The sequence below is a fragment of the Osmia bicornis genome, chromosome 12 (genome assembly GCF_907164935.1).
Source record: "Osmia bicornis bicornis chromosome 12, iOsmBic2.1, whole genome shotgun sequence".
Taxonomy (NCBI): Eukaryota; Metazoa; Arthropoda; class Insecta; order Hymenoptera; family Megachilidae; genus Osmia; species Osmia bicornis.
This window is the reverse complement of record NC_060227.1, coordinates 9,072,230-9,216,408: the sequence shown is the minus strand read 5'-3', so window position 1 is coordinate 9,216,408 and position 144,179 is coordinate 9,072,230. Positions and strand designations below refer to the sequence as shown.

Below are 144,179 nucleotides of genomic sequence, written 5' to 3'. Positions count from 1 at the left end.
GCTGACACCCTGTTGGTGTCAGCACTGGTTCGGTCTCGCTTAGTGTTTTTGGCTGTTTTATGTTCCCCAGAGGGGCCCATAAAATCTACCTTCGAGGGGGGCCCCTCCCGGTGCCTCTCTCTCTCTTATCCTTTGTACCGGCCTTCAGGGAGTGGGGTAGGGTGCGTTGAACGCCCCTTTGCACTCCCGTCAGCCCTGTCCTTCTCGTGGCTTCTGCCAGGGTCGCACAGTGGTAAAAGATTCGATTCTAGGTGGACAAAATTATTGTGGAATAATTTATAAGTTCTCGAGGGTTAGTAATTACAATCTCATTGTTAAAATATATATTTCTGTTATATTGAAAGAATTGGAGGTGGAAATTATAATAAAAATATTTTTTTTTTTCTTAAATTGATATATTTATTACTTATAAAAAGTAATGAACGTAAAAATAATTAAATTACTTAAATATAATGTTAAACATACTATAATTTAATGTATACTATAATTAAGAATTTAACGGAATTATAAATTAATCGCTATCAGTTAGTGATTCATTATCACTAGAATCACTGTCCCCAATATCATGTTCACTACTGTTAAATCTGTCAGAATCAGTTAATAGCGAAAAGACTTCAGTTGATAGCTTCGAATTTGACTTAATTGTTTTTATTCTATGATTATTTACAAAAGGGTCAGAGGAAACCAATAGCATCTGAAATATATCTCTCATTGTGGACTCCCGTAAAAATTTTCTACTATTTCCTTCTCTATATTTTTTTATTTCTTTATACCTACACTCCTGTGCCTCCTCGGAGAGCTGACCAATTGGTAGCAAAGTATTTTTAATAACGTCAGAGCCATGCACAAGCAATTTATGGACGGTTGGTGGGAGGAGATACCAAGGATATAATTGTACAAATTTTTTTAATGTGTCTGTGGCATATTTTTCGAATTTATCTGCATTTACTTCATATCCACATGAAATAGCTTGTAACAATATACAAAAACGGGTTATTAAATTTTGATCTATGCCTGTTATGGCACTTGATTGCACTGGATTTTCAAAAAATCGACGAGCCGTATTCCCGTCATTTGAAGTACCATAACCAGGCTTCACAATATCAATTAGCAGACCCATTTCATTCCAAAATCTCTTCTGTATTTTGTCCTTTCGTTTTGCTACTTTTTCTTTGTTCTCTGATTTTATTGTTTTTTATTTGATTTCTAAACGATATGAAATTTTTAACAAGCACTCAAAGCATCGAATTCTCGTGTGCAGAGGGGATAGTCCGAACCTGTAAGTTGTTGGATCGATCACGACCGAGGATGTAGCTGAGTTAATCGATTTATTCATATCACGTGGTCCACATCCGCATATAAAACATTTTTGGGTAGACATATTCATCAAACTGTTACAAATTTTACCATCAACCATAGTAAAAACGTGAATTGGTTTTATTTCGATTGGTTTCGCTGCTATCATTAATTTTGTGGAAGTTAATGTTTTTATTGCATCTTCTATTTTTTTTGTTTCAGCTTTTATTAGTTCAGATTTTTCAGATTGTAATAGTAATTTTATTGGCCTGCAAAATCTAGTGCTCGATGGTGTCGTGTTTTGCCATAATATTAGTTTATTACCATCTTCTTTATAATACATTTGTAATGGTACCAATGAGACAACAAACATCGAGCTGTCTTCTTGTTTTTCATTGGATTCTTTGAACCGTTGTTTATACTTACTCATGCCAGAGGTACCATCACATCCCCATTTGAATATAATTTCAATATCACTCAGTTTGTCTTTGCGTGGTGTAATACTGGTTCTTGTACCTTACAAATTCGTTTAATGGTATGGTCAATGATAGATTGTAACGGTACCTCAGCAGAAATTTCCGTAACTTTAATTTCGTCCGGATAGCATTCCTTTTTTGCTTCGAGAACAAAAGGATACGAAGGAAACGCATTAAAACCATGCATTTTTAAACGTTGTTGTACCGCCTCATATGCCCGTTTCGTCATTTTCCCATCTAAAAATGCAGCTAGTGCTTCTTCCTTATTAAGTTTTTCTGGTTTAGCCTGTGAAGTTTGAAAATTCTTTTTCATTCGTGTGAGAACAGGCGTTTCCCCCCTTCGCCTTCTTCTCCCCACTTCTGTACCTGAAACTGCTTCTCTACGAACAAAGGAAGGGCCTTAGCTATTCGTTCCTAGAGCGTCCTAGAGAGAACCTCGTTGATTGACTTACTTTCACTTTACTTTTCCTTTTGTACTCGAGCTAACATTTCGATACAATATTATATAACTATAAGTGCATATCTGTTATTTATAAATATACTTTGGGAAAACAGAAGATAGAACAGTTTGTTTTCTTTCGCCGCCCGAAATATTAAAAGGGAAAAACACCTGTCCCATCAGGTTATGGGCCCAGGTTTCGGACGGTAGAAAAGCAGATCGAGAAAGTGTTGAGAAGAGTGAGATAAGTGAGACGAGAAAACAGAGAAGCGAACAATGGCCCAAAAGGCAGAAAAGTCCATGGAAAAAGGTAAGCACTGATTACAGTACAAACTAAGTAAAAGAGTGAGATGAGCTGTGTAGAGACGAGCATGAGAGTGAGATGTGAATGGAAAGTTTTTCTTTTGTGTGCGGTTCGATATCGTTGAATCCGCGACAAACTGCGACGAGAAAAAGAAAACCACGTGGTTGCTGGGGCAGAAAAATGGCCGCCCATGTTGTAAGTGCGAAGTTGAGATGCGTTGCGAATATGAGAGAGCGAGAAGACCAAAAGAAGCCTGAAACATCAAGATGGCGGCGCCGGGTGACGGCCGCGAGCACGCGGTCAACGGAGAAACAAAACAGACGCGAAACACTAAGATGGCGGCGCTGAGTGACGCCAGCGAGCACGTGGTAGGCGGGAAAGGAAGAAGTTGGAAAAACTGACATGGCGGCGCGGCTGCGCAGAAACACGCCAGCCCACGAAAATAGATGTGCGCGTGACGAGAAAGATAGAAAGAAACAGAGAGTTGGGAGGGAGAGAGAGGTCAGCACTTATGACATGCCCGGTCTACTGCAGAGGCCGGGAAATTATGAAAGAGACACGGGGACGCCTGTTGTCAGTCATAGGTTGTCGGTGCTTTCTGATCCGACACTCCCGATTCTATTGAGATGTGATTAATAGCAGAAATTCTATTTTAGACAAGTGTATAGGCGAGTAACATAACCTCGAAAATTGATTGCAGAGAGTTCGGTGCTCCTGCTGTTTCTGAAGACTCAGACAGCTGTGCATGCGTTGGATGAGAAACATAAAAATGAAAAGGTGGTGGTGAGACATGACGAGAAATATGTGTATTTTGTGTCGGAGTCAGGAGAAGTGTATAGAACAGGTATCTGTATAAAAAATTGTACAAGTGTGAGTGAGTGTAAGCTCTGAATGTTGAGATTTGTAAAGCTTTGAGATTAGATGTGTGAGAAAAGACTGTTGATGAGTTGATAGAGAAATAACAACGCTCCCATGTAACGTTACAAACTTTGTGAACCCTTGGAAGCTGCGACTGAGCCTGGTTTGTCAACCAGAAGATTCTAGTGAGGACCCCATGAGGCTTGTATGAAAGGGTCCAATAAACTAACCAGTCGCAGTATCCCAAAGTAGTCTGTAAATCAGTAGAATGACGAATGTGTGCTTCTGTCATCTGAAGTGGTGGATGCGAGGTTGGATGCGGTTTTGAAGATTCACTGCATCCAGCCTCTGGCCTGTCACTAGTCTGGCAATACTTGTAGTTCGGTATCGCAGATTGAAAACCGAAATGAAACTGAATCACTAATTATGATTATATTTCGCAGATAAGAGCACCCTAGAAACTAGAGAAGAGAAGATAGTTACTGAATCCATTGATAGAGTGGAGAAGTCAGGGGGCAGGCTCCTGCTTGACGGCCCCACGTACGATACAGACGGAGCAATGGCCGGAGAAGTGATAGATGAGCTGATAGAAGAGGAGATAAGTGAGACAGGAGAAGAGTTAGATGAGGATGAGTTACTAAACGAGCCGGTGATGAGAAAGAGAGACGAGTCGAAGGAAGAGTTAGATGAGATAAGACGAGAGGTGAGAGAGGTGTTGAAAGAGGTGAAGAAAGAGAGCGCGGAAATGAAGAAATCCGTGTCGGCGATCTGCGGTTCAATGGTAATCGCGGTGAGAAAGATGGCCGCGACCTTGGCGAAGGCCGAGGAGTCTAGGGCAGATCACCGCGCGACGGTGATGGAACGCCTCGAACGACTGGCGGAAAAGCAAGAGCAGTTTGTTGAAAGATATTCCTCAATTGTGAGGATATTCAACGGCAGACTGCTGGACCACCAGGACGCCTACCGAGAAGAGAGAGATGAGAGGACGAGGAAGGTCGAGGAGTCTTTAGAGAGAAGAGAAAGAGAATTGGAGAAGAGAGAGGAGGAGCTAAGAGAAGAGAAAAACCAATGGAGACGAGAAAAAGAGACGAGTGCGACAAGGAGACGAGAGGTATTTATGAACAAACATGTTGACTGTGTTGAACGATTATCTGCTGGATGTGAGATAGATGCGAATGTGATAAGCAATAACATAGAGTGTCTTAATAGATTTAACACAAATAGAAAAGACCGAGGAGAGTCGACTGAGCCTGAGGGTTTGACTGATCGAGATGAGATTGCGAGAGCGGTTGCTTCGGAATTCAGGAAGCTGGGGATAGAACAGATGCTAGAGAGACTCGAAAAGGGGAAAAATGAGAAGGCGAGAGAAACGATTAGGTTGGAAGTGACAAATAGAGACGCGGGTTCGAAGCGAGACTATAAACTGACTAATCAGATTAGACTAGAACATTTTATGGACTACTTCGCGTCGGAACTGAGATCGAATGACTTGCTATACGTGATAGACTCAAGTGTACAGCCGAGTTCGACGTACGATGACGAGACGAGAGAAAAACATAGGCATAGAGTCAGGGACATCTTAATAAATAGAATAGACGCGACGTATCATAGGAAAGTAGTGAACATTAAAGATCCTCTTGAGCTTTTGAATAAGATACGGGAATTGAAGCGAGGGGAAGTAAACTTGACCTCCGTTAGTTTGAGACAGCAGCTCTACGCCATTAAGTTCTTCCCTGGCAAAGAAAAAATAGCAGAGTTTCTGGATAGGTTCGACGAGATACTTAGAAACTATGAAAGTATTCCTAATGAGCAACCGATCTCGGAAGACGAGAAAAGAGATGCGTTCTATAATGCTGTGGTAACCAGCACCCCTCAGGTCCAGTCGGTGAACTTCATCTTTGGAACGCAACACGCCAGAAAGATGAACTACGATGAACTAAAAAATTATATGATTCAGTCGGAAGCAGAAAGAGCGCCCGCCGGACCGAGTCAACCGGTGGCCCTGGCGGTTGGGGAGTCAGGCAAGAAGCAAATAAGATGTTTTAATTGCGACGACAATGGCCACATCGGCAAGGACTGCCCCATCCCGCCGGGGGCCAGAAAATGTTATAAATGTGGACGGTTCGAAAATCACCTGGCAAAGGAATGTCCTTATCCGGACACGAGACGAGAGGGACGAGGAGGGACGAGAGCGATGAGGTATGTAGAACAATATGTCTCCAAAAACCCCGTTGTAAGAGTTTCCCGAGGTGGCCCGAAAATTCGAAGTGTTGAAAGGGGATATAAGAGAAAAATAAGAGATGTGAAAATAGATGAGAGTGCGAAAAGGTTCAAAAGAAATAACAACAGTGGGCAACTTAGTAATAGGAGAGAGAATGTTGGACGGCGAAAATTGCGAAATAAGAATGTCGGGAATAAAAACCTGACTGGTCGAAAACCTCAACACAGACAGGAAAATAGAGGACTGAATAAAGGTGAGATATCAACGTTCATGAGAGGAGAGGTGACTGTAGACGAGACTGCCCGTGACTGTGCAGAGAAATCACGAGACGATGACTGTGCCAGGGATTCGAGATCGATAGTCAGATTTCTTGTTGACTCGGGTGCGACCGAGCATTTGGCAAATTCGAAACTAATTTTCCGCGAGCTTGACGAAAGCGAACATAAGGTAGTTAGATGTGCGAATAGAGACTCCGTGGCGGATCTGAGAGCGAAAGGTGTAGGCGAAGTGACAGGGCTGACAAGTAATGATGAGAGACTAGTCTTAGATAATGTGATCTACGCGGATTCGTTGGTAGAAAACCTACTGTCGCTAAGAAAATTTGTAGAAAGAGGTCTGAATATATATTTGGATGACAAAATAATAGACATATATGATCCGATATCCAACGAGACGTTTGTATCGGGAATCTACGAAAAACCTTATTGGGTAATCGAATTGGAAACTGATGCGAAGAGTTGTGTGGTTGATGAGAATGAAAGAGAAAAGCAGAACAGGCTGATCGCCTGTCTGATGACTGAATGCACTGACGGAGAGCCTAGATATGTGACTAGAAGCGTGACGAGGAAAAATAATCTAGGACAGAATGGTGTGAATGAGATGAGACAGGATGAAAGAGAGATGAATGAAAGGGTTAGCGAAGGATGCGTAGAAAAAGAGATTGAGGAGGCAGGAACAAGCAATATTGACACTGAGAAGGAAATGGGTAAGGATGAGAAAATCTTGAGCGACGAGAAAACACAGGGTGAGAACAGAGACAACACAAGACAGGACAAGCTGGTATATCCTGGCTTTGACGGGTCCATATGGGACAGAAAACTGGAAAACCCTGAGGAAATGCCATGCACTGAGTTGATGGACAGCGAAGTACCCAGAGCCGTGAGTCAGAGAAGATTCACCAAGGACAACAGAGCGATGCTGTGGCACGTGAGAATGGGACATGCCTCGATCGCATATCTGAAGGCCCTGCAAAAACAGTTCCCTGAGAACGCGGAACTGAGCGATGCGAAGTTTGACGAGGAGATCCTGGACTGCGAAGTGTGCGCGATCTCAAAAAGTAGGAAATTACCTTTCAAATCGGTTAGACATAGGGCTGAAAGACAGTTGCAAATTGTGCACTCAGACGTCATGGGGCCTATTAGTCCGGTGACTTATCCGAAGGGATACAAGTACGTTGTCACGTTCATTGACGACTATTCCCGGCTGGCGATGGCCTTTCCGGTGAAAGCGAAGAGTGAGACGGGTTATTGTTTAGAGAAATTTGTTAGGATGAGTAGGAACCTATTGGGATGTGATGCGAAAGTGTGCTACCTGAGAACTGACCAAGGGACAGAGTATACAGGAGGGTATACTGTAGAAGTGTTGAACAAACTGGGTGCGGAACATCAGCTGTCTAGTCCAGATACGCCTGAACACAATGGTGTGGCAGAACGAATGAATCAGACAATACAGAGAAAGGTAAGAGCGTATATGTATGATTCAAAACTTCCAGGAAACATGTGGGACCTGGCCTTGGGTGCCGCGATCTACGCGTACAACAGGACGCCACATAAAGCGAACGAAATGACAATCCCACTTGAGAAATTTGCGCCTAAATTCGGATTTGACATGAACCAGATTAGGAGGTTCGGATGTCTGGCGTACATGAAAATCCAAAGGAATAAATACACCAAGTTTGGCTTCACAGGGAGACGAGTAGTATTGGTAGGTTATACGAAAACAGGCTATGTGCTGTTGAAACCGGAAGATGGAAAATTCTATGAAAGTCGAGATGTGAGATTCAACGAAAGACTGGTGTACGGAGATAAGTACAGCAGGGACAGCATTCGGAATTGGGAAAACATTTTTGGCGATATAGACGAGAATAATGAAACGATACAGTTTGAGGAACAAAATGAGCAGCAAATAGATGAGATATTAAAAACGGAGGGAGAGAAAAGGAGAAAGAGAGGACGTCCGAGGAAAACAGAGAAAACTGCTCAAGACCAGATCGCTACGATGTTAGAGCGAAGCAGCTCGAGCAGACCGATAAACGATACAAGTTTCTCTGATTTGCGAATCTCGACGGATCTGAAGGAGAGAACTGAAGCTAATAGTGAATCAGCACAGAGAGAACTGTGTCACGTTTTGATGTGCAAGATAAACTCAGATCCGGCTTCGTATCAGGAAGCGGTAAAGTCGAGTGATAGAGAAAATTGGAAAGAAGCGATCAGAAACGAACTGGAAGCCATGACTAAGAATGATGTCTGGAGATTGGTGGACAGACCGAGATGTGAAAAGATTGAGAGAAAACCCAATATTATAGATTCGAGATGGGTATTGAAAAGGAAAATAGATGAGAAGGGAAGTGTTAGATACAAAGCGAGACTAGTGGTGAGAGGCTGCAAAGACAAAAATGAATATGATCTGCTGGAGACGTATGCCCCGGTCTCGAGGCTGACGCTTGTAAGGTCGGTCCTGGCGATAGCAAATAAATACGACTTGGAAGTGTGTCAGCTGGACGTGAAGACGGCATTTTTGAATGGTACCATAGAAGATGAGATCTATATGGAAATACCCGAAGGAACGGAGTACAGTGAGAAACAGAGACGAGAAAAGGTGTGCAAACTGGACAAAGCCTTATATGGATTAAAAATCAGCCCGAAAAGATGGAATGAGAAATTCACGGAAGTCGCAGAAAAGGCAGGCTTGACGTCGAACGATATGGAACCTTGTCTATTCACCTGGCGAGGTGGAGAGAGGTTCTTGATCTTGCTCTTGTATGTGGACGACATGTTAATAGCGAGCAGTGATATGGAAAAATTAATAGAAGTGAAAGGAAAATTGATGAGTGAGTTTGAAATGACAGACCTGGGAGAACCAAACGAGTTTTTGGGTTTTAAAATTAGACGAGACAGAGAGAAGAGAATAATGGAAATAAATCAAAGCCAGTACATAGAAAGAATTTTGAAGAGATTCGGTTTCAGTGAAATGAAACCGCAGCGTACCCCTATGGTCACGAATCAAGTGGCTAACAGGAAAAGGAAAGAGCGAGAGGAGGATTGCGAGAACATAGAAATGGCTGAAACAGTGACGAGGTACAACGCACCTTACAGAGAGGCAGTAGGGAGTCTGCTGTATTTGGCGAATGCAACCAGACCAGACATCTCGTATGCGGTGAATGTGATGAGTAGACACCAGGTAAACCCGACTGAGAGTGACTGGAACATGGTTAAAAGGGTGTGTAGATACGTTAAAGGAACCTTAGACTACAGTCTGACGTTCAAGGGTGAGTGTGATGGTCTGGAAGGGTACTCGGATGCTAGCTTTGCAGATTGTAAAGGGTCACTGACCACGTCGGGATACGTAATTAGATTGTTTGGTGACTCGGTAGGATGGAAGACGCACAAGCAAACCTATGTAGCTCTCTCGACCTGTCAGGCCGAATATGTTGCGATGAGTGAGACGTGTCAAGAACTGGTGGCGGTGAGTGAATCGATGAGTAAGATACTGAATGTGTCATTTGCACCAATGAGATTGAGATGCGACAATAAATCAGCGGAGTCGAATGCAAAAACAAGGGGTGGTGGCAAACTGAGACACATGACAGATACAAAAGAACATTATGTGAGAGAGTGCGTTAAAAGAAAACTGGTGGAAATAACGTGGGTACCGTCCGGAGAACAGCTGGCGGACTTATTTACTAAACCTCTTACTTACAGACAACATCAAGTCTTGACCGACAGAATCATTAATAGAATGGAGAGTCAAATCTGATATCAGGTAACTGAGATTGGACTAATTGAATTTTCTTTTCTCTTTCAGACAGTGAAGTGTGAAACAAGGAGACGAGTAGATCAGAGGAGACGAGAAATGGAGAAGAGTGAGACGAGGGAGAGAGTGAAAAGACAGAAGAGATGAGTGGGAAGAGAGACCGAAGGAAGGCAAACGGGAGGGAGTGTGAGAATAGGCGTTCCCCTCCTTCGCCTTTACTCCCCACTTCTGTGGCCTGAAACTGCTTCTCTACGAACAAAGGAGGGCCTTAGCTATTCGTTCCTAGAGCGTCCTAGAGAGAACCTCGTTGATTGACTTACTTTCACTTTACTTTTCCTTTTGTACTCGAGCTAACATTTCGATACAATATTATATAACTATAAGTGCATATCTGTTATTTATAAATATACTTTGGGAAAACAGAAGATAGAACAGTTTGTTTTCTTTCGCCGCCCGAAATATTAAAAGGGAAAAACACCTGTCCCATCAATTCGTTTTACCCTTCGCCTTTCAGGAGATCTACATGCTGCTGTTTTCACTAGAAAAGCGGCATCACGCTTTCCTTCCGATGTTAAACTTACTTGTGCAGCATACACAATTTCGTCATTACTATATGTTTCTAATAATGATTGTATTCGGCGTTTTTTGGTTTTTTCACTTCCTTCATGAAATATTTTTCTAGGGCGACCAGGACCTTTAGATGTTGAAGGCTGCTGTTCTGTCTCACTTTTTTGTAATTCAGGAAAGTATGTGAAACCTTCCAACCACAACGAATTCTTTTTATAAATTTTTCTTTCACGCGGTGGCTCTCCGTCCATTTTTGGGACATAATATAAGCTAATTTTCTAATACGGTCCATTATAACGGTTTCCATATTCTCTCGAACATCATTAATATTAAAATAATTTAAAACATGATAAACAAGTTGTGAAATTTTCGCCTCTTTCTTCGATTCGTTCAGCCATACATCGAACAAGTGTTTCCGCGAAATTGCGTATGCACCTGAAATTGATAATTTCTCAGTAAGGTGCAGATTGTAGCAGCTGATTTTTCTTGGGCATTGTTAAGTAATTCATATAGAAACAATATAAAACAGTTTTACAGCTTGAGCATGCTTGAGTCGAGATATAACCTTATATTACTTTTTACTGAGTAAAAAAAAAAGGTTGCAATTGCGGTTCATTTAATTTACATCTTTCTATAAGTTTTAAGGTGAAAAAAGGAAATGTGCATTAATTTTACATTTACTTACCTTCCATTTTGCTACGTGTAATAAAAAAATTCACTTTATATAACTATTTCAATTAATAACACGTTTGTGTTGTTGCGTGTTTATTACCATGGAGAAATTTGCCTACAGCATACACTGCAGTTTCAGACATTTGGATGGTAATAATGGGTGAAACAAAGGAAAGACTGAGATATTATTATTGAAATTATTTATTTCAGTATATATGTTAATACATCATTTCATTCAAATCCATTTTGAATTAATTGAAAAATATCATTTTTGTCCACCTAGAATTAGAAATGTTACCACTGTGGTTCGGCCTTCCCCTCGATGGCCCGACTATGGGAATATATCTTCCCGGCGGGGCGGCTGTACCGGTTTCCCTGGGCCGTTGCGTGGGTCCAGCAACCTCAAATCTTTTCTCCACCTCTTGGGTGGGTCGGCGTCGGTATGGGTGGGGAGGGTCCCTGAAGATGTGTCGTATGACTCCTCCGGTTCCCCCTCCTCTCTGCCCATACCTCCCCCTTCTCCGCCCTCGGTGCTCGGGGCCGTTGCTACCGGTCCCGGTCCGGGGCCATCTCTGTGTAGCTTCGGGTCCTCCATGGGCCCGGCAGGTCCCTCTCTGAAGAGGGCCCTGCGCATTCCCACGTGGACCTCGAAGCCTTGCCTTACTATGAGGCTATATGAGGCAGGATCAATTCCCAGCACCAGAGTGACCGAATTCGGCCTCTCCCTCCTGCTCCAGACTCTCCAGAGTCCGGTGCGGAGACCTGGGTTTTGACCCCCGATCAGCCTCATGATAGTCTCCGTTTTTGTCGGAGGGCCGGGTATGACAGTCAGCATCCTCCTCAATTTGGGGAGCCGCTGGCTGTCGATGACCTGGAGGTTCGCTCCCTCCCAGGGCTTGATTGTGGCTGCGGTGGACTTCAGCCGTTTAATCGAGCCGGCATCCGCGCAGCTGACAAGCAGTATGCCTCCGCCGAACCGGCAATCGTCAAAACGCGGCATCGTGCCCCCCTTAGGGGTCCCATACAACGCCTCCACGATCGCCCGCTCGACACTGGAGCCCTGCTCTTCCGAGAGTGTCTACTCTGGATAGTTGGCCGGCGCTATGGCCAGCCTCCTCTCCGTCGTCAACGCCTCCTTGTAGCTTATTGGCGACGGGAACACCTTCTGTCGCCGTTTCGCGAGGGGTTGGGTATTCGGGGAAATGGACGGCCGGGACCTTTTCAGCCCCTTTCCGTCCACCCCCTTATGGCCTGCCTGCGACGTTCCCGCAATGGGTTGCCCGACAACCGGGCCTCCCTTCGCAGTCGCCGTCGCTGGGACCTTCCCAGCCTCACATTTGTTATCCGTAATGGCAGCCCCTCCAGAGTTCCCTTCGAGCGCTTGACGTGCCCTCCGGGCCCTCTTCTTGGCTGCCCCACCGCGTTCAATCTTCCTCCATGCTTCCGATTCCTGATTCGGGATTTCTCCCTGCACGGCCCCGGTTGCATTAGAGGAGAGCTCTTCATTGAGGGTGAGCGTGTCCAGGGCTGGCAAGGCTGTACCCTCACCTGCCGCAGACGCGCTCTCTCTTAAGTCGCTCGTCAGCGGCGCTTCGGGGGTGGTTCCCAAAATTGGGCCCCTTAACCCTTCCGTTGAACCGCTTCCGGGCGCGTTTTCGTTGGAATCTAACGTCTCCGTTCGTATGTTTAGGTTTTGTTTTTTCGTTTTCGTCCATGTAAATCCCACGAGTAGTCGGGAAATAAAGGTCCGCCCCTGCAGAGCCCGCTTACAGGGGTAAGGCTACATACAATGGGGGGGGGGCGCCTGGTACCCCAAGGGCATCGTTCAAGACACCATTACCCCGGTGCCATGCAGCTCTCGGCACGATAGCTTACACCTTAGCTTGGGGAGCTGGTCCGCGACGGGGCTTTAGTTCTCCGTCGAGGGTTTTTAGGCCCTCAGGGGTCCCTTATAGCACCCGCTGACCAGGGCACTCCATAGACGCTCCTTTCCCGTGTCCCGGTCACCTGAGGCGAGCCGTTCTGCGGTGCTCGAGGTCCACTTCACGCACCCGGTCGTCCTCCTATCCGCCACCCGGAGACGCGCTCGGTTGGGGCTCAGCCTGGATCGACCGGAGGTCGTCCTGGTTCCCCGCGCCCCTTTCGGGGGTTGAGGCACTCCGAGAATGTAAAAGATATTGAATGTAATTAAATAACAAAGGTTGTGCCCTGTTTCTGAAATACAAAAAGAAAATAATATATTAGTAAAGTACAGTGAGTACGCCCTGGATAAGAAAATACAAAGAAAATAAACTGATTAAATTGACAATCGCGTTTGTGCTAAAAATGAAATATAATGAAAAAAAATCAGATTATTAGTTACAAAGTAATTTGCCCTAAAATAAAATACAGAGAAAAATAAATTAATTAGTAAACACGGCTCTAGATACTATTATCAAAATTTAAATCTATAATTTGAATTTATAATATAATTTAAATAAAATGATCAATTGTCGGAAAATTGGCTAGGATCCGTTCTGACACTGTAGGAGCTAGCTCGTTCGGCTGCAGTACGATTTCTGGGCAACTTGGCCGTCACTGATAGGCCGCATCGAAGGAGCTTCTGCTTTCGCTCGCTCGTTAAGGGCACAGACTCCTTGTGCCATAACCTGTATGCGTGCACTTACACAATCAACGGAAAGCATGCACGTATACGCCATGTGTGAGAGAGACACTCGATTTCGTAGATTCCATTTTTCGTCTGGATAATTGCATAAATGAAATTTTCGCGGGTACACCACACACGGGTAGATTTCGCTACAAGTCGGTCAGGTCCGCTTTAACGCTAATAAACACCATACGTTGAGAAAAATGGAATTTTCGAAACTGTACGATTGAGACAGACGCTGTTGTAAGCAAGCAACATGGCTGCCGAATGCTGCGTTCGGCTAGATTTTACCGAATATTGGACGATTTAATCGTTTTTTCACTGATAACAGAGCAGACCAACTTTCCTTGAACTAGCACAATATCACTGAAATCCGATTTTTCACAATTTATCACTTCTGGAAGACGTAAAATGGAATCTACGATTTGCACGCATCAGACGTAAAATAGACATAAGAATAGTTCACTGATTCTCCGTCAGAGGCATTGATGGTATATTTGACCACGTTATCATCAGGGTCGATAAAAACACAAATCAGTCGATAAATGTAAATTCGATAAATCAGACAATAAATGTAAGGCATAATTGCCGCAACGTATGAAGACTTATGTCACACTGTTGCCACATCTGTTACAATTGTAACAGGCTCGAGCTGATTTTGATTCCTGCCAGACATAGAAAAGAATAGTGCGCTCGAGAGAAAGAGATCCGAGAGTGAAACAATACATATACTAATGTGTGCAACCATAAAATTTTTTTATTCATATTTATAATCATGTTTTTTTATCAATGAAATTGCAGATAGAATACTTGAAATGATATGCCAGAAAAATGAATTATAAAACTTGCACCATATACAGTGAAAACTTGATACAGTAAAACCTGGATAAATGCAACGAAAGAATGCTTGGATAAGTGCAACATCGCTATCCCCTCCACTTGGGGGGATCCCCCTAAGCCGAACCGAGCCGCTCGGCGAGGAAACCGTGTAATATGATCCGACCGTAATATCGATGTGACTAATACTAATTGAACGATAAAACTTTTTTATTTTTAACTTTTTCTTAATTAAACTTCTACTAACGCATTTGTGAGATTTTTCTGATTAAAATGACACCAAACACGATATAGTTTGAATTATATTTATAAACAATAGTAATCGAATAAACAACATAGAATTGACACCACGACTGAATATAAATGATGTTGGCTGAATACAAAAGATGTGTACGGACACAGAATCGGCATGTCGGCTGAATACAAAACATGTGTACGGACGCAGAATCGACACCTCGCTTGGATAAATGCAACATTAAATACCCAGAATCGACACCTCGCTTGGATAAATGCAACATTAAATGCCCAGAATCGACACCTTGCTTGGATAAATGCAACATTAAATGCCCAGAATCGCCACCGTGCTTGGATAAATGAAACCTTTGAAACCAGAGCCAACACCGCGACTGGTTTTGATGTCGATCTCTGTTGCTTTTTGCCAACCTTTAACATCAATTTTAGCAAGTAATTATAATTGAAACTATATCGTGTTTGGTACCATTGTAATCAGAAAAATTTCACCGATGCGTTAGTAAAAGTTTCAATAAAAAAAAGTCAAAAATAAAAAAGTTTTATAGTTGAATTAGTATTAGTCACACCGATACGTTTCGGCTCTTTCCTTTGATCATCGGACCTCTCTCTTTCCACCACTGTCTGTCCTTTTCTACGTTCACGCTTGGCTGCTCGTCGCGTGTAACCCGAGATTCGACACCTCGACTGGATATATGCAACGCCTGGGTCCCAATGTTTGTTGCATATATCCAAGTTTTACTGTACTCGTTTTGCTCTATCCGACCCAAAGAATGGCGCTCTGGTCTCTATTTGGACATTCGTTTCGCAAAAATGTTTATATTACAAATAAATTAATGTAGGTGAGTCCGATCCGCCATTTTCTTGACTGTGGACAGACACAAATTTCAATATTTTATAATTTTTTGACGAGTTGGGTAAAATAAGGACCAGAGTGCCATTCTGTAGGGCCTCCTGGACACGTCCCTCAAATTTTTTTGCATTCTGTTTGGAAATGGCGACGAAAACCGAAAACTCGCGTCTAGGGATTTTTCTAGGGACTGTCGGTAAAGTTTTCGACGCTCGCACCGCCTTAATTGTTTATCATATTTGATATCGGGATAATCGATGAGAACGGAATATTCCAGAAATTCTACGGCGTAGAAACACCGAAAGGCGAGATGGAATTAGACGGAGATGGAACACCGAAAGAGAGAGAGAATACGATCTAGAGGATTTCGTCTGGCACGCGCCCTTAACCAATAGCGACGCACGTGACGCTACCGTCACACGCTATGATTTGTTGAGATGTCCCCACGCAGGACATCGTCCTCGCGGCGGGCCCTTCCGGCCAGGATCGCGATCGATTTTGATCACTCTTCGTCGAATAATCGAGTAAGTCGTGACGGGAGCCCGTGCGTCTAGAGATAGAGTTGCCTATTTGTACTTCGTGTAATTTAGCTACGCGGCAAGTCCTACATATTAGGCAGAGTGTCACGAGGGTGAAATTCCGGATACGCGGCAAAGACTCAAAGACGCGCACGTTAAGCTTTCATACTATTAAACTTCTATCTTTTCTCTTTCTTTTAATCCGTTTGATCGCGTAATTATCGTATTAAATTCATTCGCGTTTAATTATTCTATTTTTGAAAATCGTAATCGTCTTGTGTATCGTCTTAGTTAATTTTATTTGCAATAAACGGCATACGGGTGCGCGACAAGTGCTAGTGCGACACGATCCTCTCAACTCTCTTGGTGTTCCAGATTCAACAGCGATCTTTCAACGAACCAATAGCGATTTCAAAACGATTTTATCGTATATCTTACACTACATTTTCACGGTAAGCCTGTCAATTACTAATTCGTCGAGCACGGCATTGTGATCATTTTCAACAAGGCAAAACGGGCGATCTACTAAGCCTACGGGTTGTGAGAGTCTTTCCATTTTAGATCGTCGCGGTTTTTACGTACAGGTACCGAATTATAAATTATACGTAATATCAATATTCCAAATTTTGATTCATCGCGATTTTGTGTGTGTGTGTGTGTGACGATTGCTTCGACTCCGATATTTTATCAGGAACGACCTGTAAAGCCCTTTCGGGGGTTGTGAGAGCCTCTCCATTCAGGTCGTTACCTCGCGGAAAGATACCGCCAACTTTTCCATTTTCCTATTATATTTGGTCGAGCCAGTCGTCTAACATTAAAATTTCAACAAAAATCCGTTTAAAATTATATTGGAAAGTCTCATTGTGAATCAAAGGAAAAATACCTTTTCTGATCAAATCACGTTTGTAAAATAGGTTAAGCATCTTTACCTCTGTTAACCAGTATTGTTCTAATTCATCTAAAAGAAATTATCAGTATTTAACAGAATTTATCAGTATTCATTCAATAGTCATTTTCAGTTCTGTATTAGCTTCAATAGTTTTGAATTATATTTATTTTCTTTGCACACTAACCAGTATTAACATTTCTTTTCGATTACCATTCCTATATCAATTTACATTTCAAAATCCAACGCACGCCAACACAACGTTTCAAGGAGGGACCCGTACGGGACCCAGAACACTGACGAACCCAACGGAAATAAATTCTATCTAAATTTCCGTCTTTTAATTGTTCCGACCGTAGAGGATGTTAACGCGTTATAAGCGGTCAGAACTGGTGGTAGCGATACCTTTCTCATCGTCCAGAAATAAGAATAATTCTAATTAAATTTTCTTAACAGCTATATATATATTTAATTAAATTTTCTTTTTACGTTGCGCGCTCGCCCCGCGCGCCTTGTTCTGCGCAACATGTTCTCTTAACTTCCGCCTTTTGGTCACTTCTGAACAATCCCCTAAACTTTTCATCGGTCTACCTATATTAGACGTGGATGGAACTTCATACATCGCTGTGGCACATGTTTCTTCAGTTTTTAAAATCATGCGGGTACTAAGCCACGACTGATTCCACACTTCGAATCTTGCTGCCGTCCTACGAACACCATTTCACCTTTCTTTGAAGACTCTGAAATAATGTCGGATCGGTGTCCTATCAACAATTTCCACATTATACGTCCTTGCAATATGCCATGACAAATCTTCATAACTGATGGGATAGGTGTTTTTCCTTTTATTATTTCGGACGGCAACGAAATGAAACTCTTCCTTTATATAGTTTTTATAGTTTAAAGTATATTTATGATTATAAGAAACGAGTACGAACAAATGAATATGTAAGAATATATATATATAAGTATTAAGGTACAATAGCAAAGAAATGGTAACAAGAATAAAAGAGGCTCTCTCTAGGAGGACGTTCTACGACTGTAAGGTCGAGGTCCTTTTGTTTTTCCAGCGACGCAGCACCCTGGGCCGCTTAAGTGGGGAGTAAAGGTGAAGGAGGGGAACGCCTATTCTCACAATAACTGTTGAAACTCTTTTCACGAATAATTTGGTATAGATCGCAGTATGAAATTTCCATGATGATGTTAAACTCACTGAACACTTTATCAATCTGTTTCTTTTTTGACTGCGTTTCAGTTTAAGTACCCTTCGCATACGGAAAATGACGGGGGTGAGACTTGAGGATTGGTTCGCGATGAATTTTTCAAAAGTCGCGGTCGGGTAAGAAGGCAGTCATTTTCGATAATTGAACAAAAGTACCTGGTGGAAATCAAGGTAAAGAACCTGCCCTATAGTCACTGGTCACCCTCAAGTACCGAGAGTACCCTCGAGTAACCTACTTGGGGAATTCCGCGTGCAGGTAAGAACTTTATGAACCCCTTTGATTTCAGTAAAAGATGGTAAACATATTGTTTCGTGAGTGAAAAGACATAATCCGAAAAAAGAGCAACGGTTTGAATCTACGAAAACGTTTATAGAAGGTAATTGATGGCCGATAGGTCCAAACAATCATTATTGCCGCGGGGCAATTTAGACTTCCTTAGAATACTGAAAGTTTGCTTACAACAATAAAAAAAGTGGATCGGTTTATGAAATGGTGATTGGCACAACTGGTACTTAATAAGATAGCTGGTAGATGCTTGAAGATTATCGCGATCGTTAAATTACAATCACTGTAGAAGGGATCGGCAAGTCAATATCGACATATTGACTATTTAACTGTGGGATTTAGATTTGACAATCTCTCACGGGATATGTAATTAAAATCAAGCAATGACGAATATACACGTCGAATGAAGTTAACTGGTTAATAATCGTATCTGGTACTGCTTTTCCATCATCGTGTGCAGTGGCCAAGATGGGTGTAATTTACTTCAATCACCATTTTCCTGAACGGGGGCAAGTAGGGGCAACCAATTTTTTCTGATTCTGATAAAGGAAGGTTCACTCTTTCCTGCAGTAATAATTAAACCTGTGGCAAGTAGCGGCATTTTTTTAAAATCAAACACAAAGTCAAGATTTTAGTTAAATGTAGGTACTTCGTTTTAATCAGATCCTATTATTTAAAAAGTTGTTAACATTTTAACTTATTTTATGCACTGAATAGAATCTATACTAATCTAGTAAACTTTGTAATTCATTTGAATTTTATCTTTCCGAGTAAAGTAAGTTAGGGGGTTATATCATCAGCGTTTCGTTCTGACAAATTTCTACTGACTTTAGCTCCTGACGAAGCTTCCTCGAAAACCTACGATGAACTGGTCCAGATAATGAAGCAGTACTAAAGCCCAGCCCCGTTGGAGATTGCAGAAAACTACATAGGCCAAGCAACGGGGCATTTATTATGCGCGTATATAGGGTGTTCCGTAACGTATTTTCACCCCCTGAGATGGTGGTAGGTGAGGTGATTCTGAACAACTTTTTCCTTTGCGAAAAAGTGGTTTGAAGCTTCCTTTTTGAATTATTAAGCAAAAACAGTGACCAATCCGAGCGCGTAAAGCGCGCGGGCTCAGGGACGGCAGCGTCGGCTACGAAAGCGGGGCTTGACGTAGGTCGCGAACGAACGGCTCGGCACCCCAGTGGCATAGCACAATAAAAAAATTGAAGTGGTTGAACATTTTTAGTTGTTGTTTATAATAAATACGGAATCTAATCTCTTGTTGCCTGTCATTATGTAAAAAAGGAAATTCTAAACATTCTAAACAACAAATAAAAATGTTTCAAATGAAATAATCAATAAAAATTTTAAAACAATTTCAATGAAACTTACCTATTCGTTCCTAAATTTACCTGCTATACTGAAAGCAGATAATTCTCACTGGGTCACTGTGTCGATCTTGAACATTCGAAGAGGGAACAAATTATGAAGAATAGCTGATCTCCAGACGAGATCATTGAAACCACTTAACCACATGGTCACTATCACCTTTCACAGAATTTTCTTTCAGGTAAATAAACATTTTTATTCACTGTCACGTTAGTATTGCACTGGACACAGATGAAAAACATGTAAAGCCGGGTATCCACCAGTATCAAACGCCCGTATCGTATCACCGTTCCGAACCCTTTTGAATAGGCAGATGTTGCCTCGTTGCATGCAACGGCATGCTGCGGCGCGGACAACATTTCTTCGTTTCTTGACATAAACGGTTAGGCAATAGGACTGGGCCACTACAGGCGAGGAGTTTCGTTTTGCTGCATGGCGTTCCAAAGGAACGGAGGCAACGGATCCAACCGAAAAATTTGTCGATTCTTTGCTGTTGCGTCGAAGGAAAGGTTCATGCGTTGGCACTTGACATAGCGTTTCGTGCCGTCACTTGGGTTTCAATTTATTTGAAATCTTGCGGTATGATTGGATTCATTTCAAAAGCGATGAAATTATTTATGAATTTAATCTAATTTAATTTAGACAAATTTTATCGTCTAAATATATTTAAACAGATCAATTATCTTCGGTGCTACGCTGTACATAAAAGAGCAATGTTAATAATCACCTGTGTGATTATTGAAAAAGGACAATGTTAATTTTCCAGAGATTTTTCCGTTGCCGAGTATCGAAAGTTCTATTGGTCTGTGGTACGGAGGCGAAGGAACGGGCCGATCCGAAAATTGTCGGTTTCTTGTCGTTCAAAGGATTGGTTCGGAAACCACTTGAAACGTAAAAACAACATACCCAGGCGAAGGCCCGAAATGCTATGTCAAGTGGAAACATGACACTTGAGGCTCGAGATAATATGATTTGGAATTGGATACATCAGTGAGATAATACTAATGCAACGACTGAACTTTGTTATTTTTCATTTTTTTCTTAAAAAACTGTTACCAAGATATTTGTGATGTTTTTCTGATTAAAATGATACCAAACACGATATGGTTTGGATAATTACACTAAAGAAACAGCATGCAGCAAATCGAAACTTCTCGCCTATAGGAGTTTATTTCAAGACACGAAGAACTATTGTCCGAGCCGTAGCACGCCGTGGCATGCAACGAGGCAACGTCTGCCTATTCAAAAGGGTTCGGAACGGTGATACGATACGGGCGTTTGATACTGGTGGATACCCGGCTTAATATTCCGCACTACTTCGTAACGTTTTCACGACGTTATTGGTCTTCCTTTCCAACTTCAAATGGGATTGCCAGCTTGAATGTTGTGAGGTCTGTTTCTCAGTAACCAAGAGTAACCGAGAGAGGCTCGTGTCGACCCTTTGAAGTCACCGAACATAGAAAAGGACAAAGAGCAAAACTGGGATAAGTTTCCGAATGGCCCCGTTAGAATTGAGACCTCGGGTTTGGCATATAACCTAAATTGACTACCAGAAACCAATTAAAATTGGTTTCAGAGCTGGATGTCTTACCGTTTTTGAAATATCGTAGTAAGAAGTTTTGTAAAATTCCGAGACTACGTATGCGCTATTCGATACTGACCATGCGCAATTCATTAGTGGGCATGTGCTATTCGATACTGCGCATACACGGAACCTAACCTAACCTCATTGTTTTGTGAGCCTCGTGGGGTTCATAATCCGCTCTACCGTTCCCAAGTTTACACTTACATATACCAGCGCAATTAAAGGGCGCATTGCGCTATTAAATCCACTCCCCAGCAGCCACCACCCTTCAAGTGCCACTGGAAATGGAAAAACTATCAACTCATGGATACCACTCATTGTATTCAGATACGGAAGATCCAACGGTATAAGTTCCGAAGCCGTACCCAGATTATAGTATAACGTTAACATGCCAACACGTCAATATTCCATCATATTGTTGAACAAATGGGCGGGGAGGGGCGGGGCCCATCCCCCTGCACCCCCACCCCATAAACAGTAGCATAACCTAACCTATTCACTATTCTTATAATGTAGGTACGGCTTCGGAACTTGTTCCGCTTTTTCAGACAAAACCGCTGAATTGGGAGAAGCCCCACACGTTGGCACCAATGTATCAATGTTTCTCGATCTGGAATTATCTCGCGAAAAATACGAGACATATTCCACTGACCATTCAATGGATTGTCGTTCATTTTGTAACCTATGTTAATAAATCTACAATCAATCTACAATCTATATAGATAAACCTGTATTCATTTTTAACCTACCTATATTAATAAACGTAAAAGCTATATTAATAAACCTACAATGGAGTTATAAAAAAAATTTAAGAAATTACGGAAAGATAATTGAAGCTTTGAAATTCACTTCAAAGTTTGAAGTGAAATGATCAGAAAATGCGCGAGAATCGTCTATATGGTTTTATTAGCCTCAATACGCATGCGCCTAACGTTCCCCAAATGCGCAGTAGTGAATCGCGCATGGTCAGTATCGAATAGCGCATACTTAGTCCCAGAATTTTACAAAACTTCTTACCACGATATCTCAAAAACGGTAAGACATCCAGCTCTGAAACCAATTTTGATCGGTTTCTGGTAGTCAATTTAGGTTATATGCCGAACCCGAGTTCTCAATTCTAACGGGGTCATTCGGAAACACACCCCAAAACTGACCTCACACATTCAAGCTGGCAGGCCCATTTGAAGTTAGAAAGGAAGACCAATAACGTCGTGAAAACGTTACGAATAGTGCGGAATATTACATGTTTTTCATTTGTATTCAGTGCAATAGTAACGTGACAGTGAATAAAAATATTTATTTACCTGTAACGACCCAGAGTGAGTACGTCACTGCACCGACCTGTAGGGAGAGCGGTTCCCTTAGAAGGCGACTCGTATTCTGTGTGTTAGGGATTATAGGTTCGTGTGGTTTGCGGTTAAGGAGTGAAATCCAAACACTAATGTGCTAGAAACTAATGGAAATTGTTTATTCAAAAATAAAAGGTAAGTGAATATTAAATTATAAAACAAAATCGCTAGTATCACAATAAATGCGGCTAGAAATAGGAATACAATAAGAAATTATAATTCGTTCGCCCTAGATTGGGAATACAATAAGAAATATGTAATTAGTAATTAATATATGTAAGTAGAAATTAATAATAAGTAATTAATTGTAATAATTAATTATAATCGATAGCGCTAAAGCGAATGTGGCTTAGTCTTCATGTACAGTCAATACTCTGTTTAATTTTCAATAATGACTATAGAAACTAAATTCCAGAGGTTTGTGCTAGACTATTAGAATCAAGTTAACCTTTCCTATGGGTCGCAATCGGTTTCTGGTTATACCAGAGCTGTGTTAATCGCAGGCCGTTCAAGGAGCTCCGCTCCTCGCTAGCTCTTTACACTTAAATGTTGGCTTAGCGTAACACCTGTATAACACGTTGCGTACCGTGGATAGGAGGTCCACTGATCTGTAGTACTGCACGCCACCAGTGGAAGAGTAGGAAATATCTGTAACTCGCGCTCTATCGCTGCCTAAACAGTTCAGCGCAAGCTTTTCTCTACTGTTCAGAGTATTGTCTGCTTCAGACCGAGGCCTGAGAAGATCTGCTTTGAAACTGTGCGGAACGCCTCTATTTATACTCAGATCTTGCTGAGTCGGCACTTTTTTTTTCCGCATAGAGTTCTTGGGGTAGCTGGGTTTTCCCCATCACGTAGTGGTCCAGCATCCCCGCTCTAGAATTCTACCCCACTATGTGTTCACTGGGGTTGCGCTGGCGCGTGCGCGGTCAGACGTCGATAATTTATCGGTAAACTGTTTTACCGTCTGACTTATCGACTAAACTTTTATCGATGAATTTAACAGACTCGGTTATCGACGAAAATGAAAATGTTTATTACAAAAATTTTATACATTAAATATTAACAATAAAAATCAAATAAAATACTCTGTATGAAATATAAAAATTAATTACAATAAAGAAAATAAAATGAAAAAGATATTGTTTTTGATTATCGGGTCGTTACATACCTGAAAGAAAATTCTGTGAAAGGTGATAGTGACCATGTGGTTGAGTGGGTTCAATGATCTCGTCTGGAGATCAGCTACTCTTCTTAATTTGTTCCCTCCTCGAATGTTCAACATCGACACAGTGACCCAGTGGGAATTATCTGTTTTCAGCATAGCAGGTTAATTTAGGAACGAATGGGTAAGTTTCATTTAAATTATTTTTGAATTTTTATTTGTTGTTTAGAATGTTTAGAATTTCCTTCTTTACATAATGACAGGCGACAAGAGATTAGATTCCATATTTATTTTAAACAACAACTAAAAATGTTCAACCACTTCAATTTTTTTATTGTGCTATGCCAATGGGGCGCCGAGCCGTTCGTTCGCGACCTACGTCAAGCCCCGCTTTCGTAGCCGACACTGCCGTCCCTGAGCCCGCACGCTATACGCACTCGGATTGGTCACTGTTTTTGCTTAATAATTTAAAAAGGAAGCTTCAAACCACTTTTTCGCAAAGGAAAAAGTTGTTCAGAATCACCCCACCATCTCAGAGGGTGAAAATACATTACGGAACACACTGTATAACATCACGCTGGCCGCTTGTATTACTATACAGGGTGTCCCAGAACTGGGGTAGGAGCCAAAGAGGAATGATTGCTGAGATCATTCTAAACAACTTTTTTCTTTGTCAAAATGTTATTTAAGGCTTCGTTTTCGAGTTATTAACGAAAAACACTGGCCAATCAGAGCGCGCCCTTAGCGCGGGCCGAACCACGAGAGTGTTGGGTATGCTCTGCGTTCAAACCGTGGTCGTGATCAAGTGCATCGGCACTACATCAGTGTAATAGGATTCGCTGTTCATGAGCAATCAATAATTCGATATTATTATTCCTTTCTTTTTTTAATTCATTATTCGATACAACTTTTGCCCAACGAATCCTATTATGTATATCGACGTAGTGCCGAAGCACTTGATCACGACCGCGCGGAGCATACCCAACACTCTCGTGATTCGGCCCGCACTAACGGCGCGCTCTGATTGGCCAGTGTTTTTCGTTAATAACTCGAAAACGAAGCCTTTACCAACATTTTGGTAAAGGAAAAGATTGTTCAGAATGACCTTACCAATCATCCCTCTTCGGCTCCTACCCCAGTTCTGGGACACCCTGTATATACGCTGCTCCTACCCTCCATCTCCTCCCACCACACTGCCAGTTTACGGCGCTCGGCCGATTGTAGCCATGTTTGGACCGTTTTTTAATGTATTTCAAAACATTTTAATGAAAAACCAAGATAGACCTTCTGTTGCCCTTTACTTGTAGTTTTTAAATCTGCTTTTAAAATTAAAATCGGATCATCGATATCGATAGCAGACATTATGCAATAAATCGCATGAAATTATTGAAATTGCGATAACGCAAAAACTAATTATCTCACGGCATCAATTTTTTTACAAACTCAAACAGCATAATTATTATTACTGTTACACCAGGCCCCAGCTCTTCAAATTGAAAATTAACGGAGATATTAATTTAATAAATAAACGTCGAATTTTCTGGTTTTTCCGAGTTTTCTCCGCCCGTAATTATCCGATCAGGTCAAACGATAGCTCATTTTCTTCGTAATTTAATTATCTACAACGTTTCTATTAATGGCATGAAGATTGCTCCATTACTTTTTATTTTATAACTAAATTAACTAAAAAAATACGATTTCTGGGTGTAAATCGTTAATAAAAAATTTACCAATGCCATTTGCCATTCGAAAATATGGCACAATTAAACTATTAAGTACCTTTCTTATGTTGGCGCTATCGGTGTATGGATAAAATGAAGTGCGAAAAATACATTGTTTTTTGCCCCGTTGCTTGGCCTAACAGGTTTCATCAACGGAAGCAACAGGAGGGAGAATCAGCCCAAGGGTTCCTAACTGCGCTTCAAAAACTTGCGATAAACTGCGATTTTGGTACGTACCTAAATACGGCCCTTCGTAATCAATTTACATTCGGCTTGCGTAGTGAACGAATTCAGAATCGTCTGTTAGAAATGAGAAATTTAACTTACCAAAATGTACTTGAAACTGCAATTGTGATGGAATTTTCCGCAAAAGACGCGGCTGAAATGTATTAGAAAAGTACAATAAATGCAGTAAATACTAAATTTAAAAAAAAATGCTTCAATATCTACAAATACCACAGACAATTACGTGAGAAGAAATTCTAACAGAAATTTAAAAATTTTCAAACAATAGTCCCAACGCAATTGCACGAAACACTGGGAAAAATTGTTGTTATAGGTGCGGTAATCCCAAACATTACGCGAACAAATGCAATAAAATAAATGCTATATGCAGCTTTTGTAATACGGAGGGTCACATACGAAAAATGTGTCTAAAAGCAAAATCAAGCGGCACAGCTAGTACGAACTATATAGATTTACACGATGAAAACATCCGGGACATTTTTAGCGATATTTATGCGATAGAAACCGAATACTCAGAGCATCGTAAAAAACTTTTCTGTACACTACACGTTGATAATGAACTAATCAAATTTGAAATCGATAGTGGCGCGGCCGTAACAATTATGTCCGAAAATAATTTTAGGGCCCAATTCAAAGACCGGTAATTAAATCACACAAAAAGATTACTTACATACAGCGAAGAAGAGTTACAAACACTCGGGTACGCGACGTGTAAGGTCGAGTATAACAATAAACAGTACGAACTAAACCTATATGTCATAAACGAAAATAGAAAGATACTTCTCAGTAGGGAATGGATTAGACAACTTCGCTTAGACTTGTGGAATGCCGATGTTTACAATATACAGACTATGAACACACGCAAAAAGGTAAACAAACTGCTTATGAAATACGGAAAACTTTTTGAGAAAAGTATAGGTAAAGTAAAAGGCATTCAAGTACGGCTACAATTGAAAGAGAATTCGTATTCTAAATACATGCGAGCTTGTACAGTACCGTTTTCGATGCAAGATAAAATAGAAAATGGATTGCAGAATTTAGAAAAGCAAGAGGTAATCACGAAAATTGATCATTTGGATTGGACAATACCAATTGTGCCCATAACGAAGGTAGATAATAGCGTTAGAATTTGCGGAAATTTTAAGATTACCGTGAGTCCCTGTTTAAAAGTTGACGAGTACCCCGTACCGTCAATAGAAGAATTATTTAAAGCAATGGCGGGGGGAAAAAAATTCAGTAAAATTGATATAAAAAAAGCTTTTTTAAATATTGAAGTTCATCCCGATGAAAGGCCCTTACGTACTTTAAATACTCATAAGGGTTTGTACATGAGTAACAGGCTAATGTTTGGCATAGTGTCCGTACTCGCGATTTGGCATCGCGAAATTGAGAAAATACTTGCAAGTATAGAGGGTGTCGCAGTATTCTATGATGACTGTTGGTATATGTATACATTTCTATTAATTTCTGTGTTCTATGGTTTTGTAACGGCTTCTACTGCGACAAGGTTCTTTTGTTTTATATACGGTATTGCTTGGCAAGATGGATGCCGAGGTGAAGAAGGGTTTCTATTCTGTTCCTTTTTATATATATTAACTTTCTTTAATATTAAGTAATATTTAACTATACCTACAATAAAATATATTCAAACATTTATATATCTAGTGTTATTTTAATATGGTAGCAGTCAGTGATTTAAAATATAATTAAAAAGTTGTGTTTAACTAACGTGTTCAACTACGTAGGAAAAGTAGACGTGTGAAACAATAGAACAAAAATGGCTAGAAACGAAATTACGATACCGGTGTTTGATGGAGAAAATTATCCAATGTGGAAGAAGAGAATTACTGTTTACTTAAAGTTTAAAAATTGCGAGGAGGTGATAACACGAGAAAAAATATTAAATGGTAAACCAGACTGGGACGAAAACAATTTGAGAGCTATTAACTACATATACAGCGCAATTTCAGATAAACAGTTAGAGTTCGTGTGTGAAGAAAATACGGCATATGGTATCATGAAAAAGTTTGATGAAATGTATTAAAGAGTCCACAGCTTTACAAATAATATACAGGAACAAATTAGAAAGAATAAAATTGAAAGACTATAGTGATTCAGCAGCCTTCTTTAGTGAATTTGAGAAGTCTGTGAATGAGTTAAAAGGAGCGGGAGCGAAAGTAAGTGAAAAGGAGAAATTAAATTATATGCTAAATACGCTACCTGAAAATTATAGTTATATCGGAGATTTAATCGACGCGATGAAAGAAGAAGATCAGACGGTGGAATATGTTAAGGATAAAATACAAATGTCAGAAATGAAAAGCAATAAAAAAGAAAATACAGTAAAGAAGTCTAATGTATTTGCCGCTGAATTCAAGAAGAAGAGACAGGATCAGGTGTGCTACAACTGTGGCAAAGCTGGGCATACGAAAAAGGAATGTTATCATGGCGGCCAAGCAGCACGTGGTCGACCAAACACGTGGTCGAGGAAATACCGGAAGAGGAAACTATGGAAGATGACGCAGTAATTTTCGCGGGAATCCAGGTGGATACCGAACGTATCAACAACATGATATAAATAAGCCAGGTCCGAGTGCGTGGATCACAATGGTCGAATGCAGTGTGGCAAGTAACAATAACAAAGAGAATAGGTTAGGTAAATACCAAATAAATTGGTTACTAGATAGTGGGTGTACGGACCACATAATAAACAATGAAGACTACTTTGATAAATGTGTTGAATTAAAAAAACCGGTGAATGTACACTTAGGTAATAAAAGTGTGGTGAAAGCTACGAAAGTCGGTACGGTTATAAATCACTTTGATGTATTTGGTGAGAAAATAGAGGTTAGGATAAATAATGTATATTCTGTAAAAGACATGCATTCAAATTTAATTAGTTATGGAAGAGTTACAGATACTCATACGATCTTTTCTAAAGGGAAGTTAACAAAAATATTTGATAATTATGATAATCTTAAAGCGTTGGCTTGGAAGGAAGGAAATTTACATAAAATGAAAAGTGAAATTAAACAGGTTGAACCTAAGGTAAATATTTCTAGTGTAACATCCAGCAGGAAGAGGAATAAATAAGAAGAAGTTTAACAATTAATATTTATTAAAATATTTATTCATTTTTCGTTTTTTTTTATAATTACAAACATGTAACAGTTCATTTTTATTTATTGTACTACATTGATTTAAATAATTATATTTGTATTTAATAACTAAACAGAATCTTATATTTATTAATATTTACGTTTGACAAAAATTTTATATACTTCAGAATTTACGTCGATAATTCTACCGCGTCGATAATCCTACCGCGTCGATAAAAGATCGACACAGCGCGCGAAATAAATAGAGAGAGATAGCAATAAAGAATAGAAAGAGATAGGAACAAGCGCAGAGTAGAAAGAGACGGCAATAGCGCGTAGACAGAGATAGCGATACGCACGGAGTCACGTACGCGCAGGTCAAAGTCCGAACACTTCCGGTATCGAAAACACAGGTAGAAAAAACTGCTACGTCAGCAGTTCTCCGGTATAAATACGAGCGTGCCGCGCAAAGAATTTCACTTCGATTCTGATCGTAGTCCGAGACGGGTCTATGATACGATTTATATAGAATTCAGTAATCTTAGACTCTTTTGTCGGCAAAGCGGCAAAGGTTCCGCGTCAGACCCGGGGCGCTCAACTATCGGTTCGCAGCGGTTCTCCTACGTGTCAGGTTCGCACCCAAGCTTAACGAGCGAGCGAAAGCAGAAGCTCCTTGGATGCGGCCTATCAGTACACTGGCTCTAGAGCAGGCATGGGCAACTAGTAGTAAATTGAGCCGGAGCGCTCTCCGGCGCTCCGGAGCTTGTCGGCGAGCTCAAAGCGGAGCGTGAACCGAGCCGAGCGGCGGAGAAATATCCCCACTCCGTAGTATCTTTAGGGTACGCAGTCGAAGCATGCATGTGTGACGTTCTCTGTCGAACGCCACACGTTCGTATCATCTCACCGCCGCAGCTCGATTTCTCCTACAATACTGCCCCACCACCTCGAAAGAGCGAATCAGTAGAGTAAGCGCGCTCCCAAAACAGTGTCGCTGTCAGACGCGCTCTTTGAGCCGGTTTCGTGCCCATGCCTGCTCTAGAGCGACGATACCGTTTTGCAGAATTCGCTACCAAGCTTAACGAGCGAGCGAAAGCAGAAGCTCCTTGGATGCGGCCTGTTCACTGACGGCTAAGTTGCCCAGAAACCGAACTGCGGCCGAACGAGCCAACTCCTACAGCGTCGGAACGGATCTTGGCCAATTTCCCGACAATTCTTTCGAATCATTTATATTATATTAAATTATATTAAATTATATTAAATTATAAATTCAAGTTTTATAATCGTATCTAGAACCGCATTTACTAATCAATTTATTTACTCTGTATTTTTTATTTTAGGTTGAATTATTTTTGTAATAATCTAATTTTCTTTTATTGTATTCCAATTTAGGCACAAACACGATTGTTAGTTTCTTTGTATTTTTCAATCCAGGGCGTACTCATTGTACATTACTAATACCATTATTTTCTTTTGTATTTCAAACACAGGGCGCAACATTTGTTAATTAACTACATTAATTCAATTCAATATTTAATTACTTCAATTCATTATTTAAATTCAATATTTAATCACATTATTTAATTACGTTCAATATTCTTTTATATTACTTACCTACTTTCTTTTTTTATTTTTATATTATACACAAGACACCACATTTAATTTCTTGAATAAACACTCACTTATTATCATTTTGAGAAAGGAATCTAGCGTTGGATTTTACTCCTTTACCGCGTGCCACCCGAACCTATAATCCCTTCCTATAATTAATACATAATATATATAAATACGAGTCGCCTTCTCATAGGGAACCGCTCTCCCTACGCGTCGGTGCAGTAGCGTGCTCGCGAATAATTCCGGGACGTTACACTAGCAATAACAAAATTATTAGTCAAAAAGAAAAGTGGCACAGAATTTTAGGGCATGTAAATTTTAACTATTTGAACACATTAAGTAAGAAACAGTTGTTAGACGGTATACCAGATAAGTTAGAAACAGAGTTGATGAAATGTAAAACATGTATAGAAAACAAGATGCATAATATGCCATTTGAGAATGATAGGAAAAGAGCAAGGGAAGTCTTAGAAATTGTTCATACGGATGTATGTGGAAATTTTCAAACGACAGGGTTTAACGGTGAAAGAGGCTTTGTATCATTTATTGTCGATTACAGTAAAATAGCCAAGGTTTATCCTATAAAGTCCAAAGCTGAAGTGTTTGACTGTCTTGTAGAATTTATAAATGAGAGTGAAAATTTAACTGGAAAACGAGTTAAGATATTGCGATGTGACAACGGTAGAGAATACTTAAATAATAGAATTGTAACGTCCCGGAATTATTCGCGAGCACGCTACTGCACCGACGCGTAGGGAGAGCGGTTCCCTAAGAGAAGGAGACTCGTATTCTTTATATATATTAATAGAGGAAGGGATTATAGGTTCGGGTGGCACGCGGTAAAGGAGTAAAATCCAACGTTAATTCCTTTCTCAAATAATAAGTGTGTTTATTCAAAGAAATGATGTGTCTGTCGTTTTGTGTTTGTTTATAATATAATAAAAAGGTAAGTAATATTAAAAAAATATTGAATGTAATTAAATAATGTAGTTAATTGATGTAATTAGATAATGAATTGAATTAATGTAATTAACAAATGTTGCGCCCTGTTTTTGAAATGCAAAAAGAAAATAATAGTATTAGTAAGGTACAATGAGTACGCCCTGGATTGAAAAATACAAAGAAAATAACAATCGTGTTTGTGCTGAAATTGAAATACAATAAAATAAAATAAAATTATTAGTTACAAAAATAATTCAACCTAAAATAAAAATACAGAGAAAAATAAGTTGATTAGTAAACGCGGTTCTAGATACGATTATAAAACTTTAAGTCTATAACTTAAATTTATAAATTAAAATAATTTAATATAATTTAATGAATGATTTGTCGGGAAATTGGCCAAGATCCGTTCTGACGCTGTAGGAGCTAGCTCGTTCGGCCGTAGTTCGGTTTCTGGGCAACTTAGCCGTCACTGAACAGGCCGCATCCAAGGAGCTTCTGCTTTCGCTCGCTCGTTAGGCTTGGTAGCGAACACTGCAAAACGGTATCGTCGCTCTAGAGCAGGCATGGGCAGCTAGTACTAAATGGAGCCGGAGCGCTCTCCGGCGCTCCGGAGCTTGTCGGCGTGCTCAAAGCGGAGCATGAACCGAACCGAGCGGCGGAGAAATATCACCACTCCGTAGTATCTCGAGGTTACGCAGTCGAAGCATGCATGTGTGACGTTCTCTGTCGAACGCCACACGTTCGTATCACCTCACCGCCACAGCTCGATTTCCCCTACAATGCTGCCCCACCACCTCGAAAGAGCGAATCAGTAGAGTGACGCGCGCTCCCAAACAGTGTCGCTGTCAGACGCGCTCTTTGAGCCGGTTTCGTGCCTATGCCTGCTCTAGAGCCAGTGTACTGATAGGCCGCACCCAAGGAGCTTCGGCTTTCGCTCGCTCGTTAAGGGGGTAGACACGGGTAATGCAGCGAGGTGACATTACCGGCAAAAATGGGCCTAAAAAGGGGTTTACGGGAATACACTTTTCGTCCTTATATGAGAAGATTTGGGGCTGGGTGAGGGCTCATTCGAAAGAGGAAGGTCCAATGCAGGGCGGTCTGGTCATGGTTCAACGAGATTGTGTCGATATTTAATAATATGAGTGTCCAAAGTAGAGGAAGAATCGACAAAATACATCCGCAGATTTCAAGTATTTTTTAGGTCACTAAAACAGTTCTGTGACTCAAACGGTGACCAGACCGCCCTGCATTGAACCTTCCTCTTTCGAATGAACCGTTATTTATATCAAAATCTTCTCATATAAGGACGAAAAGTGTATTCCCGTAAAAGCATTCCCAAAGACGAGTTCCGCCATTATCCGGATACTACAGAGCAAGTTACGTGACAAATTTAGTTCAGCTAGTAGTTATAAGGTGGCGTCTAAGTAGAAAGGCTGCCGATCTGGAATCGTAGCCAGAATCAAGCGTCAGCTTGATTACGTCACTCGAACTGTGCTGCGAAGGCAAGCGAAAAAGGCAACATCGCCCGAACGCTGAGTGAGACGCACTACAGTCATGCTGTCCTTCTCTCATTCTGCATGTTGAGATTGTCCCTTTTCTCTAATTGTAAGATTTGACTGCCGTCCGCCTGGATTTTTCACAGCGCCCCATAATAAACCTCGCCTCATTCAAACTATATCGTGTTTGGTATCATTTTAATCAGAAAAATTTCACCAATGCGCTAGTAAAAATTTCATTTAAAAAAAGTCAAAAATAAAAAAGTTTTATAATTGAATTAGTATTAGTCACACCGATATGTTTCGGCTCTTTCCTTTGATCATTGGACCTCTCGCTCTCTCCTCCACTGTCTGTCCCTTTCTACGTTCACGCTTGGCTGGCCATCGCATATAATCCCAGATTCGACACCTCGGCTGAATACATATATGAATTGTTGCACATATTCAACTTTTACTGTATAGACGCGAGGTCCCTCCATTTATTAGTTCTAATAGTACCATAGTACTTTTTTATGCAGAATATTTCAAGGAGTTGACACAAGTAAAAAAAAAATGCAATCCATTTAAATAAAAAGTGGATTTGCATTTTTTGAGTGCATCGTTGCATTCACGAAGAAAATGAAATCACAGAAAAATATACATTATCATACCATTACGTATCCTGTATACTTTTATTAATTAAAAAACATTTATTTAAAAAAGTTAATAACTTCTTCTAAAAATAATTCTCAGATTGCCCGTTCCTTCGGAGCAGGCATATATTTTTCAGCAGCGAGGAGTGCTACGGTGTGCTATGTAAAATCCACGCGTTTGGTCAGTCAGAATTTATCGGAGCGTGACAATTCTATCATTTGGGTTGAAAGAAAGATAGCATGATCACCGTACATCTCACTCTAAACGCGCGCCAATGTTTCGCTTTCGTTCTTCAGGCGTATCGTGGCGATGCCTCTGGCGAGATGAGCGTTTGAATGTGTTTGTAAAAATACTTGAGGCGCTGTTGCCTTCCTAGATCGTGTTGCGCGCACGCTAGCTGAGAATTAAACCTTTCAAGTTCGTAACAAAACACGCAAGTGGCTCCACCAGGCCCAACGAAAAAACTACTGTAATACCGACGTCCCGAATCGGTGACGTCACGTACTGTGTCTACCCCCTTAAAACTCTTCTTTTTTTGTTGGATTTTTACACTTGTTCTATGACACGTTCTTTTCAGCGTACTTCTTGGAGTGTTCTGTAGCGTTCTATATAGTAGCGTTCTTTTTGGAGTGCTTCCACTTGCTTCCAACGGTTTTTTGGTTTTTCGTTAATGCGCATGCGCGTGTTCGTGAACCTAGTGGATTTTTGCATCGATTTTCACGTTTGATCTATGATGTTGATTGGTAGATAGGCCCTCTTTAGCCTCTCTTTATGAACGATGCGCTTTTTATTGGGTCTTATTGCCAATTCTATGTTATTTGGTTCTATGTTTCGAAGTATAGTGTATGGTCCAGTGTATTCTTTTTCAAATTTGTTTCTTCTAGGCGGGTTTAATAGCATAACTTTTTCACCTGTTTCGTAGTTTATTGGTCGAATTTTTGTGTCGTAATAATGTTTTTGTCTGTGTTTTTCTTTTTCCAAATTTGATTTTGCTATTTCGCGTAAATTGTGCAGTGTTTGAATCAGTTTTTCGATATAGTCGGGATATGTTTTTAAACTATCAATCGGTTTGATACTTGATGGTTGTCGAGCTTTCTTTCCGAAAATTAATTCATGTGGTGTAAATTTCGTTCGTGGATGCTGGTGTTATAGGAGAACATTGCTTGTGGTAACCATTCATCCCAATGTTTTTCTTTTGAAATATAATGTTTTAAATATTCTATTAAAACATGATGGCTTCTTTCTAGTGACCCATTTGATTGTGGATGGAATGAAGATGTCCTGTATGTTTTGATTTGGAATGTTTTGGCTAATTTCTTCATTAATGAACCAGTAAAACATGTACCCTGGTCTGTAAGTATGGCTTTTGGACTACCAAATTTGCATATGAAGTGTTCTGTAAAAGCTTTTGCTACTTCTTCAGATGTGGTTGAAACTAAAGGTATTGTAGATGAGTATTTGGTCAGGTTATCCTGGATGGTAAGTATATAACTATTTCCTGTTGTAGTAATTGGTAGTGGTCCTAATATGTCTAAAGATACTTTGTCAAATGCATCAATAGGGGTGTCAGTGATGACCATAGGTTCCTTGTTTTTCATCCCTACTAATTTTACTTTTTGACAGCTAATACAGGTTCTAATGTAGTCAGTGATTTCTTTTTTCATGTTCTTCCAATAATAATTATTTCTGATTCTATGGTAAGTCTTTTTTATTCCTTTATGTCCTCCTACTGGGCTTTCATGGTTTTCTTTAATGATCTGTATTCTTTCTTCTTTAGGTGGTGTAATTATGGTTCCTTTGCATAGTGTGATGGAGATATTTGATTCTGTAAAAATTACTTGTAGGAGTTTATGTAATCCTCTTAATTCAGGTATAGAGCATTCTTGAATTTCTCTTTTATAGAATTCTTGATAAAGTATTTTCAGTGTTTTAGGTAGGACTTCTCTTGATTGTGTTACTAGGCCAAATATTTCTTTATTCTTCTTTTTTAAATGTATGATAATTTCTTCCTGATGAGGTATATGTATTTTTATTTTTTATTTTTGTAAAAATTCTCTTGATTGATTGTCTATTGGTTTTCCCTCTTCATTTAGGAATACAATTACAATCCCTTTCTTCATCCAGAGGTGATCACTTGTTTCTATTATCTTTGATGTGACTGGTAGGTTGCTGATCACTTTTGGTTGTGTTATTTTATGAGTGGTAAGTTGATCTTTCTTCTTTAATAATTTTAATGGGAGTTATCGGTGCTGTTGATGTACTTCCTGAATCATTTTTTCCTTCCTTTTTCAGCTCTGAAAATTCTTCTTTGGTTCCTAAAGATGCCTTTTTTGTTCCTGAAGATGCTTTTTTAATTTCTGAAGATGATTTTTTTGTTCCTGAAGATGTATCTATTTTGGGTGGTTCTCTATATATGTGTTTGGGTAGAGTTATTCCCTCTTCAAAGTCTTCAATTTCATCACCAATTATTATTGGTTCATGTCTCCTTGTAATTGGTTTAGGAGGTTCAGAAATGAGTTGTTTTTTAGGTGGTTGGTGAATTTCTACTGTGATTTTTTTCTCATTTGGTCTTCTCTTTTTAAATTGTTTGTTTGTTGAGCTTGATGTTTCCTTTTTCCTCTTCCTGTGTTGTTGGTCTTGAAATTCTGATTCACTGGAGGTAGTATTTTCTTTAAGACGTTCTTGATGTAATCTGCTGCTTGTTTCATGTGGTTTTTTGTAGTGATGTGTAATTTTTTCTTTTTTAATTTCTCTCTCAGAATCAGATGAAGTATCTCGTTGGCGTGTAGGGTACTGATGTGTGATTTTTCTTCTTACAATACTTTTTTCGGACTCAGAGGAGGTATCTCTTTGTCGTGCGGTGTAATGATGCGACTGTTTTTTCTTCTTTGTTTTTCTGTTTTGTTCTGAAGATGTGTCTCGGCGTCTTGTTGGATATTGATGGGTTTCTTTCTTCTTTTTGACTTCTCTTGAACTTGATGATGCTGTTGGTCTTGGTCTTGTAGGGTGTTGAGGAATTTCCTTTTTTTTCTTGTATTCCCTAGAATCGGATGTCGTCGATGGTCAAGGGCGTGTAGGGTATTGGTGCCATTCCTTTTTCTTTTTTATGACTTTTGATCCTGAAGTTGAGGTAGTACTTCTAGGACGAGTTGGATATTGATGCCATTGTTTTTTCTTCTTAATTTCTCTTGATTCGGTAGTTGAAGTAGTTGCTCTAGGTCTAGTAGCATACTAGTGCCATTGTTTCTTCTTTTTAACTTCTTTTGAATCCGTAGTAGAGTGTTTCCGTTTTGCTTGAATTGGTAGTGTTGCAATAGAATTTCGGGATAATGCATCGGCGTTTATATTTTGTTTTCCAGGTTTATATTTAATTTCGTAGTCGTATTCGCTTAGTTTTAGTTTCCATCGCATTAATCTTGATGCGGGATCTGTTAAATTATGCAGCCATGTTAATGGTTTGTGGTCTGTTATTAAATAAAATTTTCTTCCGTAAATATAGGGTCTAAAATAAGTTACGGCGTATACGACTGCTAGTAATTCTCTTTCTGTAGCAGAGTATTGGGTTTCTGCCTTGTTTAATACTCTTGAAGTATATGATACCGGTTGATCTTTCCCGATTTCGCCTTGGCTAAGTACTGCTCCAACGGCGATTCCAGATGCGTCCGTGGTGATGTTGAATGGTTTTGTGAAATCTGGATACTGAAGAATTGGTTCCTCGCATAATTTATCTCTGAGGATGATGAAGGCTTGTTGTTGCTGCTGTGTCCATTCGAATTTTTGTTCTTTTTTTGTTAAATCGGATAAAGGTTTAGCTATTTTTGAAAAGTTTTTTATGAATCTTCTGTAATATCCGCATAAACCAAGGAATTGCCTAATATTTTTAACTGTTTTTGGAACTGGAAACTCTTTGACCGCTTCTATTTTCTTTGGGTCAGGTTTCACTCCATCTTCTGTGATAATGTGTTCCAAATAGGCTACTTCCTTCTTCAGTAGCTCGCATTTTTCCGGCTGGAGATATAGATTTGCTTCTCTCAGTCTTGCCATGAGTCTAGTGAATTTTGTTTCGTGTTCTTCTATTGAACTAGCATATATTACTATATCGTCAACATACACGAATGCTTCGACCCCTTGTAGTCCATCCAGAACGTTGTTCATAAGCCTCTGGAATGAACCTGCAGCATTCTTTAAACCAAATGGCATTCTTTTGAATTGGAAGTGTCCAAATGGCGTTGAAAAAGCTGTTTTGTGCTTATCATCTGGATGCATGGGTATCTGGTGGAAGCTAGACTTTAAGTCGAATATTGAGAAGTATTTTGCGCTTCCCAATTGATCTAGAATATCGACTATATTTGGCAATGGATATGCGTCGCTAATGGTTTTTTCATTTAATTTTCTGAAGTCGATAACTAATCTCCATGATCTGTTTCCTTGTGTATTTTCTTTTTTTGGTACTATCCAAATTGGAGAATTGTAAGGTGATGATGAATGATCGATGATATCTTTTTCTAATAATTCATTTACTTGTCGATTTACTTCTTCCTTTAGTGCTTGCGGGTATCTATATTGCTTTATATTAACTGGAGCTTCGTCGGTTGTAATTATTCGATGCAAAATTTTGTTTGTTGCTCCAAGTTCATGTTCGTTTAAATAAAATCGATCAGCGTTGTTTGAAATTAAATTTTTTATACTTGATTTTTCTTCTTTATTTAGATGTTCCAGGCGAAGTGATGTAAATAGTGTAGTGATGCGCTTGGTAGAATCTGATGCTGTTTCTTCTTCTTCTTCTATTTTAATTTCTTCATATGGTTCTAATTGCACGGTAGGCATTTGAATTTTGATTTCTTCAGAAGAGACATTTGTTGCATGAAGGAAGGCTATGCCAGTTCTGTTTGTAACAATGGCGTTTCCCATGTACAACTGTGGATGTATCTCAATTTTTGGTATAAAGCCTGTTGTTTCTTCCGTATTTTCTACTTTGATAGGTATTGTTGTCCTAGTTCTTGATGGTATGGTGATTAAAGGTTCTTGGAATGGTATAATATAATTGTTGACTATGAGCATAGATTTGACATAGTCAATGATCGCTCCGCTGTTCTCGAAGAATTCCGTTCCTAGTATTCCATCGTGCGCTATTGGAAGATCCTCCACGACATGGAATATGGACTCTGTATCCAGCGCTTTTACTTCGATGTAGCCTAGGGTTGAAAGATAGCCTTCAGTTATTCCGTTTAGTTCGAAGATGATATTTGTATTAATTATCGCTTTATTTGATATAATATGTTTTTTAATTATGTTTATATCTGATCCAGTGTCGATCATTAGTGATGCTACTCCTTGATGAAAATTTTCACTTGTGAGTTTGATGCTCGGAGGCTTTTCCGCGTAATTCGCTTTTAGACACAGGTTCGTTTCTTTACGTACCTGTGGTTCTTGAGTTGTAGTTTGTTATTGTGGTTGGTTTTTACTCTTCTCTTGATATGCTTTTTTCCTACATTGTTCAATAGTATGGCCAATGTTTTGGCAATAAGCGCATATTGGAGGTTGTTGCCTTCTCCAGTTTGCGGTGCCTTGGTACCAGTTATTAGGAGGTTGATTCACCGGGGGTTGATAAGCCGGGTTTGCCGAAGGTTGATTTGCCGGATGTTGAAAAGCCGGTGATTGTCCCGTTCCTTGGCGTTGATATGAAGGATTCCGACCCATATTTTGAAGCTGGTTCACCGGGGTTTGGTTTTGTGGAACCCGGTTTGGTTGCATCCACTGATTCCTTTGTTGATTATAGTTGTTATAGTTGTTATAGTTGCTGTTGAAGTTATTGTTGTTGAAGTTGTTGAACCAGCAATTTTGAATCGTGTGTCCCGGACGCTGGCAATGCTGGCAATATTTTGGCTGCCACTGGATTGATGATACCTGCTGCCTTTGGAATGAACGGCTACTACAGGTGTTGGTGCTGTGGCCGTATCCAAAACAGTTGCTACATTGAACGGCCTGGGTATACCCCTCGGTTAGCTTCATTCTCATCATATTCTCTTTGTACTCCGCTTCGCCTTTGATAGCTGCGCTAATTGCTTCGTCTAAGGTGTCGAATTTGCAATTTCGCAATCGACTGAAGATTTCTGGTTTTATTCCAGTCAGAAATACTTTGACAGCATTGGCTTCCGCAGATACATTATATTGCTGCGTATGATCAGGAACTTCGTGTAACCGATCAATGTCCCACCGATCGGCACATAATGTAGGGGCCTAAGGCGCCGCCCTTCCACCGCTCCAAGATGCGAGAGCGCACGCGCCAGATCCCCTTCGCTGCCGTGAGCACCGAGCGAGGTGCCTGCCGATCCACGGAACGAGCACTTGTCGTCGAGACTCAAATGCGAATACACGCATCTTCAGCTCTTGCAAATCCACTCGAATCTCCGCACTCAAGGCAAGCTGATCAGCCGCTACGAAACATCGTGCGTTGGTCTTGCTTTCTAGATTGCTTCCGCGTCCATGAGCGACCGTCGTTAGTACCTCGTATCCACCGAACTCTTGGGAATTCGCGAGAGAAGAGAGACTAACCACGCGAGCCATGCGACGTGTGAGGGAGTCGGTGCCCGCGTTCAAATAAATCGTTTCAGGTAGAGTAAAGAACTCGACGGCAGGTTTTGCGTGATTGATAGCGTGCGTGTACGTGTGTGTGAGAAGAAAGTCGCGTTCTGATTATGTACGGGTCGCACGCTGGAATCAAAGGTCAACCGTGCCGTTAAGCATTTGCGTTATCTATTAGAGTAATGATTACAAACGAGGCAATCCGCGATCGTGTGTATCCGACCCACGTCGTATGAAGGAACGATAATAAACTTTGTGAATATTCCTCTCTGACAATCTGAGCGCGTCCTCTTTATTTCGTTCCCCTTCTTTCTCCCACGATAGCGTGCCCTTGGTAAAGAGCACGGTTACAATTGGCGCCCGAACAGGGGACTCGATAATTGGACGCTCAGATTGGAAGAGAGGCAAAGCACAAAAGAATGAGCAAGGGAACGCGAGCAAAAGCTAAGACCCAGGCGAGTGTAGGCCGCGGCGCGTCGACTGATCGGAACGAGCGAGCGGAGAAAATAGACGCGACGGGATTCTTCAATATTCCGCGAATTCCACGATCGCCGGTAACAAACCCCGCGAATCAGAGTCCAGCGAACCAGGGGGACGCGGGAGTGAGCGCTCCGAGCCTCGCGGATCAGGAGACCCAGGGCGCTATGACCCTGAACGAGGTCGCGAAACTAATCCGGGAGACACAAAATAAACAAAAGCAACGGATCGAACGGTTAGAAACAAGCGTCATGGCCAAGGTCGATACGTTCGTTAGCCGCGAATGCGAAGCGCTGTCCCAAACGGTTACGGTGTTTCACAAAGAGGTTCGTGAGGAGATTTTGAAATTCCGGGATTCGTTAGCAGACCTCGAGGGCGCGCTTGCAAACAGGCAAGAGCAGGCAGCAGATCCTACTCCGCTTTCTCAGACGAATACAGGCGCGGTGGGAAACCCGAACACGCGGGAAGACCCGAGCAACGTTGCAAACGGGGACGCACTAAATTACGCGAGGCCCCAGGGAAGGCTATTCACCGTGAAACCCCAGCTCCCAACCTTCGAAGGGAAATCCGGGGAACGCCCGCCAAAGTTTCTGCGCGAGTTGGAAAGATTCGTAAGGGTAGCAAAAATTCCGGATAGCGAGGTTCAGGTCATTATAGACCAGGCGCTGAAGGGTTTCGCGAGCGAATGGTGGGACTTAATCTCGCGAGAAGTACACACGTGGAATGACTTCCGGACGAGATTCCTGGCCCAATTCTGGGGTGCGGCATCTCAACGGAGCATTCGACGTGAACTCGAATCGGGGTCCTTCTGTGCAAGCCAGGGCATCACGCGAGTCCAATACGCGATGCGCCGGATAGGATACGCTAGGGATCTTACGCCAAAGAAGTCGGACGACGAAATAGTGCAGACGCTCGCGACGCACTTTAACCAGGCGATATACGACGCGGTTCTAATGCCAAATATGGAGTCGGTGGACGCGTTCCTCACACTACTAGAGAGGTGGGATAAAGGGGGCGTGCTCAATTCGACGTCGGCATTCAACCGCGAAAACCGCTACTCGCGACCCAGCGAAACAAGGCCGACCCAGCCGGCCAAGAACCCACCCCTATCGGACCGCAGGTCCGATCCAACGGCCAGAACCGTACAGGTGGGCCCGAGCGGGGTGGATCGTGTCAGGAACGAACCCCGACGCGACGGACCACCTGCGAGAATTCGAGTCGTGGACTTGGAGAACCGCGGGTCCGAGCAGGCGTCGGGAAACGAGCAGTAAGGGCCTCCAGCAAAGGGGTAAGCAAATCCCCGCGCAAACCCCGGAGGTCCCGAAGAAGGAGGAGGGGAAGTAATATAGTTTCGACCACGGTAAATGAAGAGGCGCACGCAGTGGAGGGATGTACGAGGCAACGTGAGGAGCAACGCAGCCGACCTACAGTCGAGGTGTCGCAGAGCAAGGTCGTGGAATTCCCGTCAAAGACGATGTTTCCCGATCTGAAAGAGGAGCTCTCGCGAACCAACCAGGAGGTGCGAGTCCCAGCCGCGATACGTCGCAGCCCCGAGGCCCGCGTACTGGTAAACGCCATTGCCGATGTCGAAGAGGAGACCGTGATGCCATCCAAGGCGCGGAGTAGCGTGGAACCGAGCGCTGAGAGCTCGATGAGCGCGCGAATCGCGGACACGTTGGCGTCCTGCGACGCCGCCACGGAACGGCACGAACAGCTGAGTAGCGTCACCCTCGAGGACCGGGTGAACGTCCCAATTCTCGCGAACCGCAGGGAATCGGCCGACGAACCCGAAGAAGAGGCTGTGATGCCATCCAATACAGGAAGTAGCGTGGAAACGAGCGTTGAGAGCTTGATGAGCACGCGAACCACGAACGCGCTGGCATCCTGCCACGCCACCGCGGAACAAGGCGAAAGGCTGAGGAGCGCCATCCTCGAGAACCGGGTGAACGTCCCAATCTCCCTGAACCAGAGGGAATTGGTCGACGAACCTGAAGGAGAGGCCGTGATGTTACCCGACCCTGGGGGGAGCGCGGAACCGACCGTCAGAAGGTCGACGAGCGCGCGAATCGCGGATGAGCTAGCGCCTCGCCACGCCACCTTAGGACAACCCATGACACACATCACCATGCCGGACGAAGGGATACCAGCACACGCCGGATGCCTGGCGCTGTCAGTCCCCACCCGAGAGGATTTCGAACTGTTCAAACCAATGAAGCCAATCCACGTGCCCGACGTAAGCTACGCACATCCGCACGTGGCCCGCGCCGGGTCACCTGTCCATGTCGGCAGGGGGATCCGAGCAACGGCTCGTTGGTGCAAGGAGCCTGTGCAGACCCCGGCCACTTCGGTTCGACGGAGAAGGCGAAGAAGGGGAAGGCCACCGGAAGAGATCAGCGGACACCCCCGCGGCTACGCCGCCACCGCACCCCCGAAGGTGAGCCAATCAGACAAACAGTGCAGCTATGCACTGCCGACACGGCCACCCTCACCACTTGGGAACCGAGAATCGGAACGACCGTGGTGGACGCCGCGGGGGATGCCGCATCGCAACCTCCGCGATTCCCTACGCCTCCCGAGGATGACGCTCGAAGAAGCCGAGGGAACCATTGAGTGAAGTGTTAGAACGGTGTAGATAAGTGACAGACTGCAAAACAGTGAAACTAGTGTAAGTGGGAAAAATCCACCGTTTGGTTTTCCGTTATTCGTAACCATAGATCGAACAATATATTTTTAGTTTCCCTTTTCTCCGTATAGAGCGAGATCGGTCTATCTTATGTTATTCGTTAAATTTCGGCGTCGCGCCGATCTTCTTTTCATTTTGAATTATGTTTTGTCCTCGTCTCGTATGTTAGACCAATGCGCAGAATTATCCCCTTTTCCTTTATTATCGTCGCGTTTTCCATCGTGGTCAACGCTCCTGCGTTAAGGGGAGGGGGATATATGTAACCGATCAATGTCCCACCGATCGGCACATAATGTAGGGGCCTAAGGCGCCGCCCTTCCACCGCTCCAAGATGCGAGAGCGCACGCGCCAGATCCCCTTCGCTGCCGTGAGCACCGAGCGAGGTGCCTGCCGATCCACGGAACGAGCACTTGTCGTCGAGACTCAAATGCGAATACACGCATCTTCAGCTCTTGCAAATCCACTCGAATCTCCGCACTCAAGGCAAGCTGATCAGCCGCTACGAAACATCGTGCGTTGGTCTTGCTTTCTAGATTGCTTCCGCGTCCATGAGCGACCGTCGTTAGTACCTCGTATCCACCGAACTCTTGGGAATTCGCGAGAGAAGAGAGACTAACCACGCGAGCCATGCGACGTGTGAGGGAGTCGGTGCCCGCGTTCAAATAAATCGTTTCAGGTAGAGTAAAGAACTCGACGGCAGGTTTTGCGTGATTGATAGCGTGCGTGTACGTGTGTGTGAGAAGAAAGTCGCGTTCTGATTATGTACGGGTCGCACGCTGGAATCAAAGGTCAACCGTGCCGTTAAGCATTTGCGTTATCTATTAGAGTAATAATTACAAACGAGGCAATCCGCGATCGTGTGTATCCGACCCACGTCGTATGAAGGAACGATAATAAACTTTGTGAATCTTCCTCTCTGACAATCTGAGCGCGTCCTCTTTATTTCGTTCCCCTTCTTTCTCCCACGATAGCGTGCCCTTGGTAAAGAGCACGGTTACATTCGATTTCATTACTGGAGACTGGTGAAAGAGGCTTTGTATCATTTATTGACGATTACAGTAAAATAGCCAAGGTTTATCCTATAAAGTCCAAAGCTGAAGTGTTTGACTGTCTTGTAGAATTTATAAATGAAAGTGAAAATTTAACTGGAAAACGAGTTAAGATATTGCGATGTGACAACGGTAGAGAATACTTAAATAATAGAATGTACAATTTTGCTAAAGAGAAAGGTATTATTATAAACACGTGTCCAACGTATGTACATGAATTAAATGGTACAGCCGAAAGGTTTAACAGAACTATTATGAACATATCTAGGTGCTTGTTAACTGAAGCAAATGTAGGCAAAAAGTACTGGCCAGAAATAGTTTGTGCAGCTACTTATTTAAAGAATAGAACTTTGGCAAATACCATCGAAATGAAAACACCCTATGAAATCTTCTTTGGAAGGAAACCAAAGGTAAATCACTTGCGCTTATACGGTAGTAAGGTTTTTGTAAGAATACCAGAAGAAAAGAGAGTATCAAAATGGGATAAGAAAGCGGATTTAGGAATTTTGCTAGGCTATAGTGATGTAGGATATAGGGTACTTGTTTGAGAATCCGCTCAGCCATGATGGCGCTCACGGTCGATCGATTTATCGATCGGGAGTCGACCATCTAGGTAACGCGTGAGCAGGGGTCTTCTCGCCGGCTCGCGCGCAACGACGCCATTATTGATCATCGATCACCACGGCTCAGTCAAGTGCTCAGCAGTTTTTGTTCACCCGATCAAAGTTCGAAAGTGCAAATCACCAACGTTCAGTTCACCAGTTCAACTACCGCTCTGAATCCTCAGCGATCGTGCAAGCTACAGGATTCCCAGGTAATGTTCATTTACAAGATAATTCATTGTACACGCGAGCCGCCAACCACGTGTCGATCACGCACACGATCACGGGCACCATCACAGCAGCGGGCTGAATTAATATAATTAACGGCGCTGAGAAGCTCGCTGTTTGCATTTTATAAACGCATTGCTCAGTTAAGAACGATCAAGGTGACAGATCAATTCTATATTTTGTATGTATCAAATTCACACCGACTCATTGTAATTGTAAAATCATATCAGACAGTTCATTTTCTTGTGTATCATAATTCAAGGCGGATCATTGTACGATCAAAATCATTGTCAAATCATCGTGTTCACCACAATTTTTATCATTGACTCAAATAAATCAATTTGTGAAACCGACCCAGCAAGTGTAAAATTCTTTCCCAGCGCAATCCATCCAGGATTTCCATCATTCCTGAACATTTGGTCCTTCGAGCCGGATTGCGCCCTTGCTGGACTCGGTTTTCACAAAATTGCTCATTGATCATTGTTCGTCTCAAGTCTTTGTCTCGTGTTCGTAACGGTTTTCGGTGGTCGGCCATTTTCTCTTCTCTTCTCCATTCAAATTCACTGACACTCTCGCCACTCACCAGGTGGCGACCAGAACACCGACCCGACGGTCGATAAAGAAGATCCGCTCACCAGTTCAACAAGACAGATCACGCTAATCAGCCATGGCTCACGCAGCCAAATCATCCGATAAATGGAGCGAGATGGACAGCTCAAAGGAGTCGCTGGAGGTGCCGGAAAAGAGCGCATCAGGCCGCTCATCGCCCGCTCTGGTTGCAACGGAACCAGCTCGCCGCACACCGTCGCCGCACTCACATGCAACGCGCTCAACGGCCACAGATCAATTGCCGATCGAGCTGCAGCTCAAAGTGCGGACTCAGAAGGGACGGCTCCGCAATGCTCACGACATCCTGACTTCCCTCAAGGAGGAAGCAGAGCGTCTCTCCAAGGAGGAGCTGGACGACGCCAAGGCTCAACTCGACGAGGCCATCAAGGTGTTCAACAAGGAACATGCACACTTTGAGGTGGTGTGGCCAAAGTCTCAGGCGGATCACCCGTACTTCACGGAGGACTGCCATTATCAAATGCAACAGATCGGCACTCAGGCAAAGAAGATCATTGCGAAGAGATCAGCGGAACTGCCAGCTCAACCGTCCGCTCAATCTGGAAAGGTGACGTATTCAAAGTCAAAGCTGCCCGACATCGCGTTGCCACGATTCACGGGCAACTATACGGAGTGGCCGTCCTTCCTAGAATTGTTCACTTCCGTCGTGTGCGGAAAACCTGAGCTCGATCAAGTAGAGAAATTCTACTACTTGAAGGGTTGCCTGCGAGGAGAACCGGCTCAAATTGTGGCCAGCCTACCGCTCATCGGCTCATCACTCTCGGCAGCTCTCGAAATGCTCAAGCAGCGCTATGAGAATAAGCGGCGTCTCGTCCAAGCTCACCTTGACCAATTGGTTTCATTGCCAATGGACCAAGATCACGCTAAGGCATTGAGTCAGCTCATGTCGACCGCCATGGAAACTCGGCACGCAGTGCAAAACCTGATCGAGCCAGGCAAGCTCGGCGACTGCCTGCTCGTCCATCAGGTGTGCCGGAAGATGGACCACGCCACAAAGGAGCGATGGGAGACCACCCTTGGGGTCACCACAGAGTATCCGTCTTTCCAGGAGGCCATGGAGTTCATCACCTCACGGATCAGAACGCTGGAGCAGTTGGCCGATGATAAGGCGAGAGCGTCGGCCAGCAAGACCGCTCAAAGTAAGCCCGCTCAAACGAAGGCTCAGCAGATCACCACAAGCAGGCCAGCTCACGCAGCAGTCGCAGCAAGGCCTGCAGCTCAAGCTCGCCCGTCAGCTCCTCGCACCACCGAAAGGCCCCACCTAGAACGGCCATCGCCCTTCGAGTGTTGCGACTGTTGCGGAGGGCAACATTACATCGTGGCATGCGCGCTCTTCAGGAGTATGACGCCGAAAGTGCGAGCTCAAACTATTGAGGACAAACGCCTGTGCTACAATTGCTTGGGCAGGCACAGCGTGCGAGCGTGCAAGTCAGCTCAAAAGTGTAAGCATTGCGGGGAGAAACACCACACCATGATACACGAAGGCGAGCCCAAACCGGCTCCAGTTCAAGCTGGCTCATCCAGATCAGCCTCCTCATCCGCTCAAACCACCGAGTAGGAACTCGGTGCAGCCGTCAAAGCATCAGATCACAAAACACTCCTTGCAACCGCTCAAGCTCTGCTCACCACCTCAACAACAGCTCACCAAATCCGCATCTTAATCGATCCAGGTTCCGAAATCTCGTTCATCTCCGAAGAACTCACCCGTCTGCTCAACCTTCGGAGACACAGATCATCCATCACAATCATTGGTGTTGGTGGAACAAAATCAACTGAAACAAAGGGTGTGGTCACTGTCATACTCCAATCGATGCATTCACAACAGACTGTCTGCATCCAGGCTCACGTGCTCACAGCCGTATCGACAATCCTGCCATCGTTTTCAATGAGAACTCCGGATTGGCCTCACATTAGAAAATTGAGGTTGGCGGACAATGATTTCTTGACACCACGACCAGTCGATTTAATCATTGGAGCGGATTTCTATGGAAGGATTATCAAGCCAAACATCATCAAGGGCTCACCAACAACACCAATTGCTCAACTTTCCATTTTTGGATGGCTCGTCATTGGCCCAGTCAACGAATCACATTCAAACACTCATTATTCACATTTTGCAGTTGCTCAAGACGACCAGAGCAATCTGCAAGAGCTGCTCACCAAATTCTGGGTTCAAGAGGAATCACCAATGGATATTCCAAGCACGCTCACTCCGGAGGAAGAAGAATGCGAATCACATTTCTGTGCGACTCACACTCGTGATCACACTGGAAGGTACATCGTTCGCATTCCACTCAAGGCACCAGCATCGCTCTTAGGCAATTCACACAAGATTGCTCAAAGATGTCTACAAAGCACTTTGCGACGACTCTCCAAGGATTCAACATACAACCAGCTCTACTTCAAGTTCATGAAAGAGTACGAAGAATTAGGACACATGGTAAAGGCTCAAAATCACCAAAGAATTTCATCAAGAGAGGCTGAGAACGTTGGGCCTGATGGGGAGATGACCTTGGCACATGATGCTTCGGCATCAGGAGGGTTGAGGGTCTCTTCTGACGGTTCAACACCTCAGACCTCTGCTCATCTTCAACCATATTATCTGCCTCACCATGGAGTTCTACGTCTCGACAGTTCAACAACGAAGCTCAGGGTTGTATTCAACGGATCAAAAGCTACGACATCAGGCAATCAGTCAACGATTTAATGCATACTGGTGCTAATTTGCTCTTGAATGTTACAGATGTTCTAATTTGGCTTCGCCATTATCACCACATTTTTGCCACAGACATCACAAAAATGTATCGCCAGGTAGCAGTTCACAAGGATGATTGGGATCTCCAGCGAATCCTTTGGATCGATGAAGACCGCAATGTCATCCCTTACCAGCTCACAACTGTCACGTACGGTACAAAGGCGGCTCCCTTCCTGGCGACACGAGCACTCATGCAACTTGTTCACGATGAGGGTCATCGATTCCCTCTGGCAACGCCTTCGCTCACACATGGCAGATATGTGGACGATATCTTTGGAGGAGCAGACTCAATCTCGGAACTTGTGGAGGTCGCTCAACAGCTGATTGCATTGTGCAACGCGGGCGGATTTCCACTCGCAAAATGGCATGCGACTCACCCAGATCTTCTACGGGCTGTTTCGTCATCCACACAATCGTCAGCTCCCATATCATTTGACGACTGCACTACCAAATTACTCGGAATTCAATGGATGCCTCAAACCGACAATTTTGGCTTTTCATCCACGATCACAGATCAACCAAGTAAGTGCTCAAAACGCCTCGTATTGTCCGAAGTGGCTCGGATATTTGATCCATTAGGTTTCGTCTCACCGGTAATAGTACGAGCAAAAATGCTATTACAAGAACTCTGGCTACACAAAATCAATTGGGACGATCCATTACCGTCTCAAATTGTATCACGATGGTTCATCATCAGAGAAGATCTCAACAGCTTGGCCAAGCTATCGATCCCAAGGTGGTTCAACACATGGAACAATTCAACTGTAGAAATTCATGGATTCTCTGATGCTTCTCAACTTGCCATGGCAGCAGTGATTTACATCACTGTCAGCTCTCCGTCCAACGACTCAATGACGTCACTTGTCTGCTCCAAGACAAAGGTTGCACCACTGAAGAGGCTCACAATACCAAGATTGGAGTTGTCTGCAGCACTTCTATTGGCAAAACTCACAAAATATGTTCAATCAACGCTCAAGGTGAAGATCCATGCAACGCACCTGTGGACGGACTCTCAAGTTTCGCTCATATGGATCAAATCGCAAGCATCACGTTGGAAGGATTATGTTCGGAACAGAGTCATTCAGATCCAAGCACTCACTCCAAATGCGCATTGGAGGCATGTTCCAGGTACTTCTAATCCAGCCGACTGTGCTTCCCGAGGCATTTCGACAGATCAACTTCAACGATTCGAGCTTTGGTGGAAAGGTCCTCCATGGATGGCTCGAAATCAAGATCATTGGCCAGAGCAAAAGGAATTCTCAACTTTAACCAGCGAGCTCGAAGTGAGACCCAATGTCTCACTCTTTGCTTCAGCTCAAAAGCTAAGTTATCATTGGGATCTCATTTACAAATATTCATCTCTTATTAAGCTGTATAGACTGACTGCACTTTGTTTCAGGTTTGCCTTACGGCTTAAGAGAAAGCTCGAAACTCCTCCTGTGATCATCATACCATCCTGCGACATGGAGAAGGCGCAGCTCTTCTGGACTCACGCGACTCAACACTTGTATTTCACCAGCGAAATCAAGACGCTCAACTCAGGCTCAACCCTGCCTGCAACTCACCCCTTCAGTCGCCTCACCGCCTTCATCGATTCGCAGGGAACAATACGAGTAGGAGGAAGACTCACAAATACAGCGCTCAGCAGGGATGAAAAACATCCAGCGATCCTCCCACGGGACACTCACCTGTCGAAGATCATCATTGAAGATGCTCACAAGCGAACATTTCACGGAGGAACGCAGCTCACGCTCGCATACATTCGACAACGGTACTGGATCATCGGTGGCAGAGCTCCTGTAAAATCTCACATTTTGAGATGTGTCGTGTGTGCTCGTCAGAGGGGGATTCGTGCTCGTCAGATGATGGGTCAACTACCTCTCTGTCGAGTCACACCATCACGACCATTCGCTCACACCGGTGTCGATTATGCAGGACCGATCACAATGAAAAATTCAAAGGGAAGAGGCTCGAAAACAATCAAAGGATGGATCTGCGTGTTCGTATGTTTCTCCTCATCAGCTGTTCACCTCGAGGTTGTCAGCGATTACTCAACCGAGGGATTTCTGGCAGCCTACAGAAGATTCTCATCACGAAGAGGGATCGCTCACAAGTTGTACTCTGACTGTGGTACAAATTTCATTGGAGCACAGGCAGAGCTCAAACGCCTGTTCACGTCAAGTTCACAGGAGCACCGACAGATCGCATCGATTCTGTCAGCTGACAGCACTCAATGGATGTTCAACCCACCAGCTGCTCCTCACATGGGAGGAAAATGGGAAGCTGTGGTGAAATCAATCAAGTACCATCTCAGGAGAACAATTGGTGAGCTCTTACTAACATTCGAAGAGTTTTCCACTCTCCTCACACAGATCGAAGCGGTGCTCAACTCAAGACCATTGGAGCCGCTCAGTGACGATCCCGACGACATCTCTGCGCTCACCCCAGGACACTTCCTCATCGGTTCAGCGCTCAACACGATACCAGAACCATCACTGCTCGACGTCTCACCAGGCAGATTGTCGAAATGGCAACTGATCCAGCAAAGGGTTCAACACTTCTGGTCTCAGTGGTCTCGACACTACCTGCAGAGACTGCAATCGATCTCAAAGTGGCATCATCCATCGAACGACATCAAGACAGGCTCGTTGGTGCTGCTCACGAACGAGCATCTTCCACCGAGCAAGTGGCCACTCGCAAGAGTGACCGAAGTTCACCCCGGCAAGGATGCCCTCACCAGGGTTGCAACCGTGAAGACTGCAACCACGACTCTCGTCAGACCGATCACCAAGCTTGTCATCCTGCCTGTTCACCATCAAGCTGAGCTCACCTCTGCAGAAACATCATCAACGAGTTGCTGATGGCGGGCGGAAATGTTTGAGAATCCGCTCAGCCATGATGGCGCTCACGGTCGATCGATTTATCGATCGGGAGTCGACCATCTAGGTAACGCGTGAGCAGGGGTCTTCTCGCCGGCTCGCGCGCAACGACGCCATTATTGATCATCGATCACCACGGCTCAGTCAAGTGCTCAGCAGTTTTTGTTCACCCGATCAAAGTTCGAAAGTGCAAATCACCAACGTTCAGTTCACCAGTTCAACTACCGCTCTGAATCCTCAGCGATCGTGCAAGCTACAGGATTCCCAGGTAATGTTCATTTACAAGATAATTCATTGTACACGCGAGCCGCCAACCACGTGTCGATCACGCACACGATCACGGGCACCATCACAGCAGCGGGCTGAATTAATATAATTAACGGCGCTGAGAAGCTCGCTGTTTGCATTTTATAAACGCATTGCTCAGTTAAGAACGATCAAGGTGACAGATCAATTCTATATTTTGTATGTATCAAATTCACACCGACTCATTGTAATTGTAAAATCATATCAGACAGTTCATTTTCTTGTGTATCATAATTCAAGGCGGATCATTGTACGATCAAAATCATTGTCAAATCATCGTGTTCACCACAATTTTTATCATTGACTCAAATAAATCAATTTGTGAAACCGACCCAGCAAGTGTAAAATTCTTTCCCAGCGCAATCCATCCAGGATTTCCACCATTCCTGAACAGTACTCTTAAATAATAGAATAGTTGTAGCGAGGCATGTAAATATAATTGAAGAAAATATGAAATGTATAGGCTTAGATGAAAATGAATATGATGAAGAAGATAAAGAAAGCAGTATTGAGAACACTGATGATGAATGGGCGGAAGCAAACGATAAAAGTGAATCCGATTCAAGCCTAGATAAAACAATAATTGAAATGAACGAAAATCAAGAAGATAAAGCAAAAGATGAACATGAAAATGACTTGAGAAGGTCAAAGCGAGACAGAAAGCAAACAAAAAAAATACGACGATTATTATGTGTATAACAGTTGCATCTATGTAAATTATTGTAGTGCGGATACACCAAGTACATATGAAGAAGCCATGGAAAGTAATGAGAGTAGAAATTGGATTCAAGCTATGGATAAAGAAATGAAATGTTTAAATATAAATAAGACTTGGAAGTTAGTAGAACATGTGAAAGGCAAAAGAGTTTTAGACGTTAAGTGGGTGTATACGAGAAAATCTGGTAATATCTACAAGGCTAGACTTGTTGTAAGAGGATATCAGCAAACAGAAATGGTGGATGATACATATTCACCTGTTGCAAGAATGCAAACATTAAAGGTTCTATTAGCATATTGCTGTCAAGAAGGTTTAATAATAGAACAATTAGATGTAGAAACGGCATTTTTGAATAGTGTAATAAGTTCTGAAGTATATGTAAATTAACCTAAAGGATACGAGGATGGTACAAATAAAGTATGTAGGTTGCAAAAGGCTTTATATGGACTAAAGGAGAGTCCTCGAGCTTGGTATAATTGTTTTGATAATTTTATAACAACACTGGGTTTTAAGAAAAGTAAGTTAGATTATTGTTTATATGTATATGTTGGTTGAAGAAAAAGATATTATATATGTAATTGTATTTGTGGATGACTTATTAATCTGCGGTAGAAGTAAGAAGAAAATTGAAAAGCTAAAGGGACAATTATCAAGTAGGTTTAAGATGAACATATTTAAGATAAGCATAGAATATAATTGCGATAAACATGAAATGAGACTAAGCCAAAGAAATTATATAGAATCACTATTCAGAAAATACAATTTACAAAACAGCAAACTCTATAACACACCTATGGAAGTAAATTTAAAGGTTGAAAAATCCGATACATGCGAAAAGAATATTTGGTATAGAAATTTAATTGGTGCGTTATTGTATATAAGTGCAGGGACTAGACCTGATATAAGCTATAGTGTAAATTATTTAAGCAGGTTCCAGAACTGTTATAATGAGACACATTACAAATACGGTTTGAGAATATTAAAATACTTATTTTACTAAAGATTTGCAACTGAATTATAAAAGAAATGAAAATTGTGAAATATTGGACTGTTATGTCGATGCGGACTGGGCAGGTGATTGTACGGATAGAAAGTCAACGTCAGGATATGTGATTAGATTGTTTGGAAATGTGGTATATTGGAAATCGCGAAAACAGAAATGCGTAACAAAAGCGTCAACATTTGCGGAATATGTAGCTTTATCGGAGGCTCTAAGTGAATTAAAGTTTATAATAGAATTAGTTAAGGCATTTAATGTGAATATAACGAAAGCGATAAAAGTATTCGAAGATAACTCAGGAGTCGTAAATATAGCTAAGTATGGGAACTTCACGAAGAACTCTAAACATATCGAAGTTCATTATCATTATATAAATGAACTAGTTAAAGAAGGTATTATTGATATAATTAAAATTAATTCAGATGATAATATTGCGGACATCCTCACTAAATCTTTAGGCAGGCAAAAACTTGAAAAGTTTAGATATTCAATGAATATAAACTAATAAGTACAATATAAATGTAAGGATGTGTGTTGGTATATGTATACATTTCTATTAATTTCTGTGTTCTATGGTTTTGTAACGGCTTCTACTGCGACAAGGTTCTTTTGTTTTAAAGGTTCGTTTGTTTGCCGAGGTGAAGAAGGGTTTCTATTCTGTTCCTTTTTATATATATTAACTTTCTTTAATATTAAGTAATATTTATCTATACCTACAATAAAATATATTCAAACATTCATATATCTAGTGTTATTTTAATAATGATATTAAAATTACAGGCGAGACACATGAAATACATCTAACTGGATTCGAACAGGTCTTTCAAAGATTCGCGCAACACAACTTACGTGTAAATAAAGAAAAGTCGGTAATTTTTGCTGATAGAATGGATTACTGCGGCTATACAATTGACGAAAACGGAATATACAAAATGCAAAAGTAAAATTGACGAAGTGGTAAATACAAGCCGGCCTACAAACAAAAGTCAATTACAATCTTTTATCGGGCTAATAAACTACTACGGGGATTTCTGCCAAATCTAAGCACTGTTTTACAACCGCTATATAGACTGCTATAAAAAAACGTTACATTTGATTGGAATGAAAAATGCGAAGAAGCTTTTACATCGACTAAAGAACTTATTTGTGCGCCTAGAGTACTAGCACGGGGTGGGCGCGGTTTTATCTCATGAGTATCCTGACGGATCAGAAAGGCCAATCAAATTCGCGTCTAAAACTCTGAGTAGCACGTAGAGGAAATACTCTCAAATAGTAGATAAAGAGGCGTACAGCATTATCTTCGGCATACAAAAATATTATCAATACTTATACGGCCGCAGATTCACGTTATTTACCGATCATAAACCACTGCTACAAATTGTCAACCCTAACAAAGCATTGCCGGCATTAACCACTACCGGTATGCAACACTATGCAATCTATTTGCAAGCCTTCGACTTTGACATAAAATACAAAAAAAGCAAATCGCGTGCAAATGCTAACGCTATGTCACGCTTACCGGGAAACTTAGAACAATTAAATAATGACAACAATACAGTAGATACCGCCGATATATTCGAGTTAAAACGATTAGAAGCGTTACAAATAAATATTTCTCGATTGGCCGCCGAAACAAAGAAAGACAAAAATCTAAATATCCTATTACAAGCATTGACTATCGGGAATACCTTAAACAAAAAGTTACGCTGGAACATACCTCAAGAAGAATTTTCCTTACAAAATGGATGCATAGTGCGTGGTTGGCGGGTAATCGTGCCTCAGACCATGCAACGCGAAATACTGACTGAATTGCACACCGGATATTTCGGTATTAAGCGAATGAAACAGCTGGCGCATAATTACTGTTGGTGGAATGGCATTGATACGGACATTACCACAATCTCTCAAAACTGTGTAAATTGTTTACAATTAAGCAAAAATCCACCAAAAGTAAATACGTGCAAATGGCCAAAGTCGAAGGCGCCATTCGAAAGAGTACATATCGATTATGCGGGTCCAATGAATAATAACCACTTTTTCATACTCATCGTCAGAGACTCATACACGAGATGGCCAGAAGTATACGCGACAAAAGATATGACGACAAAAACTACGATTAGAATATTGCGGGAAATATTTGCGAGATTCGGAATACCAAAAGTACTTGTAAGCGACAATGGTCGCCAATTCATTGCCCATGAATTCCAACAATTTTTGAAGAAAAGCTTAGCGAAAAGATACGTGCTGTTACGAGCCGGAGGGGGCGGCTGTGTAGCCGGAGCTTAATCTCGGTTATAGTATTTATTAATGGCTTAACCAGTGTTGTTATTAACACTGGGAGCCTAAGGAAGTAACCGTGGAGACGAACCTACGTATTGCTAACGAAGAGAGCTCCAGGAGGTTGGTTACAGTGGACGAACCTACGTATGGCTAACGTAGGGAGCCACAGGAAAGGTGAAGACGTGAGGACGAACCTACGTATGGCTAACGTAGGGAGCTTCAGGAGTGTGATATGCGGACGAACCTACGTATGGCTAACGTAGGGAGCCGCAGGAAATGTTAGTATTAGATCTCGTAACTTGATTAATGTACCTCGAGCGGTAAAGGTACACCTTAGTGGGTTTCTGGACTAGTCAATATAATTGGACAATAGTAGATATGTTAAAATAATATGAGTATATTCTCTATTCCGGGACCTCACAATTGTTGTGTGTAATTGTCGCGGTGTTCAATGAATTAAACTCTAAGTTACAAGTTTAAATGAGTTGAATAATAAAAAGTTTAGTTTCGATTCCGCGAAGCAAGAATCTAATCCTTCTCGGTTTTCACGAATGCGACCAAACGGGGACGGACTACAACGATCAGAATAATGCTTAACAGCAGACAACGTACTGTATAGTTACTGAGAACTTAAAAGGGACTTGAATACCCGATCTCGCAGAGTTTCCTTGTTGCAGAGATTATTCGTAAGAGAAACGTACTGACGTGTATCGAACTGATTCTAGACTTCAACTAGACCCGAGGTGCCTTTGCCGCCACCCTTTGTATACCCAAAAATTTGGAGTAAAAAGAGTGGTGGGGACGCACTTTACGTTACCCGTAGGACCGCGCCCTTGCTTTGCGTTGGTCTCGAATTTTCCAGAAAACGGTTAGTGCCGGGTGCGCACATCCGATTCCATATAAGGAAATTTTTGAGAAGGGTTTGTAGCACCATATAAGGAAATTTCCGAGAGGGATACGTAACAGTACAAACGCTAAAAAAATCCTTGCGCACGATGAACCCAAATAACGTAGAGGACATAAATACGGCCCTGCAAAGCTTACTCCTGCAGTATAGGACAACACCCCATAGCATCACGAATGAATCACCGGGTGACCTAATGTTCGGGAGAAAACTACGATCACGAATTGATTTTTTACTGCAAACTGATAACACGGATTGTAAGAAAGAATTGGATACTCACGAAACAAAATTTTCGAAAGGGGTCCGAGTCATGGTTCGCGAGTACGATGCTAATAATAAATGGAAATTTGGAAGGATTTACGAGGTTCTTTGCCCACTACATTATTTGGTTCAACTTGACGATGGTAGAATTCAGAAAAGGCACATCGATCAAATGCGGAAAATAAGTCAAGACGTACCGACAATCATACAGCAAGAATCAAAGCCGCGGTACACAGACGCGCCTGCGGGAAGCGATGACAGAACGAGTAGTTCAAGCGAGAACATCGGTTCACCGACTCCTAAGGAAAATGTAAACGTAAATGCGTCCAACACAAGTCCCATCTTGCGTAGGTCCACGAGAATGCGCTAAGTACCTGACCGTTTAATTTATACGTAACTCATATGTTCGCGAATTGCACCTGCGAATGTAAGATTAACGCCGACAATGCATCCTCGTTACACAGGGAGGAGTGTTAAGGCGCTAGAAATACACAATCGCGCACATGTACACACACATGAACACATACACTCTTGCTGACTCTGTACACTCGACGCGAACGAGTAGACCGCTACGAGTCCTCGGCAAAGTCGAACAATACATATATACAATTGTGCCTCGGTTAAAACCGAAAAAATAAACAATTTACAAGCAGTAAGTGACGAGAATCTCATCTTCACCAAAGTTGACAAATTCAAAATTACAAGATCCATTAGAGAAAATAGACCATTACCCATATATCTAGTACCGATAAGCCCTAATAGTAACCTAAATAATTTAAATAATATTAAACATGTCAACAGACATCTAATAAGATGGGAAAAACTAATAAAGAAAGGTGACACACAATGCAAAAGGTGTCAAAGATATGGCCATACAGCAAGCAATGGCCCTGGTGAATGTAAAATTAATCAGAACACGGAAGGACCTAACAAAAAGCTCTTCTGTGTCAACTGTAAATCAGAAGGGCATCCTGCTTCTTACAGGGGCAAATTTAAAGAGTACAAACTTAATATTAAAAACCAATATAGTAAAGTAAATAAAACTGTAGAAAAACTAATAGTTAACCCAGCATTCACCAAGTTATTTGGTTTCTCCAATGTGCACGCAACACATACACCATGGATCCAGGATCAGAAGCAAATAGTTATGTTAGAAGCAAGGACAACCAAAATAGAAAAATCAATAGAAAACATAGCAAGAACAATTGAAGCTACGAATACACAAATAAAACAGCTGGCAGACATGCTAAGAAACTATCAATACATTCAATAGCATATCTTCACAACCATGCAAACTAAAGCTGTTAACAGCAAATGTAAATTCAATAGTAAGTAATACAAAAAAAATTAGCCCTTACATTATTGTTAGACAAACATAAGCCAGACATAGCTCTTCTAAATGAAACACATTTAAAAGAAAGACATACTCTATATTTTAAATACTATAATGTTATCAGATGCGACAGACCAGGAGGTAAAGCAGGAGGAACAGCGATTCTAATAAAAAAGAACTTAAAATATGAAATAGTAGCTAACACTGCAGAAGCAGAATTAATAGAAACTACAGCAATAAGTCTCAATATAGCAAACAACAATAAGTTAATATTGGTAGCCGTCTATGCTAGGAAGGGGCCTACACAAAAATTCAGATCAGATCTTGACAAATTGTTCGACAAACTAAATTTGATATCACAGTCAAATTATTATATTGTTGCAGGAGACTTCAATGCAAAGCATATGAAGTGGGCAAACAGGATAAATGATGAGAGAGGTATAAACCTCCTGGATTGGTTAGAAAAAAACGATATCAAATACAGACTACAACTCCATCACTCAAGGACACCTTCATTCCCTAGAAACGCATCATACATCGACTTAGTTTTGTCAGACGCGAGGTTAGAAATTCTAAATGGCATCAACAATAAACTCCCCACGATATAGTTAGAAAGCGACCACACAGCAATCATAGCAGAAGTGAAAATACAAAGCCAGAATATATTAACAACAAACGATGCAGTAGGCACATACTGTTATCCCAAAGCAAAATGGGATAAATTCCAACAAATTCTGCAATCATGCGACCATAGAAAAAGACATGAACCTCTCAATAGCACAGACAGAAGAACAAATACTTAATATCCAACAAAAAATAACAGAAGCCATGGATCAGGCAATACCTAAAAACAAACCCCAAAATGCAACTGATAAGTACACACCAAGAAAATAAAACAGCTAATCCAGAACAAATTACAGCTCATCTCAGTAATCAGGAAACTCCATAGATCAAAGAATTGAAACATATTATATTTTTGTATACGACATATTAAAAAATATTTTACAACGATAGCTCGTTCGCGCTGGAGTTTTATACTAATTAGGTGGCAGATAACGCTTACAGATTTTTTGATGTGTTGAAGGACAACTTCTTCGTATTGTAGGCGGATATTCCTCCTCTCTTTGTCTCCGCCACGCCGTTGTCTCGGCTCGGCCACTTCTTTGTAGATTCGTCCAAAATGGTGGTACAATACTTTAAATTGTTACGGTTAGCAGGTGTAGGAATATGACGTCAGATCCAAGCGCCAGGTGGTATGGTTGTAAGGGGGCCCCGTCTAACAAAGGTGAATCGAGAATGTTCGAGAGTTGCGCAGGATAGACATGTGCGATGTTAAAGTTATATTTCTACTTATGTCATTTATTTCATATACCTTTCTAAAAATACAAATATATATCATTTAAGTCCTATAATGGTTCAATTGATAGCAGAGCGTGGTTTAGTGGTGGAAACGTGCAAGAAAACTTGAGGTTAGAAAAGGCACGTGGCGAGAATAGACAAAAATGGCTGAGTCAAGCTTTTACGGTAAAAGTATAGATTTATTAAACGAAAAGAATTACTATGTGTGAGCTCTAAAAGTACGCACGATACTTCCAGCAAAAAAGCTTTACCATGATGTAAAAGAAAATGGAGAGCCACCGGAATCGGAAAATTCTGAATCCGAAGAAGGAAAGGCGAGGCAAAAATGGGAAGCTAAAAATGATGAGGCGTTTGGATTAATTATTACCACACTGTCAGATGAACAAGCTGGACAATTTCTAAATGAAACGAAACCAAAGGTAATCTGGGAAAAGCTGAGAAAAATCCATGAAGTTAACGTAGAAGATAAGAAAATAGATATTGGATTAGAGTTGAAGAACATTAAGATGGATAGACACGATTCAGCCACAGAATATATAACGAGGGCAAGAAATATAGCCTCAAAAAGTGCAACAATAGGCTGTCCGATTAAACCCAGAGAAATAAGTTATCATGTGATCCGAGGTATACATCCCAAATTTGAGAAAATTGCAGCAGTGCTGAGGACTCAAAGAGATATCGACTTAGATGACATGATAAAATAATTTTTAACAACAAAAAAATCCGACTTCGAAATGCACTAAAAAGTGTAAAATAATTTCTATTTCATTTATACCAATATTCCATAACTATTAATAATATCTACTTAATCGTTAAATAGGATACCAAATACATTTCAAAGAACGAAACCTTTTCATCTCGTAGAGTATGTCTCCCGATTGGTCCCGTTAAAAAAACATTTTGAATTTTTTCTATTCGAACAATTTTTATTGCAAAAAACGTACTGTTTCATGTACGTTCAGTGTATGTCCACTGATTACTCCGAGATGGATGCACCAATCGAAACGAAACCTTTTGCATCTTGTAGAGTATTTCTCCCGATTGGTCCCGCAAAAAAATTTTTGTATTTTTTGTAATACTTCATTTATATCTTTCGGCGTTTACGCTGTAGGGAATGTGCCGATTGCGGTGCAACCTTTCACATTTAGTAGGATATACAGGATGTCACGCGACTACCTCGACAGCCGAAGAGGGTTGATTGCTAAGGTGATTCTAAACAACTTTTTCCTTTGCCAAAATGTTGGTTAAGGCTTGATTTTCGAATTATTAACAAAAAACACCGATCAATCCTAGTGTGTATAGCGCGCGGTCTCAGGGACTGTAGTGTCGGCTACGAAAACCGGGCCTGACGTAGGTCGCAAAAGAACGGCTTGATACCCCGTTGGCATAGCACAATAAAAAAACTGAACTGGTAGAACACTTTTAATCATTGTTTAAAATGAATACGGAAGCTAATCTCTTGTCGCCTGTCATAATGTAAAAAAGGAAATTTTAAGCATTCTAAACAACAAATAAAAATGTTTGAAATGGAATAATTAATAAACGTTTGAATTGGAGGCTACGTTCATAATGAAAAATTTGGAAACAATTTAAATGAAACTTACCCATTCGTTTCTAAATTAACCTGCTACCCTGAAAGCAGATAATTCCCTAATCGTATTTAATTAGTAAAAGGTGAGGCGTTCGTAGGTTATATTGAGAGTCGAAGTATTTTAGAAATTTAAAATTGAGATATGGAAGACCGTAATTTTGTTACGTCGCGAGCGAGATACGGCGCGCGACGTACAAAATTAAGAAAAATTGAAAATTAATTTATTCGGTTATTGATTCTATTAATTTTTGAATGGTTAATACGCGGTTGAGAAAGGTATTAACGCTGCCACCAGTCCTAATCATATTGGACGATGTTAGGTCAGTAACGATTAGAACAATTTAAAAAGAATCGATAAATTTAAAGTAAGATTCTGGATTTATTGAGTTCGTCAATGCTCTGGTCCCATACAGGCCCCTCGTGTGAATACGTGCAAGAAGGTAGGCGGCATGTTAGGAAACGAAATGAAAAGGGTGTTTGAACGTAAATTATTAGAAACTGAATATAGGTAACAAGTGTATAATTTCGAGAAAAATAATTACGATGAAAAATGGTTAGATAACAAAATGTCCGAGCTGTATGAAATACAAATAAAAGAGAAATTAAAGCGTGTATGTGTTAAACAGTAGAAAACGGATATCTTTTAAAGAGTAAATGCGATGAAATTTATAACTGGAAAAAGTGACAGAAAAGGCAGTAATATTATATGAAAATGATTCGAACTTCGGTGTAGTACTTTACAATAATTTGTAACGATCGAAGAAGAGACGGTCCCAGTTGGATACCTCCAAGACAAGCAGTCTCGTGGGCCGTCTTCGTTTCACGTATAGTTTGGAAATTTTTACGGTAATATTCTTACTTTTGATACCTCGAACTTTGCGTTGGAACGGAACGATCTAGTGGGATACTTCCACGACAAACAGTCTCGTAGATCACCGTTCTGCCTCACTCGACACCAGATTCGTTGTGTTAAAATAAATAGAATAAGCGATTCACCAATTTGATGTAAAATAATATATTTAAATATGATTATCTTTATGTAAATAGCTGTGGTGATGGTCTGGAAATCTGGAAAACCGAAAAAGGATGAGAACTTGTCGCACTCACTACGCGTTCGCGTTTGAGCCTTTATTACGGTGTTCGAAATTACAATACGATCTACGGAAACAACGCGACGCGAAGAAAGGAAATAATTAATTAACGGTCGATTTAAAAACGAAAGAAAATAATAGAATATTGAAAAGTATGAAGAAGATTTTACGTATTCGTATGAGTCTTTGACACGAAAACCGCGAATCGAAACACTCGACACTCTGCCTTGTCACACGAAGGAACTTTGCCGAGCAATCTAATTACACGATTTCGTAGACAACTATGTCTCTACGCGAACACGGGCTCCCCGTCACGTACCTTGCGATTTTTCGACGAAGAGTGATTTGCCTCAGTCAAGCGATCGTGTCTCAGGGTTCGACCCGCGATCGGTACCCCAAAATGGGGACATGATTTGGCAAATCAGGGTACGTATCGAAGGGGAAAGCCCGCACGCATTGCATTATCTAGGCGCGTTTCCCGAGTTCTCATCCCTCCTTGACCTTCCTTCCGACTTTGTCTAACGTCGACTATCTCTCTTTTACTCCTACAGCGCTACATGAATTTCGTGCGTCGCAATTTCTATACCTTCTAGAACATTCGAAATGGCTTCTATTTGATTCTATCCGTTTCTCAATAATCAATGAAGCCTTTATGACGATATTCTGGTGTCGATAAAACGTTTTATTTACGCTATTTATTTACTCTATTCGGCCATTAATTTATTCGACGCATTTCATATTCGAAGTTTGATTTACTACATGCATTTTTCAATTTTCGTGACGAGGGATGTGATGTTTTACTTTTAATAAATTATGGGAGCATTCCATTCGCTTTTTAACGAAGATTCGCGCATATTGAATATATATTAACATTCTAGGAATTTATTTCAGAATATTTCTTGTAAATGCTTGGCAGTTTTTATTGCCTATCCCGAACAATATGTGTTTATGATCCCCGTCGACCGTTGTCTCGAACGTTCTTGAACATTGGCCGACGTTTTCAAATTCCCAGTGGTTGTCACGCAAACCTCGCTTTCCATTCCCATTCAAATCGCTTCATATCATTCAGAACAAATCATTTTCATTCTTTATTGCACTCATTCTCCCGTGGAAGGACCGGCTGACGCATGCTCTACACTCTACAGGTATGAGAGGTATCTGCTTGTAAAGTAAAGCAAAAATCGCATTTTCTTTATTCTGCGCAGTTAAGCTGGGATACCTCCAAGTGCGTCGCACTGCTTAACCGCGCGGCGAAGGATGTTTATGATATCTTTCCTTAACCTTAACGGTTTCAAATTTCTATACATTTTCAATATGTAGTTCCAACGGCAATCGTCCCAAGGAAGATTAATTTGTATTATTTGAAAGAGCCAAATATAGCCTCCTTTGTGTTCCTCGCCTGGGATACTTCCAAGTGCGTCGCACCGACGAGGCACACAAATTAGGTACGCGTCCACTAAGTTGAGACTCCTAAGGATTGGTCGAAGCCAAATGGGCCAGGCTAAGACACCCACACTTATACAGTTGACCCACACGCATTCTCGCTATTCACTCTCTAGGTTACAGCTACTAGTAGAAACTACTACTACTACTACTACTAGACGAGGGTTCGAGGTGAGGAGTAGGAGAAGCGTTTCACACCTCGAGTCTCAACTTAGTAGACGCATACAATACATTAGCTGGTAAACTATTGAAAATAAAATAAAAGAAAAAGAAAAATAGATCTTAGCCACGGTCGGATTATTAAAAATAATCCGGACGTAACAATTTAATACTTAATTATCGGGGTCGAGCTTCCAAATTTAAGAAATAATAAATGTTGGCGAAATTCCCCAAGTCTACGCCGAACGGCGAAGTTGGCAACGAAAATACTTCGTTGGTGCGTCGTTACCGATAGCGGCAGCACCTCCCGGGCCCACTTTGTCCACGCGGTCCCCTCTCCACGCGGAACCGGCACGATCGACGCCATGATCGATTCTTCTTCTTCTTGTACGATCGCTCGACGCGCTACCACGTGCTACGCTGCTCACGCTTTTCGTACAAGCTACATAGTTTTCTGACCACGCGCAGCAGATGTTTTCTGCCTACGCTTTATTCTTTGCCTTCAGTCCACGCGTGTGTTTATTTGCGGTTAAGATTAGTTTAATTAGTTTAAGTGTAAATAGTTGTACAGTTTCAGACCACGCGTGATATTTTGTAAATACTGTTCTTTATTTTCTGTGTTAAATACATTATTATAAGTTTTCGTGATCGTTACGCAGGCGTGTTTTATTCAGTCCTTTCAGACCACGCAACTTTTCCCCGTTCTAGGTCGCTGAGTTTGTAGCTGAGGCCGCCATTTTGAACATAAGGAAGGCGTCCCTTTCGCTGCCGCGGAACCTACACCTGCCCGATTCACAAATCGCAAACCTATCTCTGCCCTGCTTGCGTCAAAAGGAAGTCAAATTAATCTGCTCTATTCCTTGGGCTTCCGGCACCGCCCATTATGTAATAATAAACTATCGGAAGCCGTAGATATGGACGCACAACACACAGAGGCACTGCACAACACGCCGATGGCTATCACCGATTAATTACGCGAAACAACCCGATGCCGGCACTTAATCTGTACACGTGACAGCTATTAACCGTGAAATCGCAACAATTCCGACAAAAAACGCATGCAAAACACGTAAAAAACGAATACATTTGCGGAGCGCACACGCAGCACGTCCGTTCACTTCGAAGGCCCGCTCCGCCCCCGAAGAAACCTAACTTAACCTAATAAATCTGAATAAGTCATTTTTTTTTTTCATTTTTTATTTCCTTATTTTTTTCATTTAAAAAATTTTTTTTGTTCTTAATGTACTCACTAACAAGTTAGTGAGTACAACTTGTTAGTAAAACAGTAAGCATTATAAATACGATAAGTAATACCATAAATGGAAACACAGAAATAATTAACAAAAATTTACAAAATCTTGCAAACACTCTTAGTAAACAAAGTACGCGACTTAACCTCTTCAAAGCCATTATTACCCTTATCACTCAAAAACAACATTTTCTAAATATACTTGAAAAAATTAAAAGATCGTTCGTTTTCTCAGGAGAAGTGTTTGACCTAGAAATACTAACTTATAAACAAGTGTATTTAGAAATATATAAAAGCGCATTTATTACAACTTTATTCTCGAAAAGAATTAATGCTACATTATCATAATTTATTGGATTTTCAGTTTATTCAAGGATCAATCGTAACCGCCCCTAACTCCATTATCTGTACACTTAAAATTCCGATCCTTAACCCTATCGAGTTCTCCCTATTTCAAAGACTTGCTACAATCAACCATAACAATCAAACAGAAATTATAACTACACCATGGAAATTACCAGGAACAACAATCAAATTATTTGCTCATAAATGTCAACTAATATACGATCATGATTATCTATATTACCGAATTGTCGCAGAAGAGATCAGACCAATCCACATCTCAACGAATGTACCTCTAGTATTGGCATATTCGCTATCTAACAACTCGACATTAATATCATGCAATTATCCGATAACTATTGAACACAACAAAAATAATTTTTAACAAAAAAAATCCGACTTCGAAATGCACTAAAAAGTGTAAAATAATTTCTATTTCATTTTTACCAGTATTCCAGCTTTTTACCAGTATTTTTACCAGCTGTTAATAAAATGTACTTAATCGTTAAATAGGATACTAAATACATTTCAACCTTTTCGGAGGCGGCGCAAAATTAAAAACTTTTCTTCTACTAGGAAGATCCTAGTTCAGGCGTCGGCAACCTGTGACAAATGACCCATTTGATAATTTCAAGTAAACCTAAGTCGACCTAAAAAAACAGCACGGGCTCCTGTCAATAGCCCACCAGCACCTGCAGTCTCTACGGAAGTTGGAAATAGATTCCTACTTCTAGGGGGAAATACGGAGAAGGACAATGTCACGCAGATGGAGGAAGACACCCCCAGTATCCCTGAAACCTCTGGAAAACCTGGTAAAGGACCTAAACCTCCACCTATATTCGTTACTGGCTCGTCTTTTAAAGCACTAATAGACTTGGCAAAAAGTATTTGCCCAAGTAAGACTGATTTTTTGATTAAGAAAATTGACAAGGCCAATCATTAAGGACAAACTTGCGGACTGCAAGATCAATTTTTACACTTTTACACCAAAAAGTACTAAACCTAAGTCTATTATCGTTAAGGGCAGTAGAGGTAATTTCTCCTGTGAGGAAATTAAACAGGAGATCAGTGATCACCAACTTTCAAACATTGATGTTATAAGTGTAACCAAATTTATATTTAACAAGAGATATTCTGAAAAATTTCACCACTTAGTGCAATTATCTGCCAACAGCCGGATTCCAGAGCTTTATAAAATAAAAACGTTAGCCTACCAAAAAATTAAATGGGAACAACTACGCAAACCTGCTATATATCAATGCAGGAAATGCCTGCGACTCGGTCATACTAGCAAGAATTGCAACCTGGCCTTCAGGTGTGTGAAATGTGCTCAGACACATGAACCGGGTGCATCTAAAATTACTCAATTGTTGGACAAAGCAGCTCTTAAGTGTGCCAACTGTGGTGAGAATGGGCATCCAGCCTCCTATAAGGGTTGGCCTTTAATTAAATTTGTACTACATCATAAGAAAGAGCAGAAGAGCTCTCTTAGACAGAAGCTAATACGCAATGTCAGGTCTATCTCAACCAGTTTCCGAGGTGGGATCAGATTTTCTGATGCAGTCAAGAGTATCGGTAAAGGAGACGTACCTGGATTGGCGGATTCATTCCGGCGACACCGAGAGCAATCTGGGGAACAACCACGGTTTAACGACAATGAAAGCAGCAGTCATCACACACCATGGAACCCAACAAACCAGGCAGCTTCTGAAGCACCGGCCTGGATTAACAACTTTAAGGCAGACATCGCCTCGTTGGTGTCTAGCCAATTTAGTACCTTAGCGATGCAAATTGCGGCTAACACAGAAAAAATTGAATTTATACTAAATTCCATGTTCGACACAGTGCAAAATGGCGGCCCACACTGAGTTACATTCTATTAATATTGCCGCCATTAACGTAAATTCGTTAGGTGCGCTCCACCGCAGATTGGAATTAATGGACTTCATCCATAAATATAAACATGGCATTTTGTTATTGTCCGAAACTAAGCTGAATTCTAAGCATAAACTCTCCTTCAGAGATCATTATTTAATAAGGAGGGATAGGCCAGGCCCTGGTGGCGGCGGGGATACGGCTATCCTAATTAGCAAAAATATTAGCTTCGAAACTGTTCACCTTCCGTGTGTCGACTCCTTTAAGATCATTGAGTGTACAATAATTAAGTTAACTACTAGTCTGCGGAAAACTCTATTTGTGATGAGCATCTATGCGACAAATGGCAACAGAAGCTTATTCATTGATGAGCTTAATACGCTTTTTCGAGATTTAGATTTAGATAGTATTAACACTTATTACATAATATCGGGAGATCTTAATACTAGATGTAAGCACTGGGGTGACAGAACCTATAATAGTCGGGGTCGTTTCTTTCGACAATGGGAAACATCGTATGAGCAATTATACAAACTCAGGGTTGTCCCTCCCCAATCACCAACCTATAAACCGGCCCAATCGCTTCTCGATGTCTTCCTTACAGACGCCCGCCTGGACACTGGTAGCGATAAGGCAATTACCTTACCCTATGATAGTGACCACCAGGCTATTTCTTTAAAGTTCAACTTTCTAAATGATGCGATGACTTCTTCGGCTGTTACAGTACAATCACAACGTAGAAATTTTAAAGCAACTGATTGGGATAAATTTACTCAAAAACTTGGTCTTAAATATTCAACATGTATCCCTAATGACTGTAATCTTTCCATTGACAAAATTGATCGGGAACTATAATCAATTACAAGTGTCATTAATGAGACTATAGCCGAATTAGTGCCGAAATTTCCTACATCCCGCATTAATAGCATCAAAAAATACCTTAATGGAAAAATACTCCGATTACAGAATAAAAGAAGACGTATTGTCAATATTCTGCATACGCGTATCGAATAATTCCGTCTGCACATTCCCCACTTATTAGGTTAGCTAAAGAAACACTCAAAAATATTTCTTACCGCTTACGTTGTGAATTCAGGCAATGTGCGGAAACCCACTGAAAAAAACTCCTCAGCGCCATTGACCACCGTAAGGCGGAATCCTTTTTTCCAAAAATAAATACTCTTTTACGCCCTAAGCAATCGTCATCTGTTGATGCTATCTGTATGGATATAAATGACACCTCCTTACTCACACGCAGTAACTGTAATCTCAGTAACACCCCAGTCGATAACAATAGATATAGATTCACTAATCCTATAGACAAACTAAATGTTATCGGAGCTCATTATGAGACAATCAACTCTCCTGCAAACTTAAACGCTGACTCTCCTTTCAAACATATAGTGGACGATTCGGCGCAGACCATAAAAATCCAAATTGGAAGACAAAAGACGTCCGGGGTCGACCATCACAACCTTTTCTAAAAGTAATACAGTAATGCTTCGAAATAAGCAAGTGGCTCGGGACCGAACAGTTGCTTATTTCGAAGCAGGTATGCTATTCGGCTTGACTTTGTTCTCGAAACGGGACGATAGAGAACGCGAGAAACGAGTGAGAGATCCGAGGTAGCGGCAAATCATAAAGTGATCGGCCGAGCAGCGATGTTATTTTTTGGACAAGGATAGAATATAGCATGCCCTCTCATTCTCGCACTATGCTTTATTTCGAAGCAAATATACCAGACTGAGAAAGCATTATATATATTCCATCCTTCTTCTACTAACCGATGTCACTGCTCAGTCGAGCGTGAAATTTATTACACTAAACATCGGCTTCGCGCTTTCATGGACCTCTCACTCATTTCTCGTACCTCTCACTTTGCGGGCGACTTGAAACAAAGAAGAGGGGATACGGAGTTGCTTATTTCGAAGCAGAGACCACTTGCTTATTTCGAAGCATTACTGTACCGCTTCTTTCCCCACATTGGATATGGAGTTACAGCCCTTTTGTAGTTCTTTCTCTATTTATTACATTTTAAAGAGACTTCCTAACCAGACCTTTTGTGGTCTTGACAATATCCCGCCCAAAGTTTTGAAGTTCCTGCCCGGAAAAATTATAGCTGCACTGGCGATATTATTCAATAATTGCATCAACCATTGCTACTTTCCAGCAGCTTTGAAATGCGCGAAAGTTTTACCGATTTTAAAAAAAGGTAAAGACCCGAATAATCCTGCCAGCTACAGGCCCATTAGTCTTACTCCATCCTTGAGCAAGGTGTTCGAGGCCCACATTAATAATATTATTTCTCTATTTTGCCGAACCCATAACATCATTTCTCATAACCAATTTGGCTTTAAACATCAACATTCAACTATTCATGCTATACATAAGCTTCTATCTGACGTAAACACCAAGGTTGGCAATAGTTTTTTTTGTTGGGGCGGCCTTTTTGGATCTTGAAAAGGCTTTTGACTCCGTATGGCTAAACGGCCTGCTCTATAAACTCCAGAAGAAGAAGTTTCCAGCCTGGCTAATCCATATGATCTGGAGTATGATCAGTGGTAAGACTTTTGTGACCTCGGATGGCACTAGCATGTCTTTAGAAATTTTTAACATTCTTGAAGGTCTCCAGCAGGGCACAGTTAATTCACCCGTATTATTTAATATTTACTCAAGTGATCCACTGAATCTTTTTGAATTGAACCAACCAGGACAGCCCTCAGTGATCGCTTTTGCTGACGAGTTTGTCGTCTACACAGCCAATACAAAGGTCGAGCAGGTTAGGGATGATTTAGTAGTCATCACAGATAAAATCAACAATTATTTCTTTAATTGGAGCCTTCGCCTCAATCCAGCTAAGTGTGAGACGATGTTATTCCGAAAGCCTCTTGAGCGCCTTTCGACTAAAAATCGTAAAGGCTATAAGGAATTTCACATCTTTACAGCCATCCCTGATTCAAATTCAAGGGCTGTAATTCCCCATAAAAAAATGGTGAAGTATTTAGGCTACCATCTTGATCACCTTCTAAGAGGAAATATTCACATTGAATCGCAAATAATTAAGGCTCGTGCGGCATTCCGTGCCAATCTCAACATTTTCCGTAACAGATATCTAACAACTAGAACAAAAATTATCTTATACCAGTTACTCGTTAGGCCTATTATTTCTTATGCTGCCCCAGAGTGGTGGAATACAAATCATACCATGATGGAGCGTCTACGTCGATTCGAAAGGCAGTGCCTTAGAACTTGTTCTAATTTATATCGTTCAGAGGCCACTGGGTACCTACATCGGATTAGCAATAAGGCGATTTACCAGAAGGCTGATATACCCAGAATCGACTCGTTTCTAATCAACCTCACTAGAAATTACTATAGCAAACTACCAGATAGCAGTAACCCTGTAATAAAAGCCCTCACGCAAACTTCTCCAGCCAGCTGCAGGCGACAACTCGATAATGGATACATTACACCCCAAACATTCACCTATTGTGACAATCTAGGACTTATATAAAATGCTGATAATATACCAATACTTTATCACTGGCGGAGGAATAAAGCAGGCAAACGGGTAGCGTTGACGTCAAATAATTATAATTATTCAAGAAATCTATTCCGTCACTCCACTTCTATACCCCGGGAAGATATTTTGGATTTCTCCAAACTAACATTTAAAAAATACTGATGGCTGAATGTGAATAGCTACCACATAAGAGAATTGCCAAACCAGAGTAGGGGTCAAAACAGACAGACCCCGCATAACTAGGTAATTAATGGGTACCGTCCTTGGACCCCCCTTCCATGTACATATATATTTCCTTAATTTTATGACCTTAGTATTTATTTAGTATCTAAGTTAGTATAAGTTAGTTAGTAAGTCACCAAAGAAAGTACTTAGGGGTTTTTAGTCGTTAGTAAATCTTATTGTATTTTTTCCCCTGATCTCACACATATTATTGCGCGCTGTGATATTGAAAGCTGATATTTAACAAACATTGTTAATCCTAGTTCGGCATAGGTGTAATTTGCGCGTTACGAATATACAGTCTGCGAGACCCCATATTCAGGGGCAGGTAGATTTTTGACTCGTGTATAGCGTTATTGGTTTTTTTTCCGAACTGTTTTTTTGTAACCATATATTCTATATTTGTACTATTGAAGCTAATAAACAGTTATTAAAAAAAAAAAAGGGATCGTCTGTTGTCAGCCCCACTGACAAGTCTGACAGACGTTCCTGAGACGAAACGCGCCTTTTTCTCTCCTACAAATTCAGAAGTGGGATAGGTCCCTGCGTGTTGACGTTCATTGTTGTTCTATGACATATTTGTGATTTGAGATTTAGATGAATTTGGTGACGAGTTCTTCCCCTTCTCGTGTGTTTATTTGTGTGCGTGACGGAGGACGGTCACAATTGTCAGGTATGGCCCGAGCTGTAGGCGTTTAGTGGAGGGGAGAGAGAGAGTTTCGTCTCCCCGGTCACCTTGAGTTCGGGTCAGGGAGCGCTAGATGACGGCGAGATTGAACGGAGCCTCTCGCAAGTGCTCGCCCGGCATTGCCGTTCGGATATTATATAAGTTCCGAATAGCGGTGCGACAGGTGTCTGGGGCAGGGATCGTCTGTTGTCAGCCCCACTGGACGAGTCTGACAGACGATCCCGAGACGAAACGCCTTTTTCTCTCCTACATTACCAAGTTTGCCATACCGCAATCAAATCGTTATTGGCAGGATCGTATATTCGGATATTTTTAATTTTGTGCCGCCTCCGAAAAGGTTGAAATGTATTTAGTATCCTATTTAACGATTAAGTAGATTTTATTAATAGCTGTGGAATACTGGTAAAAATGAAATAGAAATTATTTTACATTTTTTAGTGCATTTCGAAGTCGGATTTTTTTTGTGTTAAAAATTATTTTATTTCATACTTTTTAGCGGAACGAGTAGTATTTGTAGGATGCCGTAAGGTGGTTTACCGTTCTTATTGGATAATTACAACTGTTAAGTACACATGTTTTATAACTCGCGATAATTTAGATTTAGCAATACTACCCTCATTCGGAAAACCCCATAACCTTCATTAATAACCATAAAATCATAATTAACTTCGCGACCCTTTTCAATTGCATTGTCCACGTTCTGATCACTCCTGTCCCGTTATACTTTCGATCGCCGATCCCTTTTTTTATGACTTCCACGGTCAAAAATGCCTCAAGGGTGGAAAATTCCAAAGAACAACCATGAGTTGGAGACGACCACCGACACTTCCCTTTCCAAACAAATTCTACCCAATAGGAATAAGTTCGCAATTTGTCACCGCCCAAATCAGGGCTTAAGAAAACTACTTAAACCACGAGCTGTTAGAAATTAGATCAGAATTGAATCAGACATCAAATTGTAACTAACTTGAATAAATATATTTTAACGGAAGGAAGGCAAAGCAAGCAGTTGCTACATTATTTAAAGTTCAGTACAACAGTACCCACGAGCTTAACATTTTTTTTTTGGTCCTTCGAGCCGGATATTCCGGAACTGGTGAATTTTATAAGTACACAGTCCTTGTGTAAGCAAGTGAACCATATCAATTGTGAGTTCAACTTGGAAGCCGCCACCTCAATTGGTACAGCCGACTTCCATCCTACCAACACCGACCAGAGGAAGCTGACAAAGGGCAGGCTACATCTTCGTATCATCGAGAGGCCTGATCAACCCAGCATCCCAGGAGGAACGTCGTTGCCGAGCCAGGAAAGGGTGCAGCTACAACGCACAGGATCAAGCAGGAGAACGTTGGTTAACGCCTTCCTGTATATTTCCCGCTCTTCAATGGTAAGTTTTTTCATTCTCCGATTTGAGTCAACGTAATTACCAATCATGGAAACCACGCTAAAACAAGCTGTCTTAAACCGAGGTCAACTTAAGGCCTCATTAAATCGCTTTAAAAGTTATTTAGATACATTTGATCGCTCATCTTCCGTCACAGAACTTCAAAGACGATTAGAAAAAGTAACACCGTTATTTGAAAAATTCGACACAATACAGTGTCAAATCGAGTCATTAGTAGAGGAGACATTATCGGCTGAAGAACATGCACGGGAACGCGATTCCTTCGAAAGTTCTTATTTTCAATTAATAGCTACAGCTGATGATATATTTTCGCGATCTCAACCGCAACAAACTCAATCTATCCCGGGTACTACACCACGCATGCTTACACCTACATCATCGATATCTAATACAGAAAATCGTGTCAAATTACCGACCATAGACCTGCCCACATTTGACGGCTCATACAGCAATTGGGTAAAATTTAGAGACACATTTGAGTCACTTATACATAATAATACAACCCTCTCAAATATAGAGAAATTTCATTACTTAAATGCATCGGTAAAAGGTAGCGCAGCACGTACGATTCAAGCCTTAGGTATTTCCGAATTAAATTACACACTTGCCTGGACTAGAATAAAGGATCGCTATGAAGATTTGAAAACATTAAAATATCATCATATTCGATCTATGCATGGTATTCCATCTTGCACCAAGGAATCCTATCAGGATTAAGACATTTATTAGACAACACTAACAATAACCTTTTAGCACTAAAAGCACTTGGCGAACCAACAGATTCTTGGGACACACTCATAATATATCTTTTAACGTCGAAATTAGATAATAACACACAACGCGAATGGGAAAGAAAAATGAACAATATATCAAGGGGATGTAACTTTACGCGATATGATCAACTTTCTTGAAAATCATTGCAAGTATCTCGAAAGAACTACTTCAGATAAAATAATACCCAACAAGTTTGCAAATGAAATTAGGCCAAACAAATTCAAAGTCGTTACCACACACGTAGCCAACACGCACACCGTGTGTTCCCTCTGCAAGGGAGATCATCAATTATATAGTTGCTCCAGTTTTTTGAGATTAACTCCCATTGAACGACGAGCTAAAATTCAAGAATTACACGTATGCTTTAACTGTCTTACAGCAGGACATCAAAACATAGATTGCACACGAAGCATGTGCAGAAAATGTTCAAAAAAGCATAACACATTGTTACACATAGATTACATTGCAAATACATCACCTCAAACTCGATCAGTCCCTTCAACGTCAAAACAAAACATATCAAATGTAAACGCACACACTGCTACAGACATCCACGAATCACTCACAGCACAAACACTCTAGAGCAGAGCTCGGCAAGATTTGCACTTTTCAGCCGATTTTCAGCTGGCTCCGCCTACCGCTATTCCCCTTGCCGCGACGTTCGGCGCGCCGATCTTGCTGAGCTCTGCTCTAGAGAATAAAGTCACAATGTTAGCTACTGCCATAGTCCATGTCAAAGATCACCATGGAATAAAACAAGAATGTCGCGCTCTCTTAGACTCAGGGTCACAATCTCATTTCATATCAGAAAAACTAGCTAATGAACTGCAATTAAGTCGCGATAAAATAAATATTCGAGTCTCAGGAATTAACAAATTAGCAAGAAATATTGAATTTCAGGCACATACGCATGTAATATCTCGCTTCAACGGATTTACTAAATCAATTTCCTGTTTAATTCTACCAACAATTACCGAAAATATTCCAAATCGACCGGTTGATTCGTCGCTATTACAAATTCCATCTAATACATTCTTAGCTGATCCACATTTCAATGTACCCCGAGAAGTTGACATGATTATCGGTGGAGACTTATTCTGGGATTTGTTGTGTGTAGGACGTCATTCATTAGGACCGCGTCATCCATCATTACAAAAAACACAATTAGGTTGGATTATTGTAGGAAATCTAGCACTCTCCCCCTCACTAGCAGAAACACGCACCATTTGTCACTTAGTAACAAATGAAGATATTCATGATCAATTAACTAAGTTTTAGGAAATAGAACATGATATAGCTGAACACACGAAAACACCACACTACTGTGAGGAACATTTTAATTCCACAGTGACACAAGACACAGATGGGAGGTATGTTGTAGCAATTCCATTTAAGGAAAATTTAGAAGAGTTAGGTGATTCCAAGCATCACGCAGAAAAAAGATTAATTAGTTTAGAACGCAAATTAGACACGCAGCCTGAAATTAGAGAAGAATACACTAAATTGTTAGAAGAATACGAGTCATTAGGACATACGAGCGAAATCATAGTCAAGGAACAGTCACATACACAAGTAGGATATTATTTACCACATCATGCGGTTTTTAAGCTAAGTAGTACCACCACAAAGTTACGCGTAGTTTTTGATGGGTCTGCCAAGACATCATCTGGGCTCTCATTAAATGACGTTCAATGTCAATTCTATTACGATTTCGAAAACACCGATATGTTCTTTCGGCAGACATTGCAAAGATGTACCGACAAATTTGGGTACGAAAGGAAGATCGAAAATTTCAACGGATATTATGGCGTAAAAATAAAAACGAAACAATTAAAACTTACAATCTAAACACGGTCACTTACGGCGCAGCATCCGCACCGTTTCTTGCTACAAATGTTCTCCAACATATCGGACAAATACATCAAAGTAGTCATCCACTTGCCAGCTACACCATCTTACATGATTTTTATGTAGATGATTTATTAACAGGAACAGATTCCATTACCGAGATCATGCAATTGAAAACCGATCTAAATAACATTCTTCAGGATTTGAACTTCGTAAATGGGCTTCAAACGAAGCTAGCATACTCTCATCACAAGTAGACAACCAAAATCAATTACAAATAGTATCAGATAGCGGTTCAAAAACGCTAGGCTTATTTTGGAACTTTGAACAGGATGTATTGACATTCTCAGTAAAAGCTCCTATAAATTCACGTATCACAAAACGCACAATTCTCTCAGATATTTCACAAATTTTCGATCCGCTCGGTTTGATCGGTCGAGCTACCATTCAGGCAAAAATGATTCTATAAGAATTATGGCAACTTCGCGTCTCTTGGGATGAATCATTACCTCAGCATCTCCATTCCCGGTGGAGGGTTTTTCGCGAAGTTCTTGAACGTATAAACAATATTAAAATTCCAAGACGAGCTTTACCCGCGGAAAGTCAAAAAATTGAACTCCATGGCTTTACTGATGCCTCAGAAAAGGCTTATGGAGCATGCATATACTTACGTTCACTACACCATAATGGTAGATGGTCCAGTCATTTACTATGCGCTAAATCTAAAGTCGCCCCTTTGGAAGTAATTAGCTTGCCGCGATTAGAATTGTGCGGTGCCCAATTACTAGCCCAGCTTGCAAAGAAAGTACGAAATTCGATAGGCATAACATGTGACGAACACTATTGGTGTGATTCGACAATTGTTCTCGCGTGGATCAATTCTCCGTCAAAACAATGGAAAACATTTGTCGCGAATCGAACAGCAGAAATACAAAGATTATCGCATGAGAAATGGCTACATGTCGTGTCATCTGAAAATCCTGCAGATATCATTTCCCGGGGAATTAATCCATCTTTACTCCTTGACGAGAATCTTTGGTGGAACGGTCCATCCTGGTTACAGGATAAAATACCGGAACAAACGGTCAATAATTATGATCAACTCTCTACAGAGAGTGTGTCCAAAGAATCTAGGATTAGTTGCGCATTCACTTCCGTCATATGCACAGACATATTTAATAACTTTTCCTGTTACACGCGTTTGATACGAATAATTGCTCAGTGTCGACGATTTCTAAATAACTTGCGCAGCAAGGTTCATAATCGCAAAGGTTTATTAACTTCAAATAAAAAAGAGTCGAATCAATGGTTAACATCACAAGAGTTAATCGAATCAGAAATAATAATGCTTAAAATGATTCAATCCGAGCACTTTTCTGACGAAATTAAACGTTTGAAAGCAGGCCAGAATATAGCGAATTCTAGTTCATTAATTTCATTAAACCCTTTCTTGGACAAAGATGGACTACTCAGGGTAGGTGGTAGACTCGTAAATGCAAAAATTTCCTTCGATCATAAGTATCCTATCATTTTACCATCAAAACATCATATCACAAAATTAATCTTTATACGTGAACATTTACGCTTGCTACATGCAGGTTGTCATGCAATCCTTTATTCTCTTCGCAAGCGCTATTGGCCTTTGTCAGGAAAGAGATTATTAAAGACAGTAATAAAACAATGTATTCGGTGCTATAGAACCAAACCTGTCAGTCCGAACTACCTGATGGGCAACGTACCTGCTGCACGCGTCACCCCGACACGACCTTTCTATACATGCGGCATCGATTATGCAGGTCCCTTCCTCATTAAGGAAAAAACACGGTCAAAGGTCTCACTCAAGGCATACCTATGCCTATTTGTATGTTTCTCTGCAAAGACGGTACACTTGGAATTAGCAACAGACATGACTAGACATGGACAGACATGACCAGACATGGACAGACATAGCCATAGATATATAATGTAATATACTGAATCATTCCTGAATTGCTTGAAAAGATTCATTTCGCGTCGTGGTTTATGTCACACCATGTTCTCAGACAATGGTACAAACTTTATCGGGGCACGCAATGATCTCTTAGACCTTAGCAAATTATTAAGCGATAAGAAGTTTCATGAACGCGTGGAAAAATTTCTAAGTGACAATAAAATTCAATAGCATTTAATTCCTCCTCGGGCTCCACATTTCGGAGGATTGTGGGAGGGAGCGAACAAATCCACAAAATATCATTTAAAAAGAATCATCGGCGAAACCAGATTAATCTATGAAGAAATGTACACAATATTGACTCAAATCGAAGCATGTTTAAATTCACGTCCTCTGTGCCCGCTCTCCGATGATCCAACAGACCTGCTACCGCTTACTCCTGGACATTTCCTAATAGGCGATTCACTAACCGTGTTCCCAGAACCTGACCTGCGTCATATAAAGGAAAATCGACTCAGTCGTTATCAGCACCAACAAGGCATGTTCCAACACTTCTGGAAACGGTGGCAAGCAGAATATCTACACCAGCCACAACAACGTAATAAATGGCGAATAACCTCCCACATCAACTTCGGACTAGGAACAATGGTCCTGATCAAGGACGAAAACATTCCACCACTCAGATGGAGAATGGGAAGAATTGTCGAACTTCATCCCGGAGCAGACAACATCACACGGGCGGTGTCACTCAAAACCGCAGAAGGCATAATTAAACGGGCACTCACTAAGATATGCATCCTACCACTCGATCAAGAAACATCTGCTCCACCCGCAGAACAATAGAAGAAATTATAACATTTAATCTAGCGAGTAGTCATTTTAATTAAGTTTTTTTTTATATTTACTTTATAACTCACTGTATAGTATATTTATTGAATGCCAGTCGTTCAAGCCGGGCGGAATGTTAAGTACACATGTTTTATAACTCGCGATAATTTAGATTTAGCAATACTACCCTCATTCGGAAAACCCCGTAACCTTCATTACTAACCATAAAATCATAATTAACCCCGCGACCCTTTTCAATTGCATTGTCCACGTTCTGACCACTCCTGTCCCGTTATACTTTTGATCACCGATCCCTATTTTTATGACTTCCACGGTCTAAAATGCCTCAAGGGTGAAAAATTCCAAAGAGCAACCATGAGTTGGAGACGACCACCGACACTTCCCTTTCCAAACAAATTCTACCCAATAGGAATAAGTTCGCAATTTGTCACCGCCCAAATCAGGGCTTAAGAAAGCTACTTAAACCACGAGCTGTTAGAAATTAGATCAGAATTGAATCAGACATCAAATTGTAACTAACTTAAATAAATATATTTTAACGGAAGAAAGGCAAAGCAAGCAGTTGCTACATTATTTAAAGTTCAGTACAGCAGTACCCACGAGCTTAACAAGAACAACAACAGTTATTAACTGATAAGGTTATGGGGAGATGAGAAATAAATGGTATTTGTTTTATGACAAAAGTAATCTTTAATGATAATATATTGGCTTTACCGAAAATTGTTTCTTGCTAGCTCAGCGACTCTATCGAAACTGAAACGACCGGTGTCGCTCTAGACCGGTTCGAGTACGCGCACGCGCGTAATCATACTAGCAAGGATGGAAACATAATACTCAACATTAACAATAACGAATTCCATAAATGTTCGCAAGTGGGATCATCGTAGAAATATCTCCTATTAGATGTGAAAGGTTTCATCCCAATCGGTACATTTCCTGCAGCATAAACGCCGAAAGATATAAATGAAGTATCACGTTTTTTGCGATAAAAGTCGTTTGGAATGAAAAAATATAAAATGTTCTTTTAACGGGACCAATCGGGAGATATACTTTAGAAGATGCAAAAGGTTTCGTTCCGATTGGTCCATCCATCTCGAAGTAATCGGCGAACAAAACCAGAAAAAATATATATATACAGGGTGGCCCACATAACTCTTAACAGCTCAATATCTCGAAAACTATGACATCGATTTTAAAGTTCTTGGTCTCAAATTGCATGGATCTGAAGGGCCTTTCTAACTACATAACCATGAAGTGGCCCACCCTTTTTCTTTAATGGGGGGCGGGGGTACCTTTATAATTTTAAATGGAACCCCCTATAAAACGTTACATATTTAGATTCTACAGGAAAAAACAAGTATATTTTGTCTGAAACATTTTTTGGTCAGATATTTCCATGATGAGATTATAACAGTTTAAAGTTTCGACTTGTAGGTACATACTTGAAGCGCTCGGAAATACCATTATTGAATTGCGTCTGTGAAATTAGCACCTAATTTTCAAAAAACAAAACTTTGTAACGGGGCGGTCTGGTCGGTGCGCACGGCGTTGCGCACCGCGGTCGGATTCCCCGTGCCAGGGTTCGCTGGGAACAGGTTCGGGTAAATGACGAGTCGGTGTTAGTAGAAAAATAGAAATATTTATTCAAAAAAAACAAAAGAAATAATGAATGAAACGATTATAAGGTGTCAGGTGGGCCGCCGGCCGCGGCCCCGGGTGTTGCCGTCGGTGGTGTTGGCGGTATCTCCTGCCGTTCTCGCTACAACAGAAAATAATCTAACCGTGAGCTGGCGATGGAGCTGTGTCGCACTTAACCTAGGTGTACAAGGTCTTACGAACTACGCTCGGGACCCGGCCCGTCACATGAGTAACGCGGTGTTACTAACTAACGCCGGTCGTAGCCGTCGCTACGCGGTCTTAACCTAACGCGGGTCGTAGCTGTCGCTACGCGGTCTTACTTGCTACGGCGCGGAGTGAGAGCGCGGCGCGGAGCGCGAACGCGAACGAGAGAGAGAGACGCGGTGTTCGGTGTCCGCGGGAAACGCGGAGTCGCTGGAGGCTAGGAGCGGGGATGGCCCGTTCGGGCCGCCGGTCTTTATTTGAAATTCGCGCTGCGGTGGAGTTGCTGCCCGCTTGCCTGGTGCGGCTGTCTTCTCGTACACCGTGGTCAAGCCTAGCAGTGAACGAGGCGACGACCAATCCTGGCTCGCCCTGGGTCAAGCCTCGGGACGGGACGGAATCGGTTGCCATAGGCCGGATGCGGTGCCGTGTAAGCTAGCGCCTGGAACCCCGCGGACAAACCGGCGGATGTTACGGGCGCGCACTAGTTTGGTCATCCTGGGTCAAACCTCGGGACTGACGAAGCTAGGCGCCTACGGCTGCTGGACCGATTGGGAGCTGCCAGCTCGCGACGTACGTCACGAGCCGACTGCCGGTGAACTCGTCGTCGGGACAACCCGCAACGCCGAGTCTGCCGGTGCTCCGGTCCGACCTCCTGGGAGGTCTGCTCGGGGCCGAGGCCCCGAGGCAACTCATCGATCCACGCGTCGATCGATCATACTTATAGCCTCGCTCGCGGGAGTGGGGAGGCCGCCGCGGTGGGGGTCCGCGATGCGCGACGCCGATCCGCGGCTGTCGTCGCAACTTTTAGCAACAGTTCTATTTGCACCCGCAATAGTTCTATAGTTCCTGATAGGATTCAGAAATAGTTCCGGCGAAATACCTGAAAAAATAGCATTTTGAAAATATGAGGTGCCAACTTCGCGTGGCACCGCATCATGCGAAAAATGTTATTTAAATCATCGTATTGACGATGAGAACGTTTTCATGGATAACTGAGTCAAATTCAAGAATTGTACCTACAAGGAAGTACCTACAAGTCGAAACTTCAAACTGTTATAATCTCATCATGGAAATAACTGACCAAAAAATGTTTCAGACAAAATATACTTGTTTTTTCCTGTAGAACTTAAATATGTAACGTTTTATAGGGGGTTCCATTTAAAATTATAAAGGTACCCCCGCCTCCATTAAAGAAAAAGGGTGGGCCACTTCATGGTTATGTAGTTAGAATGGCCCTTCAGATCCATGCAATTTGAGACCAAGAACTTTTAAATCGATGTCATAGTTTTCGAGATATTGCGCTGTTAAGAGTTATGTGGGCCACCCTGTATATATATATATATATATATATATATACTGATAGAATTGAGTATCCTCCTCCTTTTTCGAAGTCAGATAAAAGCACAATATAACTTACATAATGGTATGAAAGTTTCGGTAGGGTGAGTTTTCGTCTTAGGACGAAGGTAATCCTTATGAATCCTGTGCAATCATTCCGAGCTAAATTCATTCGAGCAACATTTATAAAATAATTTAACAACCCTCGAACAAATGGTCACGAAACTGTAGCTAACGATCGGCCAGCATTCTCCCTTCGTTTCCTCTCGAGATAAGAAGACGCTACTACTAGAAGGTGGCTAGGTGTCAGGTTGAACGAAGAAGGGTATAGGCATAGCGAGGTGCACGCTGGGTGACGTTGGGTGACGGTTTCGAGTGGCGGCCAGGCGGGAGGGTTACAAAGGGGGGTTGTTCCTCGCTGGTGGGCAGTAATGGCGGCTGGTAGGGCGGGAGGTGAAGGTAGGGGGGTCGCGTTTGTCGGTGTGAGATCCTAGTTGGATGCCGAATCCACGGTGGAAACTTCAGTACGCGATCAACCACCGACGCATGTTTAAGGTGGGTGCTCCAGCGGAAGCTACGAGGCTTGGCTGCTGCGGGGATGAGATTCTTTTTATCAACAGTTTTATTTGAAATTGTTCGTTGTCATCACGATGGTTCGTCACCACCACGATGGACGTTCCTGGTGAATTCTCCTTTGGATATGATCGAAAATCGAAGGAGGTTTGACTCATCTTTAAATAGTTCGACAAAACCACCACCATCGTTTTTCGTGAATTTTCGTTTGGATTTCATGGACAATTGTCGGAGGATTGTATGAGTGTATGGTGAAGGGGAAAGAAAGGGGATTGCTGGTGGAACGCGGAGGATCGCCACGTGTTCAGCAGACCGGCTCGCGTAGCACAAGTATCTGAGTTTCATGTTATAATTTGAAAATTATTTTGATAAGATGTAGATATGGTATCATGGGTTAGGTTTGTGAACTGAATGCATGGTTAGCTAGATTTTGTTGAGATTCAGTGAATTATTCAACCCTTAACTGGTGAGGTGGGGTCTGACATACTACCTCGATTATTTTACTTATCCAATTAATTATTGTATATAGATTTTATAAGTTAAAAATGTTCTTTAAAAAAAAATTAAACAGACATTTGATTGTCATTTTTCTTTAAAGTTTCGTTGCTCCTCAAACCTGTTACGGGTTAATTGATGAGGAATTAAGAGAGTTTAATAAACCAAATAGTGATTCTTACCGCGTGATGTTTCAAGATTTATTGAAATAAGTATTTAAGATCTATTAACTTGTTTTGTTTTTGGCAAATTGTTAAATTCATTTTTGAGTTTATATTCGGAGATTTTAAGGTACAAAAATATTGCATGTTCAATATTAGGACTTAAAAGAACTCATGAGACAAGGAAATGTCTTGATTTTTTATCAATCTTTGATTTAGCTTTTATTACCTTAAAAACCGTTCAATTTTTGTTGAAAAATATTTCGTCTATTTCCAGTAGTTACCGAATTAGCTTTTAAGGAGTCGAATTTTTTACAGTGATTTCACCCCTTAAATCTGAGTTACTGCAGTTAAAAAAGAAGTGTATATATTATTATTTACTATTCTTGAAATTTGTAGTTTTATAAAAATTGGAGCCGGACGTTTGAGATCTTGCCTTGTGAGTGACGCTTAAATATTATAAGAAATTCTTTTCTTATTTAATTAGAAGCATCCGCATTAATTATCTAAAGTGTTGATAGTGTTAAGTCCCGACAAAGAAAATTCCATTGTCTCCAATTTCAAGTTACGAAGGAAATCGGCTCATTGACTGACCTCCTTAGAGCCACCAGCGTCAACAAATTCTCTATTCTTCTCGAAACGCTGCGTCGAAAATGTATGCCAATGCATCGACATTCCAACAGCTCAATATACTAGTGAACTCTTTTCCTCATCCCATGCGAAATAAGCATCTTCGACCCTAATAAAAAACCGATTACGGACAATAGTGGGACAGTCGGCCATACAGTCACAAGGTGCGCGGTCTCTCTGTCCGAGGAACGCCTAGTATTGCAAAATACGTCGAGCAGAGTGTCGTGAGAACCAAGTGTCACGCGAAAAGACTCAGTTTTTTCGTTAAACAAAGACTCAAGTTTCAAACCATTTGCAAATAGAACTGTTAGTGTAAAGACATTTAGACTTATTGTTAGTGTAAAGCCATGGTTTCATTTATCAAGAACATTGTTCCATCATCCGTGCGTCGAGAGGAAGAGAGAGAGAAGGAAGCGATCCATCAAACTCGTTAACCGTTTCTGTTCGTCTAAATATCCGGTGAGTCCAACCAAAATCTGGATACTCTGTTCTCAGTAGTTAAGGAAATTGTAATATCTTTTGAATACGCATTATATTTTCATACTTGTGTTCCGTCCAGGAAGTGTAACAATCCGATTTTGTAACAATTCATTTCTTTTGGCAAAATTGTGACGGTCCTGCGGTGGACCGGGGAGGAAGGGCGGCTCAGTCGGATGTTCAGGGTTCTTCGCTGAATGAGTACTCGGTTGGGTATTGGTGGTAACGTGTTTATTCGCAAAATCTTACTGACTACGGCTACAGGTGATGCGGCGGAAATCTTGAGCTCTTACAGGTAAAGATGATCGCGAGAACGCGGCGCGGACTTAAAGCTACGGTACGCGGTTCGTAAGGCTATGGTACGCACGGTTGGTTCGGGACTTAATCCTACGCGGGTCTTAATGCTACGGTTCTTAACGGGGTAGACACGGGTAATAGTAGCGCGTTGACTTTACCGGCAAAAATGGGCCTATTAATGGGTTTACGGGAATCGGTTATTTGTCCTTATAAGAGAACACATAGGGCTGGGTGAGGGCTCATTCGAAAGAGGAAGGTCCAATGCAGGGGGCTCAACTTTAACGAAATTGTGTTGATATCTCATAATATGAGTGTCCAAAGTAGAGGAAAAATCGAGAAAATACGCCCGCTGAATCCAAGTACATTTTAAGTAACTATAACAGTTTTGTGACAAAAACGATTTGTTGAGCCCCCTTCATTGAGCCTTCCTCTTTCGAATGAGCCCTTATTCAGCTTAAGATCTTCTCATATAAGGACGAATAACCGATTCCCGTAAAAGCATTCCCAAAGACAAGTTCCGCCATTATCTGGATACTACAGAGCAAGTTACGTGACAAATTTAGTTCAGCTAGTAGTTATAAGGTGGCGTCTAAGTAGAAAGGCTGCCGATCTGGAATCGTAGCCAGCATCAAGCGTCAGCTTGATTACGTCACTCGAACTGTGCTGCGAAGGCAAGCGAAAGAGGCAACATCGCCCGAACGCTGAGTGAGATGCACTACAGTCATGCTGTCCTTTTCTCATTCTGAATGTTGAGATTGTACATTTTCGCTAAGTTTTGACTGCCGCTCGCCTGGATTTTTCACAGCGCCCCATAACAAACCTCGCCCCATTCAAACTATATCGTGTTTGGTATCATTTTAATCATAAAAATATCACCAATGCGCTAGTAAAAGTTTCAGTAAAAAACAGTCAAAAATAAAAAAGTTTTATAATTGAATTAGTATTCGTCACACCGATGCGTTTCGGCTCTTTTCTTTGATCATTGGACCTCTCTCTCTCTCCTCCACTGCCTGTCCCTTTCTACGTTTACGCTTGGCTGGCCATCGCATATAATCCGAGATTCGACACCTCGGCTGATATATGCAACGTCTGGTTTCCAATCTCTGTTGCATATATTCAGCTTTTACTGGATAGACGCAAGGTCCCTCCATTTATTAGTTCTAATAGTACCATAGTACTTTTTTATGCAGAATGTTTCAAGGAGTTGACACAAGTAAAAAAACAATGCAATTCCATTTAAATAAAAAGTGGATTTGCATTTTTTGAGTGCATCGTTGCATTCACGAAGAAACTGAAATCACAGAAAAATAGACATTATCATCCCATTGAACTTTTACTTAAACAGTTAATAACTTTTTCTAAAAATAATTCTCAGATTGCACGTTCCTTCGGTTCCTCAGAGTAGGTATATATTTTTCAGCAGCGAGGAGTGCTACGGTGCACTATGTAAAACCCACGCGTTTGGTCAGTCAGAATTTATCGGAGCGGAACAATTCTATCATTTGGGTTGAAAGAAGGATAGCATGATCACCGTACATCTCACTCTAAACGCGCGCCAATGTTTCGCTTTCGTTCTTCAGGCGTATCGTCGCGATGCCTCTGACGAGATGAGCGTTTGAATGTGTTTGTAAAAATACTTGATGCGCTGTTGCCTTCCTAGATCGTGTTGCGCGCACGCTAGCTGAGAATTAAACCTTTCAAGTTCGTAACAAAACACGCAAGTGGCTCCACCAGGCCCAACGAAAAAACTACTGTAATACCGACGTCCCGAATCGGTGACGTCACGTGCTGTGTCTACCCCCTTAAGGCTATCGGATTTGCGGCGCGGTCTTAAAGCTACGGTACGCGGTTCGTACAGGTTCGTGGTGGGCGAAGGCGGAGAGCAGGGTCTATCGGAGCGGTAGTGGCCGTAGTAGTGGTATCCTCGGTTAGTTGGCAAACGCCGTCCCTCGGGCCTGACCAGAGGACCTGTGTCCCGTCTGCTTGTGGTTTCCGCCGGGGCAGAACGGAGGTCAAGGATGCCAAAAATGCAGGAAGGCCAGACGGGCCTTCCGCGGGCGTAGGTTATTGACCTTTCTCGGGGCGGCCGGATTTCACCAAACCGGAGCCGTCCCGGAGCCGTGGAGGAAGCAGGAATACAAAAACGGGAGTCGTGCTCAATCGTATCGGCGGTTGCGACGGTGCGTGTTCGGTACGCTTTCGCTTTCGATCTCGGTACGGAGCCGATTCGCTTTCTTGGTCCGCGGGCCGTCTTATATTTGGTCAAGCTAGGCGGCTCGGTTGCCTTGCGAGAGCGCCTCGCGGCTCGCGGCCCTCTAGCGGGCGCGGCGCGAACTTTCGCCGCGCGCGGCCTATGGTGGTCTGGTGGGGGGGATCGGGCTGGCGTACCCGTCACAAAATATATAATAGTTATTTATTCAATTTTTATAATTATTTAGTGCGTATTTTCCAAACCCTGTATCCAACGAGCGAGAGGCTTGTATAAGTCTAGACCGAATCCGAATCCTATATTATCTTTCCTTCACAAAAGAAGGTGTTTAAGCGTTGCGTCGGATCATAACATACCGCAGAGTAGTCACCTACCACTACGCCTACTCCGCATGTAACAATAGTACCAAAAACTTTAACAACGATTTTGCTCTCTATTAAAATCCTTTCAAACCTCATCCTGCACTTGATCCACATTTATCTTTTTCAAGATACTAAACAATTTTCTTATCGCGTTTAACCCTTGAACAGCAGAGGTTGTGTCAATCGTGATCCAAACTCACAAAACATTCAACTAAAATTAAATATATAATTTTTAAACGAAAGAGTTTTATACATTAGAAGAATCACTTTTAAAGGAGCAGTGTAAAATAATATGAAATACAAAATTAAATTAATATTGATCTCTACCCCATGGTCCGCCGTTCAAGAGTTAAACATATTCCGGTATGTTTTTAGCGTCGCGAGGAAGGTTGAGAAAGTTGTCAGAAATTTGTGGCTCATTTAATTTATTCACAGTTGTAAGTATTATACAAATGAAGGAATGCAATCAGATAAAATTACATTTTATTTGTATAAAATTTTAGGTAACGTTTTTATCGATTGGAGAAGTGCAAATAAATATCCAGCTTTAGTGATATTCTATATCAATTGTTGTTTTATGATATCCTGTATTGGACGGCTTATTCAATTTACACCGGGGAGCAGAGTAGTGATTGTGTGACGCAAAGATGGAACATTAAGTATGAGTGAACCAAGGTAGCTTGCACTTAACATTGTGGGTCTGTGGAAATTCATCAAACGAATTCTGAGATATTTAAAGGCAACCATACAGATGGGAATAGTCTATAGTGGCTCGCCACTGGAGTATTTGAATGTATACAGCGATTCCGACTATGCTGGTGATCTTGCAACCAAACGGTCGACTACTGGATATGTGTCAACACTGGGTGATGGTGCAATCAGCTGGAGTAGCCAACGCCAAAGATGCATAGCTGTTTCGACTACTCAAGCAGAGTATGTTGCTGCATCAACAGCTGCCAAAGAGTTGATTTGGCTACATAATCTGATAAAAGAATTTGTACCTGAAGTTAGAGCTTGGTTATTAATAGACAACCAAGCCGCCATAAGACTGGCAAGCAATCCGGAACAGCACAAACGTTTCAAGCACATAGATGTGAGGTATCATCACATCAGAGAACTAGTGATGGACAAGAGAATTCTGTTGACCTATGTGGACACGACAAACCAGCTGGCAGACCTACTGACAAAGCCAGTGGAGCCTCTGCAGTTCGCAAATTGCGGAAGGGAATTGGTCTCGAAGACTGAAAACCCCGGAACCAACTTATGCAGCATTATTCAATTATTATTTTGTTTTATGTTTATTTTTTGTGCGACGATAGCCGCGGACCGGCGTCGCGCATCGCGGGCCCCCACCGCGGCGGCCTCCCCACTCCCGCGAGCGAGGCTATAAATAGGATCGATCGACACGCGGATCGATGAGTTGCCTCGGGGCCTCGGCCCCAAGCAGACCTCCTAGGAGGTCGGACCGGAGCACCGGCAGACTCGGCGTCGCGGTTTGTCCAGGCGACGAGTTCACCGGCAGTCGGAACGTGACGTACGTCACGAGCTGGCAGCTCCCAATCGGTCTAGCAGCCGTAGGCGCCTAGCTTCGTCAGCCCCGAGGTTTGACCCAGGATGACCAAACTAGTGCGCGCCCGTAACATCCGCCGGTTTGTCCGCGGGGTTCCAGGCGCTAGCTTACACGGCACCGCATCCAGCCTATGGCAACCGATTCCGTCCCGTCCCGAGGCTCGACCCAGGGCGAGCCAGGATTGGTCGTCGCCTCGTTCACTGCTAGGTTTGACCACGGTGTCCGAGAAGACAGTCGTACTAGGTAAAGCGGGCAGCAACTCCACCGCAGCGCGAAACCCCGCAGCGCGACTTTAAATAACAGACCGACGGCCCGAAGGGGCCATCCTTTCTCCTAGTCTTCACGACTCCCGCATATACTGCGTCTCTCTCGTTCGCGCTCGCGCTCCGCGCCGCGCTCTCACTCCGCGCCGTAGCCTGTAAGACCGCGTAGCGACGGCTACGACCCGCGTTAGCCTTAAGACCGCGTAGCGACAGCTACGACCTGCGTTAGCTTGTAAGACCGCGCGACTCATGTGACGGGCCGGGTCCCGATCGTAGTTCATAAGCCAATGTACACCTAGGGTTAAGTGCGACACGGCTACATCGCCAGCTCACGGTTAGATTATTTTCTGTTGTAGCGAGAACGGCAGGATATACCGCCACCAACACCGGCACCTCCAGGGGCCGCAGCCGGCGGCCCACCCCCACCGGCCTAAGACGTTATTTCTTTCTTTGAATAAATATTTCTATTTTTCTAACTAACACCGCCTCATTATTTCTCGAACCTGTTCCCAAGCGAACCCTGGCGCGGGGAAACCGACCGCGGTGCGCAACACCCTGCGCAGCGACCAGACCGCCCCGTTACATTTGCTTCAGGTCGATTTTAGGGAGAGTGTTGAGAAAGCTAGAGGAAAATCGTCCTGACTAGGAATTTTTATTTTGTTACCAGAATTCTACCCTTGAACTTCAAGCAGCACCGTCGCTTTTTATTTTTTTTTGTCACTTCCGTTTTCCGTCATTATAGAAACTACACGTGATAGAATGACTTACTTACGATTTGAATAATATGTATAAATATAATATTTCATACATATTTATAATAAAACTATTGTTTAAGTCTAACATTCCAAAAGGTGTTTAGTTTCCCATAACAACACTTGGCATATGAGTTTTCAAGCATTAGGCAAAATCCAAGATAGAATCGATAAGAAGGGTGCTTATTTTCATTTAATTGCTTGGTGTTTCCCACTTGTTTTCACTGTTACGATTATGGCATTAGGGGAAATAGATGGAAATAATGTTACTGGTATATGTTTTGTGGGTTACGCTAATCATGCAGTCAGAGCTTGATTTTTGCTTGGTCCAGTACTGATTGTTTTACTGGTTGGAGGATACTTTTTATCCAGAGGTATGTACGAAGCGTACATTTATTTTATCTTATCTATGTAATCAAAGTAATAAAATGTATTCTCTTATATGCTTTCCTAAAGAACATAGTCTGTAAGTATATTTTTTTTTCTCGATAGGAATAATTGTTAATATTTCAACCATCATTAATATAATATAGTTTCACTAATATTATTGTTAACATTTTTAGAATTAACTACTCTGATTCGGCTGAAAATAAGTAGCCAAGAAATTATATCTGAAAGAGCAAGTGCTAAAATACGAGAAACCATCGTGCGTATGGATGTATTTTGTAACATTTTATTGCCACATTTATGAGTTCCAACAATCTTGGGAATGGTGTCAAAGCTTCAGAAATTACATGATGTGAGAAATACTACTGATAGAAGTTACACATCCAACATCTTGTCTATTATTTACAGATGTGCAATAACAACAAAATATTTGGATATTTCTGAATGTAAAATGGAACTTCGACCGAGTGCTGCAAAAATGCAGTTACATTTACTTACTCTGGTATCTCTGTGGACTATGAGATCAGTTTTAGCGTGCGTCGAATGTCAGTAGAATCTAGAAGGAACTCTTTGGACTCTCAGATTTCGTTTCAAATAGCCGAGCTGAAGACAACGCGAAAAGTTGCGAGTAGCTCACGTGGTCGTCGCGGAAAGCGACGACGAGATTTTGGAAAGTCAAGATCCGGAAAAGTGGGACCACTATTCAGAAGGGGTAGTACAACCTCGTAAGAAAGTCAGCTCGGTGCGCAAATACTGTCGGCATTAACCATAGGTGCTAATTCAAGAGTACCACTGGTCCAAGTGCCTAATATGAAGAGACGATCAGCAAGTGCTGGACTAGATGAATGTACCCTGAACTCTAAGTTGTTCGATGGAGGAAAAGCGGCACCAAGTTATGTCAGGAAAAGACGTGGATGTTGAAGTTGGTAATGCAGAAAAAGATGATCAAGATAATGACAGCGAAGACAGTCAACCAGAGGAGGAAACAAAAATGCTAGACCCTGCAGAACCGCAAGAACGTAGCAAGAGTAAAAGCAGTAACAAGAGCTCCAAAGATGGTCATGAAAGTGATAGAAGGAGTAGAGAGGGTCGCAGAAGCAAATATCTGTTGCAAGATGAAACTATTTTAAAACACCTATTTCAAGAATCTAGTGATATAAAATTAAAAAATGACGCAGAAACAAAAGAAATGTATAGAAAAGCTGGAATAGGCAATCTGGCGTCTAATTTTACATCCTACTTCCCTGAATTAACAAGACTCATGCAGTCTGAAGGACAAAATACTAATGCCCGAGAAATGGCAACGCAAACTTCTTTATCATTGGACATTCTGGAGGTGGAAGAGTCGAAACAAAGCATACACGAAATTATTAACAGTCAACATTGCAGTCCAAAGGGTACGAAAATTTCACCGTAACTGAATAAGAACAAAAACATCGCTACATAACTGTAAGGTTAGAATTTATACTTTGAAGACGTGACTGCAACAAAGTAAATTTAAGGATCCTTTAATTATCCTTGCTTAAAGATGGTGTTTCTTGAAAAAAGAAACCGGCATTGTATGACAATGTAATAGTGCCAAAATTATACTTAATTCGTCGTGTTTAAGTACGTATACATTTAATAGTATGACATTTGATTGTATATAGTATTTCAAAGTAACTTGGGTTTAACAATGCATATTGTTTACTTTTACACTTTTTATTATCAGTGAAACTGCGGTAAAATTTCATTATCGTAAAAAATAATTCAATTTACGATACTAGAAGTATGTATAAATGTATTATAAACATAATTTCTTTTTCTACAGTACAATTTAAATCTATTTTTAATATTGCTCTGTTGGTTACAGTATTTGTAAAATATATACCCTATTGTACTTAGAGTACACACAACTAATTTTTACACATATGTGCGTAACTACATTTTAGAATTTCAATTTTATCTTATCATTTACCACAGACTTTTCGACAGCTACTCAATTAATTTGTATTTTAAACATAGTATGCAAATCAAGTTCAATGTATCTACATAATCTACATTGATACCGAGTACATAAAACGCATTTTTTCTTTCTTTCGGTTTCTTTTCCTTTTTTTTTAAACAATTTTTAAAATAACTGTTCTAAAATAATGGTAGAAAAACAAATGAAGTGTTACGAAACCCTGTGTTCCTTGTCGATTAAACATCTTATTTTTGTATTTCATACAAAAAAGGAAAGAAGTCGAATTTCATTTTCCTAGCAAGGAAATGATCTAATACAAATGTTGGGGGCATTCCTAGCTGCGACATTTGGCTTTGTGTCTTCTTTGAAACGATGAGCAGGTACAATTAACGATATCTTTGTTCAATCTGTCCCTCAAAAGCACGATCCTCTTGTTCCACTCGCCATATTGTTATGCTTTCAAATCCGGGCCGATATTCTCGGTTACGTATGTTTTTCCTACACTCGATACAAATACAGTCGAATTTTAGTTCCAAGAAAAAGTGTGTACAAATTATGTGTATACGTGTGTAATAATACACACCTTCAAAACGCGGAACAATACATATACATATATTCGATACGTGTAAACTACAGTACGTACGTACATTTACATTCTTATCTACATGCACCGCGTGTAGCTTTTTTCTTTTCATATTTTGTCATTTTTTATTTATTCGATGACATTAACCGAAAATAACCAAAGTTACCAAACGTATAAAATAAAACATAATACAATAATCGTTTTATTGTTTGCACGTATGTGTGTTGCTAGTGTTTTTTATACGCTTAATTTACATCAGGCACTGCAGTACGTGTAGTGTATGTCGTTACAAATGATTAGTCTTCTCTTTTTACATTGCACACGAAACGCACAAGCTATACGAGAAATCATTTACATGCTTCAGCTCTGTAACGTATTCCGGTGAAGAAATGAATGACCGTATTGTTCTTGAGCTTTTCGGTTAACACGTTCGCTACGGCTCACGCGTTTAGCGCGTAAAGTTTGTTCCGGGATTGTTTCCGTAGCCAACGTGTTAAGCTTTGTACAGACTTGAAAAACAAAGAGAACAACGAACCGAACGGCAAACAGAGCGGCGAACGGCCTTTTTTGATTTCGACGATCTGAACAACAAACGGACAAACCTGCAAACGCATTCGCGTTCATTTTTATCCGACTTCGAAAAGGAGGAGGATACTCAATTCGATCAGTATATATTTTTTTTTTCCTGGCTTTGTTCACCGATTACTCCGAGATGAATGGACCAATCGGAATGAAATCTTTTGCGTCTTGTAGGATATGTCTTCCGATTGGTCCCGTTATAAAAACATTTCGCATTTTGTTATTCCGAACGGTTTTTATTGCAAAAAAACGGGAAGTTTCTAATCTCAACATAGAATGACTTCAATGATCCTTTAATATATTGTCGGAGGCATGATTCTGAACGTCTTTTTCATTATGCATAATTAACGGAAACCTTTAGTTTTCGAGATATTCGTGAAAAACTATTGTTATTTATTCTGCCTTTGTTCGCCGATTATTCCGAGACGAATGGACCAATTGGAACGAAACCTTTTGCATTTTCTAAAGTATGTCTACCGATTGGTCCCGTTAAAAAAACATTCTATATTTTTTCATTTCGAACGGTTTTTATTGCAAAAAAACGAACTATTTCATGTACGTGCGGTGTATGTTCACCGATTATTCTAAGACGGATGGACCAATCAGAATGAAATCTTTTGCGTCTTGTAGGATATGTCTTCCGATTGGTCCCGTTATAAAAACATTTCACATTTTTTTATTTCGAATGGTTTTCATTGTTGCAAAATACATTCTGGTTCAAGGAATGCACCGATTGCGATGAAAGTTTTCACATTTCGTAGATCATTCCACGATGATTCCATTTCCCAAAATTTATGTAACTTCTTATTGTTAATAACTATTGTTATTATAACAAAAAGCCTATTCTTTAGGGTTACCCTCCAAGGAATATACCGATCGCGATTTTTCAAAGTTGTCCCTGTAAGTAAACTTTGTCAGTTTCTTTACCAATTAGTTGCTAATACGGTATCCTTCAAATACTGCTCGTTCCACTAAAAAGTGTGAAATGAAATAATTTTTAACAAAAAAAAATCCAACTTCGAAATGCACTAAAAAGTATAAAATAATTTCTATTTCATTTATATCTGTATTCCACAGCTATTAATACAATCTACTTAATAGTTAAATAGGATACTAAATATATTTCAACCTTTTCGGAGGCGGCGCAAAATTAAACATAATATTTTCTTTGAAAAATAATAGGAATTTCATTATATCGTGTATCTTTACCATATCATCATCCCTTATCAATTATCGTACGTAATATATTTCTGTCCACCATTTATATGATCGCAAATTAAGAAGCAAGCTGTACAGGGGAATCTCACACGTTATTAAAAATCTCCCTAGACCTAGTGAGCTGCGCAAGTTCAGTATGGTCTCTCGTGAAATGCAGTATACATGTACATCAGAAGTGCTACTAACTTCTGGTACAATCGCTACAATTACAAATGTTTTCTGCCGTATCTATAACGTTTCGAATATGTTTTCTTACCACTTATTAATTACCAAGTTTGCCATACCGCAATCAAATCGTTATTGGCAGGATCGTATAGTCAGGCACTTTTAATTTTGCGCCGCCTCCGAAAAGGTTGAAATATATTTAGTATCCTATTTAACGATTAAGTAGATTGTATTAATAGCTGTGGAATACAGATATAAATGAAATAGAAATTATTTTATACTTTTTAGTGCATTTCGAAGTCGGATTTTTTTTTTGTTAAAAATTATTTTATCTTTGATGTCGAAGAAAAAAACCGACAAGTGATGCAAACGCCACAAACCATTTCCCGAACGACAAGGATTTGCAAATCCGTTTGCAAACGCGTTCAGTCCACACTAGTGTATCGTTTGCCGTTCGGTTCGTTGTTCTGTTTGTTGTTCGGCGTAATGTTCAGGTCTGTACGAAGCTTTAGAAAGAAATAAATGCGTTGCTTTTCTGCATGCACCAATATTACTAGACTCTCTAAATGATGTAATTCAACGGATGACACGCATGCATGCTGTAACGTTCGTAACGGACGGGGTTAAGGATTGGGAAGGTAAAAATCTTTTCGTCCCCTTTTTTATTCACCGCCACCTTAATGGAGGGAGGAGAGTAAAGATCGAACTCGGCAGCTAACCCTCGGGCGAGGCTGGTTCAGACACGGCTAGTAATTTAGTCGAGTGGGGAGTAGGTATTTACTAAACCGTTTAGCGCATATAAAAGTGTCCGGACTAGTACAGTTGAGCTTTGGAAATCGAGAGTACAAAATATATCGCTTGACTAAAGAAATGCGTCCGGACAGGTTTATTCGGAAGCCTAGTTAGTGGTGGGACAAGCCTAGTTAGTGGTGGAGGAAGCCTACTCGACCAGAAAAATCCAATGAAATGGATCTACTCGGTTAAATCGTTTTACTAAACTACTCGACTAAAATGTAGTGTCCATACACTAAACTACTCACCACTCGACTAAATTACTAGCCGTGTCTGAACCAGCCTTTGGCGTGAGATTTTTGGTGTTTAATGTATTCGTTACCCCAGATAAAGTTGTCCAATAATTCTCCGATCACATAAAGTACCATGCTGTACGCCAACATTGTAATAAAGAACAGGGTTCGCGTAGGCAATTTCAACACATGAAATATGGAGTATACCCAAACACCGCTTTTATGGAATATTATAAGCATCCTGAAAAAATTTGTTAAATTATAGTGAATCGAAATACTTTGTATAATTAAATGTCTGGTTTGTAAATTATATCAATAAATTCGTGACGTACCATATTAAATAAGATAGCATAAATACTTGGTTACCTAGGATACCCTTTAATCGTTTTGGATATTTTCTCGGTGCTATAATCACCTCTATTAAAATGGAGACCACAATCGCTGTGTGCATTAAATGATTCAACCACCATGGAACATAAGGATCAAAAGCTTTTGGAAATATCAGTTCACGGTCGATGGCGTACGTAGACCAGAAAATTGTCGCAACGAACTGTAAAAAAAAAATTATGAAAAACTGACAAATGTTAAATTTTCATATTTTTTACCATCGCGACTGGGAAACCAAGAACTGCGTGTACATCGTCTTTTAATTTACGTATGAACGGTGGCTTCTTGGCACTGATGGTGTTTGTACCGAACCAATCGTTCAGTACGCATATAAAGAAAAATACTGCTTGAATGATCTGAAATAAATAAATAATTATTATAATTAATTAGAGTCCCGTTGTGGCAACGGTCGTGTGCGAACGTGAGCCTAGCTAAGCGAAGCGAATAAAGAGTGAGAAAGCTATAAAAGCGAAGAAACAAAGCGCAAAGGTAGCAGGAGGTGCGAGCGGGAAGGGGAAGGATAGAATGAGGGTGTAGGGAGAAAACAATTTTGCGCGAAAGGGGAGGAAACTCGTCGCTAAGTAAGTACAGTGTTTGGAGGTTAGAATCCAGAAGGGATAGAAAAGAGCGGCAAGCAGAGAGGAGAGGCCGAAAAGAGCGACACCTGGGGAGAGAGAGCGGTGGCCACAGGAACAGAGGAATGGCCGGTAAAGAAGAAGAAGGAGCAGAGAAGAGGACGAGAACACAGAGAATGTAGGATGAGGCGAGGGAAAAGAAAGAAGGGGAGGCAAGGGAGGAAGCCGGGAAACTGGATGAAGGGGTAAAAAGAGGCAGGTCCCCCAATATAGAGGTCCTGAGAAGGGAAAGAAAGCAGAGCCTGGGAAGTATGTCAAACTTAGAGGAAATGTGGAAAAGGAAAAGAGAGGAAGGAATCGAAGAGGGACCCCTGAAAGGGAAAGAGGAGGAGGAGGGGAGACAAACAAGCAGATGGATGTTTAAAGAAAGTAGCATGACGGGGAAGTCGCCAGAGAAGAAAAAAGAAAGAAGAGAAGGCGAAGGAGGAGTAGTGGAAATAAAGGAGTTAATAAAAGATCTAGGAAAAGATCTAGGAGGGAGGATGGGAAGGGTGGAGGAAAATATGAGGGCCCTGGGAAACTAAGTAAGAGAAGAAATGGAGAAGCTAAAAGAAGATACGAAGAGAAGAGAGACCATATGGGAGGAACAAAAAAGAGAAATGGAAGGGAAGATAGAAATGTTGACAAAGAAGATTGAGGAATTAGAAAAGAAAGGAAAAGATGGGGCAAGATGGAATGAAATAGAACAGAAAGTGCACAAAACGGTGCAGGAGGCTATAGAGAAAAGAAAAGAAGGGATAGGAGGTGAGATGGTCAGTAAGAAGATCAGTGAACTAGAAAAGAAATGGGAGAAGAAAGAGAGAGAGGAGAGGAAGAAAAATATAATAATCAGAGGCACGAAAGTGAGAAGAGAGAAGGTGAAGGAGAAGGCGGAGGAGATTCTAAAGATAATCGGGATGGAGAACGCAATAGAAGAAGCAAAAGAGGTAGGCGCGGCAGAAAGAGGAGAAGAAGTCAACATAATATTGTTAAAAATAAAATCGAACGATCTAAAAAGGAAAATAATGGAAAATAAAACGGCGCTAAAAGGGCGAGAAGAGAGAATAGAAGACGACCTAACGTGGGTGGAGAGAAAAACACAGTGGATCCTAAGCAAAATTGGAAGAGAAGAAAGAGAGAAAGGAAAATATGCGTGGGTAGGACACGGGAAAATATGAATAGAAGGAAAATGGTGGAGATGGGACGAAGAAAAGGGAGTCCTGGCGGATTGGGAGGGGAGGGAGTGGAAGAACTCCCAAGAAGGAGGACAAAGGAAGGGGGAAGAGGAGCAAGGGATATAGGAGCCGAAGAAAGAATGGAAGGGGTCCGCAAGCAAAAGAAAAGAATAAAGAAAGGGGGCACAGAGGAGGAAGTGTACGATGAAAAAAGGAAAGGGCAAGCGCCGAGAGGAGTAGCATCCGAAAGAGAAAGGGGTAGGGTAGAAGGGAAGAGAAGCAAAAAAGAGGAGGAAGAAGGAATATGGATAGTAGGATTTTGGAACTGTGCCGGGGTAAGAAATAAAGATGAAGACTTCTGGGAGACAATAAAGAAATGGGAGGCGGTGGTGCTCATAGAGACATGGTTGGAGGAGAGGGGCTGGGAAAATATAAGAGGCAAGCTCCCAAAAGGATACAGGTGGGAAGCACAACTGGCAAGAAGAAAGAATAAAAAAGGGAGAGCAATGGGAGGGATCATAATGGGGATAAAAGAAGAAATGTTGGGGAAGGAAGGAGGGTTCAAAAAAGAAGCAGAAAACGAGGGGATAATGGTGGCAGAATGTAAAGGAGGAGAGGAGGAGTGGAGGATTGTGGGCGTATACGTGAATGGAGACATGGACGCAAAGATAAAGGAATTGAAGCCCTGGCTGGAAGAAATCGAGGGTGAAGGAAGGATAATAATAGGTGGCGATTTCAACGCAAGAACAGAAGAGGAAGGGGGAACTCAAGCAAAGGAGGAGGAGGAAGAAGGAGAGGGGAGAAGAAGATCCAAAGACAAGAAATGCAACGTGGATGGAAGAAAACTATTAGAAGCCCTAAGGGAGACGGGCTGGGCGATTGTGAATGGGAGCATAGAAGGGGACGAAGAGGGGGAATTTACATATACAGGGGCCAGAGGGGATACGGTGATAGACTACATGTTAGCGGAGGAAGAAAGGAGGGAAGGAATTGTTAGATTGGAAGTAGGGGATAGGGTTGACTCAGATCACCATCCCGTGATAGTGAAGTTGAGAGCCGGAAGCAAGCAGAGGGTGGAAGTGGGTGAGAAAAGAAGACCAACAGTGAGAGGGAATTGGACGGAGCAGGGAAGAAGAAAGTTTAGAGAAGAAATAAAATGGAGGGAAAAGAGAGAAGGTAAAGTTGACGAAGACGTGAAAAGCATGATAGAGCAATTTAAAAGAGGGATGGAAAAAGGAAGAGAGAAGGGCAAGAGGAACAAAACAAAGGGATGGTGGGACGAGGAGTGCAAGGAGAGCAAAAAAGAACTCAGAAGAGTTCTAAGAGACTGGAGAAAAGGGAAAACGGAGGGGGAAAGCTACAGAAAGGCTAGGAAAGAGTACAATTGATTATGCGAAGATAAAAAAAGAGAAGAAAACGAGAGGTTCATAGAAGAAGTCGAGGGAGCCAAAACGGACAAAGATATGTGGAGAATAGTGAACAAAGAAAGGAAAAAGAGAGGACAGGTACACTCGAACATAAAGGAGGAGGAGTGGAAAAACCACTTCATGAAACTACTAGGGGGAACCGAGGAAAAGGTAATGCTGGGGGGCGAGAGGAAGAAGGAAGAAGAAGTGGAGGGGGAACAGGAGGAAGAAATAAGCAGGGAAGAAATCAGAAAAGCAGTGACAAAACTAAAGGACGGGAAAGTAGTAGGCGGCGATGGAGTGCCAAACGAAGTATGGAAGTATGGAGGAGAGGAGGTGTCGGAATGGATCTGGGAAACCTGCAACAGAGTTTGGAAAGGAGAAGGCTGGCCGGAAGGATGGAAGGAGGGAATAATAGCACCAATCACAAAAAAGGGAAAGGGGAATCAAGCCAGCGACTACAGGGGAGTAACCTAACCTAACCTTGATGCCGACACTATACAAGATCTATGCGGCCGTGTTGACGGAGAGAGTAAGGAAAGAAGCAGAAGGAAAAGGAATGCTCCCAGACAATCAAACGGGCTTTAGGAAAGGGATGGGTACTATGAACAATATATACGCACTGAACTACATAGTAAACAAGCAGATAAAGAAAGAAAAAGGGAAAGTAGTAGCGTGTTTTGTTGACTTGAAAGCAGCCTTTGACTCGGTGGACAGAGGAGTGCTGATGGAAACACTAAGGGAGAGGGGAATAAGGAAAGGGCTGAGAGAAAGGGTAAGGGAAGTGTTGAGGGAAACCAAAAGCAGGGTAAGGACGAGAGAAGGAATGACGGAGTCTTTCTGGACGGCAAGAGGACTAAGGCAAGGGTGCCCGCTGAGTCCAATTCTATATAACCTGCTAACGGCGGATATGGAGGAAGAAATACAGAAAGGAGAAATGGGAGGGATCAAGTTAGGAGAGAGGAAAGTATACACCCTGGTGTACGCAGACGATGTGGTGCTGCTGGCAGATAGGAAAGAGGACATGGCAGCGATGCTAAGGAGACTGGAGAGGTACCTAGACAAGAAGAGGCTGGAACTAAATCGGGAAAAATCAAAGGTGATGAGATTCAGAAAAGGAGGAAGAAGATGGAGGAAGAGAGACTGGATATGGAAGGGAAAGAAAATGGAAGAGGTGGAAGCGTTCAAATACCTAAGATACACCCTCAGAAGAAACGGGGGGAGTGAACTACATGTAAAAGATAGAGTGAGCAGGGCAAGTGTAATAATGAGACAAGTGTGGGGGATCGGGAAAAGAAGATTTGGAAAAGACTGGAAGAGGAGAATATGGTTATGGGATAGATTAGTATGGACGGTAATCGCATACGGCGCCGAAGTATGGGGATGGAGAAAATGGAGAGAAATAGAAGGGCTGCAAGAGTGGTTTCTGAGGTGGACATTAGGGATGGATTGGTGCACCCCGGGATATATGTTGAGAGAAGAACTGCAAAGATCGAAACTGAGGGTCAGAGCCGGAAAGTTAGCATGGGGGTTCGAGAGAAGGATGTGGGAGGGGAGGGGAGGAGAAGTGGCAAGAAAATGTTGGGAAGAAATGATAAGAGGAGAGCAACGTGAGGTAGCAAAGAATAAGTGGGAGAAGGAAAGAATAAAGTTTTTCATAGAAAGGGGAATAGAACTGAGGCACGTGGAAACAAAAAGGAGGGAAGGGGAAATGAGCTTCGAGGAAATAGAAGAAGCAGACTTACGACTGCAGGAAGAAGAGAGATGGGACAAGATATTGGCGTCGAGATATAACAAATGGTACAAGGTGATCAAGGACAAAGGAATGCCGAAATACTTGGAAAAAGGATGGAAGGAAGAAAGATGGAGAAGAGTAGCCAGATTCAGATTAGGAAATGAGGTAAAAGAAGCAAGATACTGGGAAAGCGAAGAGAAAAAGATTTACAGAAATTGCAAGTGGGAACAAGAATCGTGGGGGCATGTATGGGAAGGGTGCGGGTCAAACAAGGAGAGAAAAAAAGGATGGCAAGAAAAAGTACAGGAATTGCTAGGGGAAAACGGAGAAGGGGAAACCTGGATGAAAGAGGTAGAAAAGGATAGAAGAGAGGGAGAACTGCCGGATGCAGAACGAAGAGGCACCGACGTTACCGACGAAAAGAACTAGTGAGGGAGACAGAAACGGAGGTTGCTAAGAGGAATCCTCGGTACTAAGAGGAAATAAAAATAGGTTGGCAATACTGGGGCAACAGGAAGCTTCAGGCGGCGAGTAAATAGATATAGAGTCGCGCGTAAGAGCCACGTGCTAAATAGAAGAGAAAACAGAAATAACATTCCGAGCGAGAAATCGTCAAGGAGACAAGGGGTAAAAGAAATGAACTCGCAGCAAGTACAGACGTGGGAAATGAAAAAGCTGAGGGAGGAAATAAAAGAGCTAAGAGAGGAGTTAAGAGAGTGGAGGTTAGAAACGCACAATGCAAGAACGGAAAACCCGGCAAAAGGGGAGAAAGATAATGGAAAAGAGAAAAAGGAGGCAGAACAAAAGAAGATCAATGATCCAGAGGAAGAAGAAATCAGGGGGATGGAAAGGGGTACAGGGAGGGAATTTGGAGGAAAAAATCTCTAATATCAATAAGATTTTAGGAAAGGAATTGGGGAAGAAAACAATGATAAAAACCGCAATAGAAAGAGAAGGGGATGTGGGAAGAAGAATAGTTATAACAGAACTGGAGGAAAAAGAAAGAAAAAAAGAGATGGTGTGGATGAAAAACGGAATCTGGGAGAGGTGGGGAGTCGAGGTGGACGAGGATCTTTCAGAAGAGGAAAGAAAGGTTAAGTGGTTAATCAAGGAAAATGCAAGGCAGGAAAGAGCAAGGGGAAGATGGGTGATCTACAATAACAGAAGAATCTGGGTGGAAGGAGAAGAACTGATCTGGAGCGAGGAGAAAGGAGCATGGAGGAAGGAGAACCTGGGAGACAGGATCGAGAAAGCAATGAGGATGGGGCAAGAAGAAGGAGAAGAAGAAAGGAGCAAAGTGGGGACGAGAAAAGAATAGAGAGAACTGGGGACGCGCGTAGTGAGGAACAAGGAGAAAAGTGAAGTTATAGTTATAAGAATTAAGCTTAAGCATGTAGACAGATTAGGTTAGTGATGTATAGGGAAGTGTGATACAGGAGCAGAGATAATTTAAGTTTAAGGCAGTTGCAGTATTGTAATACTAGGTAGAGCAGACCCTGAGAATCAGCGCGCACACTAACCAAGGAGCTGTAACGTCACTGAGCACTGAGTAGACACTTATTATATTTTTGGGCTTTTGAAACTGGTCCTCACGTTAGTGCAATTAGAAATGTCAGACTGAGGTAGGCACGCAATCCGACAGGGACAAAATTAGTCCCTGGTTGCGCCTTTCTATTCACCTTGTCATAAGAGCCGCATTTTTGGAGTTCATTTTAGTTTTTATCGGTGCACTTGTTCTTGTTTATTTTAGTTTTGTTTTACTTTTATTTTATTTTTTATTTTTAGTTTGATTTATACCGAGCCTATAGCTATTAGTATTTCTACCATCCTGGATCCAAGCTAGGACAGGGTGTAGAGGAAAGAAAGAAAGTAGCTGGCTTACGGGGATTAAGGCAGGTGATAGAGGGGAATAGAAAGGGATAAAACAAAAGAGGGAAGTAGGAAGGAATGAGAAAAATCGGAAAGCGAACAAGTGGGGAGCAGTACAGTACAAGACTGATAAAATAAGAATAAGGAGGAAAGCCAAGACAAACGATTCTATAAGGTAGGAGGTAAAATTAGGAAAAGTACAAGCAGAGGTAGCATACATATAGGAGAACAGATTACATAGATGGTATGGCTAGAGTGCAGTTATGTAGGATAAGTGTTTGTAGTTTTATAGTTTTATATTTTTATATTCTTCATGTGTAGAGGTATAACTTTATGGAAGTATAGGCTAATAAGCTCTATTATTTTTGTATTATTTTTTTATATTTGTATTATTTTTGTATATGTTTGTAAGCGTTGGTATTTTTTCACATTTATATTTTGATATAGGTACGCAAGAGAAACATAATTATTTTTGTTATAGGTTCGGGAACGCTCCTAGCAAAAGCGCCACAAAATCACGAAAGGGCATTGAATAAACAATACATACAATTATTATAATTAATTAATACTCTTTTTCCTTATTAATATAAATAATTTTGTTGTTTATTATTTATTTCTTCTTTTATTATGATAGTTTTAAAATCCTATTATTTCATAAATAAAATATATTTTATTTTAATACGTTATTAATATGGTTCGTTTTATTTCTTTAAACCTATACGCATAAGTGCGCGTCATTCGCATGCTTTCACGTTTGTTTGATGCTAGCTATATACGTCAAGCATTTGTATTATAATTGTGCGTATACGACGCTGTTCTTTCATTTGTACTATTGTGACACGTGACATTTGGTCAACCATGCTAATCTCGACTCTGTTGAACTCTGTTGAATTCAATAATAATGAACATTAATAAGCAATTCTATCATGTTTCATATTGATTTTTGAATAATAAACAAACTAAAGTGAACTAAGTGGCGATCTGCGAAGTGTGAGTTGTGTGTGGTGTACAGCACCGGTGAGCCCATTATATTATATGTATTGTGACCCGTTATTCGTGGGTGCACTCTATACTTTTAAATACAACTTATTTAGGAGGGTGACCTTGAACATCTATGGAATGGGTAACAAGAGGGGTGGTTCCTAAGGTGGAGGGTGGGGGTGGAATGAGGTGGTCAAGCAGGGTTTGAACTCCCGAGATTCCCTCGGGAGTTGCTTCGGAAAGTCCGGCGCAAGCGGGGTTCATGGGAAAGGGGGTGAGGATGCGGGGTAAAAGGGGTGAAGAGGTCCGTTGGGGGTCCGCCACGACCTTAGATCTCCGTCTATGGTTACTCCAAACCAAGCAATAAAATCCATCCTTAGGACTACCTCATACCCCAGTGGCTCGTTTGCGCGGAGGGGGAGGTTATGGATTTCGTCATCGATCTGCATCGCGACGGTGACTTCTCCAAGAATTCTCTCTTTCACATTGTTGGCTATGATCATGCAGGCTTGGGAAGGGGTTAAGTGGGGTCGAAATAATTGGGTGATTTTGTGACCTGCATAAGAATGGGTTGCGCCGGTGTCTTGGAGGGCATGGAAAATGTATTTACCGTGTTGTAAGGGGAGGAAAATGCGATTATCGCCGGAATGGGGTTCTGTACGGGACTCTACTAAAAGGGATTTCCTTGGAGTTGGAATAGGGGCGGTTGGAGGTGGTTTTTTGGGGGGTGGTAGGACACGGGATCCGGGATGTTGGATCGGATTTTCCGGGGAGGTTGCGTCGACCCTTACCGCCGACCTCCGTAAGCGTTTCCCGACAAACAATTCGGGCATTCTGGTGCGATCACGTCGAAGTTACCGCACCGGAAGCAGAACTTCCTCCTCGGTTGCTGGCAAGCGCCGAACCAATGCCCCGTTCGGCCACAATTCCAACATTGGCCGGGAAGAGAGGAATGGGTGGGTGGAGCAGCGGGACGAGGAGGCGGTTGTCGGGAACTGGAAGTCGCTTGGGCGTAGGAGGTAGGGCGGTTGGTGGTCGGTGCATAGGTGGATTTGGGTACTCTGTATCCAGCAGGGGGTGGTGTCATAGGAAGGGACATTAAACTGGGAATCTCGGTAATCGTAAGGGGAGGAGGAGATGTAACGGGGTTGAGGTTCGAGGGCTGTTCGGTCTTTGAACATTTCTAGGGGTTTTCGGGGTTGATTGGGGTTGTGAGGAAGTTCGGAGGTATCCAGCGGCTGCCGCGAGTTTTGATCGCGGTCCTCCTGGCGGGGGCACGTACGCCGATCTAGAGATCGTGAGGCTCTCCGCCGTCGGAGGGCCGCGATACTCTCGCTGCTTCGCTGGGTCTCCTCCACCCACCTTCCCAGGCGCGTTAGGTCGTGGAAAGAATAGGGGGGGGTGGAAATCAACGACTAACTTATAACGGGGATGTAGGTTCCGGATGGCTATCTCCAGTTGTTCGAATACGGGCAAGGGAGGTTCTAAGCGTCGGAATATCAGCTGTAATTTAGAGAGGTATGTGGAAAGGGGTTCCCGTTCCCCTTGGGTGCGGGTTGTCAAGTCTCTTTTTAGCCCATTTTGGTAATTACTAGGAGTGTAACACAGACGGAAATCGCGTAAAAATTCGCCATAATTGGCCCAAGTTTGGGCCTGCCCCCGCGTCCACGCTCGCGCCTCGTCGGTCAGGATAAAGGGGATTGCTCGGAGCATCTCGGGTTCGGAAAGGTTCTGTGCCATGGCGAAATCGGACAATATCTCAAGGAATTCTTCCCCATCTTCCCCGGGAACTCCCGAGAAGGAAATTTTCCACTTTCTAAAAAGTTCTGCGGCGAGACCCTCGCCCGCGGCAGGGAAATGGGAGGATTGGGAGGTATTTACTAAGGGATAATAGGGGTTCGTTCGGGAGAGGGAAGGTTCGGCGAAGCGCGGGGGCAGCTGGGAGAAAGAGGGGAAAGATGGAGGACAATATGGATGTTGGGATGGGTGTGGAAGGGGGTAAGTGTAATCCAATGGATTTGGAGCCTGAGCCGGTGCAGAGAGCGGCCGTGGTGGGAGCAAAGGGTATTGTGGTTCAGGTACTTGAGGTGGAACGTGGGTACTGCTAAGGGGTGGCGGAGCTACTCCTTGATTGTTACAGCATGGATTACGCGTACTTGAAAGATTGGGGAGAGGGTTACGGGGTGGAAATTGGGGTTCTGGTATCATCGGAGGGTTATCAAAAGGGTTAGAAGGAGGTGTAGGTAGGGGAGTGGATTGTTCGCCGAGACTGGGATCGGGCGCGAAAGGGTTACCATCTCCGACAGAAGGAGACTGATTGAGGTCAATTAATAAGGGTGGAGCGGGAGTTGGACGGGAAACTGAAGTTACTGTAACAGTCGTGGTGGTCGGAGTGGTGGTCGAGGTCAAGGTAGCGGGACTGGGGATGTGAGGTTGGGGTCGTATTTCGGGAAAGGATCCGTGGGAGGTTTCTGGAGCCGGTGGATCGGCCGTTTCGGGCTCGGGCTCGTCAGGTTGGCGGGAAGGAGGATCGGCGGTGGGGTGCGGAGGGGAATCATCGGCAGTCGGGGTCGCTCATGCCGTGAAAAGGGTGAACGGAAGCCCCAGCTGCATCGTCCCACGGCGCCGCGTCCGGGCCGAAAATGCGTCGTACCTCCGCGCGAACGTACCAGTCCCGGAGATCCTCTAACTTCCCGCGAATATTCAACCTCGCGTGATCCATTAACTGTATCAGCTCCACCACGTCGAGTTCGCAAAAATGCTCTCGCATTACGCGGGCCTCCTCCGAATCCATTTTCGCAGTGTTTTAAACGCGTGTCACGGAAGCAACGATACCAAAAAAAACGGGGGAGAGAAAAGCAAAAAGGGTTTGGAGGATCCTGAAAAGAAAAGGGGGACAGCGAAAAGGGGAAGCAGTTTAAATTCAGACACAACAATATCAACCAAATGCAAAAATATCAAGAGGCGGTGTTCGGCAAAAATCTGAAAAAAGGGGCAGCTGAAAAAAAGAATCTTGAATCGGAAAAGGCTCGATAGAGTGCCCACGGTCGGCAAAAGGCACGGCCTGGGCCCTCGATATCGGCAAACCGCGAGCAAAACTTTTAATTTTGGAGAGCACACAACAAAAGAGAATAATATTTGGCACAGATAATAACTCAAATTCAGTATCAATAACGGTAATGGCTCGGCCGAAAACGGCGTACGTGTCGGGTGAGAAATGTTTACTTGTCTTCTGGCACGCTTGAGAAGCAAATTTCTAACACCTTGCCGCGTTCGACCTGCCCCACGTTGGGCGCCAAATTTGTGACCCGTTATTCGTGGGTGCACTCTATACTTTTAAATACAACTTGTTGGGCGCCAGCCACTCGCTGTGGCAATTGAGATCAGAAAGGGAAAGGGGGTAATTGTGGGTACTTTACAGGGGATGGGACTCGTGGCACTTACGTCCGTACAATATCGCGGGGGAGTACGCTGGGAGGACTATTATGGGAGGGGAGATCTCAGGTTGGGAAGGTTCATTGGAGGTTCGTTACGTTACGCGTAGGAAGGAACACGGAAGGGAGTTTTGAGGGTAGGAAAAGAGCTGTCGCCTCCATCGGCCCAACACCGGTGGGCATGGAGAAAGGGGTACGGTGAGGGAAGGGTTACGGGTTATCGTTAGGTGGGAGTATGAGTGGGAGAAGCGCAGCGATTGTAACGGGGGGGGGGGGGGGGGGGCACAGGTGTCACCACGTTACAGTATAAATTGTATTCTGAGTTCCGGCAACGGCATCTTCTCGTCCGCGTATCTTCGCGTTCGCGTCCGCGTATTGCACCGGTTATTCGGTATTTCTACGTTTTTGTGAAACCCCTTGTCCGACCCCTATCATTCCCGTCTACAATCATCCTCCTACGCGTAACGTAACGAACTTCCTGAGAACCCTTCCCAACCCTGAGATCTACCTTTCTCCGACAATCCTCCTCGCGTACTCCCCCGCGAAGTATTGTACGGACGTCCAGGAAGTACCACGAAACCCGTCCCCTGTGAACTCCCAAATCGACGTTCCTATTCTTTAGTAGCCACGAAACCTAGCTGGCGCCAAACAAGTAATCGAGATTAAATTGCGATTATAACAAGTATAATTTTTGTAGTGAATAAAGTATAGAGTGAACCCCCAAAAGGGTCCCAATATCTATAATGTTTGATTTTTTTTTGCTATTATTATTATTTCAAAATTATTATTTCTCTATTGTTGTTATTCATCATTATTGTTAGATACCAACAATAAAATGATAAAATACTTTAATTTAAAATTTAAAAATCGATTGACGATCATTACGACTTTATCAATCGACACTCGATTGAAGACAATTTTGAAATTTGTTTATGATATAGAAAGAATAAAATGTATAAGATAAAGAATTACCTGCAGTAAACGAATTTAAAAATATGGAAGTTTATTTATCATGGAAATATAATTTTCTACGCTATGATTGTCAAGAAAATTATAAGAAGGTTTCTTGGAAATTCAGTATACTATTGAAAGCCTTTTCGAAATGATAGTGTAATACGATTTTCTCAGGCCTAGCGGTGATGGGGGAGTAAGAGCGCTTGGCGTTAGCGCCCTTTCGAAATATAAACACCACTTGACGTTTCTTTCGAACACTCGATACAATCAAACTGTAACGACCCGCTAAGAAGACGCAGCACCTTTTTCGTTTCATTTTTATTTTTATAATCAATTTTTATATTTTAGTTTCGTACAAAATGTTTTATTTAATTTTCGTTATTAATATTCAGTATTCAGTTTAATTTGTATCATATGATTTGTAATAAACAATTTTCATTTATCGATAACTCAGTCTATTAAATGAGTCGATAAGCGTAGAGTCGGTAAGTAGGCCGATAAAACAGAATATCGATAAATTATCGACTAGCGACCACGTGTGCGCCAGCGTAACCCCGATGATCTCGCGGTGGGGTGAGAACCTAGAGTAGGGAGGCCGCGTAAATTAAGGAGCAGGGGTTCTCGGCCGTCACGTGATGGGGAATTCCAGAAATCTAGAGGAACCCTATAATGAAAAAAAGCGCCAAGTCAGCAGAATCTGACTATAAACAGAGGCGTTCCACACGGTATCAGAGCAGATCTTCTCTGACTCGGGTCAAGAACAGACAACACTCTGGAAGTAGAGGAAAGCTTGCGCTGAATTGCTTAGGCAACTATAGAGCGCGAGAATAGCTTTATCCTTCTCTTCCGGTGGTGACGTGCGAGACTTCGGATCTGTGGACACCCTACTCATGGTACGCAACGTGTTATTCAGGTGTTTCTACTAAGCCATACTTAAGTATAAAGAGCTAGCGAGGAGCGGAGCTCCTTGAAACTGCCTGTATTTAACACAGCTCTGGCCAGTCCAGAAACCGATTGCGACCTGTAGGCAAAGTCCGCTCGTGTCTGAGGGTACCGTACAAGCCACTGGAGTATAGTTTCCAGTACTTAGCGTAATTGGCAATTGTACAGAGTGTTGGCTGTATCCGAAGGTTAAGCCGCGATATTAATTATTAATTACTAATTACTAAATACTAATTCTAATTTTATATATACTAATTACTAATCATATACTTTCTACTGTATTTCATTATCTAGGGCGTACTTATTAGAATTTCTCATTGTATTCCATATTCTAGCCCGCACTTATTGTACTATCTACGTTACCATTATTATTTTATATTATACTCAAATCTATCAAATTCAATTAACATTCACTTACCTATTTGAATAAACTACTATTAGTCTAGCACATTAATGTTTGGATTTTACTCCTCAACCGCACACCACGCGAACCTATAATCCCTGATACATTAATACGAGTCGCCTTCTAAGGAAACCGCTCTCCCTATACGTCGGTGCAGTGACGTACCTATCGTTGGGTCGTTACAAAAGAAACAATAAATATCTTGAAATTCTCTGGTTTGCTATGCACTGTTGAATTCTGAGTTTAGTTTCGTTTTGAAAATTGTCCGAGTCAGTCGTCCTAAGCAATTCAGAAAGTCTTCCGTCGTATAGAGTGAAAACGTGTGTTGGTGTTACGCCCCAGCGGAAAATTTTAAATTTATCATGCCTTTCGGGGTTCCGAGGATTTCTCATGCGAGGTACACGAGGAAAGGTCATTTCTGTTTCCTTCTTTACAATACTTTACGTGACCCTCCTTGAAACTATCGTCGCCAACCATAGTAATACAATACAGTTTAAGGGGGTAGACACAGTACGTGACGTCACCGATTCGGGACGTCGGTATTACAGCAGTTTTTTCGTTGGGCCTGGTGGAGTCACTTGCGTGATCTGGTACGAACTTGAAAGGTTTAATTCTCAGCTAGCGTGCGCGCAACACGATCTAGGAAGGCAACAGCGCCTCAAGTATTTTTACAAACACATTCAAACGCTCATCTCGCCAGAGGCATCGCGACGATACGCCTGAAGAACGAAAGCGAAACATTGGCGCGTGTTTAGAGTGAGATGTACGGTGATCATGCTATCCTTCTTTCAACCCAAATGATAGAATTGTCCCGCTCCGATAAATTCTGACTGACCAAACGCGTGGATTTTACATAGCACACCGTAGCACTCCTCGCTGCTGAAAAATATATGCCTGCTCTGTAAAACCGAAGGAACGTGCAATCTGAGAATCATTTTGAGAAAAAGTTATTAACTTTTTTAAATAAATATTTCTTAATTAATAAAAGTATACAGGATACGTCATGCAATTGGGACGGGTTATATCTTGAATTTGGTAAGAGATAGGAAAAAGCTGTTTATGTAAAAGTTCAATGGTATGATAATGTATATTTTTCTGTGATTTCATTTTCTTCGTGAATGCAACGATCCACTCAAAAAATGCAAATCCATTTTTTATGTAAGTAGAATTGCATTTTTTTTTACTTGTGTCAACTCCTTGAAACATTCTGCATAAAAAAGTAATATGGTACTATTAGAACAAATAAATGGAGGGACCTCGCGTCTGTACAGTAAAAGTTGAATATGTGCAACAATTCATATATTCAGCAGAGGTGTCGAATCTCGGATTTTATGCAATAGCCAGCCAAGCGTGAACGTAGAAAGGGACAGACAGTGGAGGAGAGAGCGAGAGGTCCAATGATCAAAGAAAAGAGCCGAAACATATCGGTGTGACCAATACTAATTCAATTATAAAACTTTTTTATTTTTGACTTTTTTTAACCGAAATTTTTACTAGCGCATTGGTGAAATTTCTCTGATTAAAATGATACCAAACACGATATAGTTTGAATGAGGCGAGGTTTGTTATGGGGCGCTGTGAAAAATCCAGGCGGACGGCAGTCAAATCTTAGAGAAAAGGGACAATCTCAACATGCAGAATGAGAGAAGGACAGCATGACTGTAGTGCGTCTCACTCAGCGTTCGTGCGTTGTTGCCTTTTTCGCTTGCCTTCGCAGCACAGTTCGAATGACGTAATCAAGCTGACGCTTGATTCTGGCTACGATTCCAGATCGGCAGCCTTTCTACTTAGACGCCACCTTATAACTACTAGCTGAACTAAATTTGTCACGTAACTTGCTCTGTAGTATCCAGATAATGGCGGAACTCGTCTTTGGGAATGCTTTTACGGGAATACACTTTTCGTCCTTATATGAGAAGATCTTGATCTAAATAAGGGTTCATTCGAAAGAGGAAGGTTCAATGCAGGGCGGTCTGGTCACCGTTTGAGTCACAGAACTGTTTTAGTGACCTAAAAAATACTTGGAATCTGCGGATGTATTCTGTCGATTCTTCCTCTACTTTGGACACTCATATTATTAAATATCGACACAATCTCGTTGAACCATGACCAGACCGCCCTGCATTGGACCTTCCTCTTTCGAATAAGCACTCACCCAGCCCCAAATCTTCTCATATAAGGACGAAAAGTGTATTCCCGTAAACCCCTCAAGGGGGTAGACGTCGGTATTACAGTAGTATTTTCGTTGGGCCTGGTGGAGCCACTTGCGTGTTTTGTTACGAACTTGAAAGGTTTAATTCTCAGCTAGCGTGCGCGACACGATCTAGGAAGGCAACAGCGCCTCAAGTATTTTTACAAACACATTCAAACGCCTATCTCGCCAGAGGCATAGCGACGGTCCGCCTGAAGAACGAAAGCGAAACATTGGCGCGCGTTTAGAGTGAGATGTACGGTGATCATGCTATCCTTCTTTCAACCCAAATGATAGAATTGTCCCGCTCCGATAAATTCTGACTGACCAAACGCGTGGGTTTTACATAGTGCACCCTAGCACTCCTCGTTGCTGAAAAATATATGCCTACTCTGAAGAACCAAAGGAACGTGCAATCTGAGAATTATTTTTAGAAAAAGTTATTAACTTTTTTAAATAAATGTTTCTTAATTAATAAAAGTATACAGGATACGTCATGCAATTGGGGCGGGTTATATCTTGAATTTGGTAAGAGATAGAAAAAAGCTGTTTATGTAAAAGTTCAATGGGATGATAATGTCTATTTTTCTGTGATTTCAGTTTCTTCGTGAATGCAACGATGCACTCAAAAAATGCAAATCCACTTTTTATTTAAATGGAATTGCATTGTTTTTTTACTTGTGTCAACTCCTTGAAACATTCTGCATAAAAAAGTACTATGGTACTATTAGAACTAATAAATGGAGGGACCTCGCGTCTATACAGTAAAAGTTGAATATGTGCAACAAAGATTGGGACCCAGATGTTGCATATATTCAGCCGAGGTGTCGAATCTCGGATTATATGCGATGGCCAGCCAAGCATGAACGTATAATGGGACAGACAGTGGAGGAGAGAGCGAGAGGTCCAATGATCAAAGGAAAGAGCCAAAACATGTCGGTGTGACTAATACTAATTCAATTATAAAACTTTTTTATTTTTGACTTTCTTTAAATGAAATTTTTACTAGCGCATTGGTGAAATTTTTCTGATTAAAATGATACCAAACACGATATAGTTTGAATGAGGCGAGGTTTGTTATGGGGCGCTGTGAAAAATCCAGGCGGACGGCAGTCAAATCTTAGCGAAAAGGGACAATCTCAACATGCAGAATGAGAGAAGGACAGCATGACTATAGTGCGTGTCACTCAGCGTTCGGGCGTTGTTGCCTTTTTCGCTTCTCTTCGCTGAGACAGTCGAGTGACGTAACCAAGCTAACGCCTGATTTTGGCTACGATTCCAAATCGACAGCCTTCTTAGTTAGACGCCACCTTATACCTACTAGCTGAACTGAATTTGTCACGTGACTTGCTCTGTATTATCCACAAAATGGCGGAACTGGTCTGTAGGAATGCTTTTACGGGATTCGACTTTTCGTCCTTATATGAGAAGGTCTTGAGCTGAATAAGGGCTCATTCGAAAGAGGAAGGTTCAATAAATAAGGCTCAACAAATCATTTTAGATACAAAACTCTTATAGTTACCTAAAATGTACTTGGATTCAGCGGGCGTATTTTCTCGATTTTTTCTCTACTTTGGACACTCATATTATTAGATATCAACACAATCTCGTTAAACCATTGGTTGAGCCCTCTGCATTGGACCTTCCTCTTTCGAATGAGCCCCCACCCAGCCCCAAGTTTTCTCATATAAGAACAAATAACCGATTCCCGTAAATCCATTAATAGGCCCATTTTTGCCGGTAATGTCACCTCGCTGCATTACCAGTGTCTACCTCCTTAAGTAGATATTATTAATAGCTATGGAATATTGGTATAAAGGAAATAGTAATTATTTGACACTTTTTAGTGCATTTCAAAGTCGGATTTGTTGTTTGTTAAAAATTATTTTATTTCACACTTTTTAGTGGAACCTGTAGTATTTCTCGTGTAATGTAAGGTGATTTTGGGTTTTTGTTGCTTAGCTAATAACCATAAACCGAAAAAAATTGACCGAATTTAAATGGTTAACAAACAACAAATTTCATAAATTTATGCGAGTGGGATCATCACGGATATACAGGGTGTCGCGCCAATACCTCGACAGCCGAAGACGAATGATTGCTAAGATGATTCTAAACAACTTTTTCCGTTGCCAAAATGTTGGTTCGTTTTCGAGTTATTAACAAAAAACACCGACCAATCCGAGCGCATACCGCGCGGGCTCAGGGACTGCAATGTCGGCTACAAAAACGGGGCAGACGTGGGTCGCGAGCGAACGGTTCGGCACCCCGTTGGCATAGCACAATAAAAAAACTGAACTGGTAGAACATTTTTAGTCGTTGTTTAGAATGAATACGGAACCTAATCTCTTGTCGCCTGTCATAACGTAAAAAAGGAAATTCTAAGGATTCTAAACAACAAATAAAAACGTCTGAAGTGGAATAATTAATAAAAGTTTGAGTTGGAGGCTACGTTAATGATGGAAAATTTGAAAACAATTTAAATGAATCTTACCCTTTCGTTTCTAAATTATCCTGCTACGCTGAAAGCAAATAATTCCCACTAGGTCACTGTGTCGATTCTGAACATTCGACGAGGAAACACCCCGCCTATTATTCATACCTAAGTGCAGTAAATGAGGGAAGTTCACTGGAGAACAGCTGTTCTGCCGAACGTGTTTCCTCGTTTCCCAGTGACAATTATCTGCTTTTAGCGTAGCAGGTTAGTTTAGGAACGAATGCGAAAGTTCATTTAAATTGTTTCCAAATTTTTCATCATTAATGTAGCCTCCAATTCAAACGTTTATTTATTATTCCATTTCAATCATTTTTATTTGTTGTTTAGAATGCTTGGAATTTCCTTTTTTACATTATGACAGGCGACAAGAGATTAGGTTCCGTATTCATTTTAAACGACTAAAGATGTTCTACCAGTTCAGTTTTGTTGTTGTGCTATGCCAACGGGGTGCCGAGCCGTTCGTTCGCGACCTACGTCAGGCCCGGTTTTCGTATCCGACATTGCAGTCCCTGAGCCCGCGTGCTGTACGCGCTCAGATTGGTCGGTGTTTTTGGTTAATAACTCGAAAACGAACCAACATTTTGGCAAAGGAAAAAGTTGTTTAGAATCATCTTAGCAATCATCCCTCTTCGGCTGTCGAGGTAGCGGCGTGACACCCTGTATATCCATGATGATCCCACTCGCAAAAATTTATGAAATTTGTTGTTTATTAACCATTTAAATTCGGTCAATTTTTTTTCGGTTTATGGTTATTAGCTAAGCAGCAGAAACCCAAAATCACCTTACACTATCCTACAAATACTACTGGTTCCACTAAAAAGTGTGAAATAAAATCATTTTTAACAAAAAACAAATCCGACTTCGAAATGCACTAAAAAGTGTGAAATAATTTCTATTTCATTTATACCAATATTCCATAGCTATTAATAATATCTATTTAATCGTTAAATAGGATACCAAATACATTTCAAAGTTTTCGGAGGAGGCGCAGAATTAAAAATACCCGAACAAATGATGCTGCCAATAACGATTTGATTGCGGTATGGCAAACTTGGTAATTAATAAGTCGTAAGAGAAAAAGCGGAACGTTATAGCTCCAGCTGAAAACATTTGTAATTGTAACAATTGTATCAGAAGTTGGTAGCTACATGTATACTACAATTCACGAGGGACCATACTTCACTCGCGCAGCTCACTAGGTCTAGAGAGATTTTTAATAACGTGTGTTATTCCCTTCTACAGCTTGCTTCTTATTATACTTTGCGATCATATAAATAGTGGGCAGAAATATATGACGTATGATAACTGATAACCGGTGATGATATTGGGAAGTTTCACGATACAATGAAATTCCTATTATTTTTCGAAAAAAAATGATGTGAACGCAAAGTAAGAAACTAGCTGTAAAGTGGTCACTAGACCTAGTGAGCTGCGCGAGTTAAGTACGGTCACTCGTGAACTGCAGTATAGTTAATTCGCAATGGGTATGTTGATTCTCGTTGAATATTGTTTACTTGAAATTATCAAATGGGTCATTTATCGTAGGTTGCCGATGCCCTAGTTAGGATCTTCCTAGTAGAGGAAAAGTTTCTAATTTTGCGCCGCCTCCGAAAACTTCGAAATGTATTTGGTATCCTATTTAACGGTTAAGTAGATATTGTTACGTGCGGAGCAGGCGTAGTGGTAGGTGACTACTCTGCGGTATGTTATGACCCGACGCAACGCTTAAACACCTTCTTTGTGAAGGAAAGATAATATAGGATTCGGATTCGGTCTAGACTTATACAAGCCTCTCGCTCGTTGGATACAAGGTTTGGAAAAGTACGCACTAAATTATGATCAAATTTGAATAAATAACTATTATATATTTTGATAAAAGAATGAATTGTTACAAAAATCTGATTGGTACACAAGTATGAAAATATAATTCAAAAGATATTATGATTCCTTTAATTACTGAGGACAGAGAATCCTGATCTTGACTGGACTCACCGGATGTTTAGATGTACAGAAACGGTAAATGGTTAATTTGATGGATTGCTCCCTTCTCTCTCTCTTCCTCTCGACGTACGGATGTTGGACAATGTTCTTGTTGAGTGAAACTATGGCCTTACACTAAGAGTTTTTTTTAATTGTAGATGGTTCGAAAACTTGAGTCTTTATTTTAACGAGAAAACTGAGTCTTTTCGGGTGATAGTTGATTTTCACGAAACTCTGCTCGGCGTATTTCGCAATACTAAACGTTCCTCGGACAGAGAGACCGCGCACCTCGCGACTGTATGGCCGACTGTGTGTCTATTGTCCGTAATCGGGTTTTTTATTAGAGTCGAAAATGCTGATTTCGCATGGTTTGGAGGAAAGAGTTCATTAGTATATTGACCTGTTGGAAAGTCTATCATTGCTACATATTTTCGACGCAGCGTTTCGAGAAGAAGAGAGAATTTGTTGACGCTGGTGACTCCAAGGAGGTCAGTTAATGAACCAACTTCCTGATTGCTGACGCTTTCGTAATTTTGAAATTGAAGACAATGGAATTTTCTTAGTCGGGACGTAACAATATTATTAATAGCTATGGAATATTGGTATAAATGAAATAGAAATTATTTTACACTTTTTAGTGCATTTCGAAGTCGGATTTGTATTTTGTTAAAAATTATTTTATTGCGATAAAAGTCGTTAGGAATGAAAACATATATAATGTTTTTTTAACGGGACCAATCCGTAAACATACTCTACCAGATGCCAAAGGTTTCGTTCCGATTGGTTCATCCGTCTCGGATTAATCGGCGCACATACATTTACAAAAAACAGTCGTTAGGAATGAAAAAATGCAAAATATTTTTGTTACTGGACCAATGAGGAGTTATACTCTATAAGACGCAAAAAGTTTCGTTCCGATTAGTCCATCCGTCTCGAAGTAATCAGCGAACGTACGCCGCACGTACATGAAATAGTACGTTTTTTTGCAGTAAAAAGCGTTCGGAATGAAAAAATATAAAATGTTTTTTTAGCGGGACCAATCGGGAGACATACTCTAGAACAGAGCTCGGCAAGATTTGCACTTTTCAGCCGATTTTCAGCTGGCTCCGCCTACCGCTATTCCCCTTGCCGCGACGTTCAGCGCGCAGCCTCCGAACCGTTTGAGGCTCAGGAGCGTATTCTTTATTTTTCACCGCATCGGTATGAAAGTGGTACTAATGGATTGCTGGTGTTCTCCCGATTACAATGATACCTCATATCACGTAAACCGGACTACTTTTAACGAAATTGGCTTTTAACTATGCATTTAGATTTTTCACGTAACTTGGTTAATTATTGTCCAACTTATGTCGTGTTTAGTTTCATTTTGATCGCAAAAACATAAGGAATCGATTGACGTCGCTTCCGCAAAGATCTAATAAAAAATACGAAAGTTGGTATTTCTACAAGAGAAAACCATTTTCTTTTTCAGGCGGCATACCTGGTACAGGCAGGGCCAGAAACACAAAAATTCGGACCCGAAGTTGCACGGAAAGTTGTACAACTAAGTTGCATTGTCTGAACGCGGCCTAAGAGACTCAACGAGAAGAGACTTCGAGTCTCGATGTCTCGTTCCAACTTTGTATTCTCCCTCTCCTGGGCCTTACGAACGGTCAGCAAGGAGCCGCAGCGAGGTAGTCCAACGAGGGAGGTCTTGACGCAAAGTAGCCAATTAGCAAAGGGTTGGAGTTTAACTAATGGCCATAGGCTGAACGGTTTAGCGAATCACCTCGCTGGACACTTCCCATGTAAGCTAGCCGAAAACCCAGCAGCTGTGATGCACGTGGAAATCGGCTGAGTTTTACGACCCGAACGAGCAGTGACCCAGGCGCGAGAGTTAAGTGACAGGAACACAGGTAAGTAAATACACAATATTTTTAATTATACCCGTTTACTTTGTCCGTACAGGTCGACAGCTTAGGTCGATGGTTCAACATTGAATGAATGAATTGTCGTCGAGGCGATGGTAAGCTCTCTTTTTCTTTTGTCTTATTCTCATCCTCGAGTCGGAATTTTGTTATGTCTGTTGCAGTTCCACGTCTTGCCTGAGGTAATAAGACTGGGGTTACGTGTTGTCACATAACTCGAGCGACAGGCGGTTCAAGACCCTTACGTTTGGACTGTACCGTTGAGGTACTGTACACCGATAAAATATTGCGGAGGCTAAGGAGTGACTCCTCGGTGAGTCCCAACGTTGTCAGACACCCACACCACTTGACTTTGCGGTGTGCAAGCGGCGGGCTTAGTATGTGTGAGCGTTTCGACCAATAACGCGCGACGATCTAGAATGCGTGTGCATTAGGCGTGACTAGAAACCTCTGACCAATCGTACCCGCATTCCTTAGCCTCCGCAACATCTCATCGGGATACAGTATATGGTCATGTGACCGGTGGTGCCTGAGTATGCAGCTTAGATGGTTCGGGACCCCTTAAGGTTTTGTTCTGACTTGTTTGACTCTTGCATCACAGGGGGTCCGTTTAAGACACGGAAGAGGAAGTTAGAATTAAAGTAAAGTTAATGGCAAGACCTCGTAAAAGATTGTAAACTGCTCATCGCGAGCATTTGTGGGCAATGCGAATGCCAAATAAACGTTCTGACTTTACGGGCCTTGTCCTGTAGAAGGTCTGTTTAATGTTGGACCTTTTGAAGCTTCATGGTAATTGCTTCGATACGTGACAAAATACCGCTCCGACCAGCTTAAGAAGTTTCTAGCAATTTGATAATGTGCTATTGAACATGACTGACCGTGCTTCTAAATAGGTGCAGTAAATTCATCGGTTAATGAATTTACCGTTGTTACCACCTTTACAAGGTACATTGAAGGCAAAACGGACGATGTCTTACGGTGAGTTTAGCATGAGACTGCTGCTACAAGGTGATTCTCTCGCAACGCAACACAAAAGCCGTGCCGCACAATGGAACCCCTGCTGTTCCACTTCTTGTCTTCGTCTCAGTCATAAACACACACAAAGCAATTTTGGGTCCGGCGATATGGCCCCTGGGTCTCTTTACCCGCAAAAACAGTAGGGTTCCATTGTGCGGGACGGCTTTTGCGTTGCGTTGCGAGAGAATCACCCTGTATTATAATTCCGCGATCGGTATACATACTACGCCGCGTAACAGAGGAATCGTGAAGAGACAGAGACAAAAAATGCAGCTGACGACTATCTTCTTGCGCAGATGAGTTGCGCATATTTTTGTGGATAGAAGCAGGTCTTCGGTTTTGTTTCTTACTTTTGTTTTTTCTCCTCAAAATGCACTGATATTTTTCTTGATTAACACCATTTAAAATAAATGTTGTTTTGATAAACACAAACTCGAATTACAGGCTTATAAAAGTTCGACGGTGTAGTACACTTGTATCGTAACTAGGCACAAATGTAGAAAACTTGTTTCAACTTCGCACGCACTTTCTGATTGAAACTTAACGAGAAGTTGAGCGAAGACTTCAGAGTAAAAACTGCTGTAATGTATTATGTGTTTTGCTTTCTACTATTATACAACACTTACAAACTTGTTCCAGTGTGTTTAAAAAAAAGTTATGATGAAATACTTTACTGCTCGACTCTTTAAATATCTGCACTATTTACTGTTCAATGGACTAGTTTTATGCGATGTTGATATATAAAATTCGATAACACATTTTTCCCTTGAAGCTCATAAATAAATTAAAAACGCGATTTAAAAACAGAAAGTCTTTACTAATTCATATAATTTTGACACTGTGACTAATGAACTGTGAATAAACGTTGTAACTCTGTGTCAATTAAAGCGACATTATTTTGAAAACAATAAGTACTACGAGAAGATGTTATGCAAACGTAAAAATGTGTTACCTTACACGCGTAGTAATCAGTGAATGAGCAAACATAATATACATATGAGCCACATATACAGAGAGATAGAATTATGTGGTGAAGCTTTAATTACACTAATTAAGCAAAAACAAAGTGCCACCTATTGACATTTTCGTGATGCTGAACAATACTTATACAGTGTGTCCGCGCTAAAGTGTGACAGACGTTTTATTTCGTAACTATTGATGATAGGAAAAATTGTTTATATGGAAATTGCACGGTACAAGGGGGCCCGTGTTTTGGCGTGAACGAAAATTTATTTACATTATTAGTTTAAAATATATGATGGTCAAGTTTCGTTTTTTAAATGGAACTATATTTTTTTTTTCACATCATGTGATAGTGCTTTTCAAGACGAATTCATTAAGCTTTAATGTATACACCCGATTTTAATTAGTTCTCAAGATATAACGTTTACAAATTTCCCGATTTTTAGTAGATACGTTTCGGTTTGAGTAGCAAGTCGTAAAAGCGGCTCTATTGTAGCGGTCAGTGCCTCAGCGGGGGTCTACGCTAGGAACGTCAGACCCAAAGAAATAGAAACCGCAACAATAGGGCCGCTTTTACGACTTGCTACTCAAACCGAAACGTATTTACTGAAAATCGGGAAATTTGTAAACGTTATATCTTGAAAACTAATTAAAATCGGGTGTATACATCAAAGCTTAATGAATTCGTCTTGAAAAGCACTATCACATGATGTGAAAAAAAATATGTAGTTCCATTTAAAAAACGAAAGTTGACCATCATATCTTTTAAACTAATAATGTAAATAAATTTTCGTTCACGCCAAAACATGGGACCCCTTGTACTGTGCAATTTCCATATAAACAATTTTTCCTATCATCAATAGTTACGAAATAAAACGTCTGTCACACTTTAGCGCGGACACGCTGTACACACATACATGTATAGCACACACAGTGACTGTTTTTAAATATTTAATAAAGCACAGTAAGTAAGTAGGTACTTACTTATGCCTAACATATAAATGCGTTTTATAATTGAATCCTTTACACTTCTATTCAAATACGAATTTAAAATAATAGGTAAAAAAAAATTATTTGGAACATTGATAGCTTCAATACTACTATTACAATAAAAGGATGAAGTTCTGAATACGACCGGTCGCCGATCAAGATGAAATTTTGAGGGGGAGGGGGGAGGGAGGAGGGGACCCCAAATATGAAGTGGTATCTTCGGCTTCCTATTAGTATCCGAGATATTAATTAAAAACTTTCGTACAACGCATAGAATTTTTCCTATACAGACGCAACTAACACTACCGTCTTCGCTGTAGCAACCGTCATCGTCAAGTGTCGAACAGCCGTTCACACCATAGCGATATCGGCCGGTATCCACCGGTATCAAACGACCGTTCCGAACTCTTTTGAATAGGCAGGCGTTGCCTCGTTGCATGCAACGGCGTGCTGCGGCTCGGACAACATTTCTTCGTTTCTTGATAGAACCGGTTAGGCAATAGGACTGGGCCACTACAGGCGAGGAGTTTCATTTTGCTGCGTGCCGTTCCAAAGGAACGGAGGCAACGGACCCATCTGAAAAATTTGTCGATTCTTTACCGTTCCATCGAAGGAAAGGTTCATGCATTTGCACTTGACATAGCGTTTCGTGCCGTCACTTGGATTTCAAATTATTTGAAATCTTGCAGTATTATTGGATTCATTTCAAAATCGATGAAATTATTTATGAACTTAATCTAATTTAATTTAGATAAATTTTATCGTCTAAATATATTTAAACAGATCAATTATCTTTGGTGATACGCTGTACATAAAAGAGCAATGTTAATAATCACCTGTATGATTATTGAAAAAGGACAATGTTAATTTTCCAGAGATTTTTCCGTTGCCGAGTATCGAAAGTTCTATTGGGCTGTGATACGGAAGTGAAGGAACAGGCCGATCCGAAAATTGTCGGTTTCTTGCCATTCAAAGCATAGGTTCGGAAACCACTTGAAACGTAAAAACAACATACCCAGGCGAAGGCCCGAAATGCTATGTCAAGTGGAAACATGACACTTGAGGCACGAGATAATATGATTTGGAATCGGATATATCAGTGAGATAATACTAATGCAACGACTGAACTTTGTTATTTTTCATTTTTTTCTTAAAAAACTGTTACCAAGATATTTGTGACGTTTTTCTGATTAAAATGATACCAAACACGATATGGTTTGGATAATTACACTAAAGAAACAGCATGCAGCAAACCGAAACTTCTCGCCTATAGGAGTTTATTTCAAGAAACGAAGAACTATTGTCCGAGCCGTATCACGCCGTGGCATGCAACGAGGCAACGCCTGCCTATTCAAAAGGGTTCGGAACGGTGATACGATACGGGCGTTTGATACCGGTGGATACCCGGCTTAAGGGGGTAGACACGGCACGTGACCTCTCCGATTTGGGACGTCGATATTACAGCAGTTTTTTCGTTGGGCCTGGTGGAGCCACTTGCGTGGTCTGGTAGGAACTTGAAAGGTTTAATTCTCAGCTAGCGTTCGTGCAACACGATCTAGGAAGGCAACAGCGCCTCAAGTATTTTTACAAACACATTCAAACGCTCATCTCGCCAGAGGCATCGCGACGATACGCCTGAAGAATGAAAGCGAAACATTGGCGCGTGGTTAGAATGAGATGTAGGGTGATCATGCTATCCTTCTTTCAACCTAAATGATAGAATTGTCCCGCTCCGGTAAATTCTGACTGACCAAACGCGTGGATTTTATATAGCACACCGTAGCACCCCTCGCTGCTGAAAAATATATGCATACTCTGAAGAACCGAAGGAACGTGCTATCTGACAGTAATTTTTAGAAAAAGTTATTAGCTTAAATAAATTATTAGTTATTAGTTTAAATAAATGTTTTTTAATTCATAAAAGCATACAGAGTACGTCACGCAATTGGGACGGGCTATATCTTGAATTTGGTAAGAGATAGGAAAAAGCTGTTCATGTAAAAATTCAATGGTATGATAATGTTTATTTTTCTATGACTTCATTTTCTTGGTGAATGCAACGATGCACTAAAAAAATGCAGATGCACTTTTTGTTTAAATAGAATTGCATTTCTTTCTTTACTCGTATCAACTCCTTGGAAAATTCTGGATAAAAAAGTAGTATTAGAACTAATAAATGGAGGGGCCTCGGCTCCTTCTCTCCTTCTCTCCCCTCGTTACTATTCCCTCTCATTATTATCTATCACCTATATCTAACAGTACAATGTTTAAAAAACTAATATTTCGTGAGATATCTCATATTTTTCATAAGTCATACCATTCAACTTTTACATCAATAGCTTTCTCCTATCTCTTACTAAAAAGATATACGTCGTCCCAATTGCGTGACGCTTGTATTTCCAAAAACCTATAGTAACTTTGTTTATCGAAACTAATAAAAAATACAAAGGAGTGTTAGTCAATATTCTGAGTGAACGCAAATAATTTAAATAAATAAATATCTCATATACAACTTATGTATGAAAACATTTGCAGAATTATTGCAAAGAGCAGGTATATTCTCCTCTTGTTATACCCTCTCTTTGAGCGAGGTTTGTTATGGGCCGCTGTGAAAAATCCAGGCGGGCGTCAGTCAAAACTTAGCGAAAAGGGACGATCTCAACGTTCAGAATGAGAGAAGGACAGCATGACTGTAGTTCGTCTCACTCAGCGTTCGGGCGTTGTTGCCTTTTTCGCTTGCCTTCGCTGACACAGTCGAGTGACGTAGCGAAGCTAACGCCTGATTTTGGCTACGATTCCAAATCGACAGCCTTCTTAGTTAGACACCACCTTATAACTACTAGCTGAACTGAATTCGTCACGTGACTTGCTCTGTATTATCCACAAAATGGCGGAACTAGTCTGTGGGAATGCTTTTACGGGACGACACTTTTCGTTCTTATTTGGCAACAAATGAAGACAAAATAGATCTTAATTTGCAGGTAAGGGTTGTGGCTAGAGCGCTGCACTCATGATTTTAATCACAGCACTCTTTTAGTGGCCTAAAAATGCTTCGATTCCGCGACTGCATTTTGTCGATTTTTTCCTCCACTTTGGACGCTTATATTACTAAACATGAACATAATCCTACTAAAACATGAGTGCAGCGCCCCGCATTGGACCTTACTCTTTCGAATAAGCCCTCACTCAGCCCCAAATGTTCTCATATAAGGACGAAAAGTGTAGTCCCGTAAACCCATGTTTAGGCCCATTTTTGCCGGTAAAGTCAACGCGCTACTATTACCCGTGTCTACCCCCTTAAGGTGTCTTATTCAAAACTTTGGAGATACGACGAGTGTTGTAGCGTTGCCTTTCGGCGGCCGGAAATTTATCTAGCCTAACCTAACCTACGTATAAATGAAATGTGTTTAATTCCTTGAGAATTAGTAATAAAATATAAAACATAACGTAATCTAACTAAAAAAATGGTTTTTACATGGAACACCCTATAGAAACGGAAGCCGATATCGCTATGGTGTGAACGGCTGTTCGACACTTGACGATGACGGTTGCTACAGCGAAGACGGTAGTGTTAGTTGCGTCTGTATAGGAAAAATTCTATGTGTTGTACGAAAGTTTTTAATTAATATCTCGGAAACTAATAGGAAGCCGAAGATACCTACTTTATATTTGGGATCCCCTCCCCTCGGCCCCTCAAAATTTCATCTTAATCGGCGACCGGTCGTATTCGGAATTACAGCCTAAAATTTTATATTTTATGTAATACAGAGGTCGTTTAGTAATTGCTTTTATATTTCTACTCTATTTATCAATTATTTATTTTAAAAAATATGTACTGATCGAATTGAGTAACCTCCTACTTTTTCGAAGTCGGTTAAAAATTCTTCCCTGAATATTAAATTATAATCAAACAATAATTTGAAACAAAAGCAAAATAGGTTTGTTAAGAAAGAAAATGTATCAGGAGTACTTACCAGATTCCAGAATGTTAAATATTTCCACTGTCCTACGTCGAAATTTTTGAACTGGTCCGTTATTACAACAGTGTCCAACACATACGCTTTATATACCATGTATACATAAAACAAAAACGTCATCGCGTGAAACAACTGATTTATGGTCCATACCATTTTGACGAAACACTACAAAACACAGAACAATGTATAAAAAAAAATGATTATGACTCTTTTCTTCTTTATTGTTACGATTCATTAATATTTTACTATTTCTGACGTTATAGGTTAGGTTATTAAATAATAAGTGCCATTCCTGGACATGTGCCTCTGTATGACATTTACATATAATGTTATTTTTATTGTTGCTTTATCGCACTAACAAATGGTTGTTTATATTTTTCACACAAAAAATGTAAAAAGGTAGTTTTATATCAAAGTACTCCGTTTTTTCCTCGTTGCAAGATCAATTTCCCGATTTTCAGTAGATACGTCTCGGTTTGAGTAGCAAGTCGTAAAAGTGGCCCTACTATAGCGGTAAGTGCCACAGCGGGGGTCTACGCTAGGAACGGCAGACCCAAAGAATAAGAAACCGCAACAATAGAGCCGCTTTTACGACTTGCCACTCAAACCGAAACGCATCTACTGAAAATCGGAATATTTGTAAACGTTATATCTTGAAAACTAATTAAAATTGGGTGTATACATTAAAGTTTAATGAATTCGTCTTGAAAAGCACTATCACATGATCTGAAAAAAAATATATAGTTCCACTTAAAAAACGAAACTTGACGAATCATATCTTTTAAACTAATAATGTAAATAAATTTTCGTTCACGCCAAAACATGGGCCCCCTTGTACCGTGCAATTTCCATATAAATAATTTTTCTTATCATCAATAGTTACGAAATAAAACGTCTGTCATACTTTAGCATGGACACCCTGTAATCGACTGTTCACACGTTTTGCGATACATCACTTTGTCAATCGTCATTAATCTTTTCTTTTTTTATCATGAATATTGATCAATTGTGCGATCAGCTTTTAAAAAAAGAATACTTGATTTGCTTGTTTTAAAATACAGTATCTTTAGTTTATTTATTTTTTACACTATGTGATATTCATAAGCAAAGAAAAATGTTGTTATTACGTTTGATAAAAGAAAAAACAGATTTTCATAAATTACAATATCCTTATTAAATTATTCTTACGAATTGCTAATAACAAGATACGTGTAAACATGTTAAGTGATGTCAAGGTGAACAACAATAATTATACATATCATTCGTGAACGGTGATAGACGAACGGAAATCCTCTTGGTAATATATTATACACACTTTATCCCTGCACATATCTATACAATTTTACACTCATGCAAACATATATACATATGTATAACACATGTGTTTCAGATGAAGTACATTATGCGGACACGAATGAAGGAATGTCGGAAAAAAGTTAATTATTACTACAATAATTATCATTACTTGCAGTCATTTTTTTACATGGAAAATTTAAATCAACTCTGGTTTGAAAACTGTGACTGATAGATTATTTTGAAGAATAAAAATTCACTATTGAAGGAAGAAAACTAGTCTACAACCGTAAAGCTTCAGTTAAATTATAATATTCACGAATTTTTTAAAGAACTATTTTTTGCTATTTAGTATTTTTTAAACAGTATCTTCTACAGTGTGATTCTCTGGCTACGCAAGACAAAAGCCGTGCCGCACAATCGAACCCTGCTGTTTTTGCAGGTAAAGAGACCCAGGGGCCATATCGCCGGACCCAAAACTGCTTTGTGTGTGTTTATGGCTGAGACGAAGACAAGAAACGGAGCAGCAGGGGTTCCATTGTGCGGCACGGCTTTTGTCTTGTGCAGCGAGAGAATCACCCTGTATCTTTAGTATCTTCTCTTAATTACATTATTAGTGGAATTAAATTCAAAGCTAATATCGTTTCAGAATACTATGTTTGCATTCTTCAATTTAAATTCTTCATTGACAATCTTACAAAATTAACATACTAATGAAACTTACGATTAGAGTCTTTCACTATTCTTTATTCAACCATTCAATGATACTAAATTTATGACACCGGTCACTGATGATCCCAAAACATTTAACGCGTTAAAATGAAATAAATCGTAATTTTTCTCATTTGATTTTTGCGGAATTTATTTAAACTCGTAGTTTTAGTCATCAGTAAGCATCTTGGCAGTGAAAAAATCTTGGATTTTTCTCATATCTCGTTCGGGCATGAAATAAATCGTAATTTTTCTCATTTGATTTTTGCGCAATTTATTTAAATTCGTAGTTTTAATCATCAGTAAGCATCTTGGCAGTGGAAAATTCTTGGATTTTTCTCATGTCCCGTTCGGGGGTTGGACTTTACCAAAAGGTGGGACGCAAATTCGGATGCGTCATATTATATCATTGGAAAGCCCTTTACGAAAGGAACACAATGGTGTGGGTGGGAGGTCTTAAATATGTGACCTTGACCCGCTAGAGGTCAAAAACTAAAATTATGTTAATTTTGTTGTGCGAAAGGTTTTCGTCCAGGTAGACCCGCTCCTGACGCTGGATTATGATAAAAAAGCGAATGTTGCTGTGTAACGTGCAAACCACCGCAAATACAGCACCGTCACCGCCATATTTAGGTTAGGTTAGGGTTAGGTTAGGTTAGGTTGGGTTAGGGTGTCTTTTTCGAAGATTTCTTCTCGTTAAATAAGAAATAAAAAAGTTAATGAATTTATATGTTTTGGGGCATTTTAGTTTTTGACCTCTAGCGGATCAAGGTCACATATTTAAGACCTCCCACCCACACCATTGTGTTCCTCTCGTCAAGGGCTTTCCAATGACATGTCACCCATCCGGATTTAACGTCGAGCTTTTGAGTAAACTCAATATATATATTTGACCTCTACCGGGTCAAGGTCACATATTTAAGACCTCCCACCCACACCATTGTGTTCCTCTCGGCAAGGACTTTCCAATGACATATGACCCATCCGGATTTGCGTCCCACCTTTTGGTAAAGGTTAACCCGTTCGGGCACAATATTCATTCTGACAAACATTTTTTAGCGACCTACCTGGTGGAGGTATCGGCGATGCAAGACCTGTTTCACGAACCATTCGATTGAGGTGCATGCACCCAGTGGCAAACGGGAGAGCGTGTAAACGGGCCACGGGCAGATGGCAAACCTTGTTGATCCACGATGTAGAACAATTTTAATGGAAAGCCGACCACGAACTGATAGCTGATCGTACCCCACGACTCGTCACGGGAACGATGAATGTATCAAAGGTAGACAGCCTCGTACTCTGATTCGTCGGGTGTACATAATCAGAAGTAGGTAGGGACTTTGTTATCGATATATATATTTTTAATTCGGCCGCTCCTCTGCTTTGGTGAACAAATTTCAGCGACTAAAGACAGACGGTACCGAGGAAAAGAATGAGCTACTCGAACACTCGAGCAAGCACCGTTGCAACTGAACAGTATCGCGATCGATTCGAAACTCTTTCGAGTCACGCGGTGATTGTCGCTAATAAAGGAGATGTCATTAACCCCTCCCGTGCCATTTAGCTCGACGAAACTCGGGCCCAAACGGTAGTCGTCAACGCGCGCTAAACAGACAAGACGCTCGAGAACAGTCGCAATACGTGCCGAAATGTAAAGACCTTTGATATCTGATATATAGGCACTTTTACGCGTTACTACTGTTGAGCTCACGAGTCTGTTCGCGAGTCTGACTCGTGATATTCATGTTTCGCCCGACTATCTGATCACGAGGCAGACTCGTGATATGTATTCATGTTTGGGCCAAAATCTTCATCACGAGACAGACTCGTTAAAGTACGGGGAGGGGTTAAGGAGACATAATTGAATAGATTTGTAAAAATCGAACATTAAATCTTGAATAATTTCTACACGCGTTCATTCGGTTTTCTTAATAAGGCGTTTAATAAAATGATAATTATTTTGAATATATTGTTGGGATGATAATTTTAAATAACTTTTTGCTGTACGTATACAATGGCTCAAAGTAAAACTCGGTCACTTTTTAAAACAGAATAACTCATTTAAAATTGGACCAAATGACTTGAGGATTTTTAAGAAGTTATATAAATTAATTTACTAAGATATGTGCTTTTATCGTTTTAAAAAATTACAATTTGTTGAAATCGTGAAAGAAAATAGTGAAGAGTAATTTTTCAACTTTTTTATGTGAGCCTATAATGAAAATTTAAAATATGTCTTTCGTAGATTCAAATAAGTTATGTGTACGCTGAAAATTTCATCGAGATCGATCAATGCCCTTAAAAATTACAAGTAATTATAATTAAAATTTCCGAAAATCGCGTCTTTTCATCGAACCTAAGAACGTGACTAGTTATGTTTTTAGTAAATTAATTTGTATAGCTTTTCCAGAAACCTCAAGTCTTTTCGTCCAATTTTAAATGAGGTATTCTGTTTTAAAGAGTGTCCGATGTTTACTTTGAGCCACTGTACCTGTTGCTCGGGTTTAGTTTCTGAGGGATTCGCAAAAACTTACTGCTAATATTATAATATAATGAATTCTTATCTGCTCTTTTTGCAGGGTGATACTTTCGCTACGCAAGCCAATGGCGATGCCAACTGCCACTTGAGAGTCGTGTTCTATTCACACGTATACACGTCTATCGTAGCGAAAGCATACATATACAGCGTGTCCGCGCTAAAGTGTGACAGACGTTTTATTTCGTAACTATTGATGATAGGAAAAATTGTTTATATGGAAATTGCACGGTACAAGGGGGCCGATGTTTTGGCATGAACGAAAATTTATTTACATTATTAGTTTAAAAGATATGATGGTCAAGTTTCGTTTTTTAAATGGAACTATATTTTTTTTTTCACATCATGTGATAGTGCTTTTCAAGACGAATTCATTAAGCTTTAATATATACACCCGATTTTAATTAGTTTTCAAGATATAACGTTTACAAATTTCCTGATTTTCAGTAGATACGTTTCGGTTTGAGTAGCAAGTCGTAAAAGCGGCTCTATTGTTGCGGCCCCCGTGCAATTTCCATATAAACAATTTTTCCTACCATCAATAGTTACGAAATAAAACGTCTGTCACACTTTAGCGCGGATACACTGTACGTACAGTCCGCGACACTTGATTGAATTAAACGCAACGATATTTTCGCTATATTTTCGTTTAATGATGTTCAAATTAATATATTTCATTTTTTCAGGATAATAGGTCCAATTTAATGAAAGTTTACACATTTCCTTTGAGCAGTTATTTATTTAGTATAAAAATATTCGCTATCTTAAGAAAAAGTAAGAATACTCTTGCGACATTTAAATAAACACACTGTAATTAAAACATAAAAACATACGATGTTTTGGCAATAATTATATTTTATTAATATTTTGTATATCCACCATTGTTATTTATAATTTGGAATATGTGATTGGGTAAGGATTTACACAAATTTTCTGTATGTATAATTAAGCGGTATGCCGTTCCATTCCTTTTCCATAGCGTTTATGAGCTCTTCTTGAGTGGAAAATTGCCTATTATTTATATATACCTTCCTTGATAAGTATGCCCTAACATTTTCAATTATATTTATATCGGGTAATAGTGCTGGCCATTGTAAACAGGTTATTTTCTGTTCTTCAAACCAGCTTTTAATTAGCTTTGCAGTATATATTGCGGCGTTATCTAATTTTCTAATTATTTAGAAAAAACTTTAGAATAGAATTTAAAAAACTCTAATTTTTGCTGTTTTTAATATCTCTAAGCATTTTTTTGAATCTTGTCGCCCTTTCATGACTTTTAAATCTACGACGCCTTTGGAGCTTAATGCTCCCCAAATCATTACTGAGCCTCCTCCGTGTTGTCTACGCGAAAAAATCAATTCTTCCTTCCTTAAATCGTGATAATAATATGAATACCCATCTGGACCATCTAAGTTAAATTTCTTTTCGTCAGAGAAGATTACTTTTTGCTATTGTGTCGTCCAATTCATATGAGCCCTAGCAAACTCGAGCCTATTCTTTTTATGATGGTCCTTCCTTATGGTGGTTTCTTCAAATATTTTCTTTGAATAGTACGTATCTGTTCCGAATATTAGAACACAATAATAAAGGGAGAGGAAACGAGGTGCGATTGTTGTCGCCGAGGGTAAATGAAACACAAAGTATTAGATTTTAAAGAACGAACCGAAAACAAATGAATTTATTAATAAATAGAAATAATGTCTTTAGAGTTTAGAGGATACCGGCCGTAAAAAACCTCAGTCTCAAGTGAGGAAAAAGCCTGGTTCCTTGATCAAATTGAATTACAACAAAATAAAAAGAATAACACAATATAAAAAAGCAAACTTACGACCTAGAGATTAAATATTAATTGAATGATCATTCAAAACTTATAATTATCGCACGCCAGAGCTTTGTACAAACCGTACTCGGATGGCACCTTGCTGACGCCGCAGCCAATCGTCGTGGTCCTCGTAACAAACAAATTCCTGGTCACAGGAGGCGTTCCCCAAGTGGGAACAAATAATCGTGATCACACGATGTTATAATTGCACCTAGTGCATTTCCTGATCACAGGACACGTTCCCCAAGTGGGAACAAAAAATGACCGTGATCACACGGTCCCAAATCGCACTCAGTGCTTCACAATCTAAGGACACACGCCCGATTACTCACGCACGCCAGCCGATTGCCACCGATATAGATAAATGAAAAAACGCACAAAATATCTCAAACGCACAAAAAAACAATAAGCAATGCTCAGAGGTCACAGATCCTTGCCCTAATGCCCCAGGTTCAGACCCGGACCGTCCTTTTCATCTCCACACTGCTCGCGCCTGCGTATTGCAGCGTGGCGCTGACACACATGCCCTTCTTCTCGCGGCGTCAAATTCGAATGCTGCCGCTCAGTCCAATCATAGAAAAAAAGTTGCGAAACGCGAACAGTATCCTTTTCAAATATCGTTGTATAGTTCGTATACTAGCTGAAACATTAGCTTTTTCAGCAATCTGCCTTGCACTAGAAGTGGAATTGTTCAATCTGGTACAACGTTAGCCCACCAACCATGGAAAAAATCAGAGCGTTCGAACGGAAATGCCTTAGGTCTTGTACAGGACATTACAGAAGCGAAAGAACCAATTACAAACACTATATAAGCATGGAAAAATTGTACAACACCGCTAACATCCCGCGCATTGACAACTTCATGATACAATTAACAAGAGACTACTTCGCGACAATAAGGGACGTGAAAACAAACCACCTCATAAGCAGCGCACTATACCCACAGGACGAACACCACAAAAACACACTTAAAACCGGATACATCCCCCCAGAAGCATTCTTATACCTCGACAAAACAGGCAGGATATTCGATCCTAATAATCTACTGTTAATATATCATACACCACGCACCGCAAATGACAAGAGAATTTTATATTCACCGCTCATCAATAGTAAAAACGCCACGCAAAAATTAGTATATAACCGAGCACTACCCAAGATAAACTTAGAAAACAATCACCCAGATAGCACCGTACATCCCAAGGACGTCCGTTTCATGTCCAGATCATGTCCGAACGTCCAACGTCCATTTTGAACATCTTTGGGATGTCCATAAAACGTATATTTCGTATGTCCTAGGGACGTCCGTCTTGAAGGTTCTACGGACGTCCATGGGACGTACATTTCGCATATCCTAGGAACGTCCGTCTTGGAGGTTCTACGAACGTCCATGGGGCGTACATTTCGTATGTCCTAGGGACGTCCGTCTTGAAGATCCTACGGACGTCCGTGGGGCGTATATTTCGTATGTCTTATGGACGTCCGTAAAATCTTCAAGATGAACGTCCCTAGGACATGCGAAATGTACGTCCCATGGACGTCCGTTTTGAAGGTCCTACGGACGGCCATGGGTCGTACATTTCGAGTGACGTCACTGGGTTTTTCCGCGTGCCGACCGACCGAAGTTTGGGTTCCGTTGTTTTATGACATGGCCTGGACAGAAAACAGAAACCTATGCACTGGAAAACGATGCTTGGGAATACGACAAACCACCATCGACACTTTTTCGCGGAACGTTGTGGCGAAAAGACGTCGAGTCTGTCGTGCAGTTTTCATTGTGAAAGAGTATTTTGTGACGAGAATTGTTTTCTGTTAGCCAAGGTAAGTGCCACTTTTTTCTTATTTATCAGTTTTTCTTTTTAATCATTTATTAAATCATGACAGGCAAAAGGAAAATGCAAAAATATTATATGCGTGCTAAAAGGTCTTTACCGTTTCACGGAGAAGCTTCTACCTCATCGGATATAGGGCATAATATCGCTAATTCAAACTCTTCGTTAAATAGTATAAATACGAATCAAATTCTTATAGAAAATGTTCAGATCGAAGAAAACACAGAAGGGCTCAATTTTACAGATTCAATGGACGCGTTGTTAACAGAACAAAATAATGACAATTTTCAAGTTAGTTTAGCAGAATGGGCTATAAAACACAATATTTCACATGTCGCTATTAATGATTTACTTCCGTTATTACAAAAGCCCATTCCAAATAATTTGCCAACAGACGCCAGAAGTCTTTTAAAAACATGTAGAAATGTAGTTACTAAAGAGATTGAACCAGGGCATTACTATCATTTTGGTTTAAAAAATGCTATTTTGAAACTCATTCCGTTTATAAATTTTTCTTCTATTAAGGACAATAAAATTGAAATTAATATTAATATTGACGGTCTTCCATTGTCGAAAAGTTCTAGTAGCCAAGTGCATCCAATTCTTTGTAGTATGAGAGGATATACAAATGTTGAAATGGTTGACATTTATCATGGTTATCAAAAACCAAAAGATATCAATAGCTTTTTAAATGATTTTGTTGAAGAGGCAATAAACCTAGTTAACGACGGATTTTTAATTCATGAATATTTATATGTTTTACGCATAAACTCGTTCATTTGTGATGCTCCTGCGAAATCTTTAATTAAATGTATAAAAGGTCATACGGGTTATCATTCTTGCAGTTGTTACGTTCCGAACAGAGATTTTTACACATTCGCCTTGTGTTCTCCTCCCCCCCCCTTTTTCATTGGATTGTCCTCCGCATTAACTGGCGGTATCGTTAACGTCACCATCATCGAGTTATCCTCAGCGTTGTCAATCCGAGTCTTGTCTAGGCGAAAACCCTGTCTCCTCCCCCCTCATTTTGGGATTTGTTTAGGCGAAAGCCATGTGTGTCCCAATTGTTTCGGCGTTAACTGGCGCAATTGTTGGTGCTGGATCCTGCCAGCTATCCTTTCCAAGGCGAAAGCCATGTTTGTTCCCCATCCCCCCCCTTTCTGTTCTTTTTGATGGGCCTGCTCCCATCATCTTGATCCGTCGTACCCTTAGCCTTGGTTGGAGGTGCGAACGGAAACCATGAACATCGATGGCTTGTTTTACATTCTGGACCTCCCTTGATTGAGCGCAGAACGATCTTTGATGTTTCGAGATGGTCTATCTTTTCCAGACATAATTCCGATTGTTAGCGTAACAAATTCCTTCCTCGAAATCAGCGTGGTCCCACGACGCAAAATCACGTGTCGACTTTGGTTCTGAGTATCGCCGGATGTAAACCCGAAAACATCATTCGTGTGGTCCGATAATCTTGACCACTCTAGAACGTTCCTTATCGGTTTCGCGAAAATGATCGAAATTCCTCATACATACATTATAATAATTCAAATTTTCTACTAATTCACTAAACACCGTAATGTTGTATTTCCACCACGCCGGTCAGTCCAAGTTGCGAATTTAAATGTTTATTTAGCATTCTTTCAAATTCAGTAATCTGTAATAATCTTGGAAAGCATGTTTCCTTCCTATAACGTTGAGATCAAAACAATTTTTGTAAAATTTATTATATTTTAATGAATAACGAAATCTTTAGTATGACAGGAAGAGTAAAGGAATATTCGCGAATTAGAAAGAGAAAGATTGAAACAGAGAAAAGAGCGTACATATCCCTACTGCACCACCGATAAGCGAATCCCGCCTCCTTACGCATCGACACCGCCGCCTAATTCGTTGGGCGCACAACAACGCAATGTAAACAATTTCGGACGAGGCCCGCTCTGGTCTTCTCCGAGAGGTGCAGATTGCGACACTCTTCGACGTACAATCCCGAGCAGCGTGTCGGCGGGTCCGCGAAGTGGTTCAGAGACAAGTTTTGTTTTAAGTTGTTCGAAAATAGCAAATAGGGCAAAAGACTCTATCTTCGTGTATTCATTTTACTTTTTTCATTTATTCCGATTATTATTTTGTTCATTATTTTTTTTTATTCTTCAATTTAATTTTATTTCTTTATAAATACTTATATTTACGCAGTTTTAGTTTAATAGACTTTGCAGTAATTCACGCGTTAAAATTGTGTAACGGTGCGATAGTTGAAGGTGTGTGCGTTCTACTCCCCTGCCTTCAGAAATCAGCCAACAGAGAAACGGCAGAGAATTTGGATTACTATACGGAATTTTTCCCCATAATCCGGTGAGTCGTTTCCATTACTCTTCCGGTCGTTTCACGAATATTTTGTCAAGGAATTTCCAGTAGTCAAATTGGCTACGTCAATTTTGATTCTGAGAGTCTCTCCAATTGGAAATTCCTTATTCTAAATTGTAATTGATCGCATGTATTTGTCTATTTCCGGCCAATAATTGTGTGTCTCAAAACTAAATTGTTCATGAGTTAAATCTGCATTTCCTTATATTTAATCGCATCATTATATTTCATTATATTTTTATATTTTACACCTATTATTATTATATACTACATTATATTTCAACATTATATAAACTCTTCACATTCCAATATTTCCCAGATAGCACCGTACATCCCAGGGACGTCCGTTTCATGTCCAGATTATGTCCGAACGTCCAATGTCCATTCTGAACATCCTTGGGATGTCCACAAAACGTATATTTCGTATGTCATAGGAACGTCTGTCTTGAAAGTCCTACAGACGTCCGTAGGGCGAACATTTCGTATGTCCTAGGAACGTCCGTCTTGAAAGTCCTACGGACGTCCGTAGGGCGACCATTTCGTATGTCCTAGGAACGTCCGTCTTGAAAGTCCTACGGACGTCTGTGGGGCCAACATTTCGTATGTCCTAGGAACGTCCGTCTTGAAAGTCCTACGGACGTCCGTGGGGCCACCATTTCGTATGTCCTAGGAACGTCCGTCTTGAAAGTTCTACGGACGTCCGTAGGACGAACGTTTCGTATGTCCTAGGAACGTCCGTCTTGAAAGTCCTACGGACGTCCGTGGGGCCAACATTTCGTATGTCCTAGGAACGTCCGTCTTGAAAGTCCTACGGACGTCCGTAGGGCGAACGTTTCGTATGTCCTAGGAACGTCCGTCTTGAAAGTCCTACGGACATAGATGAGACGTATGTCCAAAATAGGGTAGAATGACCCGTACGTCACCCGCGCGGCGAGAACGACCGAAGTTTGGGGCCTGCTGTTTTATGACAAGGCCTAAACAGAAAACAGATCCCGGGCGCTGACAAACGATTGGCGGAATTTCCAACTTGGGAATATGACGAACCACCATCGACACTTTTTCGTGAAACGTTGTTGCGACAAGACGTATAGCGAGTCTCCGTACACTTTGAGTGTGAATTTCAAGCGTTGACGATCGTCATATTACGAGTGAATATTAGTATTTCTTACTGGTGTTTATAGTGTGTTGACGAGTTTTTCTGCCATCTCAGGTATGTGTCACTTTTTTCTTAATTAACTTAATTCCTTAATTTTTCTTAATAATAGGTAATTATGCCTTTTTTGAGACGACAACACATATGTTATTCGTATACGATGCATACCGATTTTTTATTTTTCTTTATGAAATGGTTGTGCGTACAATTCTATGTATAAATATATGAAAAACATGTAGTCGGTATCCATCATATGTTATTTTTTATATTTATTTGCTTCGAATTGAATATATTATTCAACTGAATTTCTGTTGTTTAGACGCAGCACAAACATCAAAAGTGTGCAAAGATAAGAAAGAAACGAAGGTGTCCATACAGTCTTGGCTAAGGAGAGCTGCGGAACGCAACAAGATCATTGTAAAAGATTTGTAGTAGAAATAATAAAATAAATAATAGATATGTAATAAAAATAAAGATTATAAAAAAAAGTACAGAAAACGTTTTGTAATTTTAAATGATCGGAAAACATTCCTTATATGGCTTTCAAGACGTTAATATAGCGTTCTGCAACGTTTTGTAAACGTTCACACAACGTACAGAGAATGTTACTTTCGGACGTTCCGAATACGTTCCTTGTACGCTTTTCAAGACGTTAGTATAGCGTTCTGCAACGTTTTGTAAACGTTCACACAACGTACAGAGAATGTTACTTTCGGACGTTCAGAAAACATCCTGAGAATGTACGCACAGGACGTCCCCTGGACGTTCCACTTTTTAACAGGCACCTTCCTAGGATCTTTAAAGGACATAACCAGGACTTATAGGGGACATATGGATGTTAACGGGACATTCTCCGTACGTCCGAAACGTCCAGCATGAACGTTCGATGGACATACATGAAATGTTTCTGTGCTATCTGGGCTTAGAATCAATGGTTTTCCTCCCACTTTGTCTTGGAATAATTGTCCAAGTGTTATTTGCCTCGTGTGCTGCCAGTTCTTCACGTATTGCCTCCACCCATTTTCTTGAATCCTTGCTGTTTATCGCCTCTTTATAATTGTTGGGAGTTTCGTATTCCGCTAGATGTAGCTCGTGCAGGTTTAGTGTAGGGAGTCGTCTCCCACTTTCCGCAGTCGGCAGAGTCTCATTCTTAGGTTATAGCCTCGCGATTTCTTTTCTTTTTCTTTCGCAAGTGGTCAATCTTCCACTTGGTTTAAGGTTTACCGTAAACGGATGTAACACACCGGTGCGTGTGAGATAGGTTAGTCTGTGATACGCCGTGTGCGTAAGGTATTAACTATTTTTCTTTCTTTTGTGCATTTTTGTGTTTTTCCCTTGTGCGCTGCCATCATGGCCGATCAAGAGGATAAGTCTGACAATGTGATAGGCGAGTTGGCAGCTCAGGTAAGAGCAACCCAAAATCAATTGGCGAATTTGCAGAATCCGAATGTTATGTTGCAACACGTGGATTCTTATAGAGTTCCGAAAGTTCCGAGTTTCTTTCGAGCTGACCCCCTTGTGGTTCGCACAGGTGGAGGCTTCCTTGCGCAACGTGCGAATAACCGCGGAGGCTACGAAAGCCGATATCGTGTTGGCCGCGTTAGACGGGAAGGTTGTCGGTTGTGTTAAAGACATTATTTTGCTTGTACCACCGCCGGCTGATATTTACGAGCGTATTAAAGCGCGTATCATTTCTACTATTGCTGAGTCCGCTGAGAGCAAATTGCGCAAGTTACTTAAAGGTCAAGTTCTCACAGATGGAAAACCGTCGCTTATTTTAAGTCGCCTCAGAAATTTGAATGCCGGGCATTGCGACGATGCAATGATTAGATCTGTTTTTTTGGATCAGCTTCTTCCCAATTATCGTGCAATTTTGGTCGCTACAGGCGCTGATAGTTTGGATCGGTTGGCGAATATTGCGGATAAGGTTGCCGACAACGTGGATCCAGCGGGGACTTGCGTTGCGGCGCCTACGGAGGATCTCCAGGCTTCCGCCCTTCAGGCGGAGGTCAGGCGCTTGGCGGCATGTGTCGCAGCGCTGACCGAGCAATTCAATGCTCTTAAAGGTCCACCGGGACCAAATAGATCGCGATCGAAAGAACGCGTTGTTGCGAATGGGAACCGTTCTCGTAGTAGGGAAAAATCCGGTTTATGTTTTGCGCACCGTAAATTCCTTCATAACCCTACGTCATGTCGTGAATGGTGTTCCAAATATGCCGCGTGGAAATCAAAAAACTAGTCGGGCGTTCCTGTGTGGGGACGGCCAGGGAGGGTGCAATTAGCGAGAAACGTCTCCATGTGCGCGATCGCATAACCGGGCAAAGGTTTCTTGTAGATACCGGGGCAGACATTTCGCTGCTCCCGGCAAATCCGAAGATAAAGGATGCTCCTTCTAGTCTGAAGTTGTTTGCAGACACTTTTGGCGAATCGTTTCGCGAATTGAATCTGGGCTTGAGACGTCCAATCCGCTGGAACTTTTGTATCGCGGCCGTTCCATACGCGATCATCGGCGCCGATCTGCTAGGAGCTTATGGGTTACTGGTCGACCTGCAAAAACGCAGGCTCATTGACTCGACAACGAATATTTATTCCCCTGCAGTTTGTAAATCGGTTGCCATTTCGTCAATCTGGTCTCATGACCCGAATTCGGTTTGCGCCAAGCTTTTCACGGAATTCCCGGAGATTACTGGTTCTTCTCGAGTATCTCTGCCGGAAAAACGGGGCGTTTTTCACCACATAGTCACAACGGGCCCTCCGGTTGCTGAGCGCCCGCGTCGTTTAGCCCCGGATAAACTAAGGGCTGCCAAAGCTGAATTTAAGGCGTTAGTCCAGACTGGCATTTGCCGCCCATCCAGCAGTCCTTGGGCCAGTCCAATTCACTTGGTTCCTAAAAAAGACGGATCTTGGAGGATTTGTGGTGATTATCGCAAATTAAATGCGATTACAGTTCCTGATAAATACCCAACTCCTCATCTTCATGATTGTTCTGTCAATCTACATGGCAAAAAAGTTTTTTCGTCTCTAGACCTGCATAAAGCGTTTAACCAAATTCCAATGGCCCCTGAAGACATTGAGAAAACCGCGGTTATCACGCCCTTTGGTCTCTTTGAATATCTAAATATGACTTTTGGACTGCGTAATGCCAGTTAGTCGTTTCAGCGATACATCCATCGCGCTTTAGGCGATCTGGATTTTGTATTTCTATATATTGACGACATTTTAGTCGCTTCTACATCTCTTGACGAACATTTGGTTCATCTTCGAGTGGTTTTTCAGAGGTTGAGTGAGTTTCACCTTCACCTGAATGTAGATAAATGTGTCTTCGGTGTTCCTGAACTCGAATTTTTGGGTTACTTAGTCAACGGTGATGAAATTCGTCCCACCGACCAAAAGGTCGCTGCAATTATGCAGTTCCCTAAACCACAGGATATTTCGCAGTTACGCCGTTTCCTCGGCATGTTGAATTTCTACCATCGGAGTATTCCTCACTCCGCTAGCTCTCAAGCTCCTTTGAATGCGTATCTCTGTGACTCTCGCAAAAATGATAAACGCCAGATTGTATGGACCCGACAGGCTGAGGAGGCGTTTAAGAAGGTCAAATCTGATCTTGCCAATGCCGCTCTATTAGTGCATCCTCGCACTGACGCGGAGCTTCGTTTAGTCTCGGACGCGTCTGATTTTTCCATGGGCGCTGTTCTGGAGCAGCTCTCTTTGTCAGGGAATTGGGAACCTCTTGCCTTCTTTTCCAAGAAGTTTACTCCCGCACAAACCAATTCCAGTGCGTATGATCGCGAACTCACGGCGATCTATGAGGCAATCAAGTACTTTCGTCACTTTGTTGAAGGTCGCGATTTTGAGATAAATAGTTACCGACCATAAGCCTCTTATTTATGCCTTCATGCAGAAAGCTGATAAAGCTTCTCCTAGGCAATTGCGTCAATTGACATGTTGCTGGTAACGACAACGTCGTGGCAGATTCTCTGTCTCGTATTGATTCTCTTCGCCTTCCGGTTGAGGTCGATCTTAATGAGCTTGCGAAGCAGCAGCAAGCCGATTCACAGCTTCAGTTGATTCGTAACTCTCCTGACCACCCGTTAAAGATTAAAGCGATTCAGTGGGGTTCTAACCACACTACGATCTTTTGTGAGATCACTGGTGAGGCCATTCGTCCGTATATTCCGGCAGGTCTCCGTGAAACCGTTTTTGGTATGTTTCACCGTGCAGCACATCCGAGTGCCAAAGTCACCGATCGCATGATTCGCCAGCGATATGTGTGGCCCGATATGCACCGCGACATTGCAAGTTGGTGCAAAAGCTGCATTGATTGTCAGCAGTCTAAGGTCTCTCGTCATGTGAGACAAATTCCTCAGCATTTTGTAGCTCCCGATGGTCGTTTCGATCATGTCCGTATGGACATTGTTGGACCCCTGCCTCCGCAGGATGGTTATATACATTGCATGACGATGGTTGTTCGGGATTAAGCGCGCGTCAATTTAAAATAGGCAAAGTTATGCCAAACGCCGAAAACCCTTCGACGTTGTCATCGCGCTAACGATTATAAAAACCGCGACGCGGCGACGATCGGTCTACTCTTTCGCTCTTCACGACGAAAACAAGTTGTTCGAGCATCGAACGATAAACCTCGAAATTTCTAGAAGCTAGATCGCTTCCTTCGTCTCAGCTGTTCGTCCCGTCGGCCTTCAGCGATCTCACTCACTCCGTTGGCCAACGTAGCGAGCCGACTAAGTTGGTAAGCCGGCGGGCGACGGCGGGCGACGGCGGGGACGGGGGAAACAATATAAATATGCCGCCGCATGCTTGCGGATCAGCTTCTTCTTATCCTTCTTCTTATACGTCTTTGCGTACTAGTTCTTATAACTTCGAACACGTTGCTTCGGAACGCAAGAACTGTAAAACTTTTCTTTCATTAAACTTTATTAAGATACAATTCTCCGAGTCAAAACTTTTCTTCGTCACAAATCGCGCCTTTTTTCTATTCGAGTTTCGCACACTGGAAGTCTATCGCTTCGGTAAGGTCGCGCACCGGCAAAAAATCGCTTCCGAATCCGTTTTCTAACCCCTTTCCCGGTTAAGGGGCGAAAACGATCAAACACAAGTTATTCCAAAAGATTCAGAACACGCGACTAATTCGCTCAACGTACTTCAACTGAAAGTACATTTGTATAAACTAGTTTTGCCTTTGCTAATTAAAGGCCACGCAGTGTACAGTGACTAAACACTCCGTTTTTTGTTTATTAAATTATATCACGTACATTAAAAGTGTTTCTAAACGTTATTAAACTCCTTCCTTCCTTACTAAAATTACCGGTATTTTGCTCAGAGAAAAAATTTATTCTCTGCGCGCAACAATGGTGGATAGATTTTCTCGTTGGGTCGAGACGGTGCCCTTGCAAGAGGCATCCGCACAATCTGTTGCGAGAGCATTCTTCGACACGTGGATCTCACGTTATGGAGCCCCGAAAATTTTGACAACCGATCAAGGTGCTCAATTTGAATCCAGGCTCTTCTCGGCTCTCCTCTCTTTAATTGGTTGTGAGCGCATTCGTACAACACCTTATCACCCCGCATCCAATGGTCTTGTGGAGCGGTGGCATCGTGTGTTTAAAGCTGCAATCATGTGTCATTCGGACACGAACTGGACTCGAACTCTTTCCACAGTCCTTCTTGGACTCAAATCTCATGTACGTTCTGATACTAACGCATCTCCGGCCGAGTTCCTTTTCGGAACAACTTTGCGCCTTCCTGGAGAGTTTTTCATCCCGGATGATTTTACGCCGGATCCGAATATCTTCATTAAAGAATTTCGTGAATATATGCGTCAGGTTCGACCAGTTCCCATAGCACATAATTATAAAAAGCGCGCGTTCTTCTTCAAAGAACTTCATTCTTGCTCGCATGTATTTCTGCGTAATGTAGTTAAGAAAGCGCTTGAGCGACCGTATTCTGGCCCTCACAAGCTGCTGCAGCGAATTTCTGATCGCGTTTACCAGATCGATGTATACGGTGTTTCGAGGAACGTTTCGGTAGAGTTGCGCAAACCGGCCCATTTGGTGCCCGATAGCATCGTTGATCCCTCGTCACCGTGCGATGATGCTCCGATAAATCCGGTCGCGAAGGTTAGCACCAAGCCCGCGCTTAGAACCTATCAGCACAAAAAAGTTTCGTTTGCGCCAGGTACCAAAGATTCTAATTAGTAAGACATTTAGTTTGTAAGCGCGTGAATTATTTTTATACTTTTATATTTTTATACTTTATATTTCCTTGTCATATATTTTCGCATACCGCTCTTCCCATATATATATGTACACAGTTCGTGGATACTCAGGGGGGAGTGATGTAGGGAGTCGTCTCCCATTTGCCGCAGTCGGCGGAGTGGGGAGATCGACGAGCATGGCGAAAGCGACGAGAGTTCGTTACCGACCGTCCAAGGATAAAGACCGCGTTCATGGGAACGTCATTGCCTCTCACGCGCAATAAAGAGTGGATACTTCTGACCGGAACAACCGTCTCATTATTCTCTCCCGCTACAGGTCCCCACATTAGCTCGTATCTAGCAGGGAGTCGAAGGCTTGCTCTGTCTCTTAACCGACGAGGCTCCAATGGTAACACACCTCTTGTGGCATTACCATGAATCCCGGTCTCTGCATTATCGGCTGACGATTCTGCTGTTACGTTACCGACAGTCTGTAATTCCTGTGTCTCGGTATCTGATGACACAGTCGATGTATTACCGGCTGTTTGACTCTCTGGTTCCTCATCAGTACCATCGAATACTTCAACAGGTACAACCGTGTCTCTTCTCACGCGCACGTTTTCACTTCTTAGTCCCTCATTGAATACGACATTTCTTGATACAGTCACTTTTTGCGTTTCAGGATCGTACACTCTATAATTTGTCGAGTCACCCTCGTAACCCACGAACAGCATTTTCTTCGATCTCGCATCGAATTTCTTTGTAAACTGTTTCGGCACGTGTACAAACACTTCCGACCCGAATACTCTCAAGTGTCCAAGTTTCGGTTTCACTCCCGACCAAATTTCACTCGGGGTTTTTTCTCCCCTTTTTTCCGACGACAGCACACGATTCAGTACATACACGGCTGTATTAACCGCTTCAGCCCACAGTTTTGTAGACAGGTCTTTCGCCTTGAGCATTGTGCGAGCACACTCAACTATAGTCCTATTTTCGCGTTCCGCTTTACCGCTTTGCTCTGGCGTATATGGCGCACTTGGTTCGAATTTAATTCCTCGTTCAGACAGATAATTTTTCATGCTGTCATTACAGTATTCGCGGCCATTATCGGACCGTAGCACTTTTATTGTGTAACCGAACTTATTCGCGATTTTTCTTTCCATGTCTTTAAACCGATCAAACACATCCGACTTGTGTCTCATAAAATAAACATGACGGTATCCCGACGCATCGTCTATGAATGTCAAAAAATCGCGCACCTCGGAGCGAAATTTCCGACATTGGACCGCATACGTCACTATGAATTAACTCGCCCGGTTTCAGGTACACTTTCTTTTCAGTCTTCTTGA

General features: G+C 41.4%; 5 protein-coding genes across 8 annotated transcripts; 4 read left to right on the top strand and 1 right to left on the bottom strand.

The window, feature by feature from the left end:
• The first annotated feature begins 48,633 nt into the window (after positions 1 to 48,633).
• Positions 48,634 to 51,450, top strand: LOC123988362. Its single transcript, XM_046288170.1, has one exon. It carries the CDS (start codon positions 48,634 to 48,636, stop codon positions 51,448 to 51,450), a length of 2,817 nt encoding a protein of 938 aa, XP_046144126.1.
• Positions 51,451 to 54,998: 3,548 nt separating this feature from the next.
• On the top strand, positions 54,999 to 55,778 carry LOC114881349 (uncharacterized protein K02A2.6-like). Its single transcript, XM_029198111.1, has one exon. It carries the CDS (start codon positions 54,999 to 55,001, stop codon positions 55,776 to 55,778), a length of 780 nt encoding a protein of 259 aa, XP_029053944.1.
• A 30,845-nt stretch (positions 55,779 to 86,623) lies between these two features.
• Positions 86,624 to 90,305, top strand: LOC114881391 (protein smoothened-like). The gene is given in 4 exon segments (XM_046288169.1): positions 86,624 to 87,677; positions 87,804 to 88,208; positions 89,687 to 89,961; positions 90,151 to 90,305. Coding segments are annotated over 4 exon segments (1,023 nt in total). The 5' UTR covers positions 86,624 to 87,462; the 3' UTR covers positions 90,279 to 90,305.
• Positions 90,306 to 90,318: 13 nt separating this feature from the next.
• On the top strand, positions 90,319 to 91,736 carry LOC114881389. Its single transcript, XM_029198164.2, has one exon. The coding sequence runs from the start codon at positions 90,846 to 90,848 to the stop codon at positions 91,389 to 91,391; it is 546 nt and encodes a 181-aa protein (XP_029053997.1). The 5' UTR covers positions 90,319 to 90,845; the 3' UTR covers positions 91,392 to 91,736.
• Positions 91,737 to 91,770: 34 nt separating this feature from the next.
• On the bottom strand, positions 91,771 to 128,422 carry LOC114881390 (androgen-induced gene 1 protein-like). 4 transcript variants are annotated; one of them, XM_046288083.1, is made up of 6 exons: positions 127,983 to 128,422; positions 124,909 to 125,076; positions 96,095 to 96,232; positions 95,822 to 96,039; positions 95,505 to 95,730; positions 91,771 to 92,417 (listed from the first exon to the last, which is right to left on the bottom strand). In XM_046288083.1, exons 2-5 carry the CDS (start codon positions 125,062 to 125,064, stop codon positions 95,520 to 95,522), a joined length of 723 nt encoding a protein of 240 aa, XP_046144039.1. In that variant the 5' UTR covers positions 125,065 to 125,076; positions 127,983 to 128,422; the 3' UTR covers positions 91,771 to 92,417; positions 95,505 to 95,519. The 4 variants fall into 4 exon arrangements, with proteins under 4 accessions (XP_046144039.1, XP_046144040.1, XP_046144041.1 ...); XM_046288084.1 differs by having other exon boundaries at positions 95,579 to 95,730; positions 127,983 to 128,421; XM_046288085.1 differs by lacking the exon at positions 127,983 to 128,422 and adding an exon at positions 106,310 to 106,535 and having other exon boundaries at positions 124,909 to 124,987.
• Between the last annotated feature and the right edge of the window lie 15,757 nt (positions 128,423 to 144,179).

Bases quoted from the DNA above. Each gene is read 5' to 3' on its own strand.
- LOC123988362 (XM_046288170.1), top strand. From the start codon at position 48,634: ATGTATCGCCAGGTAGCAGTTCACAAGGATGATTGGGATCTCCAGCGA.
- LOC114881349 (XM_029198111.1), top strand. From the start codon at position 54,999: ATGTCACGCTTACCGGGAAACTTAGAACAATTAAATAATGACAACAAT.
- LOC114881389 (XM_029198164.2), top strand. From the start codon at position 90,846: ATGGAGGAAAAGCGGCACCAAGTTATGTCAGGAAAAGACGTGGATGTT.
- LOC114881390 (XM_046288083.1), bottom strand. From the start codon at position 125,064: ATGGTATGGACCATAAATCAGTTGTTTCACGCGATGACGTTTTTGTTT. The intron at 96,233-124,908 runs GTAAGTACTCCT...TATTTATTTCAG, and splicing joins ATTTAACATTCTGGAATCTG to ATCATTCAAGCAGTATTTTT. The intron at 95,731-95,821 runs GTACGTCACGAA...AAATTTTTTCAG, and splicing joins ATGCTATCTTATTTAATATG to GATGCTTATAATATTCCATA.